Raw genomic sequence first — 141327 nt, 5'->3', positions numbered from 1 at the left:
GATTCATTGTTTCTTGCAAACTCAGAAAAAAACGTAGTTGTAGACTTGGCTGCAAGCTTGTAGATGTACAACCTCAGTTCAACTTGGGAACAAACTTTTTTTTTTTTGTCCTTGAAGTGCTTAGTGCACACTGGCAGGAAGTCAACATCTGCTGTGGAGTGGTTGGGTGTGCGCCATAGAGGGGAATGAAATTCAGCTGGAATGAACTTCCCAGAAACATTCTATAAATAACCCAGGTCTCTTATGGACCCACGGAAAGCAGAGTCTACGTTTGAAAATTCAAATCACTATAGTTTTTGTTTGATCCGGCAGCATCAATGTCTAAAACATATTAATAAAAAAAAGCATTTGATACAGGTTTCCTCTGAATAGCGCCATTTTGCATTACTGTACATATTTTGAATGTTTTTGCTTTAAAGAAATCTATTGCTGAATTATAAACCTGCACTTTCAGCTTTGATTTAATATGCTCAAAGATAAAGATGTGTATTCCATTCTGAGATTAGGTTAACTAACCGGACAGAACTTAAGATGAGAAGCATCTTTTAAATGCACACTTAATCATCTGTTCAGCTTCTGTTTTAAAAGTTTTCTTTGGGAAATGGACACTTAACGATAGTTGAAGCTGCTTTTCATGACACTCATCTTTAGGGTGAAATGTACAGCAAGAATTTTCTATGTGACCAGAAAGTGAGCTGACTAAAGTAGTGGTATTTCAATAATCAAAAATATATGACTGAAAATTATAGACCTACCACATATGAGACCATAGGTAATGGCTCTCAGACACTGAGTTAAGGGCGGAAGCTGGGCTGTGGGTCCCGCATGAATAGGTCCATACAAATTCAATTCCAAGGATCCAAACAAGAGTAGAAGGATTTTCTCTGGTGGAATTTTGCTTTATTAAATTTATATATTGCCCATTTGGTGGAGCAGTGGGCTAATGCCTCCTTAAGTAACACCAGCTGCCTGCAATTAGTGCAGGTTCGCATCCCACCAGGCTCAAGGTTGACTCAGCCTTCCATCCTTCCGAAGTAGGTAAAATGAGGACCCAGATTGTTGGGGGCAATTAAGCTGACTTTGTAATAATGCCGCTTGGGGTGTGTGTGAAAACCCTAATAAGCAGGCATATACATAGAATGAAGGCTACTGCTAAGCTTGTAAGCCGCCCTGAGTCTTCGGAGAAGGGCAGGATATAAATGCAATTAAAATAAAAAATAAATAAAAATAAAATTTTACTATTGAGCGACTATGTCTTTAATCCTGTTGGAGTGCGCTCTACTGGCAGAAAGCCAAGTAAGAAAAGACCCAACTGAAAATATTGCTGGAGCTAACTGTTGCATAGGTTTTTATAAACTACAATTTAACCTATCGAGATGCTTATTTGTGTGCGTGCGTGTTACTGGGAGTCAAATGTAATATTCTTCAAATGGCTGACCAATTTCATTCAGCTCAAGTAATTTTTTTTCAACACCTTTCTAATTCTTTGAGTATGCATAACGAACTTGAATTCTTAATGAATCAGCAAGGCACCTTCTGAGGAAAAGGGAGTTCACCTTCAGTATATGTTACCCAGGTTTTTCAGCTACTGAAGAAAAGGTAGCAGGATTGCCACTTGCTTCCCCCCTGAATAAATTGAAGCAGTGTTTTTTTGTTTTTTTTTATTTTAATTCCATTTATATCCCACCCTTCTCCGAAGACTCTAATTTGTTGGAGGTTCGATGGAAATCAGTAGCCAGGAGTGGAGCCAAAATGAAATATTTATTTTATTTATTATTTTAATTCCATTTATATCCCGCCCTTCTCTGAAGACTCAGGGCGGCTTACAAGCTTAGCAGTAGCCTTCATTCTATGTATATGCCTGCTTATTAGGGCTTTCACACACACACCCCAGTTGAAGTGGCCAGTGGCAACATTAACAAATACTTTCTCTAGAAGTTACGAGCATGGCTTTAGGTTGAGAAACCCCCCCTTACGGGAGAGCCAGAAATCTCAATCTGAAACAGCCCATACTTCTAGGGATGCACAGGCTGTGTTACATCTCTGTTATGTCTTCGCTTGGATATAGTTGCCTATTCTACAGTGTTTGCTGGGTTTCTTCTACGCAAAATCAGTGCTTAATGTTCAGTGCTAATTAGCCTCTCTTGCACTGCAGTGTGGGGTTTATCAATGTTGTAAAGCAGTTCAGTGCTCATCATTTCTCATAGAATTGAAGGCACGAGAGAATACAAGCACCCAGACAGGCCTCCCCTACTTCCAGAGCATAGCAGTGGTTGAAGTAGGGCAAATACTTCCCTACACTAGAAGGGGAATTTTGCTGTGCTTATTTAGCAACTGCCTTCTAATGTCCCCGTGACCCTTAAGATGTTCTGCTGACTGCCCTCATATAAGGCACAATGTCTGACGGAAAATCACTGCATCTTTTCACAAACATTTTATTAGTCTATAAAAATGCAGTTGGGATTGTTCAGTTTTGCAATAATCAAATAAGGAAAAAGGATAGGGGAAAATAATTTCATTTACTGTGCATGATTCTACTTTTTTTTGTCTATAAACATTCCCTTACAATGTGAGGTAGCACGTACCAGGCTAAGGAACATAAGACAGCTAATTCAATAAAAATATGTGCAGAGGGAGAAACAGAAGGCACAAATTTAAGACATTGTTTTGACAAAGGACAGCAGCAACATTAGGCATTTAATACAGATGGACTTGAGAAAACATATTCTTCAGGTTCATTAGATGCCAGCAAAAAAAAACCCCACTATAGCTATGCTACAACTGGTATGAAATTTAAGGAACAAAATGTTTTTTAAAAAGCACCTGGGCGGGACAGCCTGCTTATCTCACTTTATAAATTGGTTAACTATGCCACAATGCCTGATTTTGGTTGTCCTAATTTAACATCCAACTGATTTCAATGGGACTCCAGTTTAAATAACTGGTTCTGCATAAAAGCTACTTCAGTGGAGGTGATAAAGAAAAAAATAATACTGTAATGATTCAAGGATTTCATTTAAAATAATTTAAACAGCTACAAATCTGCATCCTGCTCCTTGAGAAAAAGTTCTAATACGTTTCAAGATTAATTTGCCTATCAGTGACTAAAAATAACCACCATACCTTCGTTAACAGCTGGATTTGGTCCCCTCTTAGCAAAATAATGGATGCAAAATTGCCTCTTTTTTTTAGTTTTAGAGGCATCCACCTGTGTTAAAAGGGCCTCTGAAATCAGCATTCATAGTGGCTATTACAAACCTATTGTGTGAGGTATATCTTACATTCATGAACCAGCTTTGTAGCTGATCTCAGCATGAAAAGCAAATAAAGGCCTTCCTGTATTGTTATTCAGAAGTCAAATTGATGCCAGGACAAGTGTTATTCTAAACTAGTATTCTAGGAACGCTATGAACAGTATGAATATTGCATAATTCTGCGTTTTATAACCTTGAAAATACAGGAGGCAGCTACAAGATCCCTAAGTGGCTGCTTGCTTTCTGAGACTCTTAAACACTGTTGTCCCTAGCAATTAGAAACTTTTTAAAAAGAGAAAACTAGGTTTCTTTGGACATCAATTTCTACATACATTAAGCTTTTGGTTTGATTTTTACTCCTGGAGAGCAGCAATAGCCACACTTAATCATCCCAGTGCTGTCAAAACTGCCCTTAATCTTTCTCTTGGACTGTTGCACACCTATCCAGTTGTTCTAAACCTGGGCAGTTCTTAATATTACAATGCAGAAATCTAACCAAGTTTAGCAGGATTCAATCTCAAGGAAGCATGAACAGGTTTGCAGCTTTGGTCAATTTAAGGTGACCCAAGAATATATTTCAAAATCCTTGGGGAAATGTTTGTTCTTTTAAGTTCCATTATTATTAATACCAGTATATTAAATGTTTTGAAATGCTTGTTCCTCATAGTACAGTTACGCAGCTGAAAAAAACCACTACAGCAGAGTGGCATTTGAACATGCCCCATACTTCCAGATAATTGAGCTTCATTAAAATATATACTATATTCAGGACTTACGGTGTGTTGCTTACAGTTTACACATACTGCATGAAAATCTGCCATGCATTATTGCATTTAAATTCAAAGGCTCTGTTGTCAGTGAAACTTACTATTTTTTATTAGCCCAACTGCTCATCCTCCTTGTATAACAAGGGCAGCTAGTCAGGGAGATCTCTAAAGTTGCAGTCTTTTTCCTTCTTTCTTTTTAAAATCATAACCCAAGATGCAATCTGCTGAGGAAGACAGAATGCCATCATAACTTAAGATATTATTAGACCGTTAAGATATTTGAAGTTTCCTAGGAGCGACTTCACTACTCTTTAAAAGGAGGGGGAGAGAAGATACTTGTTCAGGGCAAGCATTCCAGGCAGCCTAATTTAAAAACACAAACACAATCTTGTCTGAGACGTAAAGACTAGTGCAGGCTGTGCCCTCTGTGTGGAAGCTAGTCATGCACAGCACACAACAACAAACTTAAGATAAAGAGCAAGTCCACAATCTCAAAGCATTTCACAGGAATTAAGCAGTTGATGAGTTTAAGAGGGCGGAAGGAATAGGAGCATATTTAAATACGAACGATAGCTGGGAATTTGCTGAGAAAAAGGTAGCCATTATAGGGCCAGATCCACATAACTCTGTCATGACAGTGGAGCCAACACTCAAACCCCAGGAAGAGAAGTTGCAGCTGACTGATACATGGGAATTGCCTCAAAGCCAAACTGCTTTGCATCAAGCAATTCCTTCCCAGAGTTTGGCAACTATTACAAGCCACAGACAGAAGTAGCCCAGGCAGATTCCCCCCCCCCACTACATTAAAGGAATCTGCTTCATGACAGGCACCCCCAGTACATGCTGTATCTCACCCCTGGATCTGTGCATTACTCACTCCTCACTGTTCAAACTTGATGGACTTTTTATCTGTGACAAATTAAGTCTGGAGATTCTGATCCTAAGGAGAAAGTTCTGAGAAAAATCATTGTAGTCACATATTCCTGTTGAGCTATTCCTTCAACACAAAAATAGTTCCTTCCTCCTACCCTGTAAACACTCCCCAGGCAAAGGCTTCTCAAAATGCCTTTGGCACATTGAAGCAGGGCCTAACCTTTAGGCATATTATTTTAGACAACCCCCCCGAAAACATTTATTCATTTTTATGAGTTACAGTGATACCCAGCCCTTTCCATAAAAATATACATATTGAAGCACTAGAATTTCTCTCGCACTCCCCCAAAGTTGCATCTTCATCAAACTGCACATTCACACACCCCACAATCTTTAGCATCACACTCAGGATGACCCAAGCCTACATGGGAGAGACATTTGTGCAGGAGCTTGTTCACTCTCTCCACAGAAACACAGCCAAAGTGGTGCACTCTTCCTAGCCTTGGCAATCCTGCACACGCATGGTTTGTGCAAATAGTGCTTTTAACAAAAATAAAATTTCCTTGGTAACTAGAAAGGGGACAGGGTTTACACCAAACTGGACAATACAAAATTAGTGTTAATGGAGTGGGGAAAGGGAGGGTTTGGGATACCCACAATGGGGATATAGCCAGTACAGCAGCCAGGAATTGAGTTCTTTCATCTTGGAGCCGGTTTGCTGAAGATTCCAGCTAAATTTCTTCCCACAAACTGTTTGGCGATGTGACGCTTAATTGCTCCTCTCCCACATTCACCCTGGAAGCTTCATCTTCACTGAACCACAACGGATACAGCCACTCGTAGTAGAAAAATAGGCGATGGAAGACAAACCATAGTTTTGAAGAGACGAGAACTATTTCTTCAAAGTGGAAGCCGTCAGCCTGCTAATGCCATTTTCCAGTCTCTTCATGCAGAGCAGCAGAGGTGGAGCTGAGTAAACTGAAACAGCCAGTTAGGTCATAGAGTGGCTTTGCTGATTTAATTACTCCCAAAATATCCCGGCTGCTGAACTTCTGAAGTGCTTGCAATCAAAACGTCCGCTGGTAGGGTAACATTTGAATTTTGAAAGTGGTATAAAATCATCTTGGAAGGCCGTACAAGCTGGACATTAAAGAAAGCTTCAGTGGTCCTGCAATAGGAAGGACCACTCTCTTTTCCCTCACATTCCTTCCTATCTCAAAATACTTTCATTAAGAGCAACATCTATTTTCTAAAATAATCCCAACTCCAAAAGAAAGCCTTTCCTTGACCCCCATCATTCCCGCAAAAAGGCACTCACTGAGCAGCTAAGTGGCCGCCATTTCTTTCTGACCTAACCCAATGATGAATAGGAAAGGTGGAAGAATCCGAAGCACCAAAGAATGCCAATGCCACCCCCAGGGCAACAACCTGTAGAAGGCCATTCTCTTTTTATCAAGAAGTGAACTGTTGGGGTATTTTCCTTTAAAACATGTTTTAAGAAGCACAATTTTCAACTGGTCGTCCTTAGGCCCACTGAGAGAACTTAAATGAGTTTTTGCTAACTCTTTCTGAAGAAGTCAAGGAACAGCACAAACTACAGTCTAAGGCAGCCACAGTGGTATGTTTCATAGAAAGAAGCTTCAAATAAAGTATGCTAAAAAGAAAAGACCCAGCATAAAAGTCCTGTCAGGTAAAATAAAAGTGAAGACTGAGACGCTGTTCCAGGGGTAACATGGCACTCTGGCCGTTTCCTTAGGAATAAGTCTTGGTCATCACACCAGGCCCAGTGGATAAATTAAAGAGGATATCAGGAGAAACCAAATAAATAGATAAAAACAAACAGCTGGGGATGCTGCAAGCAAACACCCAACTTCAAGTGTCCGCAAAGTGACCAAAGCCGCAGGCACCCTTCACGTCTGATGGATTTTGTGGAACATGAGTTCTTGAGGAATGCGGGTCTCGGGGCCGTAATTCTTTGCTGCTCGACGCTCAAAGGCTGCCACCATCTGCTTTACTACCTCATCGAAAAAAACGGCAGCCAACTGCGAGTGCAGAAGGGAACGAAATTCAAAAGAGATCTGAGGAAAGAGAACAGCACATTGGACTACCGTGAAGATCATTTTTCCACAGTGAAGCTAGGTCATTTTACATTGAGAAAGCCCCTTCCCCTTGCTCCAGAGAAGGGTCTAGAAAAGATTTGCTGTGGAAGAATAATTTTGAAATTCCAAATCAGGAGAGACTACACAGAGCACTCTTAAGTACAGCAGGAATAACAAACACAATTATAAAAACTATGTACAACTACTTGCTGAAAACTGACGAGGCTCCAATTTTTTCCTACAGAAATTGCCCAGGCGTGTATTACTGTGATAATAAATTGGGATGGCCCATCTGACATCTACTTTGTGTCGATCCATCTCTAGTTGGGGCAGAGGCAGAAGGAAAGGAGGACCACAATCTAGTCTCAGTTGGGCATCAAGAGTGGCTCTAAGTACAGAGCAATAGTGCCCAGCGGGATGACACAGAACCCCAAAGAGTTCCTGTTTATGTTGCACATCTAGCTAAACTTTGACTATTAGAAATGCCACTTTCTCTAACTCAGGACTGACAGAGAACTAAGTCAGCAACTGCCATAAAGACAGCACTTGGCTGACTTGTTCGTGACTTACCTATGCTCCTTATGTTTCATCTATAAAATCTAGATTTTAGTGGAACTGAATTTGGCAAGGGAGATCTTTACAGCTAAGGTCGTAACCTAATGGAATGTGTGGTAAAGGATTTGCATACTTATCCAGGTATTGGAATGGTTTCTTGCTTTTACACACTATAGCTTCCACTATAGTAGGTGCCACAGGGGAATCTACTAGGTGGACTGCCTTTGGCAAGTAGAGTTTGGAGGCCAGAGAAGTAACATACCACAATGACCTTGGAATTCCCTACTCTGCTTCAAGGAATTCATTCAACAGCTCTAGGAAATGAAGGCTTGTGGTACCAGTACCAGAAACATCTCTGCCACCAGAATACAGTTCTAGTTCCTTCACAACTAGGATCTTACAGATTTTTCTCAGTAGTAATGGAAAGTCCACCTTTTTTAAAAGCCGATGGATGCAGGGCCCCCAAATCAGTCCTCATTTATGCAAGAGCTAATGAGGAATCCCATTAGCCTTTGTGTGCTTACTGAGAAGTCCAGGGTACAGGTGCGAGGATAGCCTGGAATGCCAGGACTGAAACGCCAGCTTGTCTCCAGATGATTGAAAAGCTTCCCATCAGTGCAGACTGCCTGGAGAAAATAATAGCAAAGATTCATGTTGGCAGCAAAACCCACAGTGTGAATTAGCCAAACTGACGCCCTCCAGATATGCTGGACAACAACTCCCAGAATTGTCCTCAACATGGAGGACAGCAGAAATGGGGAAGGCCAATAGAATGCAAGAGTTCCCATCCCCACTCTAACAGCAGCAGCTCTGGATAAAGATTTATCCATCAACCTGTATTTGAAACAGGTATCTCAAGTCTGCCTCATGAGTATCTTGCTTCATATGTCGTGTTTATGGAAAGTGTTGAGCACTTTCAATATTTTTAATTTCTATTAAGTGTTCTCTCAATGCCAGTGCCACCACATTCATCAAACTTCCCTCCAAATTATGAGGCACCAGGACAAATTATTAATTATGCAATGCTTGTTATTGTCATTGTAACACTGAAGTATCATCAGCCTGGTTAACCCACTGATACACAACTCACCTTCACCAAATGGGGTTGCACCAGTGTCACAATAGAGGTATAACGTTCCACAACAGGAGGGAATCCAACTTCCAGCTGGGCCCTCACATGTCCTGCTCGCTTAGAGACCACCGTTGATTTCTTACACCATGGAACAAATTCCTTATATTCATTCACATTGGCCACCACACCATACATTTCCTGCATGGAGTAACTGCAAATAAAGAGAGAGTTACTCCTTATGTTACGTCCATAATGATGCACATGTCGACAGTGACATAGGTACATGCATACCACAGGATGCTGGAATATCTATTATGCTGTGAACATTTCTTCTCCACTTCTCAAATCCAAGAGAATGGAAGAAATAGGATGGATGTTTCATTTACTTATTCCCTGAGATTCCATTGTATCAAAGAGAACTAATGTACAAGAAATAGAGCCTGGTTCCTTCTATGATTGATATATTCTGCTGTTTGGAGATTTTAGGCATTCTGTTATTCAAGACAGGCAGTAAATTATTTAATATAATATCTGCCTCTTTCCAAGTCTTGCAAAACTCCATGTAAATCTCAATCTTATAGGTATCTATATTTAAAAAAGAAATTTAAAATAACATAACATAAATTTTGAAAAAAAATTGGAATCTCTTAAAAGCAAAGCCTGCAAATCTCACCATTAACTTTATTGTCAAATGTCTATTTCAAGGACAATTACTGTGCAGTGAGAAAGGTTTAATTACTTATGCATATTTGGCACAGTATATCTAGATTCAGAATAGAGATTAAAGACACAGTGAAAATTGCTCAGCAAAGGCACAAATTTACTATGATTGGTGTATTTACAAATTGCTTGAAGGATAAAAAGGGATTATGTTATATTATGTTAAAAGAGTTAAAGCACATTATGAATTTGGTTAATTGTATATTATGCATAATTTTTATTTAGAATATGATTATTGTATCTATAATCCTGTATATAGCTCTGGGAAGTGGGGGGGGGAAGTGGGTGGGTTTGGGGTGGGAGGGATTTGGGGATATATTGTAAAATTTTGTTTTTGTAAAACTCTTTAATAAAAAAAAATTACTGTGCAGTGAGAAAGGTTTAATTACTTATGCATATTTGGCACAGTATATCTAGATTCAGAATAGAGATTAAAGACACAGTGAAAATTGCTCAGCAAAGGCACAAATTTACTATGATTGGTGTATTTACAAATTGCTTGAAGGATAAAAAGGGATTTCAAGAAAGGAGGAAGAACCTTGATAAAAATACAGAAGTTGCAATACTTATACAAGCCCAAGGTCATCTATTGGGACTATTATAACTGTAAATGGTTATTGAAATATGACACAGAAATGGAACAAATAAAAAAAACTATGATAAAATCAACACAAAGCTTCAAAGAAGTAACCACAGTACAACAATGAGAAAAATAGAAATATTTAAGTTAGCTGTTGGGAAATAAATGGAAAGGAAGGGGAGAAAGTATGACAAAAATATGTTTCTAGAATGTTTTTACTCTTTTTTTTCTTTGTACTCTGTTCTTAACTTTCTAATAATGTGGTAAAAAATTAAATATCAGAGAAATAAGATCTTTGATACAGAACTGGCAGAGAGAAGGAGACAGAGCAGGAGCAGGGTAACAGAAGGAGAGAAAGTCATTGGGACTCTCTTTTTATCAGCAAATTCTCCCAAACACTTTCCCTGCTTATGAAACTGCAGATGATAACAAACAAACTCACAATCTTGGATATGATTGCAGCCTGCTACAAATAAAGAAATAAATAAAATCCATGTTTCCAAACCACTTATCAATTTTTTTATTTTTTTTATCCCATTTATATCCCGCCCTCAAAAGACTCAGGGCGGCTTACAATAGCCTTCATTCTATGTATATGCCTGCTTATTAGGGCTTTCGCCCCCGCCCCAGCGGCATTATTACAAAGTCAGCTTATTGCCCCCAACAATCTGGGTCCTCATTTTACCTACCTCGGAAGGATGGAAGGCTGAGTCAACCTTGAGCCTGGTGGGATGCGAACCTGCACTAATTGCAGGCAGCTGGTGTTACTTAAGGAGGCATTAGCCCACTGCTCCACCAAGGCTTCACTTGTCTTTTCAATAACACATTCCTTATTGCTGCAGAGGAAGCTAGCAGAATGAATACACAGTAAATCGAGAATATTCATAGAAGATAAGGCTAGAAAGGGCTACTGGCCACACAATCAGTGTATGTTATCTATAGATTCCAAATATCATACAGCTTGGAAGATAACAAAATGGCTATTCAAGTTAATCCTTTCCTCCCATGAGCTGGGGAGAAGAATTTAAGGTAATGAATCCGATTGCATAATCTGCACATAACAGTTCCTTTTCTGACTCTTTGATTGTACACCTCCAGCTTTGCATAGGTGTGGGAAGGTAATACTTTGTGGAGAATATAAGGAGATTGGTGCTACTGTTATCCTGAAGTAAGTAGCCTGCAGTTTCCTCAAGATTTTGCTGATTATGTGTACAGTACAGGTAGTCCTCAACTTATGACAATTAAGCCCAAAATTTCTATTGTTAAGTGAGACATTTGTTAAGTGAGTTTTGCCCCACTTTACGACCTTTCTTGCCACAGTTAAGTAAATCACTGCAGTTGTGAAGTTAGTAACACAGTTGTTAAGTGAATCTGGCTTCCCCATCGATTTTGCTTGTCAGGTGGTCGCAAAAGATGATCACATGACCTGGGGACACTGCAACCGTCATAAATATGAACCAGTTGTCAAGCATCCGAATGTAAATCACATGACCATGGGGGTGCTGCAATGGTCATAAGTGTGAAAAATGGTCATAAGTCACTTTTTCAAGGGCTGTTGTAACTTTGAACAGTCACTAAACTGATTACCTGTATTGCTTTAGCTTCCTGTAAAACTTGATTGGTCACTGTGGGAAAGAGGACACTGAATTAGGCAGACCATAACTTGGATACCACGGGTCTTGCCTTGTGTTTTTATCCCTTACATTAGAAATAGGTCCTCTTCAGTTGCTTTGGACTATGAAATTTCTAGTCTTAAAAACCTAGAGTTCTATATTGTTTATTGTTACCAAAGTAAATGATGCTCGTGTGGGTCATACAAAATGATATTCGAGACAGTGTGTACATTTTCCCTCCATCATGAAAACACCCTCATGCAAGCCATGTCAGCTCACCCAATGATCCTTCTCTCTGAATATTCCTTCCGTTTGTTGGTGAAAGGTCCTGTAAAGCTGATAAATGTCCGGCTGTGCTGACCACTGAGATCCCAATCAAGACTGCTGATAGTATGAGGGTCTCGGATCACCAGACTTCCACAGCATGGCATATACCTGGAACTGAAAGATTCCCCAGGATTAGCTGGCCTGCATAGAAGTCTACCAAACTTTCCCAGAGTCTAAATTCAACCTCCTTTGATCATGAATAACCTAACAGAGGCATCACCCGCTGATTCAGAAAGCTGCAAGTAAAGTAAATTACAAGCATGACCTAGCATGGCGTCCTGGACTGAAGTCCTACATGTACATTGTGGGCAAATCCTCATACATATAATGTGGGGAGGGAAGTTCTGATTTATGTTCAGTTGGTTTTCACAATAATGTGAAATACGCACAACACATACTACAACTGTGGGGTAATTAACTTCTAAGGGCAAATGCTCTTGTTCCTCTTGAGAAATGGGGGGCGGGAATGTTAGAAGAAAAGGACTGTAAAAATCGTAGTCTACGAATTTCAGAGGGCTTCTGATTATCTACTTCTGGTTCTGAAGCTCTCGTATCACTGTATCTGCAATTCCTCAGATTATCATCACTGCACTTGTGAAAATTAAACTTAATAGCATTGGAAAAACATTACTCCACTCCCCAAAGTACAAGTTGTTCAACAGTTACTACAATCTGAATTTTGTCATCAGTGTCAGGATAATGCCCCCCAGGTTTCCGTGTGCTACACCGGCCACGGGCTCAGGGTAGGGGTGGTGGGGTGGCGGTGGTTATTTGGGAGACTTTATGTCTGCGGGAGACCACCATTGTCCAGATAGGCGGGAGTGAGTCCCTCCTCCTGAGATGCGGCTCTCGGGTTCAGATGGGCTTGTTGCTCACATACCTGGCGCCCAGCTGTGTGGCAACAGCCCTGCCCGGGCTGCTCGACGCACTCTCAGGGTTGGCGGTGGAGTTCCCCAGGCTTATAGTTCTGGGTGATTTCAACCTGCCTGCCCTGGGAGGGTCGTCGGAGTTAGCTCGGGAGTTCATGGCTTCCATGATGGCCATGGACTTGACCCAAATAATTCATGGCCCGACTCATGTGGGGGGGTCACACTCTCGACCTGGTGTTTTTATCTGGACAGTGGTTGGATGATCTGGGAGGGGGTTTGCCAGCTATTGTCCCTCTATCATGGTCCGATCATCATCTCCTGCGACTGGTCTTCCGTTATGCTACCCTCCGCTGCTGGGCTGCGGAACCGACCAGATGGTTCCGCCCCAGGCGCCTAATGGATCCAGAACGGTTCCAGACGGTGCTTGGGTCTATACCCATCGCCCTCACTCACAACCCGGCCAGTGCCTTGGTGGATGCCTGGGAAAGGGCAGCCACCGAAGCACTCGAACATGTTGTACCCTTGCGACCCCTGATTCGGCGCAGATCCCGCTGGGCTCCATGGTTTTCTGTGGAGCTCCGGGTGATGAAGTGTCGGAGACGGGGTCTAGAGAGCGGTTGGAGGTCCAGCCGATCCGAAGCTGACCGATTGCAGCTAAGAACCTTTATAAGGTCTTATCTTGTGGCGATGAGGACGGCGAAGGCTAACTACTTCGCTGCCCTCATCACGTCCGCAGATAATCGCCCGGCTGCCCTGTTTAGGGTAACTCGCTCCCTTCTTAACCAGGAGGTGAGGGAGGACCCCTTACAGGGACTGGCCGAGGAGTTTAGTCATCATCTGCCGGACAAAATCACTCAAATCCGGGCCGGCTTAGACTCTGACTGGGCGGAGTCTGACGTGGAGGAATCGGACGGTCTTGAGCATGTTATCTGGACTGAGTTTGATCCTGTTTCCCCTGATGATGTGGACAGGATTATGGGGAGGCTGAGCTCCACCACCTGTTTCTTGGACCCGTGCCCCTCCTGGCTGGTTTATGCGGCTCGGGAGGAGACACAAGGCTGGTTCCAGGCAGTAATAACTGCTTCCTTGAAGGACGGTATCTTCCCCACTGCCTTGAAGGAGGCGGTGGTGAGACCCCTCCTCAAGAAGCCTGCCCTGGACCTGGCTGTTTTAAATAACTATCGTCCGGTCTCCAACCTTCGCTTTCTGGCAAAGGTTGTTGAGAGTGTGGTGGTGCATCAGCTTCCTCTGTTCCTGGAGGAAACTGATTATCTGGACCCGTACCAATCGGGTTTCAGACCCAGTCACAGCACAGAGACGGCATTGGTCGCACTGGTAAATGATCTCTGGCGGGCTCGGGACAGGGGTTGTTTCTCTGTCCTAGTCCTATTAGACCTCTCAGCGGCTTTTGATACCATCAACCATGGTATCCTACTGCGGCGTCTCAGGGGTTTGGGAGTGGGAGGCACCTTTTTATGGTGGTTCTCCTCCTATCTCCTGGGCTGCTTGCAGTCGGTGTTGACGGGAGGGCAGAGATCCACCCCGAGGCCTCTCGTTTATGGTGTTCCTCAGGGGTTGGTTCTCTCTCCCCTCCTGTTCAACATCTATATGAAGCCGCTGGGCGAGATCATTTGTGGTTTCGGGGTGGGGTATCATCAGTATGCTGATGATACCCAACTTTTTTTCTCCACCCCAAACCAACCCAGTGATGCCCTCGCCGTGATGTCCCGTTGCCTGGAGGCGGTCCAGGTCTGGATGGGGAGAAACAGGCTTTGTCTCAATCCTGCCAAGACTGAGTGGCTATGCATACCGGCATCTTGGGTTAACCAGACTATTCCATCTTTAACGATGGGGGGTGAGGTGTTACCCCCCCCGTTGATAGGGCTCACAACTTGGGCGTCCTCCTGGATTCACGGCTCAATTTTGAAGATCACATAGGATCCGTGACCAGAGGGGCTTTTGCCCAGGTTCGCCTGGTGTGCCAGTTGCGACCCTATCTGGACCGAGATGCCCTACGCACAGTCACCCATGCGCTCGTGACCTCCCGGTTAGACTACTGCAACGCTCTCTATATGGGGCTGCCCTCGAGGACCACTCGGAGGCTTCAGCTGGTGCAGAATGCTGCTGCACAAGTTGTGATGGGGATTTCCCGATACTCCCATGTAACACCTCTACTCCGCGAGCTGCACTGGCTTCCGGTTGCCCTCCGGGTGAGATTCAAGGTGCTGGTGATGACCTATAAAGCCCTAAATGGCTTGGGTCCGGGATATTTGAGGGAACACCTGCTGCTGGCATCAAGTTCCCTTCGTCCTGTGCGCTCCCACAGGGAGGGCCTTCTCAGGGTGCCGCCGGTAAAAGACTGCCGGTGGATAACACCCAGGGGGAGGGCCTTCTCAGTGGGTGCGCCTGCCCTTTGGAACCAGCTGCCCGTGGAGCTTAGGACTGCCCCCGACCTTCGGTCATTCCACCGGGACCTGAAAACCTGGCTCTTTGAGCTTTCCGGCCCAGGCTGAGAGTTTTTAATTGGGGTTTTATATTTTTCAGGGATAAAATTTAATTATTTTTAACTGATTTTAACTTTTGTATTGTATTGACGTTTTTAAATACTTTGTAAACCGCCCTGAGTCCTACGGGAAAAGGGCGGTATATAAATTCAATAAACTTAAACTTAAACTTAAATTGTATATATCAATACCATCTTCACTCCTGCAGAAATTGGAAAAGTGAATCTGATCATGTATACATTTCTCTAAATCCTTGGCTGCTACCTTCCACTCTACTTGTTTTACAACGTGTTGTCAAGTAGCAATTTTAGATACAAGTTCAGTGCTGTTAAAGAAGACTGCTAAATATGTTTTCAAAAGCAGCCTTAACAGGCACAGAGAGCGGGTCATTAATTAATAAACAGTAGTTCTCTTCTTCTCACTTCACCTTGCAGCCCTACCTCTCTTTGCCACCACTGATCGCCGCTGTTCAGACTGACCTCAGAAGATCAGACTCACCAATCTGAGGGTTACAGGGAGAAATCCCTCCTGAAAAAAAGAATAGTCCAGAAGATGGTATTGAGGGTCTCTAGAAGAATCATGCCAGACCAATCTGACCAGGTCAATGATGCTGGAGTGATCCCATCTCCAATGGTCCTCTCTTTACACCACCCGAAAGAATGGTGCACCTGATTGAATCCATGGCAAAACGTGTATCAAAATAAAGGGGGGGAAACTCCTTTAAGGATGACTTGCCTCTATGAGGCCAAAATTGTGAGGACACAATAGAAAAAAAAGATATTTGCTGGGACAATTATGCTGCAGTTAGATGCAACCGAGGATAGGCTCTTAGATGTTGGCCTTTTCGCCTCTTTTGCTTTTGGATGGGAAGCTCTTTCTGCCAGAAAAACCCTGACTGACTCCCAGCTGGAATTATTATACACTTTAATTAAAGAAGAGATAGCAATTTTCCTGCTCAATTTCCCATGATGCTTCCTAAAATTCAGTTGGGAGGACTGATCAGAAATGCAAAGCCTCTGCATTGTCTTCCACGTTGGCTAGCTTCTATCCTTTTTGCAGGCCAGCTTAGCTTAACTTACATAATTATTGTCGGTGAGCCTTCCCCCCAGCAGCAGCTAAGCTCTTTTTTTCAACAAGTAAATATTCAGGATGCCTAGTGGAAACCCTATCTATGAAAAGAGGGATAGATTTCCTGTCAGATTTAATGTCACCAGAGGTTTAAAAAAACACCTTTTCCTTGGATCGACAAGCTTTCAGGTTACTTAAAACGGTGACCAATGAATTGAAGAAAAGCCCTCGCATGTCCCCTGTTCCTCTCTTTGGTCTAAATTTCATCATGAGCAAGTTGGGTCTGCGATAATTTTTGCTTCAGAAAACAGCAGCTGAGGGGGTGTTTTTTGTCACAACCTTCTCCAGTCTGGTGCCCTCCAGGTGCATGGACTACAATTTCTATCATCAACATGCTGACTAAGCATAATGAAATTTGCAGCCTAACACACATCTGGAGATCTAAAAGTAAGAAGCTGCCTTAATTGCCTTTTTCAGAAAAAAGAGGGGGGGACATTAATATGTAGCAATATACCACAGTATGATGGATGCAAGACAAAAAGAGGTGTGGAATCTAACTTAGAAGATGTACAAAAAATATTCAAGAACAAAAAAAATGTGGAAAGAATGGCAATTACAGAATAGCTGCTCAGCAGGTTAGCTAAGACATTTACCTGGGAACACTGCCAAGCAAGCAATTGTGAATACGAACGTAAAAAAGTTAAAACAACGGAAATCCTGTAGACACCACAGATGAACCTCCTCATCTGGCATAATCATTTGAAGTAAGTAAGCTTTAAATGCCATCAGTTTGTCCCCCACAAAGTTAACTGAGGTACTAAGCTGCATCTACCAGCATCAATGACTTGTGGGCATCCAGAATCCTTATTTCAATCTATGCTTTGCCTGGAGATTTTTTACCAGACTCTAACCTTGAAGGTGAAATCTTACCCTGGTGCAACAGGATAGCACAGCAAACAGTCAGAGGGAAAGACATGAACACTGCAGAGCAACAAACATTCAGGAATCATTAAGCACACACCTTAATACCCATTTGCCTTTGGTGCCACTGCCGGAGTATAGCTCAAATGTTTCTAAAGGTGACGTGGAGGAAGCTAGTATATCTAAATAAGATTTCTAATTTAAGAGACTGGATTCACATATCATGCTAAGGCATACTTTTGTCTGAATTTGTTGCATAAGCCACATTACCCTAGCTCATTTGTATTACTAAGGTGTAACCCATGATTCATATATAACTGTGGTTGGAATCAATTGCCCTGCTAAGCCAAAAGTAAACAGACAACATTGTGAATTTACCCAACATGTGCACGTAAGTCAGCATCTTGGAATTCTTATGTAATAATGTATTTTCTATCTAGCCCATCTCAAAAGACCATTTTAAAACTAATTTCTTTATAATATTACCTGATATTTGCCACTTCATTTTTTTTACCTAGGTCCTTTTCCCCCTGGTAAAATTAACTCCCCAAAATAAAGCATTCTACAACTTTTTTAAAAAAAATACCTACATATTAATTAACATCATTCCAATAAAAATCTCAAATTTCTTCAAACACATCCGGTTAGATACACATACTGTGCTTCCAAACTAACCCCCACAACTGCATGCAATTTTCAGAGAAAAAAGAAGCTAAGAAACATTAGAAGAGCCATGTATATAGTTTCTCGCTCCCACTACACTATATATTATCTTGGAACGCTTCTCAAGTACAACTAATTCCAGTTTAAAAGTAAGTTCCAGGTCATATGGAGAAATAGTACTTTGGAGTATGTTCATTGGGAAACCAAATCTAAAACCAAATCCTGTTTGGAAGTCTTTTGCAAACATTGTTGCAATAATACAATCAAAAGGTTAGGTATTCAAAGTATTACTGGACACTTCATTTTCAGATATATTTTTTTTATAAAATGCTTAAGGATATTTCTGGGGAAAATGAGCCCTCATAAGGAACAATCGTTTCCAGATATGAGATAACACAACAAATAAATGTTAAAATATCCATGAAGATTAAAAAAAAGTCTTCCTCTAAAAGACATGAACCCATTCAATTCATTACCTCTTACTTTATAAAAGACCTACAAAATTTACAAAAATAATTTCATTCCACATGAGAGGAAAAAAACTGAAACTCAAACATATAAACTATATCAAGCTGTAGACTGAATATATGGCTGAGTGTTGATTTGACTAGCTCATAAGTCAAGCTCCTGAAAATCCTGTCAATTCATTACATTAACCTAGAAGAAGAGCAATATCCCAATGCCTTTAAAATTGGTTTAAACAGATGGGGAGCTGAAACCTGTAGTTCAACATCTGGAAAGCCATATACTGTACTCCCAACCTTGCCCTTATGGTGACTGAAGACCATTCTACCTAAAACAAAATGGCCCTTCTCATTAGGTCAGACATGTCAAACACAAGGCCCGGGGGCCGGATCCAGCCCGCGAAGTGGTTTTATGTGGCCCGCGAAGCCATCCTGGAAACAGTGAGGGAACGGCCCCCACTGCCTTGGCCCTGGCCCAGAGACCCTCCTTCTGCCAGAGACCCTCAGATCTGTCCCACTCCTGCCCAGGCCCCCATAGGCACCCTTGAGGCGAACGATGTAGAGCTGGCCACGCCCACCCAGTACGCCATATGCACTCTAGCCACGCCCACCCAGTAGGCCACGCCCACCCTGGCCATACCCACCTGGCCCCTTGAGGGCAACTGCAATGCTGATGTGGCCCTCAATGAAATTGAGTTTGACATCCCTGCATTAGGTTATATCACATTACATTTTAATTCATAGAAGATAAGGCTAGGAAGGGGAACTTTGATCTTCATAATTTAATTCATACATGTATATGGATTAAATATGATACGAGTTTGTAACTGTTGACTGTAAACTTTCTGCATGATAAAAATCTTGTTTTGGTAGATCACTGACTGGTCATTAACACAACTACACAAAAGCATGATCAGTCACACATACAGTATGTTGCATACAGTGTGCTTCCTGTTTGGAAACTCACAGTGCAGAAGTAAAGAAAGAATACCAATTACTAGGAAGCAGTTCAAAAGGTACAAGCATTTGGGCACAGAGGGCGTCAATGTCTATAATGGAAGTGATTCTGTTGGTACCAGCTTTTCCTCAACTCTATAACATTTCATCTCAAAGAATTTGCAAAGAAAACTTTCCCAGTTTAAAAACCAAAATCAAAACACAGCATTGTCCAACTAGCTTCTTTTTCTAAGCTTGGAAACTTTTCAAGTTGCTGCTGGAGCTAAGGCAGGCCTTTAAGCTTTACCAAACCAGCAGGAATCAAACATCAGTCTAAAAGCCCCAAGTAATTTTCTTTACAAAATTATAGATTAGCACAGAAGCAACCACACACATTCTGAGTTCTCTTTGTTACTATTTGAAATAAACCAGAGTTACATAATTTAAAAAACCCTTTTAATCTGTTTCATAGAGCACTTCAGACAGTTAAAAATGGAACTTGATGCTTACTGTGTATGTGTGGCTTAATGATTAAGAAGTTGAATCACAGCTTCAAGTCCACCCTCAGCCAGTGAAGCAGACTGACTTTGGTTCTGTTAGTATTTCTCAGCCAAACCTACCCCATAGGATAGTTGTGAGGGAAAATAGAGGGTGGAGTGCTATGTATGCTACTTTGAACTCATAAAAATATACATATAACAGATAAACACACATCACTCTGTCATGTTAGAAGACAGCATTATTGCCCTGAACTGCAAAGAGATTGCCTTTTATACATTGCTTATATCCAAACCCTTATCTTACTGGAGGCATAGTCTTTTCCATTTACTTCCTTCATTGCAGGTACACATTCATTAATAGAAACTCTTACCACATCCAGGGAAACACAATCAGTAGATCTCATAGTGTAATATGTAATGTAATGTAACATTCCCATTTTTATTGCCCCAGGTTCTGATCACCGTTATCACCAGTAACTCGCCATAAAATCCCACAGGATTCTTTTAAAAGTCTTCTAACTGGGAGGCCTCCCTTTCCATTTTAACTTCTATTTTGCTTTCCCAAGCCTCTCTCCATTTACTCCTGCGATGACCTTCTACATACCGGGGTCTTCAAACTTGGCCCTTTTATGACTTGTGAACTTCAACTCCCAGAATTCTTCAGCCAGGCACGCTGGCTGAGGAATTCTGGGAGCTGAAGTCCACAAGTCATAAAAGGGCCAAGTTTGAAGACCCCCTGTTCTACAAAGCATTTTATTCCCCCTGAACGAAGAGCAAGGAGCACAGGTGTACTGGTTCCTGTTGTCCTTTCTTTCCCAAAACACTCAGCCTCCTTACAAGGACTTCACAGGTCCTTGTTCAATTTCATCCGTTTTCCAGACGACACATGCTATTAGATTCCCCCTCCCCGCCGCCGAAATCTCCCGATTGAGTCAATCTTTTCCTATACAAGCAACGCTTAAAGGATCCACCCGCTGAATCTGCTGGCCGTACACCTGGGGAAAGCCTAGAAGCCCGGCCAAGAAGAGAGGGGGAAACCCCCGAACTCTGCTCCCCTCTTTTGAATGGGCTAGGCCAGGGGTAGGCAACCTCGGCTCTTTTATGACTCATGGACTTCAACTCCCAGAATTCCTGAGCCAGCATAGCTGGCTCAGGAATTCTGGGAGTTGAAGTCCATGAGTCATAAAAGAGCCGAGGTTGCCTACCCCTGGGCTAGGCTAAGCTGACCATCCCAACGCCTTTTTTTTCTTTGGAGGGTCCTTCACCCCAGCTCCGAACCCATCTGTTGGGTTCGTCCCGCTCCTCCCGTGCCCTCCCCCCGTCTTCTTCCATCGCTCAGCTCACCAGCCAGCCGCGGCCGCCCTCGGTCTCAGCCCTCCCCGCACTCCCAGTTGCCAAATTTCCCGGAGCCAGCGAGTCGCCATGGAGGGAGGGCGGGGGGAGACCAGGTGGAAATGCCCCTCTCTCGACCGTATCAATTCCGCCCGCGAATAGACAGACACCGGCGTGAACTTTCACCCCCGTTTGCGTCACAATGTCCTTGCGTCGCCCTGTATATGTCACAGCGCGGGAGAGAGGGCTGAAGAGGAAACGAGCGCAAGTCTTTGTGGGAGATGTGGTTCTAAGATTACGCCCGAGTGAATTGTGGGAATTCTAGCTTCTCTTCCTTTGAGTACTGCAGTCTGCAAATTGTTGGCCGTTTATAAAAGTTGGCTTATTTTTAAGTCACCTTTATCTCCAAAAGCTTGGGTATGATCTCAGAGCTGTTGATGAGATTGGGAAGGGAGGAAAAAAATGGGAAAAGATAATGGCAAACCATTTCTGAACTATTATGAGAGAGGGAGAGGGAGAGGGAGAGGGAGAGGGAGAGGGAGAGGGAGGGGGAGAGGGAGAGGGAGGGGAGAGAGAGAGAGAGAGAGCGAGCTCAGAACAGAGGTCCGGCACCTTTTTTTTTTTACAAAAAAAGCACTGGATAGATATATAGATATATACACACACACACATATATATATACACATGTATATGTACACATACACATATATACACATACACATACACACACAGACACACACATGCCCTTTCCTCCCAAGCTAAGCCACATTTGTGTACAGTGGAAAAGAAATGAAAGATATAAGAGGAAGAAAATATAGCTAAATTGAATCAAGTCAATTTACCACTACATCCCTTTCAATTCTTAAAGCATTATTTCCATTACATCCATAAGCTAATTTGCATGTTGCCATTTGTTCTTTAAGGATAAATATGTCCTAATAATTGAGCCCAAGGCACAATCTGAAGTAGGTTTTACTAAATGCATGAATACAGCCTTTAACCTAACGGAGCAATTTGTTTTGTGCAAAATCAGTGAGACAACATTACAAATGTCTTGGCACTGAGAATTCATCACTTGAGAACCATCACCGAAAGTCAGTTTCAGTTTGGTCATAAGTTGCCTAATTATATTTTATTATTCTTCATTGATACATAAGTCAGGGTTGTACAACTGTCAAGAGGTGGACCTAGAACAGGCCCTATCATCAAGTGATTTTTAATATCTGTCCTATCAGTTATTATATCGGTTTGAATAGCAACAGCCATCTCCCAGACATTGCCATCTACCGGACTGCAGAGCTGTGTGTTTTAGCTAATCTGCCACGCCCAAGAGCTCATGCACAGTATCATCCCCACCCCAGCACATTGCTAAGGAAGCCTCTGCTTATCTTTTCTTGATATGCATTCTGAAAAAAACCCCAAAACAAAGGTGTTTTCCAGCTTCAGATCTGGGTTATTTGATTTGTACTGTACTATGATAAAGTTTTGAAACTCAAATACTTTGGCCACCTAATGAGAAGGAAGGACTCACTGGAGAAGAGCCTAATGCTGGGAAAGATTGAGGGGAATAAAGAAGGGGACGACAGAGAATGAGGTGGCTGGATGGAGTCACTGAAGCAGTAGGTGTGAGCTTAAATGGACTCCAGAAGATGGTAGAGGACAGGAAGGCCTGGAGGAACGTTGTCCATGGGGTCGCGATGGGTCGGACACGACTTCGCAGCTAACAACAACAAATGATAAAGTTAAGAGTGGGAGTCCTGCTCTGCTCCTATATACAGGTGAGACTGCTGACAGCACACACACATACAAGAGGGATCAAAAAGAGAATCAAAATGAACATAAGCATAAATAACAATCCATCTTCAACCCTGCCAAAGCTTTGATGCTAAATAATTCTTTGTAGCATTGTATGTTGTATAAAAGACCTGATCAGCAAGCAGAAAATCAATATGAAACATGTCTGATTGTGCAGAGATTGCTGATAAAAGGGGATTTTAAAAATAAAAAAAACCTGTACTATGAAAGAATGTGTTTTGGTAACTCTGCCTTTTATGGGGCACAGAGGATGGGCCTTTGGTTTTTGGGAGACCTTCCCTGTCATTGTGCAGAAACAAGGTTGTTACAAAAACCTAGCAGTAGTCTGAATAAGTTGGGGAGAGAGGAGGCCCAGGAATGCCTGCAACTCAGACTTGTTTTTGGGAATTGGGGCTTCCTTGATTGCCCTGACCTTGGATGCAGCTGGGTGGATGCCCCGAGCATCGATTCTGAACCCCAGGAACTCTGTCTCCTTCACCCCAATCTTGCATTTTTCCCTTTTTAGTTTCAGACCTGTAGCCCTAAACCTCTGTAGCACAGCTTTCAATCAGTCTGCCAAGACGTCCTCCGAGCTACCCGCAATTAGGACGTCGTCAAAATAGGGGCAAACCCCAGGTATTCCCTTGAGGGTTCTTTCCATCACCTCCTGAAAAATTCCAGGAGCGACGCTAACCCCGAACTGCAGCCAGTCTACCCGGAACGCCCCCTTGTGTGTTACGATTGTTTGCGCTTCTGCCGCCTCCGGGTCAACCGGTAGCTGCTGGTAAGCTTGGGCCAGATCCAGTTTAGCGAACACCGACCCGCCTTGCAGGGACGCAAGAATGCTGCTTACCGCAGGAACTGGGTATGAATGAGTGCTCAGAGCCCAGTTGATTGTCCCCTTATAGTCGGCGCAAATTCTAATTTCGCCGTTTGCCTTGAGCGGTGTTACGATGGGGGTTTCCCATTCCGCTCCATCGACTGGCGTTAGCACCCCCTGGTCTACCAGCTTATCCAATTCCCGCTCTATCTTATGTTTTAGCGCAAATGGAACTCTCCTGGCCTTCAACCTTATGGGTTGCACCTGGGGGTTTAATTTAAATGAGATTGGGGGACCTGTGTACCTTCCCAGCTGCCCATCGAACACGTCCGCAAAATCCTTGCAGACAGCTTCAAGGGAAAGGCAGCTCCGCGTCTGGTGAATCCCCGTGATTCCGATGCCCAGCGTGTTGAACCACCCTAACCCCACGAGGCTGGTCCGCTACCCTTCGACGACCAGTACACTTAATTTGCCCTCGAACCCTTTGTACTGAACCCTCACCAACGCCTCCCCCCGGACGTTAATGGGTGAATTTTGAAAGTCAGAGAGGGTCAGTCTGGATGGCCTCAAGGGAACCCATTGGCCGCTCCGCTTGCAAATCTCCTTAAACGTTCTGGCGGAGATGATGGACACGGCTGACCCTGAGTCCAGCTCCATCGTGCAGGGGACCCCTTGCAGCTTCACCCTCAATTTTATTTTCGGGGTTAGTGCCGCAGGGGCCCCCGTTAGACAAATGTCCGGCCGTCCCGCCGTGTGGCTGACCGTCAGTCCCGGCAACCGCTCCCCGGTACCTGTAGCGAACTGGAACTCCGCCTCCACTTCGTGCAGGCTATCCCGCTGCTTGCTCCTGCAGACCGCCGCGATGTGCCCGGTTTTCCCACTTGGCCGACTTGGAACGGCAGGTAGACCGGGGATGCTGTCCTCCGCAGCTGGCGCAATGGGTAGACCGGGAGCTGTTCGTACCGCAGCCGGAGCACTGGGTAGACCGGGGTTGTCCGCAGCCGCTGTGCTGGGTAGACCGGGGCCCGCAACCGCAATGCTGGGTAGACCGGGGCTGATTCGCGCTGTAGCCGTGGAGTTGGGTAGACCGGGGACCGTTCGCTCCGCACCTGCACTCCTGGCACCTTGGGTCTGCCGCGGCTGGTCTTGGCTCCCTCACGTTGTCTCGGTTGGAGGTGACGGGTCGCTGTTGTCGGTGGATGGCGTCCACTTCCGACTCTGCCCCGTCCACGTCGCTGCAACCGCTCAACTGGTGGATGGATCCGCCCTCTCTCGCGTCGGACTCCTCGGCCGCGTCCCAGGCTAGGAATTCCTCTTGGACATCCCTCAGGGTCAACTTCTGCTTTGCGAAGATTTTCAGGCGCAGCTTCCTGTCCCTCAACCCACAGACGATCCGATCCCACAGCCGGATCTCTAAATTTTCAAAGTTACAGAGGTGAGCTGCCTGCCTCAAGGCGGCCATGTATTGCTTGGCAGACTCACCCGGCCGCTGGTCCCGTTTCTCGAAGCGATACCGCCAGGCGATCTCGGACGTCTCAGGCTTGAAGTGCTCGGTCAGCTTCGCCAGCAACTCGTTGTACCCGCCGGTGTGGATGTCGTCGGGTGCGCAGAGGCCGACTGCCAGCTGGTACGTTTCCGTGCCGCAGCTGCAGAGTAGCGCCGCCGCTCTCTGCCGGTCATCTTTCACCCCGTTTGCCCTTAGATAGCACTCGAGCTGCCCCACGAAGGCTTCCCACTCCTCTGGGCGGTTGCTATTGAAAAGGGGATACTGACCCAGTTGTGCCATTCCGCCGTCTCAGTCGTCCTGCGTCTTGGTCCGGGGCTGCCGATTGGATTCCGTCCGCGGCTAGCGTTGTCCGGTGCAGGATCCCATCCTCGTCGCCAGTGCAATGTTGCGTGGTCGCACAGAGAGACGGACACTTGAGCTGGGTAGTACTTCTTTATTTGATCAGGAATGAAGCTGAGGCAAAGGGGTTACCTGGCGTCTCTTTATACCTGCCCAGGTGAATCGCAGCCAATAGATTCAAACCTGGGCTTCCCGCCAGTGCAGGTGGCCAATGGATTTAAACCCTGGCTTCCCACCAGAGCTGACCATGCCCTGGGGCTGTCAACGACTAGCTCTATTCAGGCTTTCCCGCCAAAAGCGGTTATAGCCTGGAGCTGTCCAGCCCCCTGCTGTGCTGACATTCTGTGTATGCTTTAAGAGCATACACTACAGTTATAGATCCAATAACAGGATTAAAAAAAGCTCTTGGCCCCAGTCTTTCAATCCCTCTCTCATGAATTTATCTGAATCACTAATTCCTGTTGAAAACCAAGTAGGAGCCATCTTGTGCCACGTCACATGGCAAGATAACCCTAACATGCATTCCTTCCTTGGCCTCCAACCTGTCAACATAATTGTACTTTAGGATTTTATCGCAACACAGAAAATTATTTCCTTCCATTCCTCTAATTCTATATGAGTGCATTACAGCAGAGTATGTGCAGTTTGTCTTCTACAAGATATCTGTGTAAATTGCAAGATATTCAGGACTAGGACAATTCTATGTATTAATGCAGGGCTTTTCAACCTTTTCACCCATTGTACCACTTTTAGGATATGGCAACATCCGAGTACCACCAGTCGCCTAGCAAGGTGTCAAAAACTTGATAACCAAAAAAAAAGAGGATAAAAGGTGATGAAGTACAGGTAGTCCTCGACTTACAACAGTTCACTTAGTGGCTGTTCGAAGTTACAATGGCACTGAAAAAAGTGACCCTCAAGCCACAGCCGAGCAAGACACCTGCCTGCCCGCCTGGTGGGGGCTCTTCCTCCTGTCCGAGGTTTTCATTGTTGTGAGCATTTCTGTTGAGAATTGGCAGCGGGGGGTGGGGTGGGGGGGTGTTTGGTTTTTATTCCCCCTGTCCGCTGGGTGGTTGCAGCAGGTTTTGGTCACTTGACATGGCCCTGGGACACTTTGACCGTCATAAATATGAATCAGTAATTTATTCTAAAACTAAAATTTTCATACTTCTCCAATGCCATAGAATCTGTGTTTGATGGGTGAATCAACATCTAAATATTTAAGATTTGAAACATTGAGGAGAATATTTTACTTTTTTGATAGGTATAGGGCACATTGAGCGCATCATCAAAATTACCCAAAATTATCAATAGTCTGCAATTTTTTTTATTATTCTACTGGGGCATTATTTATGCTGGCTATTCTTTAGGTATTTGAAACAAACATTCATGTATGTCTCATTTTGATACCATTTTGGTCCATAAGGTTCATTTGTCTCCTTGAGCAGAGCACTCTCTACATTCCTAAGGGTTATTTTCCAAACGCCAGGAAAGGTGCCTAATGTGATCTGGTTGAAAGTATTGTTTTTCCTGTGAAGCATCTGAATCTTATTCAGTTGTGGTTCAGGCCTAGTCATGGGTCAGAAACGGCACCAATCACTTTAAAGCACTGTTTCTCAACCTTGGCCACTTGCAGCTGGCTGGCATGGTTGGCTGAGGAATTCTGGGAGTTGAAGTCCACACATCTTTAAGCAGCTAAGGTTGAGAAACATGGTTTTAAAGATAGCCCTTGTTAGGGCCTGAATGGAGGAATATCTGCCCCTCCTTCTCATATTGGATTTCTTGGTTCCATTCAGGTATCTTTCTGGACTGTCTGCAAGGGTTGGGAAATGGAGACACTGCGTTGGCCATACTCCAAAACCTCAGAGCTCTTTTACCAAGCAATTGCACAATTAGAATAGAATAGAGCTGGAAGGGACCTTGGAGGTCTTCTAGTCCAGCCCCCTGCTCAAGCAGGAGAACCTATACTGTCCAAGACAAGTGACTGTCTAGTCTCTTCTAAAAAATATCCAGTGATGGAGCGCCCCTGATTTCTGAAGGCAATTGTCCTCACTGTCAGGAAGTTTCTCCTTAATTCCAGGTTGCATCTCTCTTTGATCAATTTCCAACCGTTGTTTCTTGTCCTGCCCTCTGGTGCTTTGGTGAATAACATGATCCCCTCTTCTTTGTGGCAGCCCCTCAAATACTGGAATACTGCTATCATGACTCCCCTATTTCTTCTTTTCTTTAGACTAGCTAGTCAAACCCAAGTCCTGCAGCCATTCTTCATATGTTTTAGTCTCCAGGCCTTTGATCATCTTAGTTGTTGTTCCCTGAATTTTTTCCAGACTCTCAACATCTTTTTTGTGATATGGCTCATACTCAAGTGATCATCCATTAGGACTCCAAGATCCCTCTCACAGTTACTGTTTTTAATTAAATGACAGCATTCCTCCCTCCCCCTATTTTCCATCAATGGAAGGAGAACAAAGGAGGAAAACTGTCATGTTAGAGATAGTCAAGAGCAACAATGCTTGACTTGAGCTTAGACTCAGTCTTTGTATACTCTCCAGATTTAATTAAGGGCACAATTCACATGAGCCTCTAATATGGATGCTTTGCCATTTGAACAAATCAAGAGTCTTTCCTCCACTGCTATAGAAGCATAGGTTGTCCAATCCATGAACCCTAGTTTACCATTCCACCCATAACAGCTAGATATTTTTAAAAGCAGAAGGATAAAACAATACGCTTTTAACAATAGTTGCTGAAAGCCATCAGTGGGAAAGGACTACTCTCTAATCCAAGCATATTAGCTTCCTAAAAGCATCCAGCTGGCTTTGGAGTGATACAGATGATTAAACTAGACGGGCTTGTAGTTTGATTCAATATAGGTTCTGTTCTCAAAGAAAAGCTATCCCTATGTAACCCTTTCTAGCATATGTAGTCCCTGATATTTTAGCCCTATTCTATGTGTTTAAAATAAACATGAACACTTGATTTGTAAATAACATCTGTTTTTAAAACAGGTAGAGACAGAATCAATCTCCAAAATCAGACCACATGTTCATCTCCCAGGGATATAATATGACCATGAGAAATGACTATATATTAAATAGCAGTAATTGCTACTGTATACTAATCTAATCTACCAGTGGCTTTATTAGCAGAAATTAATGGGTGAAACGTTTACAGTATGAATATAGAGCATCATTACTTAGACATGTCTGCTTATTAAAGAAGCATGAAAGGCAAAATGATAGGAGTGGTTTTAAGAAAGATAACTATAAAGCTAGTATTATATGGGACAATTTTGATCCATGACGCTTGGAAGTAAATAAAGAATGGACAGTGCCCTCTACTGCACTCTGCACAACATTTCACAACCTTGAAAAAGCAGCTTCAGCTCCCATAATCCTTATTCAAAATAGTGCTGTCTATGCTAAATGGGAATTATGAAAACTAATCTAACCTTGTAAAAGGCACTACTGGCCATTTTTATCATTTGTTGTACTAACATCCCTTGTACTTTTAGAACAGTAATTGCTCTCCCTTCAATATAAGACTTGAAGTTTAGATGTTAGTCATCAAATAGTTACATGCAACCACAAATTATAAAGCTTTAAGATAATATATAAAACAAAGATCAAGTCTTACCTGCATTGTAGCACTTCAGAGGAATAATATATTCCCTACCCTTTCTAAAACATTGTTAAATATGAATAACCAATAAGGTAAGATAATCTTTGTCATTTTTTTACTGTGAGCACACTGGCACACATTAAAAATGAAATTCTGTTGCCTGTTCTCAAAAGAAAGTATATATCTATCCATACACATACATAATACACATATATACATGCTATATGCAGACATACATACATATGCATATAGATGCATATACATATACACGCATATAACACATGTGTGTATGTATGTATGTATGTATGTATTAATCACTGTCCATTTTGAATACATAGCAGAAAAAAGAAATTTGAAAGTTCACAAAGTTGATGCTATGTCTAGATGTTCTGCTTTGGATACCACGAAGCCTCCTCCCAGAAGGTAACAAAGAAAACAGGTCATGAAGAGTAGTGTTGCGTAGTGTCCCAGACAATACTGTGGACCCTGCTTAAGCTTTGCTTATATGTTATGTCCTGGATAGAAAGAAGTGAACTACCAATAATCTTTTCTGCCATCCTACACTGCCTTCCTGTCCGAAGCAGTAATGCTTCCAAATCCGACAGTAACGCAATATGACAGGATGCTCTTGATCGTCCCTCTATAGAAAGTGGTAAAGACAGGGGAAGAAATAAGTACTTTTCTCTGTGATGCAGAAAATGCAGACACTGCTGTGCCTGCTTCAACAGTGTCTCACTGTGGAGCGACCAAGCTAGCCTACTCATTAGCTGTATACCCAGAAACTTATCCTGCTAGCCACCTCCAAAGGTTTGTGGCTGTGCCTGGCTTTTCTAAAATCGACAATGATCGCTTTAGTTTTTCCTATGTTTAAGGCAGGGCTAGATGAATCAAAAGTTGGAATTAAGATTGCCGGGAGAAATATCAACAACCTAAGATATGCAGATGATACGACTCTAATGGCAGAAAGTGAAGAGGAACTAAAAAGCCTCTTGTTGCGGGTGAAGAAGGAGAGTGCAAAAGTTGGCTTAAAACTTAACATTAAGAAAACCAAGATCATGGCATCTGGCCCTCTCAATTCCTGGCAAATAGATGGGGAAGAAATGGAGGTAGTGACAGATTTTATTTTCCTGGGCTCCAAGATCACCGCCGATGGGGACTGCAGCCAAGAAATTAAAAGATGCTTCCTCCTGGGGAGGAAAGCCATGGCAAATCTAGACAGCACACTAAAAAACAGAGACATCACCCTGCCAACAAAAGTGCATATAGTCAAGGCTGTGGTTTTCCTAGTTGCAATGTATGGCTGTGAAAGTTGGACCATAAGAAAGGCTGAGCGCCAAAGAATTGAGGCCTTTGAACTATGGTGCTGGAGAAGACTCCTGCGAGTTCCTTGGACTGCAAGGCGATCAAACCGGTCAGTCCTAGAGATCAACCCTGACTGCTCTTTAGAAGGCCAGATCCTGAAGTTGAAACTCAAATACTTTGGCCACCTAATGAGAAGGAAGGACTCACTGGAGAAGAGCCTAATGCTGGGAAAGGTTGAGGGCAAGAGAAGATGGGGACGACAGAGAATGAGGTGGCTGGATGGAGTCACTGAAGCACTAGGGGTGAGCCTAAATGGACTCCAAAAGATGGTAGAGGACAGGAAGGCCTGGAGGAACGTTGTCCATTGGGTCGCGATGGGTTGGACACGACTTCGCAACTAACAACAACATGGTTAAGATGAGGCTGTTTTTATTACACCAGTTCACCAAACTCTCTTCGTCCTTGCAGTAAGCACCCTCATTGTAAGAGGGTAAATAAGAACCACAACTGTTGTATCATCCTCATACTTCACAATATGTTTGGTGGCAAATCTTGCCCAACAGTCATGGGTCAACGGTGAGCTGTACCACAACAGACTTAGGACACCACCCTGAGAAGAACTTGTGCTCAAGAAAATGGTATAAGAAATATTAGTCCCAACTCACACATATTGGGGCCTATCAATAAGAAAATCAAGAATCCGGTTGCACAAAGGAGTATTAAAGCCTAAAAGGTCCAGTTTGTCTACTAAATACTGGGGAATGATTTATTAAATGCTGAACTGAAGTTGACAAACAGCATTTGCACGAGTATTTCTTTCCTCTAAATGCACCAAGCTCAAATGGAGAACAGAAGAAATAGCATCCTCTGTAGAGCGATTTGGACGATAAGCAATTTGGATGGCAAGCGATTTGGACGGTATTGAAAGGCACACCAATTTTTCTCCAAAATTTAAATAAATCAAAATAAAATGAAACATGATCATTCTGTATTGATTTTAATTATATAATATGAAACAATTCTAATCTTATTAAAGATTAATAAAGATTCAATCCAAAACTCAGTACTTTTTAACTTGAATCTCAGCAAGTATGGAATACAGTGATAAATGGATAGAAGATCAAAGACTCTTAAAACATGGTAAGCAAAGGTCTATCCTTGAGAAACACAAGGGAAGTCTATAATTTTATATTTGGGCAACAGTCATAAACATTTGTCTCCCATTGGCTGACTTGCTTATAATTATATGCTTATACAGAGTTAAACAGAAATTACAAAGCAAAGTTCTTAATTTCTTGAATAATTATGAAGCTGTTTTTATGGGTAGCATTTGAGTCAGTAGAGACCTTCCATCTGTATCATGTTCAATTAACTACAAAATCCTATATGGAAACACAGAAGATATTCAGTAAAACTTTTCACTTGAATGTAGGCCCTAGTGAACAGAATTCCAGTAAAATGCAAAGGATTAATATACAACTGGCATTTTCAAATTTTCATTTGTGCAACACATTCCAGGCAGATGAATGGACAGGGACTAGAGGAAAAGTATACTCTTTAACATAAATTGTCCTTTCTACAGTTTCCAAATCCTAATGTGTCCAACTACACAACAGATTAAAGATAATTTTGTATAGCTTCTTAGGAAGACATCTAATGAGTTTTGTGTTTTAATGTAAAGAGGGTAGTTTCTCACAGACTAGGTAGCAATCTTGCCAGAACACAGATGATTTTAAAAGCCATTCTCCAGTTCAGAGAAAAGTGAGCTACAAATATCCTAAAATATCTAGTAGTGATCTAAAAAAGCAGCGCACACAACACCATTTTATGAAGGAGTCAATATTGTGGACAGGGATAAGCAATGAAATTACTTGCTTAAATGATACATGGAAAATATATATTTTTTTCACTCAAATGCATTTTATAAATAACCTCAAGCACTCTAAAGAGAGTAAGCCTCAGATGAAGTGATCCCGTAAATGTTAAAATTTGGAGCTAATATTTTAAACACTCATCCATCCATCCACACTCCACTTTAGCCTAAATCAATAGTGTATGGAGATACCGCATTCTCATTTTTCTCATTGGAAACTAAAACCACTTTAACTAGTGATTCATATTTGTACAACTCATGACTACAAATTTGTGTTTGTACACTATGCTTGAAGAGGAACTGTTAAATTGAGAGAGAAATGGGGTAAAGCAAGACTTAAATAGGGGAGCTTGTCCTGCGTGTGGAAGTGTCTATGTCCTGATACTAGGGTGAAACTTGAGGGGTGTATGTGTATGCATATTCTTGTGAAGTGCAGTTCCACTGGGCGACCTAATTTAATTAACTATTTGTGTTGCAGGCCTTATCCTTTGAGATGTGTGGCTTAAGTCTGAGTAACTTATTTGGGAGTTTGAGGAAGTTTGGGTAAAGGATTGCTATCTTTTGGTTAATTTAGTTTCAGCTGACTGACAATTTACCTAGTGCAGAGGCTGATTCTCAGACCATTGTGGATTCTGTTAATGTTTTAAGGGAAGATGGAAACAGTAAAAAAGAATAAAATATATTTAGATGTAAAACTTCTCACAAGGTAAAGTCCAGGAACTTCATAGACAGGTTGTAGTTGTCTGGCAATATTCTGGTATGGGGATTTCTGCTACAGGCTTGGCTTCGGATTGTTTTTAAAACTTTTAAACTTTCCCCTCTACCCTGGTCTCCCATCCAAGTACTATCCACATCCAACGCCCGCTTAACTTTTTGAGGCCAAGATCAACCCAATGTTAGCTGGTGCAGCGCCAGTTTCCGACGCGGCGTTCCTTATTTGCCCTGGGTACAGACCCGCAGATGTTTGCACGACACACGTGCGTGGCCAGGCTTCCCGGAACCAGGGTTGGCTCAACTCGGTCTCTTGGGTTTCACGCCCCAGGTGCCGCCGGCTAACCACGCAAGGCCCGGCGGACGAAAAAGTGACCGGGGAGCGGATCGAGATAGCACCGCAGCTGCAGGGGAGAGCCGGCTTCAGGGGCTCCCCGGCCTGGTCCCGGGAGGCTGGGAGGAGCGGCTGGGCGGGCTTCCCCGGCAGGGGTCGCTACGTCGGCACGGCCGGCCTGCTTTCCTCCCTCCGGTGGGCGGGCTGAGTTCCTCCCCGCCCGCCGCCCCACAGCAGCCGGAGGGCGCCGCGGCAGCCGAAGCGCCATCGATGCCGGGAGCGCGGAGGAGAAGGCGGCGGCGCTGCTGAGAGGGGGGGCGGCCCCGCCCGGAGATGGGGATTCTCAGCATCACGGACCAGGTATGGCGGGCGGAGGAGAAGGCGCCTCGTCTGACCCTTTTCCCCCGCGCCTAGCTCTGGCCTCGTCCCTCCCTCCTTTCTGCCTCGCTCGCTGGCCCGCCGCGCCCGCTACGCCAGCCGGGGGATGCACGGCCTAGCGCAGAGCCGCCCGCTTGGTTTCAGCCGGAGCAGCCTGGCTTCTCCCTGCGACGCGCAGCGGTGGCCTCGGGATGGAGCCGGCGCTGGGCAAGCGAGAGGCGGCGGGCTGGCCTGGTCCCGGCCAGGTGCTACGAACCTGCGAAGAAGGCCGGCGGCGGTGCCCGGGTTGAGCCCTGCTTTTTCCCGCCTAAGAAGAAAAGACTTCTTGCCGCCCTTTCGCCGGCGCGCCTCGGCTGCGCCTGCTTTCCCGTTCCCCTAGGCCAGGGGTCTTCAAACTTGGCCCTTTTATGACTTGTGGACTTCAACTCCCAGAATTCCTCAGCCAGCAAAGCTAGGCCGTGCATCCCCCGGCTTGCAAAGCTGGCTGAGGAATTCTGGGAGTTGAAGTCCACAAGTCATAAAAGGGCCAAGTTTGAAGACCCCTGCCCTAGGCAGCCCTTTCCCACCGCCTGCCTCTGTTTTGGGCCCTCATTTCTGCCTGCGAACTCCTCTCCGTCCCCGTTTGCCTCCTGGCTCCGTCCACTCTCTCCTGTTTCTGGAGTGCAAGTACTTCTTCCCAACCTAGGCAGGTCCTCGTCTTACCGGCGGCCCCCAAAAGGGAGATTTTTTTGCTAGCCCTGTAATTTCTCCCAGCATCACGCTGTAGGGGAAAAGAGGATTTGGGCCTAGTGGAGCTTAAAGTGTTCTGCATGAGTTCTTAAAGATGCAGAATCCTTCTCAGATCATTCTTTTTTTTTTATCCTGCCTTTCCTTCGGCAGCTCGAGGTGGCATATAGAGGACTAGCTCCTCCGGGTTTTTCCCCACAGCAATAACCCTCTGTGTGTTTGTGCAGGCACGCGTGCATGTATGTGCGTATATCTGGCATATCCAACAAATTTGCTTCTTATCCTTATTCTCCATCACTGCATCCCTTTCTGCTTCTTCCTTAGACTGCTACATTTCTTTTTTTGGTACTCTTAGTACTTTGTTCACATCAGGCAAGATACCAGTACGAGATTCAAGCTTTTTACTTGTCGAAATACATTTTTTAAATCAGTGGATGAGGTCAAATAATTTGTTTCTGGGTAAGTATTTAGTCATACGTTTGGTGAAGCTGTATTATGATACATTCAACCAGTTAGAGAAGTATGTTTTGGCGGCCCTTTCTGTTTTTGAACACTTTGGAAGATAAAACTTACCTCTTTTTTTTCATTAGGCCGCTGCCATGTTTGTGATTTTCTTGTACATTTCTGGTATAGTTTATTGCCATTTTGTTTCTCTCATAGTCTGCATTTCTTTTCATTTGCATTTTTCCTGGCAGTTTATTCACATTGTTTCTTTTGCAATGTCCACATATCTACAGCACTTTGGGCTGTGGCAGTACCTGAATGTTAACAATTGCCTTTCCTGGTACCTAGATGGAACTCGACTTTTTTGTGTGTGTTCCTTTGAAAGTTATAACTTGTCTAGTTTTTATCTTTAGTCTTGATTGTATGTAGTACAGTGATCAGTGCTCATTTTACAGGGTTTAAATGAAACTTCCAAGTATTATGATTGCATAGTCACATCAAATACTATTTCTCTTTCTTAATGCAGAAGACATAACCAACCACAGTCACATATCATACTATAATATGATTTGATTTTAGCTTAACATGTTATGTGAAGGCAGCCATTTATCCACTAAGCTGTAGTTAAACAAGTCATGTTCGTCTTCTCCAGTGTTCTGCTACTTTGAGCATAATATAAACATTTTAATACTAGCCCTCCCAGTTTCAGGATCTTTTTCTTTTTCTCTTTCTTGGATGGACATTTTTGCTACAATGTGGTTTTATTACAGTGTACTGAGTATTACGATATACTTCCTATAACCATGTTTTTATTAGGATTGTGATGGGAGGGTTTCTTGTCCTGGTTAACCAATGGGTATAAGGTTCTTCAGAAGCAGCTCTGACTTGTTTTCCTACATTATAGTGGAAAATATTGAAATGGAATTTTAACAGGGACATATATAGACCTCTTCATCTAGCTAAAAGAAGTTTGATGTTCAAAAAATATACTGGAAGATACTTGTTTTAGAGTTGCAGTTGAATATACAATAATATATGACAAATATGAGTCAGCAGTGTGATACAAATAGACAAAATTTTCATCTGCATCAGTAGAAGTATAATTTCCAAAACACAGAAAATAATTTAATGTGTTCTGCACTTGTCAGACCCAATGCTGTGTTTCTGGGAATTGCACTAAGAAGGATCAGAGAAGAGTAAACAACATGGTAATGAAGCATGAAACTTAAATTCTGACAAGGAGAATTTGAAGGAAATGAATTGGATTGTTGCACCAAAGGGTCTTGCTCTGTGTTGTCATCCCAAAGTACAGGATACAAAGTAATTATAATAAAGCTATAACAGACTCAAGTTGAATATAATGAAACAACAGTAAAAAAAATGTTCGGGTAATGTTGAGCTCTGTTTGGTGAATGTTTAAATAGAGGCTGCATGATGGTCTGTTGAGGTTGGATTCAGTGGTATAAATGGTCCCTTTGATCTTTCTGATTCTAATTCTTGGATCCCATGGTCCCCAGCAGATGGAAGCAATGTCTCAGTTTAGATCTACCTTGTATGAGTATTGATATTATTTTATGTCCTGCCTTTCCTTCCCTGAAATATCTGAAAGGCAGCAGGTTATCTACCCTACATTTAGGGAGTAGGCATTTCACTTACATCAGTAAGCTACAGGTTGTCCTTAACCACAATGGAAACTAAAATTTTTGTTGCTAACAACTTTTTAACAAGGCAGTTGTTAAGTGAGCTGTGCCTCATTTTGTGATCTTTTTGCCACAGTTGTTAAGCAAATCACTTCAGTTGTTAAATGAATCATGCAGTTAAGTGAACTTGGCTTCCTCCGTTGAAATTTGCTTGTCAGAAACTGACTAGGAAGATTACAAATAGTGATCACGTGACCTTCCCCAGACAGTGCAATTGTCATAAATACATGCCAGTTGCCAAGCACCGGAATTTTGATCACGTGACCATGGGGTTGCTGCAGCAGTCGTAAATATGAAAAATGATCATGTGACTTTTCCCAGTACTGTTGTAACTTTGGTCACTAAATGACTGGCTGTGAGGAATACTTGCATACAGTATAGTATTCATAACGGGCTTGTATGCATAAACAGAAACATTGCCTTATCCATTTCTTTGAGCTAGAAGTCAGAAAGTGGCTTTTTAAAATACAGACTACATTGATTAATAATCTCCACAGTATAATTGGAAAATGTGTTAACAATAATTCTAATTTAGCCATATGCCAATTTTGCGAGTTAATTTTTAATTCTCAGTCCTGGAAAAATCCTAGGTTTCTAAATTATAATATTGTTGGATTCTCCATCCTACTCCCATGCCCTTTCTGGCTGTCTGATTTAAAACATTAGTCTAGAATTTTAAATATTTTATTCCATTAACCTGATTTATATAAATGGAGAGTTAATGTGAAATTTTCCAGGTTCAGCATATCTGATAAAACATATGCACTTAATTTAGATTTTTGTGACCTTAAGGGCAGTGGGCGGTACATCATACAGGTTGCTCCAGGAGTTGCCTGGACCAAGATTATAGGGCATAATGATTTTTTTTTAAAAAAAGAATGATACTGAATCCACTGCATTCCATAGGGATGACTCATCTTTCCCCCTTTATCCTCCCTCTTTTTGCTGTTGTGTCCAAGGACTTGGAGGGAAGTAAACCTGAGGTTAGCTGGATTGAAAGACTTTTCTGAAAAGAGATACAGAGGCTGAAGGTTTTCCTCTGGAAGATGAGATGGACAGATGGGATTAGATCTGCCTTGTACTAGACTGTACTGAGTGTGTAGGCGGACCAGGAGGGTATTATATATTCTTTTTTGTGGAGGATTTGTGCAGTTTAGAGTGATGCCAGGAAGATAAGGGAGTTGTCTTGTTTGTGTTCTTTGATTATATTTCTCTTTGGTGTAGGACTTGTACACAATGAAGTATTTTTTGTTGTAGATTTCTAAACCACCACAGCAATGCAATTCTTAGTAGTGTATAGAGATAATCCGTATATACACATGCACCATAATATAACAGTTACAAAATTTAAAACTCATCTCTCTCTCTCTCTCTCTCTCTCTCTCTCTCTCACACACACACACACACACACACACACACACACACACACACGGGGCAATTGTAGCTGAGTGCCAAACCCTACAGGATTTTATAAGTTAAAAGTAGCTCTTTAAATTGCACCCAGAAATCTGTTGGCAACCAATGTATTGTTTGTGACATAGGTGTAATGTACTCAGGGTATCTAGTGCTAATTAACCCACAGGCTGTTCCATTTTGTACCAGCTGCACTTTGGATGATTTTTAGAGGCCTCTTCATACAATATAGCATCTTGCAGTAGTCTAAGCAGATCATAATTGGAAGCATGTATCACTGATATAGGGCCCTCTTATTCCATATAGGGCTACAGTTGGTTCATTAACCAAAGCTAGGCGCGAATGCCCACTGGGTTAGTACTCCTGCCTCTCTTTCCATATTTTTTTTGTGATAAAACATCAAGCTGATAAAGAACATGGTTGCATAAACAATAGCTTATTTTGCTTAGATTCAATCTCAGTCTGTTTCTTTCCATCTCCAGGCTTTTGTACAAAATACTGATGGTGTCACTGGTGCATACTGAAACAATGCTGAGGAGTTGAATGTTAGGAGCATATTGATGATACCACACTCTGAAATGACAGATGAATTCTCCCAGTGGCTTCATGTAGATGTTAAAATGCAGGCAGGAAGAACCAAGCCCTGTAGCCTTCTGTCTCTGATAAACCACTGGTTTGGAGTCTCTCCCTGTACAACTACTGACTTGAACCATTCAGTGCATGTATTAATGTGTCATACTGGTGCCCCCAATCCCACAGATGAGCCACAAGGTTACCGTGACTGCTCATATCAAGGGGCAGCTGAGAAGACTAAAAGGACCAGAAGAAATCCATTCCTTGCATCTAGGTCCTTGAATAGGTAGTCAATCAGTGCAATTTCCATCCCATGCCCAGGTCCAAATCTTAGCTCTGAAAAGAGTCCATATAATCAGTTTGTGGGTTGTTCTGAAGTTGATGCCCATCACAGCCTCAACAATTTTCCCTCCCAAAAGAAGATTGGAAACAGGGCAATTTTTGCCTAAGGGAGGTTTTTGAGGAAGGGGCCTATCACCATCTCTTTCAAAGCTGTAGCAAGTATCCCCTAGTGCTCACTACCTTCCAGATATATATGATCATGCCCCTTCCTATCTTCTGCATAAACCAAGAGGGGGATGGCTCTAGCCCATAAATAAGATCGAATATCTTATCTAGTTTGTTGGACTCCACAAGTAAAAAGAAGTGGCAGTTAACACAGCCATATGTTGCTTTATTTTCTACTTCAGACCCTATCCATGCAGAGTCAAATGTTTGGTAAATCTGGGTGACTATTGGCAAAATGCCACGGATCAGTAAAACATATTTATGGATCAGCACCTCCCGAGATTGATGAAGGACTGCAAAGCCAGAAGAACAGAAGTGGCATTAGCATCCTTGCCCTATCAAATCTCAGTATTTTACTGTATATCTGATCCACCTGCTCATCTTCCATCAAATTCTGGATAAGCATCATGTTGTTATATCCAGATCTGGCATTTACCATCACCAAACATGTACAGTGTTACACTTGTATTTTGTCTGCAACAGGTTAAGCTGGATAGACATAAATAGTCATTAATGAAATATAAAAGTGCAGGATTCTGTCTGAGATGCAGACAGTATTAAAAGGTGCTAAACAGGGTATTGCATTTTTAGGTCAGCATGCTTGAAGACAATTGAAGGATATTTTTAGGCTAGTTTTAGGCCACTTCTGAAAATACTGGCATATGAAGGTTGTCAAGAGTATTTAGAAGAAGCAGCTAGAATAGAGCCAGTGTTTTAGATATTATATATTCATGGAATTCAACTTGGTATTAAGATGTTTAAATACCCCACAATTAATGCATGAGGTATAGGTTGGTCATATCTCAGCCACAAAATTTATATTGCTGTAGAGTAAAAAGATGTAACTATTCAGCTACCTTTCTGCAGTTTTCTACTAGAGAACATAATAACACCTTAATTGTCATTGTTCTGAGAAAGAATAAATAGAACAAAAAAGCTTACTGCCTTTATTTTTGAGAAAGCATAAATGATAAATCTTTAATAGAGGGCTATAGAGGCCTTTTTCCTTGGGCATTTGTCTGAAGCCTAATTAGCATCAAATAGATTTGGATTTCATACAGAAATTGAGGTGTGTAAATCCTTATAAATTGCTGCAGCTATGTTTTGGATATGCTACTTTTGGGGAGGTTCCAGACAGTCAATTTTTTAAAATTCCCCAAGCACTTTATTTTCAAGCAACTGGTATCTGAAACCTAGATGTTCTTGTGAACATACTTGGCTGCTAGGTTTTATTGAGGCCTTCTTGGAAGTGAAACATTGGAAATGAGACCTGGAGCACTGGTAGGGAAGTATAAAAAGCAAGCCCAATCAAGCCTAGATATGTGCATGCATTCAGGCCTCCACAAACTATCTTCACTTCTCCTTTCTCATGCATCGGCTGATTGTCATCCAGCAGATTTGCTTAGGGTGACTAATGGAGAAGAGTTAGCATTGGAATCTCCTGCCTGGCTGCTGTGACCAAATCGATCAGCACTTTGCTGATAAAGTCATTTAGTTTCACCAGGATGTTGAATCCTCATGGACAGAGTGCTGATTAGATAAGTGGTTCTCAACCTTTTCTTCACCATGGACCCCCTTTAAATACCTTTTGTGACCACGGCCACGGACCACCAAGACTTAACTCAAGATTTAAATCATAATTTTTCTTCACGCCTTCGTGGACCCCCGTGACAACATTGTGGCCCCTTACAGGTCCGCAGACCACAGGTTGAGAATAGCTAGATTAGGTAATTACTGTAGATAACGTTGCCATATTATGTGGAACTGCTCTTCTCCTGTGAATCCTGAGGAAGTGGGTCCGGTGCGTCTAGGTTGTCCTTTGCAACTTGTAACTTGACTCTTTGCCTGTCCTGACTTTTGCAGTACAAGTAGTCCTCAACTTAAAACCATTCATTTAGGTGACTGTTCAAAGTTACAGTGGCAATGGAAAAAGTGACCTGTGACCATCTTTCACACAACTGCTACAGCATCCCCATGGTTACATGATGAAAATTTGAATCCTTGGCAACTGGCATGTATTTAAGACGGATGCAGTGTCTTGGGGTCACCTTTTGCGACCTTCTGACAAGCAGTGAGGAAGGTAGAGTCACTTAACTGTGTTACTAACTTAACTGCAGTGATTCACTTAACTGTGGCAAGAAAGGTGGTGAAATGGGGCAAAACATAACTCTTCTTTAGCAACTAAAATGTTGGACTCAATTGTGGTTGTAAGTCGAGGACTATCTGTAATGGGGATTGGGATCTGGGAGATTCTCATTGTCTTTTTATGGGGGGGGAGCTGCTAATGGTTTTGAAAGAAGCTCTAGTGTTCCCCCTTCTAAACAGGTCACCCCTGGATCTGATCAGTCTCTTACTTCAATTTTGGGGGAAGGTAGTTGAGATAATGGTGCCAGATCAGTTATACAACATCCTTGAAAAAGTGGATTATCTGGAACCTTTTGAATCAAGGTTTAAGCTTGGATACAGGTCTAAGATAATATTTCTCACACTCCTGGATTATTTGGACTTGGATAGTACAGTGCACCTCATTTGGTTGGAGGAAAAGTGAAGTATAAGTGAAGGCAGAAGAGTTTGGTGGGAAAGTGTTCAAGTTGTTATGGTGGATAAAAATATTTGCTGTTTCCCAGTGCAAATTGACTATGCTGTCACAAATTATACATTTTTTTTTACATAAAGCAAAGGGAGCATGTTGCTTTTGACCTTTAAAGCTTCTTCTAGCTTGCCATCTAAATAGGCCTGCTCCCCTTTGAATTGTCCCAACCTGCTAGATCATCTAGGAAGAAAATTGCCACAGTTCCATATTTCTAAGAAGCAAGGGGAGGTTGAAGGTAGATATGCTGCTTTGGAATAGCCTCCCAAGAGACTGGGCCTCCTTAATTCTGTTCAGGAGGATGTTAAAGACTGGGGTATTTTGAAGAGCATTGTAGTCAGTGTATCCTTTTATTTTTATTGTTCTCATTCATAGTTTTTTATTTGGTTTGGTGTTATGTATTTTGTCTTATATTTGTTTTAAACTTACTGTGGTGGTTTTCATGTTTTTCATATATAGTGTTAGCTGTTGTGAGTTGCCAGCTTACGGTGGGAAGTAAATGTAATTAAATTAAGTTAATGTAATAACTATAAATCATGTGTTTCTTTGATATGCAGATATACGCCTTGTGGCATACCATTATATGCGATCGTTCAGTTTTCATGTGTGAATGTAGCCATTCATTTTGTCTGTCCAACATTTCCCCATGATCAGTAATGCAGAATGAGGCCTCAGAATGATGTCCCCAAAATTTTGGATGAGACTTTCACTACCTATAAAAGTTTGTTGCTGAATTTTAGTTTTTAAAATGTCTGAAGAATGATTATGTACATGAAGAATAATCAAGTTAACTACATTGTAATGCAATGAGTTCATATGATTTAATAATTATGTATTATTATTCTATATTTGTTTAATACTTCTTCCATCACAAAGTTAAACTGAGGTTTATCCAGATCTCTTCCACTTGTTTGCAATTGCATAACCAAGTGCAATTATTGGAAAAAAACGTTGGGCATCGTTAGTTTGTACCCAGGAAGAAAATGAAGTTTGTAATCAGGCTGCTGCATAGTGCGTTATGCCTTCCATCATGGAGAGAGCCAACAATCCCATGGAAGATATAGTTGTGGACATAAACCTCTAATTATTCTACTGAATCTAAGTTAGGTAGCCTATACTCTGCATAGATGTTGTGTGTGGGCTGTTGTATAGGATGGAAGACCTTGTGTTCTTAGCCAACATAATGATTTATATTTCTGGAAGGAGGTTGTAACAGTGAAGTAAGCAGGTGCAAGAGGATAGAAGTTGAAGCCAATGAATTGTCACTGTGTTTTGCGTCAGCGGTATTAAAAAGAGCTTGAGGGAAAGTTTGCATATTATGTTACGCATAATAGTTGTTTCATTTTTACTTAGCGTGTTGTGTAAACTTCACTATGGTGATTTAGAAATCATGATATAACTTTGTGTAATAATTTAAAATAGAGTCATCCTTGATTTACAACAGTTTGTTTAGTGACAGTGCAAAGTTACAATGGCGCTTAAAAAAGTGACCTATGACTGTTTTTCACACAGGATCAAAATTTGGATGCTTGACAACTGGTTCATATCTATGACGGTTGCAGTGGGGTCATGTGATCACTTTTTCTGAACTTCTGACAAGTGAAATCAATGGGGAAACCAGATTCACTTAACCGCATTACTAACTTAACAGCTACAGTGATTCATTTAATGGATGTAAGATATAAGTTAACCTTTATTGTCATTTTTTTTACTGTGGGTACAACAGCACACATCAAAAATGAAATTTAGTTGCCCACTCTCAAAGTAAAACACATGACACACACCTAAAACATACTATTACAACCTATGTATAGACCCACACCCCTACACATACATAACAAATAAATATTAAATATTGTCCATCTTGAGTATATAACGGAAGGAGGAAGCCTGAGAGTTCACAAGGTTAATGCTGTATGGAATGAAACTATGGCTGAATCTGGATTTTCTGCTACGGATACCACGAAGCCTCCTCCCAGAAGGTAACAAGGAAAATAGGTCGTGAAGAGGATGAGTAGTGTCCCAGATAATCTTACAGGCCCTGCTCAAACAACGCTTCTGTGCTACGTCCTGGATGGGAGGGAGGGAACTGCCAATGATCTTTTCGGCCATCCTCACCACTCTCTGCACCGCCTTCCTGCCTGAAGCAGTGATGCTTCCAAACCAGACTGTGATGCTGTATGACAGGATGCTCTCAATCGTCCCCCTGTAGAAAGTGGTCAGGACAGGGGAAGGAAGATGTGCTTTTCTCATGCGACGCAAAAAGTGCAGGCGCTGCTGTGCCCGCTTCACCAGTTTCTCACTGTTGAGCAACCAAGCCAGCCTACTTGTTAGCTGCACACCCAGGAATTTGATGCTGGTAACCATCTCCACAGGTGAATCATTTATGCCCAGAGAAGTGTGGCTGTGCCTGCCTTTTCTGAAATCGACAATGATCTCTTTGGTTTTTCTGGTATTTAAAACTAGGCTGTTTTCCTTACATCAGTTCACCAACCCCTCAATCTCCTCGTGGTAAGCTTCCACATTGTCATTATGAATAAGGCCCACTACTGTTGTATCATCTGCGTACTTCACAATATGGTTGGTGGCAACAACTGCGGCAAGAAAGGTCGTAAAGTGGGGGCAAAACTCTCTTTAACAAATGTCTTGCTTAGCAACAGAATTTTTGGGCTCAAATAGTGGTCGGACGTTGAGTGCTACCTGTACTTACAACACGCCCACTATCCAGAGTATTTCATGAAAAGTTACCATCCATAAAAATACGATACCTTAAATTACAGTATACTTAAGAAATCAGCTGATTTGCAGGTTCAGGCCACATGGAATGGATAACAAGAAGTAAGAATGAAATTCTCCATGTTAACTAAAAGATTTTACTGACAGTTTTACTGATCCTTTTGACTTTCTGATTTATAAACTGGTAGGATAAGAGGCCAAGTAATGTTCTTATTAGCCTAGGGCAGGGGTAGGCAACCTCGGCTCTTTTATGACTCATGGACTTCAACTCCCAGAATTCCTGAGTCAGCTATGCTGACTCAGGAATTCTGGGAGTTGAAGTCCATGAGTCATAAAAGAGCCGAGGTTGCCTGCCCCTGGCCTAGGGAGATACAATTATTTCTGGACTGTCAGCCACAATTGAACCCAAAATTTATATTGCTAAGCAAGATACAGGGAGTGCAGAATTATTAGGCAAATGAGTATTTTGACCACATCATCCTCTTTATGCATGTTGTCTTACTCCAAGCTGTATAGGCTCGAAAGCCTACTACCAATTAAGCATATTAGGTGATGTGCATCTCTGTAATGAGAAGGGGTGTGGTCTAATGACATCAACACCCTGTATCAGGTGTGCATAATTATTAGGCAACTTCCTTTCCTTTGGCAAAATGGGTCAAAAGAAGGACTTGACAGGCTCAGAAAAGTCAAAAATAGTGAGATATCTTGCAGAGGGATGCAGCACTCTTAAAATTGCAAAGCTGCTGAAGCGTGATCATCGAACAATCAAGCGTTTCATTCAAAATAGTCAACAGGGTCGCAAGAAGCGTGTGGAGAAACCAAGGCGCAAAATAACTGCCCATGAACTGAGAAAAGTCAAGCGTGCAGCTGCCAAGATGCCACTTGCCACCAGTTTGGCCATATTTCAGAGCTGCAACATCACTGGAGTGCCCAAAAGCACAAGGTGTGCAATACTCAGAGACATGGCCAAGGTAAGAAAGGCTGAAAGACGACCACCACTGAACAAGACACACAAGCTGAAACGTCAAGACTGGGCCAAGAAATATCTCAAGACTGATTTTTCTAAGGTTTTATGGACTGATGAAATGAGAGTGAGTCTTGATGGGCCAGATGGATGGGCCCGTGGCTGGATTGGTAAAGGGCAGAGAGCTCCAGTCCGACTCAGACGCCAGCAAGGTGGAGGTGGAGTACTGGTTTGGGCTGGTATCATCAAAGATGAGCTTGTGGGGCCTTTTCGGGTTGAGGATGGAGTCAAGCTCAACTCCCAGTCCTACTGCCAGTTTCTGGAAGACACCTTCTTCAAGCAGTGGTACAGGAAGAAGTCTGCATCCTTCAAGAAAAACATGATTTTCATGCAGGACAATGCTCCATCACACGCGTCCAAGTACTCCACAGCGTGGCTGGCAAGAAAGGGTATAAAAGAAGGAAATCTAATGACACGGCCTCCTTGTTCACCTGATCTGAACCCCATTGAGAACCTGTGGTCCATCATCAAATGTGAGATTTACAAGGAGGGAAAACAGTACACCTCTCTGAACAGTGTCTGGGAGGCTGTGGTTGCTGCTGCACGCAATGTTGATGGTGAACAGATCAAAACACTGACAGAATCCATGGATGGCAGGCTTTTGAGTGTCCTTGCAAAGAAAGGTGGCTATATTGGTCACTGATTTGTTTTTGTTATGTTTTTGAATGTCAGAAATGTATATTTGTGAATGTTGAGATGTTATATTGGTTTCACTGGTAAAAATAAATAATTGAAATGGGTATATATTTGTTTTTTGTTAAGTTGCCTAATAATTATGCACAGTAATAGTCACCTGCACACACAGATATCCCCCTAAAATAGCTATAACTAAAAACAAACTAAAAACTACTTCCAAAAATATTCAGCTTTGATATTAATGAGTTTTTTGGGTTCATTGAGAACATGGTTGTTGTTCAATAATAAAATTAATCCTCAAAAATACAACTTGCCTAATAATTCTGCACTCCCTGTAGTTAAGTGAGTTTTGCCTAACTTTACAACCTTTTTCGCTGCTATTGTTAAGTGAATCACTGCAGTTGTTAAGTTAGTAACATGGTTGTTGTATGAGTCTGGCTTCCCCACTGATTTTGCTTTTTCAGTAGGTCACAAAAGGTGATCACATGATCCTGGGACACTGCAACCATCATAAATATGAGTCAGTTGCCAAGTGTCTGGATTTTTTTTTAGGTGACCACGGGGATGCTGCAGTGGTCGTAAGCGTGGAAAAAAAGTCATAAGTCACTTTTTTCAGTGCTGCTGTAACATTGGTCACTAAACGAATGGTTATAAGTCAAGGACTACCTGTCAGGAGTACTAGTTCTATTTTTATTATAAGGTTACATTAACAGGATCTTGCAAGACTGATGAAAGTAATTCTCCTTTCCTTTTACCTTCTGGAAAACTAAATAAGAGTTTCTTTTGAAATGTTTCTCATGCTATTCCCTCGTCTATGGCTGAGACAGTTTTTACAAGTGGTTGTCTAGTAGTCTGTGGCTCTCCTTCGCGTCTCCCAGCCTCATTCCGGCATACCTTTACAGATCTTGATGATGCAGATCAACAGATGTAAATCCTACCTTATATCCCATGACCTTGGCAAGTTGCACATAGTTTAGGAAAGTCTATGCAGAAACGTCTGCCTGCTTCAAAGATCAGCAAGATAGATACACAGCTTCCATTTTCTCTCTCTCTCTTTATCTTTTGGCTTGAAGAAAGGACGGAGTGAAATCAGTTTTGTGTTGTTTTTGCATGCTCCCAACACATTTATTCCTTCTATACTCTTCGCAGGTAGGATATTAGAAAAGAGCAGAATACATAGTAGCCACAAATAATGGATTGCCAGAATTGTGAACTCTTGCATGTATAGTGGAAAAATGGCAAAAAAAAGAAGGTCTACAGTAGTTTTCTTCTACCATCACCTTAAAGGAACTTACGTGTGTGGTAGCTATGATCAGTTCGTTTATCCTACCCTCTTCATCAAATGGTGGTGTAGGTTATTTTGTGACTAAAGGATTACACACTGCACAAGCCGAGATGATCAGAAAAAACTAGCACATTTGCTTTCTGGTGCAGTTCATCCTCAACTTACAAGTGCATTTGGAAGTGGAATTTTGGTTGTAAGTCACGATGGCTATAAGTTGAGGCACTCGTGTGATTGGGCCCAATTTTACAATTGTCTCTATGGCAGTTGCAAATCACAGAGTTGTAAGTGCGAACTCATTGTCCCAAATAGGTATCTTTTGCCGAAACCAGTAATGTAACCACAGGATCCTGCAATTAGTCATAAATGTGAACTGGTGGCCAAGTGCCTGAAGTGTGGCCATGTGACTGGAAGGAGAGGTCTGACATTTTAGGATGGCTGGAAGTGTTTTGCAGACTAGACCACCCTTTCTGAGGCCATCCTAACTCCAAATGGTCTGTAAACAATCAGTTGTAAGGAGTGTATCCAGAATGCCGGTTATTTTGTGTGAGCAGCCACGATGTGATCTTAAAAGTCCAACTGTGCTTCCTATTTGAACCTGACTATTCAATCACATCACCCCTTCTGCCTAAGGACGTAAGACACAGTGCGTTTTGTAAAATTCTTTGTTCAGATTTGTGAGTTTCTGCTGTTAACGGTTGATTTTTTTTCCTTAACTTAATCTTAGTGTTTTCCGTCTTTTGTAGCCTCCTCTGGTCCAAGCCATTTTTAACCGTGATATAGAGGAGGTACGCTCATTACTGAGTCAGAAGGAGAATATCAACGTGTTGGTAAGTGTTGCAATAACTCTTTTCTCCTGGTAAACAGCTCTGCTTGATTCTGTTCCTCTTGACTTTGCACACATATATTTCCCCAAAATTGGCCTTTCCTTCCAGCTGGCTGTTTTGTGTCCTCTTTGTCACCTGAACACCGCATGTATAATGTGTAGATCAGTGGAGTCATGTTTGTATTCTGCCATGAGGATCAGTCATTAGATGTGACATCCCCGCATCTTAAGAGAGTCAGGGTTTGGTTGGGTTCTCAGTGGGCCCTTTTCAAACAGTTTTTCATATCTTGGCATTGGTTCCAGATTTGTAAGATGATTATAATGATTAAATGATTCTAAGGTTGTTGTAGTTATAAATAGATAAGGATAGCAAAGTACTTTGTATATTCAGAATTAGTGCATAGCACAGGGATTGTTCATTACTGGTAAATAGCTACTTTGTTGGGAATTGGCTGCATAGTACCAGATGTATTGGTCTAGTTGTGCTGAGCAGTGGGTGGCACCGGAATTAGCAGTTGTGCTTGGCGTGAAGCGTGTTCTGGATTAGTCTTGTGGTCTCTAAGTGAGAACAGCTAGTGTTGTATGTTTTTTTAAAAAAATTATTCTTGTACATCCCATGAAGCTGTATTTGGCTTTTCATTCCATTCTAGCTCACTTAGCAGAGGCACATAATACAATTCATGCCTATTTAATATATAAATCTTGCCACAAATTGTGCTACTTATGAGCTGATTTGATCTCAGAACCAGGGAGTGGGGTGGGGAGTGATACTTGGATTGTCAAAATCCATCTGTATTGCATTCACTTGGAATAAGATTATTCTTTTAATTGGTGTTGACTTTTCAAAACTTGGTTGCATTTGCTTCTAGGGCCACAGGTAATCCTTGACTTACAACCACAGTTGGGACAAAGAATATTGGTTGCTGAGTGAAGCAGTAGTTAAGTAAGATGCCATGTGATTGCTTTGTTCAAAAACCACAAATCCCGGCAATTTCCTGGACCTGGGTGGTTAAGTGGACAGAGTGAAAGAGCTGCCTACCAAAGAATTTTGGCTCAAAAGCCTGCAGGGAAGATTTCAATTCTGTTTTTGCAGCCTGCCAAAAGATTTCCTTTTCCCTCCATGCATAAAGCGGAAATCCTTTCTGGGCCTAAAGGAAGGGGAGGTTTCTGCAACCTGCAGGAGGACTTCAGCCCTCCTTCAGCCCCTTCCTTTGCAATCTTTCCTGACTGCTTTCTCACCGGCTTTCTGGGGAAGCCTGCAGAGAAGATGGCAAATGGTCAGATGGCAAGTGGTCAGAGGGCAAATGGTTGTGGGGCACTTGGCAACCAGTCACTCTGGTTGGCACTCTGGTTGCCAGGCATCTGTAATGAGGTCATGGAGTAATTGGGGGGGGATGCAGTGATGTTTTAAGATGGCCAGAAGTGCTTTATGTTGGTAAAGCACCCTTGCCAGCTGTCGTAATTTTGAATAACCTGTGGCAAATTGAGGATTACCTGTAATGAAAGCTAGAGTTACTAAAGTAACTGCCAATTATAGGTAGTCCTCTATTTACAACCATAATTGACCCCAAAATTTCTGTTGCTTAGCAAGGCAGTCGTTAAGTGAGTCGTGCCCCATTTTACTCTTTCTACCATGGTTATTAAGCAAATTACAACAGCTATTAAGTGAATCATGCAGTGGTTAGGCAAATCTGCCTAACCCTAACACACACACACACACACACACACACACACACACACACACACACGTACGTTGACTTTGCTTGTTAGAAGCTCCCTAGGAAGGTTGCAGACAGCCAACCCAGGACCTGAGACACTGCAGCCATTGTGAATACACGCCACTTGCCAAGCACCTGAAGTTTGATTGTGTGACTGTGGGGATGCTGCGGTGGTCATAATTGTGAGAACTGCTTGTAAGTCATTTTTTCAGTGCCATTGTAACAGTCATTAAGTGAATGGTTGTAAGTCAAGGACTACCTTTGGAGGGTCTGTCACAACTTCAGACAGCTAATAAGCAGCCACGTGTTAAGGTTTTCCAGAGTTAAAATTTTCCCACTGAAAATATTCTAATTCAGGTGAATTTAGGCCTTGAGAGTTATATGAGCTGTTGTTTTCTTGTCTATTGCTCCATGTTCTTTCAAACATTGCAATAAATTTTTTTTTCTGTACATCAGAATTTTTAGAGCTTTTTGAAACATTCATGTTCAAACTTCATAAAATAGGTGAGGTTTGTTTCCTACATCATATAGTGCGGTGCCAAAATTTGTACAGACTGTAGATATTGAGATGAATATAGTACCACAGACAAAAATATTTCTGGATAAAAAATAGTTGGGAATATGTGATGGTAACATAAAGTTGTATGCATCTAATGATAAGTTATTGCAATATTTCTGATAAAATCTTAAGTTACAGAAATGGATACAGTCAAATGTTTGAGAAATTTTAATGGCAAGACTGCCATGCTTTGGATGTGCCAATCTATGATTGCACTGTTAGTTGCCTTATATTTAATTGGATTTCCAATTCTGTCTGGTGTAGGAGAGAGCAAACTGAGATTAACCAGCTTGCTACCAGTACACTTGCATACATATTTTATACTGTGTACTATTCTGCTTTCTGAGAAATGTATATATATAATCCAGGCACATTGACAGAATGTCACAGTATTGCTAAGGATTTAAAAGTACACATTTGACGAATGTCAAGGATTGAACACTCATTAGACATCTTCTTATTTTCTTTGAATAAAACACAAAATTAATGTTAAATTATGATTGTGTAAAAATGTCAGTAGCCCTAGACTAATTGGCTTTCACACACACAAAAAACATGTTCACAGTCACTGAGTTTTTATTCACTGATGAGCCATTGGTAATTGTTAAGAAACCCTAGAAATTGCAGGAACAGTTTGAAAACACCTTGAGACATTTACTCAATTTGTCGTAGTTAATTGTTCCTTGAAATTAATCAGGAAGAAAACATCAAAATAAAAGGTAAAATTACATATTCATGACAAAATACCTTCCTTCTAATTAAGACCATTGAGCTTGGCTAAGTTAAAGTGAATAACTGGGTTCAAAAGCAGCCCAAAAGAACCAATTTCACATGTGGGTTGAAAGAAGAGGCCATGATGACTAGATAGTGAGGGCAGTTGGATTAATTTGTACTTTCTTTCATCACTGGAGAAAAACAAGAATAGTTGGCTATACACACAGGTGTGAATTTAGTAAATAAATAAAGAAATATCCTTAGATTGTGCAGAATATAGAATGTTTATATATCTCTATATATTGATTATTTTGTTTCCCCAAATCAGGACCAAGAGAGACGAACCCCTTTGCATGCAGCTGCATACTTAGGGGACACCTCTATTGTTGAACTCCTAATACTATCAGGTAAGGATGTGACTTGGATGGGCACAAAGAATGAATGAGAGCTCATAAAGCATTATAGTGCTTTCCACCTTAAAAGTGTTGTAGGTAGCAGATTGCTGTTAGTAATATTCTTATTGCTAGTCATGATTCTCAAGCAGTGGAGATTTATGGAAATGTTCTCGTTCTGTTCAGTGAAGCTATTTAAAAACTGACAGTTCTGAATACTGTAACTCTTCCTGTGTAGGTTGCAGGGCTGAATTAGCCTTCTGGACAGCTGAGCCAACACAGATGGTTTTTGATCCACATGCTAAATCTTTCCAAATTAACGGCCATAAAAAACACTGGCTTACAATATAACCGAAAGCAAGCGATAGTCTTTGAAGACTGCCAACAACATTGCCTACATCGTTTTTCTCTTTTTTTAAAAAAATAATCTGCATGACGATTAGAATGAGCTTTGATTCTTTCAGCCCCTTTATTAGGCTGGTTTCTAGTTACTGATGCTTACTGATGTCAAGACTCTGAGCAACAAAGATAATTAGGGGGCTGGAGGCTAAAATGTGAAGAACGGTTGCTGGAATTGTGTTTGTCTAGAAGTGAAAAGAAGGACTAGCGGTGACATGATAGCAGTGTTCTAATATTTGAGGGGCTGCCACAAGGAAGAGCGGATCAACCTATCCTCCAAAGCACCAGAAGGCAACACAAGAAACAATGGATGGAAACTAATCAAGGAGAGAAACAACCTGGAATTAAGGAGAAACCTCCTAACAGTGAGAACAATTAACCAGTGGAATGACTTGCCTTCAGAAGTTGTAGGTGCTCCACCACTGGAGGCTTTTAAGAAGAGACACGACACCACTTGTCTGGAATGGTATAGAGCAGACATGTCAAACTCGCAACGTCACATGACATTGCAATGGGGTGGCCGGCAGTTTGACACCCCTGGTATGTGTTCTGTACCAGCCTGCTACCGGCCCTGCAGAAAAGGCAGGGACAATCCCTTTACAAACGGCAAGAGGCTGGAACTAAGCCTGCCAAATTTATTAACATAAAACAGAGCAAAACAAGACACGAACCATGAAACAGGAGCTATTCAAGCGGTTGCCTTCAGCAAACCAGCCCTCCCACGCATTCCCCTTTTATACAGTTCAGGGCGTGGCTTCTCTCTGCCTCCTTCCGAGGTGCCCCATTGCCTTCCTCTGTTTACTCCTGATTGACTGCCTCCTGCGTCGGGCGTCCTTGAACAGGGCCAGCTGTGGGTCATCTTCATCCATGCTGTCAGGCTCACACAGCTGGGTCTCCGTCGTGACCAGGTGGGAGGGGCCTGGCTGAGGGCTCTGATCAGCAAGCTCTCCAACCCCCTCAGCAAGCTCTTCAACACCCCCCTCCTCCTCTGAGTCGTCCGACCCAACTGCCGAACCCACAGGCTGACCCTGAATCACAACAATATGGAGTCTCCTGCTCAAGCAAAGGGTTGGACTTGAAGATCTCTAAGATCCCTTCCAACTCTATTATTCTGTAATATTTCTGTTAAGAGGAATTGTGTGGAAAACTATGGAAGTTAATTCTGGGGGTTACGTCTTTTTTCAGATGTGATTCACAATCTCCAATCCCAAATCTTTGAAATAAATGATGCTGATTTAGCATATAGACTGTTTGGCAGGTAATGGGATCATTGTTTTAATTTTCAACCATTATTTTTTAAAAACAGGGATGCCTCCTAAGTGCAGTACTAATGTTCTTTTCTTAATAATTAGTTGGCAGTTTCCTTGGGAAACAGCTGTTTGTTAAATAAGCACTGGGATTAAAAAATAAAAATGGTCTTATTGTTAAGATGAAAGTCTAAGGAATGCCTTGCTATTCAACCCGTTTAATGTAATCTTTGTTTTCTTTTCTTAATCAATCATGCTTGAGACAACTTGCTTCATCCCCTTTATTTTCTTTGGCTAGGTGCTAACGTCAATGCAAAGGACACTCTTTGGCTAACCCCGTTACACCGTGCTGCAGCTTCTCGTAATGAGGTAAATGCCAGGGCTTTCACAGGGTTCCACAGTCATGCTGCTAGTTAAATGACAAAGTAAATTCCAGACATGGAACATCGAACCGCCATGTTTAAGCCAAGTTCATTTCCCCTTTTATCTTTTTATTCTTCGTTGTAGTAAATATTTTGGGAATCTTGCAGAACAGTCTTTATCTCCTTGGACACATTGGGTAGCAACACCTTTTGGACGGTAGAGTTGAAAGAACCACAAAAAGGGTTTGCAGGCTATTAGGAGCAGTACATTTTCCCATGGGACAAAAGTGTTGAGGCAGGAGTATAATGGTGATTGCCTTGTAGTGACTCATTCCTTAGCCATCTTGTTTACTGAGGAAGTTTTGTGTCTACATTGGCGCTCTCTCTCTCTCTCTCTCTCTCTCTCTCTCTCTCTCTATATATATATATATATATATATATATATATATATATATATATATGGACCTTTGGTCATTCGGGTTTTTTCCCGCATAGAAATGAAGGTGTAGGCGCAACGTTTCGACGGAATCCCATCCGTCATAATCAGGCCACCAGCCTGATGATGACGGATGGGATTCCGTCGAAACGTGCTCTCATCTTGGCGGGCGCAGGAGGCGGGGGGGCGGTGCTGCTGCAGTCACAGGTGTGAAGGGTGTTGGCGGCGGGCTCCCCCCCCCTGGGGCCAGAGCTGGCACGGCTGGTGCTGTGGGAGCAGTAGAGCCCACTCTATATGGCGGGGCTGCGCAATGCGGCCAGCGGAGGCGCTGCGGGCCAGGCGATGTTTTAATCTTATGATTTTAAAAATATATTTTTTCTATTGTAAGTTTCCCCAAAACTCGCCATGTGGATTGCATACAAATATTATATAATTGGTAAATAAACGTAGAACATATGTTAAATATACATCAAATGATAATATGCTTCCCTACAAAGTCAATTCTTGCTCAATGACAGACCAAGGAGTTAACTTGGAAAGGCAAGAGGAAAATCTAGAAGAGCTCTGTGCAGCTCTTCAACATCTTCATCAACGATTTGGATGAGGGGATAGATGGGGAACTCATCAAATTTGCAGACAACACCAAGCTGGCAGGAATAGCCAATACTCCAGAAGATAGGCTTAAGATACAGGAGGATCTGGACAGACTCGAACACTGGGCACTATCTAACAAAATGAAATTCAATTGTGAAAAAAGTAAGGTTCTACATTTAGGCAGGAAAAATCAAATGCACAGGTATACTATAGGGGGTACCTTGCTCAATAGTAGTAACTGTGAGAGAGATCTTGGAGTCCTAGTGGACAATCACTTAAATATGAGCCAGCAGTGTGCTGCAGCTGCCAAAAAAGCCAACACAGTGCTAGGCTGCATTAACAGAGGGATAGAATCAAGATCACGTGAAGTACTAATACCACTTTACAATGCTTTGGTAAGGCCACACCTGGAATACTGCATCCAGTTTTGGTCACAACAATGTAAAAAAAATGTCGAGACTCTAGAAAGAGTACAGAGAAGAGCAACAAAGATGATTGGGGGACTGAAGGCTAAAACATATAGGGAACGGTTGCTGGAATAGGGTATGTGTAGTTTAATAAAGAGAAAGACGAGGGGTGACATGATAGCAGTGTTCCAATATCTCGGGCTGCCACAAAGAAGAGGGAGTCAAGCTATTCTCCAAAGCACCTGAAAGCAGGACAAGACCCAGATTGTTGGGGGCAATAAGCTGACTTTGTAATAATGCCGCTTGGGGGGGGGAAGCCCTAATAAGCAGGCATATACATAGAATGAAGGCTATTGCTAAGCACATTGATTGTGCTTAGATTGTAAGCCGCCCTGAGTCTTCGGAGAAGGGCGGGATATAAATGGGATTAAAAAAAAAGAAGAAGCAACGGATGGAAACTAGTCAAGGAGAGAAGCAACCTAGAACTAAGGAGAAATTTCCTGACAGAACAATTAACCAGTGGAACAACCTGCCTCCAGGAGTGGTGAATGCTCCAACACTGGAAGTTTTTAAGAGGAGACTGGACAGCCATTTGCCTGAAATGGTATAGGGTTTCCTGCCTGAGCAGGGGGTTGGACTAGATGACCTCCAAGGTCCCTTCCAACTTCTTCTTCTTCTTCTTCTTCTTCTTCTTCTTCTTCTTCTTCTTCTTCTTCTTCTTCTTCTTCTTCTTCTTCTTCTTCTTATTATTATTATTATTATTATTATTATTATTATTATTATTATTATTATTATTATTATTATTATTATTATTATTATTATTATTAAACTTGTAGAAAGCAAAGGCCCACACTGATAAATTAAAAATCTTTGTGGTCTGCAAAGGAATGCTGGTGGGCTCTGTCCAAGGGTGCTTGGTAGGCTGCATGTACAGGCCTGGTCTAGAATTTATTTTGGAGCATGCAACTATCTAGAGCAGGCATGTCAAACTCATTTTGTTTGAGGCAACTTTTTATAAAAGAATTGCCATTAATTTGTTTTAATAAAATAATTTAAATCAATTTTTCACTTGATTTCAAATTAAATGAATGAGATTTTTTTAGTACAATTGCCAAATGCAATAAACTGGTTTTAGGTATAAGTTACTGGAAGGAAAAAGCAATCCCTGTTGCCTTAGTGATCCCAGAGAAACATTTGCATGTATGCAGGTATCCTTAGGGTGCCATAGTTATGGATGAGAAATATTGATTGCAAAGTTGGCATTTCTGGATGTAATACAGATATTTTGGACTTATTTTTGTTTCTTTGCATATTTGATATTTTTAAAAAGGCATATGCTACTGAGTACGCTTATGCACATATGTAACATGATCACTGCTTGTCCAAAATTTTACTATACAGATAATACCCCCAGAAATTATTTTAGCCTTTTTAATAAATGTTGTTATTGATGTTAAGCTCACCAGGGAAAACATCATATATTGTTATGTATATACTAGGTTAATTATTTAAAGACTGAAATGCAACATAACTAGATTCTAAATAATCTATTTTTCAAAACACACAACAGTCCAAACAGTAAAAGTAAAGCCCAAATTAAGAATATTTCATTCTTAAGAATTGTTTAGATTCAAAATAGTTTTCAAGAGTGTACAAAAGATACTATTTTTTACTAGAATCAGCTAAATTAGACATATTACATTGAGAAAAATGTTTCTCATTTCTTTCCTGTTACCTTTGATTTCATTGCAGAGATGTTAACATAAGAAATAGATTATTTTGTTATCTAATTTTACCTTCCAAAAGACAGAAGCTGATGAAAAATGTGAGGTTCTTTCCTCTTGGCTTTTCTGAATTAGCTGTTTTAGATTCTAAAAGTTTAGTTCTTAAAGAAGTAATCCTGTAAATAATGTTAATGTCCTCCTCTAGTGCATATACATATATACATATATATATGTATATATATATGTATATGTGTATATATATATATATATATATATATATATATATATATATATATATATATATATATATATATATATATATATATATATATATATATATATATATATATATATATATATAATGTTTGTTAAGTATTTAGATTACCTTGCTAGGCCCCAAACATGGGACAAATCTTATTTCCTTTTTCAGCCTAACCCAAGGCCATCAACAGGCAGTAGTCACAGTAGTGACAGCTCATATTTGTGTAAATTTACACACACACACACACACACACACACACACACACACACACACATCCTAAAAGACATATCTATATAAAAAAACAAGGTCCAAAACCAAAATAATTGGGGCGATAAGGGTAGCAAAGTGACAAAACTCCTCTGTTCTTATTGTGTCTGCAGACAGCTTTCTGGTGGCCTTGTTTCAGGTGATATATCATTTTGGATGAAGGGATTTTGGAGAACCCCCTACAATGCCATGCAGAAAAAAATTGCTGAACATCTGTTAAAGTATCTCAAATTCATTCTCAGTTTAGACATGGGCCTTGCTGTAAATCCTGAGGGGATGCCTGGGACAGTCTTGCCTTGCTATGTGGGAATGGTTCGAATCTGTTGGGCCTGAGGGAGTGTACGGGATCCTTATGAGTGTGAGCTCAGCCACCTGTACTTATGATCCATACCCATCCTGGCTCACTAAAACTGCCTTTGGGATGTTGTGTGAGGATGTTGTGTGAGTGAATTGTACAGGTGGTCAATTCTTCCTTGAGTGAGAAGATTGTTCCTCTGTTTCTTAAAGATGGGCTGGTCTACCCCTCCTCAAGAAACCCTCTCTGGATGTTATCATACCGGACAATTTTCTGAGAAGGGAAGGTGATTAAGAAGGTGGTTGCACTGCAGCCACAGAAGCCTGTGAATAGAGAGGAATATATGGACCCCTTTTGGTCAGGATTCAGGCCTGGGTAGAGGATGAAAATGCTATTGGTCACATTTCTAGGGGATCTCTGGCAAGAGTGGGACAGGCGTTGTATATCTGTCCGTGCTGTCCTTGACTTCGTAATGACTTTTGGTCTCATCAACCATGGTATCCTTCTGGATTGAATCTGTTAATTGGGGGTGGGCGGCACTGAACTCTGCTAGTTCTGCTCCTTTCTCTGAGGTCAGTATCAGTCATTGGGGTTGAGAGATTTTGTGCTTGGCCCTACTATTAAGGAGTGCTGCTGGGTTTGGTGCTCTCTCCACTTCTATTTAACATCTGCATGAAACCACTGAATGAGATCATCCAGTATCATGGGGTGAATTAGTACATTGATGATCCCCAATTATTCGTTTTCTCTCATGGAGTATTAGGCCACGCTGTTGATATCCTATCCCAGTCTTAAGGCCTGTGGGGGGTTTGGATGGGAAACACCAGACTACCTGAATTGTGGCAAGACTGAATGGCTTCGGGTTTGGGGGCCTTCCATTTCTGGGACTTTCCCATGTTTGGTACTGTAGGGGATTGCACTTCCCCAAACAGACCCATTGTGCAATATGTGAGTCCTCCTGGACTCACAATTCCTGTTCAAGTATTGTGTGCCAGTTGCACCTGTTCCTGGATTGGAGGCTCTTACACTCAGTCTTGCCCTGATTACCTCCTGGGTGGACTATTGCAATAAGCTCTTTATGGGGCTATCTTGAAGAATTCATGTGGTGGTGCAGGCAATGTGTACCCCTAGATTGGCTCACATTAGACCTCTGCTCCACAAGCTGCATTGATTGCTAGTTTGCTTCTGGATCCAACTGAAAGTGCAGGGTTTTACCTTTAATTGGGACTGCCTCTTCCCAGTTGCATGTGTCTGTCCCATCCATCCTGCAAAAGGGTAACTTGCAGATTCCACCTATTAAAAAGTTATATGTATGTGAATGATCATTCTTTTTAAGGTGAGATTGGCTCCGTTTCTGCCAATGTTCTGAAGTTCTCTCAAGACAACGTTATGTCAGCAGGCTTGGGCATCCCAGCTGAATGGAGAACTGATGAGATGCCTACACAGTGTTTAACATTGAAGATGCTCCATCCTAGTCTTTTAATAATGTTTAATAATAATGTTTTTTACTATGAAATAATTTTTACTGTTTGTATCCTTTATGGTCTGTTTTTATTGTACTCTGCCCAGAGTCATGTTCATGAAACAGGCAACTATAGAAATGAGAGGATTGAATAAATAAATCAAGTGGAAGCCAAAGATATTTAACTAACTTAGTATGAACCTAGCTGTCTGTAACTTAATCTGAAAATTTTATTAATTGGGGTTTCACCGTGCCAATAACCCATGCCTTCAAATATGGGACTGCAGTACCAATTATTCTTTTGTGAACCTGCCCAAATTTCAGGATATCTGAGAATTTAGGAAGAGGTACTCTTAATATAATTGAGTCTGCTACTATATCACCCTATGTGAAGTTGCTCACCGTCCTTTCTTGGAATTGCTAGATCGCTCTGAACTGTAGCATTTTATCTCTTCTCAGTACCTTCCCTATTATGTTCTCTCTTCTCTCAGGTTTTGCAGACTTTATGTTAAGCTCCTGTTCATAACACAGTACTATCTCTTCACTTGTTAGTACTTACGTCTTTTGTAATAATACTTCATCCGGGCTTAAAAACTGCCTTATGTTCTTTCCCTGACAGAAAGCACTTAACCTCCTCCTAAAGCACTCGGCAGACATCAATGCTCGTGACAAGTATTGGCAAACACCACTGCACGTTGCTGCCGCCAACAGAGCTACCAAGTGTGTTGAGGCCATCATCCCGCTGCTTAGTAATGTTAATGTGGCAGACCGCACTGGCCGCACAGCACTGCACCATGCTGTACACAGTGGGCACCTTGAGGTAAGGGACATCCTTGTTCTTCCAGAGACATTTACGCATGATATCTCCATGGGGTAGAGATGAGGTATAATGGAGCAATAATGGAAATTTTGTTTTGTTCTAAAGACCTTACCTTCCACTACCTTCCCACCGTAGTGGTCCCTATTTTTCTACTTGCATTTTTACGTGCTTTCGAACTGCTAGGTTGGCAGAAGCTGGGACAAGTAACAGGCGCTCACTCTGCTACGCGGCACTCGGGATTCGACCCGCCAAACTGCCGACCTGATCGACAAGCTCAGCGTCCTAACCCACTGAGCCACTGCATCCCTAAATAAACACACAGTTACACTCAAACTCACATAACAGAATTTCCAGCTACTATAGGTAATGAGGGGGTCCTTGGTGCTCTCTGAGCTTGGTTGTTTTCTTGCAGACGTTTCATTACCCAAACTAGGTGACAGCATCAGTGCTAGGAGTAAAGAAATGTCTGCACAAAAACATCCAAGCTCAGAGAGCTTCAGAGACCCTGCATTTCAACACTGAGCTACAAATATTCTTCTTTATTGGTGCTTTGCTTAAGGCAAAGCCCTTTGGACCAGTCCAGCATAGGTGTAGATTTGAAGGAAAGAAAAGATGAAGACAGGTTATTGCATGGAAATATTGTATATGATGTGAATGAAGCCTTGGCTTTTAGAATACCGTAACAATTGAATAGAAGTCTTTGCTCTTCTAGCAGTAAAATATTTTTTCTGTCCTTGACTTTTAAGATAGTAGATATGAGACTATTGGAGAATCAGTGCTTTGAGGATTTGAGTTTCCTTTTTGTTTAAAGAACACAAACCTATCATAGTTTGAAAGAAATCATAGGATGCATATGAACTTGTTTTTTCAGAATGTACATCAGAATACAACTAATATACAAATAACATACCGAAGCACGATTCATTAATTAATATGAATAATAACATAATCCAACAGCCATAGGCTATTTTGTCTTCCATAGCAAAGTTTAATATACAAATAGGTAACATCTGATTTGCAGGCAAGTTTTTGTTATATAATAAGAATGAACTTTCAGGTTATCCATATCTGGATCTCATTGTTCCATTTCCTTTTGGAGCACAGGTCCTGCATTTACATATATAAAGTGATCTGTAGCATGCCCAGGGGGAGGTGGCAGGAAGTACCATGTCAGTTGCCTTGTGTTTTTTTTAGAATACTTAATTTTTACAAAAAATATCTATTTTCTTTCTAGATGGTAAACTTGCTCTTAAATAGAGGGGCCAATCTGAGCACATGTGACAAGAAGGAGAGACAACCAATACATTGGGCAGCCTTTCTGGGTAAGTCCCCCCTCCCACCTTTTTGCACATCCCCTTTATTGTGATTGATGTATTTGCTATGCGGGTCTTTCAGAGAAACTATATATAAAAGCATACACCCAAGGATATTTGCCCAGTAAGAACAAAGAACAAGTAAAAAAGTGAGCCAGAGGTAGTAAGTTGCTGCTGGCATAGAGCTATTTCCCCTCTCCCATTTTGTTTATTAACATTTTTATATATTGCTTTACTTCAAACAGTTAATTAACAACATTAATGAAATCCAGAAACCACTCAAGAATCTGTAAATAATGGTAATGTCAAAATCTCTATGAAATGATTCCATCCTGACAGCCTTCTTAAATGGATGGATGCTGTCTGCATCTCAGGAGTAATGCTGTTTCAAAGGAACTTGCCACCGGTAGAAAAATGCCACCTCCTAACTCACCTATCCTCCTCATGTGGAGGACCACAACTAGCACACCAGCTGAAGCTGGGAAAGGCTTGTGAGTCCATAAGAATCCCCAAGTTGCTGCTATGTTCCTTTGGGGGCAGTGCAACTCCATCTAGAGTCAGAAATGGACCTGGCAGAGAACAAGTTGGTTTTGGACCAGCAAGACCTCCTTAGGTCAAGACTTACACTATGCTTATATCTAATGCTGTGGCTCCCAACCTTTTCTATGCCCCGCACCCATAGAACGCCTCTGATATATTCTTGCACCCCTTACAAAAGTTCGAAATAACGGCATATACACTATAATTTTGAAAACCCAAGTTTTTCGCACTCCCTGGAATATTGTTTCGCACCCCTGGTTGGGAACCCCTGATCTAATGCATACTAATGATACCTCACTCAAACTAACAAATGACTTCACTCAGGGATTTCACATAGATGCCATAAACAGTAGTGCAGGGGTCCCCAACCCCTGGGCTGTGGCCTGGTCCTGGGCTGTGGACCATTGGGAATTGGGCCACACAAGCAGCAGGCACGCGCACAAAACTCCATTTGCGCAAGCGATAGGCGTGTGTGCTCATACACAAAGCTGCATTTGCGCTACTGGCAGGTACACAATTGCGCATCAAGCTCCAGTTGCACAATGGTGCCCGCCAGTTGCAGAAGTGGAGCTTTGTGTGTCAGCAAGCTTGCCCACTGCTCGCACAGAACTATCCCCTCTCCCCACCACTGCCATTGCCGCCACCACCACCACCACCCTACCAGTCCACAGAGCCGGAAAGATTGGGGACCGTTGTATTAGTGTAAGAGAACCAAAGATTCTGGAACCCCCCAGGAGTAACCACAAGCCACAAGCCTCCTCCCACATATGTGCTGGTAGTATGCAAAACTCTTCCCAGGAAAAGTTAATGGGAGATACATTGCTAGGAGCATAGGTCCAAGGCAAAACCAGGGTGGCCCACATAGGCAGGAGCCCAGTGAGTGTGCCTCCTCTTATCAGAACAATACTGTAGTCCTAATTAAGTAAATGATTGCCACTTTGTATCTGGCACCAGATACAGAATTACTTCAAAGGAATCTGTTTTGTCTGCAGCAAAGTGTAGAATGTCACACTAAAGTAAGGGACAGCTGTTACTGCTGTTACTAGATCTGCTGCTTACCATATCCATCTTTTAATTCCTATCGCCTGTTGATTTCATTACTCTTGCCACATTCATCTGCAATCAGTAATGAATTACATAATCCCCTCCAGTTAGATGGAATTTAATTATACACAGAGGCTTTAAAATAACATTAGCAGCTTTTAAACTGCTATTCGGATCCATTAACTCCCCAGTAATCTCTTTTACATTTCAGCTGAAAAGCAAAAATTTGGGACAGGAAAAGTTGCATTTTTTTTAAATGTCATGGAACAAAAGCTGTCTTTCATATTGTAATTTCTTATTGTCACGGAAGCAAACTCCACATCTCATGGAGTTTCATACAAATTAAAAGTGGGGCACCAAATTAAAGGACCTTTCCCTCATGAGCATGTCTCCCTCTTGGGACCATTGCTTCATGTTCATGGGAAATAGTGTGTAATATCTGTCCATCTCCTATTATAGTGGAATTACTTCACTCTGCAGTAATAGGTGGCATTCAACCTCTGTTTAGCAAGATATTTATTAGATTTGTATGCCGCCCATCTCATCCAGAGGTGACCTCTATAGCAAATGCTATATGCCAGAGGTCCCCAACCTTTTGGGCACCAGGGACCGGTTCTGTGGAGAGAGGTTTTTCTGCGGACCGGAGGGGGCGTGGTTTTGTGTGCTGCCTGCATCCCATGGATGGGGCTTTGCTTGTTTGTGCGGACCAGTTGCTGGCATGCTGTGGCCTGGTACTGGTCCACGGACCGGGGGTTGGGGACCCCTGCTATGTGCTGTAGAAATACTACCAATATACTATCACAAACCTTCGTGTCTTTTTCCAGGGACAGTTTCCGTCAAGTATTGCAGAAATTTGTGTTACTTGATGTTGTCACCACGACATTCTTCTAGAATTTTGCATTATTTACTTCTACATCATTTTACTACTTTATTACAGCCAGGACTATAGAGACATCCCTAATAGAAAATATGCCATGGTTCTCCCTATCTGTTACATATATGATACCTTTTAAAAACTTAATTCAAAACATTCATATTGTCTAGTTATCTGGTACACAGCTTTGGTTACTAAAAATGCATTAACAATGCAGCTTGAGGGCTGGTAGAAAGATGCATTTTTAAAACTCAGCTGATTTAAACTCAACTGGGTACACACAATGAAGTGGATTCTTAAAAATGTTCTTTGAACAAGGATATTCTTTTCAGCTGTGCGTGTATTGCATATATGAGGATGTCAATGGCTTCTGGGTTTTGAGCAGGTTTTCAGGTCAAAAGTTTTCAGAGTAAACCAGAATACTTTTTACATGTTACACTTACAAACTTTTGATCATGACACACCTTTTTGAACTCAACTACCAGTATTTGGTTGGATGGAATTGATTGTCAGAAAGCAAGAAAATAGTAGTGAAGACTTTAACAGATGTGTGTACTTTGTGCAATAGACATAATCTAATTTGCATAATGAATGCAGCCAACTGAAGCTAAATTAATCCACTTGGCCTTTGGAAAACTACATTTTCCAGTTACTCAGTCTGAGTGGGAGTAGCTCTACTGACTTTGTGGAAAGTTAACAATGAGCTTAATAATCATTTCCTCATACATACTGTACCTACTGTTAGACACAAAAATAGTCACAAATTGAAATCCACTCTGAGTTGCGAATAGAAACTACTGTGCATTCAGAAAGTATTCAGACCCTCCACTTTTGTCAATTTTGTTATGCTGTAGCCTAATTCTACAGTTGTTGAAATTCATTTTTTTCCTCAATCTATACTCAGTGAAAGTGAAAAGAGAATTTTAGAAATGTCTATAAATTGATTAAAGAAAAAAACTGAAATATCACATTGGCATAAGTATTCAGACCATTCACTCAGTACTTTGTTGAAGCGTGTTTGGCAGCAATTGCAACCTTAAATGCAGGATGCTAAAGTTTGACCATAGTGTAATGTTGTTTCTAGAAAGGCTAATGCTGCTTAAACTTTTGCTTTGGTCAAAAGGAGAGGCATTGAGCTGCTGGAAAACATGTTGCTACTCTTTGGGGGGAATCTGTCTCCCTCCTCCAATTAAATAATTTGAATTCCTATTGTTGCCATTGAAATTAATTAGGTGTTAACCCCAAGTACTATTGTCTCTCATTTAATGTTGCACCATCATTAACAGGATAGCAGGAATTCCTGTTAAAGCAGAATCTTACTGAGGAGGGAAAGAGAATTTACAAGCCTGCACACTACTCATATTCTCCTCTTCTATCCTTCTTGAATAATTTTATAATAATGTACTTGACATTCAGAATTTGCTTCTGTTGCATTCTGTATCATGCTCCACATAGTAAGACGAATGGGAAAAATCCCTTTTACCTACAATCTTATCATGATAAAATAAGCTTCCCTAATCTTGCAAAGTCATTATACGTTCATTTATTCATAAGATTTGAATAATCCTTTCAGACTCTTTTCTTATCTAGAATACTGTAAACCCATTTGCTATAGCATGAAAACATTTGAATGGTTTCAGTCTTTTGCACTGTTTTTTCCCTAGGGCATTTGGAGGTCTTGAAGCTACTGGTAGCCCGTGGAGCTGACATCACGTGCAAAGACAAAAAGGGTTACACACTGTTGCATACAGCAGCAGCCAGCGGCCAGATTGAAGTTGTGAAACACCTGCTGAGGCTTGGAGTTGAGGCAAGTGTGATGACAGTACTGGTTTTAGTAGATGCTGGGTTACTCTGTACTGTGCCTATCCTCTTTTCAGGCTTGTTCCCTTAAGATGTGCGTATATATAATTTCTGGCAAATTAGGTTTGCTGTAATGGTACATATGTGTGTTTGTATTAAGTCCCTAAATCAATTTTGTATGCTGCTTGTTTTAAACAACACTTAGTCCTTGGGTTGCTACAGCACGCTCAGTGGCCATTCAAACTTGCCATCTTGCTGAATTTATGATGTGTCTTGGAAATTCTGATGGTCACACTGTCCCTGTAGTCCTGTGAGCACAATTTCTGGCCTTCCATGCTAGCCTTCCGTGAACAAAGTCAATAAGGAATCACTTAAATATGAGCCAGCAGTGTGCTGCAGCTGCCAAAAAGCCAACACAGTGCTAGGCTGCATTAACAGAGGGATAGAATCAAGATCACGTGAAGTACTAATACCACTTTACAATGCCTTGGTAAGGCCACACCTGGAATACTGCATCCAGTTTTGGTCACCACGATGTAAAAAAGATGTCGAGACTCTAGAAAGAGTACAGAGAAGAGCAACAAAGATGATTGGGGGACTGGAGGCTAAAACATATAGGGAACGGTTGCTGGAATAGGGTATGTGTAGTTTAACGAAGAGAAGGGTGAGGGGTGACATGATAGCAGTGTTCCAATATCTCAGGGGCTGCCACAAAGAAGAGGGAGCCAAGCTATTCTCCAAAGCACCTGAAAGCGGGACAAGAAGCAACGGATGGAAACTAGTCAAGGAGAGAAGCAACCTAGAACTAAGGAGAAACTTCCTGACAGTGGAACAACCTGCCTCCAGAAGTTGTTATTATTATTATTATTATTATTATTATTATTATTATTATTATTATTATTATTATTATTATTATTATTATTATTATTATTATTATTATTATTATGGTGGCAGGAATATGGAAGTTGCCGTCACAGGAGCTTCTTGCTTGACTATTGCAACCCAGACTCTGTCACTAGGTGACATGGTCATGTGATTTTGTGCTTTACAACTGCATCTCTCAGCAAAAGCAATTCCAGACCCAAATGCCATTGTTACCTGAGGACTGAAGTGTTTAAAAATTGAGAGTAGCTGCCAAGAGTAAATATTTTAATCTTAAGATGCAATATACAGATTTTATAAATATTATTATAGCCTTCCAGATACAGTAATGCAAATCAAGGGAGTTTTATAGTATAATCCTATTACATAACTTTGAAGCAAGACCTCATGGATTTGTGGAACTTCCTAAGAACCTGGATTTTACTTGATTCTAAACCAAGGACACCAAACATTAGCTGAAGCTAGAAGATTAAGACAGGTTTTTTAATGGCATTGTTGAGAATGTAGGTTGCAGGATTAGCCATTAGTCATTAATGGCTCTTGATTATATACAGAGTCTTTACCCAGTTCCTCCCTCTGATGAAGATAAAAAATACTTGATTCTTTTAAAATCAAGGGGGAAACTGGGCAACAACTGGAAACAGAGGGTTTTTTTCCGTTCCTAACAGCCTCTGAATTATTATTTTTGAATCCTCAAGAAACTGGAGAATTCCAGGAAGTTAAGGGGCCTATTATTTCCATAGAAATAGATAATATATCTAACCAGGAAATTGCGCTAAGTCAGGGGTCGGCAACCTGAAAAAGAAAAAGAGCCACTGGGAACCGGTTCCATCACACATAAAAAAAAGTGGGAGCCGTGTGCGTGCGTCCATGCACGCGCATGCGAAAAAAACGTTTTGCGCATGCGCAAAATGGGTTTTTCTTGCGCATGCACGGACACGCACAGTTGCCATTTTTTTATGTGTGATGGAACCGGTTCCCGGTTGCGCGACGGCAACGGCCCGTTTGCAGAGCTACCGCCTTCGGCAGCCTGCAAACGTGCCACGACAGCTTTCCCAAAGAGCGGCGCCACTGCCTGTTCGCGCGGAGGTGCGCGCGCACCTCTCCAAAGGTTTGGCGAGGTGCGCGCGCACCTCCGCTCGTTCGGAGAGGTGCGCGTGCACCTCTCGGAATGGGCAGCGGCGCCGCTTGTTGGAAAAGCTGCCGCAGCCCGTTTGCAGAGCTGCCACATTCGGGAGCCTGCAAACGTGCCGCGGCAGCTTTCCCAAAGAGTGGCGCCGCTGCCCGTTCGCGCGGAGGTGCGCGCGCACCTCTTCAAAGGTTTTGGGAGGTGCGTGCGCACCTCCGCCCATTCGGAGAGGTGCGCACGCACATCTCCAAACGGGTGGTGCCACTCCATTTGGAGAGGTGTGCACGCACCACTGCCCGTTCGAAGAGGTGCGCACGCACTGGGCGGCTGGGAGCCGCAGGAGACGGCTCAAAGAGCCGCATGCGGCTCCGGAGCCGCGGGTTGCCGACCCGTGTGCTAAGTCTTGATCTCTATGTGATAAATAACCATTTCTCTTTATTACTTTAGATAAGTTAGAGAACTAAAGATAATAGCATCTATTCGTTCTTCAGACTATGTTCAAGAAGATTTTTTTCCCCTTTAGGATCCCTTTGTAATCAGAATAAAAAGAAGAAGGCTACGAAACATCTCTTGCCTTTGCTTGGATAAAGAGGCCTCAGTTTGTAGCTGAACAGAGCCATCTCGTGCTCTGTCTGGACCATTGTATTTTCTTGTAAATCATGATCCGGACAGTTCTGTAATTTATTTTCTTTTGTCATAACTTTATATATATATTTTTTTAAAAATGGTTGGCTTATTGCCAAGATAAGATAGCCTTATCTTATCAACTTATTTTCCAAAAGGAGGGAAAGAAAGGTTGAACTTGCTAATCTCCATGTCTTTATTCTACCTGGTCAGGAATCGGTACCATGTAAATTATTTCACTTTGCGTTGTGACCTTTTAATTGTCATAAAGGTAGGATAGGGTGTGAGAGACTGACCAGTTTTACCACCCAAGCGGCAGCAAGAGTGCAGCAGGACTGCCAAGCTGCTATTTCAAAGCAAGAAAGCAAGGCTGGGATTTTAACCATGGGCTTCTGAGAGAAAATGTGAGGGCTTTCTACCTTCCACCCTGTGGAACTTAGTCATCTTGAGTTCATCAGGATAGCTGAGTTTGTGTTAACAGGGAGAGCTTTCCTATAAGCTTTTGAGAAGTAGAGAGACAACTTTGCCTATCCCAACAATAGAAGATGTCTCAAAGACAAAATATATTGAACTCCAAGACTTCTGTGCCTAAAGCTGGGGCAGCAAATCCAGTCACACCGCTGGGGCTCTACAAACCAGTTGGCGTACCACTTGAACTAAAGAAGTTGGAAACTCAGCTCTGGTTAAAGAGAATGAATTCCATAGGAACCGACAATAAGGTAGAAGTGCAGGAGGAGGAATTGTTTTGTGTTTTTTTTAAAATTGAAACTGGAGGAATAATTGGAAAGATTGGAGCTGGAAAGAGAAGAAAATGGGTGCAGTCATCAGTTAAAAATGGAGTAGTTGAAGAGCAGAATGCCTTGTTATGCAACCGGTCTATCACTTCAAGCCAACTTCTGTGAAAGTGTAAAAAAATTCCAGGACAGAGAATTTTTGACCATATTCTGGATAGCTTTGAAAAGATTTGGCCAGCTACTGGTTGGGAGAAGATAAGCATATGTAGTTTTTGAAACCGTGGCCCAGTGATGGATTGTATTGCAAATCAGGGCTGTTTCCAGAGGAGGCAGAGGAGGAGAGGACCTGGAGCTTATGGAGCGAAGGAACTGGATGAGGCTGTCTGCAGGCCCAGAGGAAGAGAGAGAGGCTTTTGGAGGAGTTGGTGGCGGCGGCAGCAGCGTGCTCCAGGGGCGAAAAGAAGCAAGGCCTCTTTAAGGAAAAGGTGGAAGAGTCAGGATCAGAAAAAGGAAAGGAGGCGAGGTTGTCAGAATACAAGCGAATTTGAGGGCTAATCCACATGGAGCCCCATTTCCATCTGTCCTGTTTGCCATCGTTCACTCCCTAGAGACTAAAATGGACAATGTGAAATTTGAGCGGGCCCCGAACAAGGAGTATATATCGGAGGTGGTGACCCTTTGAGAGCTGTATGCAACGAAATTTCATTTTGATGTATGCCAATTGGTGTACATTCAAAGTGACAATAAAGTTATCATTAATGGGTTATGTACTGTCACAAGGTGACATGGACAACTATATTCAAGACCAGGATGTAGCCGCAGCTAAGAACACCACCACAAAGTGCCTGAAGGAGTTTTAGTTCTTTACGGCAGAATACACCTGTTTTTTTTTATCGGGGCTTCACCTGCAGAATGGAAAGGGCATGCACTGTCTGGCATGAACATATTGAAGCCACTAACTTAATGAAGCTTGTATAATTTGTAACTCAGCTACCTGAACTGTAATCAAATCTTCCTAGCTTGTCAAATCCTGGACCTCAGTGAGCAGTGGAAATGCATTAATATAATTCCACCATTAATATAATTCCACCATATTATTCTTGAAGTGGAAGGAAATCCAGCAAGTCATTTATATTTATTTAATTATATTTCGCATTTCTGGGCCACCCGTCTTCTTCAGAGAGTGAATCATATTTAGGACGGACTATATTACATTCAACACAAGTAGCACCACGTCAGGTATCGGTTACATTCTTGCAGAGTCTTTAGCAGAGGAACGGCACATAAATAAAAGTAAATAAATAAATAATAACTGCCACATCAGGTACCATCCACTCTGCTCTCGGGGGTAGCTTTCTGACTAGCTATAAGAAGCAGGCCATCTCAAGAAAGGCTGTCCCAAAGTGAAAGCCCAGATTGAATCGAAAATCCATGGATCAGAGAAACGTCCAAATAAAAGATTTTACTACATTCAGTGGAAATGCTGTATCACCCCTGAAGTTGAGTGAATATGATAGCAGATGGGTACTGGAACCAAGATGTCAGCTGTGCTTTGCTTTCCTTGTCAGTTACCTCATTTGATCCAGGCATCCTCAAACGCTAAAGCTGTTTGCTATAAATCAAGCAGAGACTGCTTTAGTTAAATTAACTTTGTAGTGAGGAACGATTGTCCCTGTGCCATGTGACCTGAAGAACATATTTGGAAGATCCTTCCACCTGGTAAGAAAGGCAGAGACCCCACCCCTGATTTCTTCTCTAATATGTATTATTAGAGTTATTTTTGGCTAGAAACTATGGGGCCTGATAATCTATATTTCCAGAAAACTATTGCAAGAAGGCTGTTGTGGATGGTTTCAGTGTTCAGTTCTGTATAGTCTTTCCTTTGAGTAAATGCCTGAAATGAATTGGGCTTTCTTTTGAGTATGAAGTGTAATCAGTACTAAAAATGAACTAGGGTAGGGAACAAGGGTCCCTTTGAAATGGCTGAAATCCAGTTCTCCAAATCCCCAGGCAGTATGGCCAGTGGATAGGATAATAAAATTGTAAACCTCAATCTCTAGAAGTCCATGAATAATTTGGGATAGGGATGCATGGAGTTGTTCTACTGGAAACTTTTCAAACCTTTTGGATTTTCTCCTCAGCAGGGCTGTAGGAAGGACATATGAATCCCACCTTGATCCTTAACTAAGATATCTGCTTGATTTTTTTTCGGGGGGGGGGCTTTGTTTAGCTGCTGCGATGTCTGTTTTAATTATTTCTTTTGTTGTTGAATGCAGTACGTCTATTTCTGGTTCTGTGGACCGCCTTTTGAGACATTGCAACCTAAAAGGCAGGGTAGAAGTATCTTAAATAAGTACAGATAGTACTTGACTTAAGACCACAATTAAGCCCCAAATTTTTGTTGCTAAGCGAGACAGTTATTAAGTGAGTTTTGCCTCATTTTATGACCCTTCTTGCCACAGTTGTTAAGTGAATCACTGCAGTTATTAGGTTAGTAACACATTTATTGAACCTGGCTTCCCCATTGACTTTGCTTGTCAGAAGGTTGCAAAAGGGGATCACGTGATCCCGGGACACTGCAACCGTCATAAATATGAGTCAGTTGCCCAAGCATCTGGATTTTGATCACGTGACCAGGGGACGCTTCAACGGTCATAAGTGTGGAAATGGTCATAAATCACTTTTTTTCAGTGCGGTTGTAACTTTGGTCACTAAATGAACTGTTGTAAGTCAAGGACTATGGTAAAGTAAAGAAGTACAGCATTTCTTGGAGAGAAGCCGAGCTTGAGTATAACTGGTTGGGCTGTCAGACAGCAACAGCATAGGAACTTTTCCCTTTTTGGCCAAACCCTGTGCACAACACAAAATGTCAGCATATTCAAATGTCACCTTCCTGTGTTTTCTTACAGATCGATGAACCAAATTCCTTTGGCAACACTGCACTTCACATTGCCTGTTACATGGGCCAGGATGCCGTGGCGAATGAACTGGTCAACTATGGCGCCAACGTCAATCAGCCCAATGAAAAGGGCTTTACCCCCCTGCACTTTGCTGCCGTCTCCACCAACGGAGCCCTGTGCCTGGAACTTCTTGTCAATAATGGAGCCGATGTGAACTTTCAGGTACGACTACCTGGGCTGCATGCCATAGAGCCACGGGGAAAGTGAACATGACTTAAGCTTTCTGAGGACAGTGGGATAGGATTAAAAGCAAATAGGCTGACTAGCTTTGATGTTTGCAGAGTAAAGAAGGGAAGAGTCCTTTGCACATGGCTGCCATTCATGGACGGTTTACACGCTCTCAGATTCTCATACAAAATGGTAAGTTGTCAGCTATTTCCAGTTAAGGAAACCACTCTTAATAGTTTACAGCATTGTTTTCTCAGGCTGAGATCTTACAAGACTGCCAGATCATGTATTTCAGTTATTTGTTGACACTCTTGTCCTAAAAAAGTTGCCAGTCCCTGAAGGTATTCGAACTTATTTATATCTCTTACTTTCAGTATTTTTTTTGTCATTTTGAATTACAACAGCTCTGATCCCCCCCAAATTAATTTCCCTTTATTGTTCTGAAAGTTAGACATAAGGGAACACATATCTAAAGTTATTAAACGTTTATTCTTACACTGAACAGTGGGTCAGATTAGGTGACTTTTATAATCACTTCCAATTCTTACGAATCAGTGAGTAGTTTTGTATCAGACCTGGGCATTTTTATAGCCTGTGGACCACATCCAGCCCATGGGTGGTCTCAGTCCAGCCTGTGGCTGTGGGGGTGGGGAGTGAGGTGTTGGCAGCATCAGGGGCAGGGGAGTGGGGCAGGGGCAGCGACGGGATGGCAGCCCTCCACAACAGTTCCAGTTTCTCATGTAGCCCCTTGGAAAAATTAATTGCCGATCCCTGTTCTATGTGGTACATTCTGATCTGGTGGCTAAAGTGGAATTGTCTTTTGCCTCTGAGCAAATTGGAGAAGAAAGATTGATGCAATCTGTTTGTTTCTCAGGCAGTGAGATTGACTGTGCGGACAAATATGGCAATACCCCCCTCCACGTTGCTGCTAGATATGGCCACGAGCTGCTAATTAGTACTTTGATGACGAATGGTGCTGACACTGCAAGGTGAGGGCATATTACTTATCCAAATTAGTGTTAAGGTCATAGATCTAGAATTCTGACTTTTTTCCTCTCCTAACCAATTAGAATGGTCAGGACAGAATAAACAACACTTACAATTGGCTTAAAGTAATGCTCAGCCAAATGTGTACTCTGCTAGTTAGCTACAACCAAATTGAAATGTGTCATTATTGGACTTTATAGTAGAGCAGTGACAATGGAATATACCAGTGCATAGTTGAGGATGATGGTAGTTTGGAATTGATGTATGCAAAGTAGAAATAGCAATAGCATTTAGACTTATATACCGCCTCATAGTGCTTTACAGCCCTCTCTAAGCAGCTTACAGAGTCAGTCTTTTGCCCCCAACAATCTGGGTCCTCATTTTACTGACTTTGGAAGGATGGAAGGCTGAGACAACCTTGAGCCGGTCAGGATTGAATCCCTGGCAGTCAGCAGAATTAGCCTGCAATACTTCACTCTAACCACTGTGCCTCCAGGGCTCTAAATCAGTGTGCTTATGTGGGGGTGTGCCTACGTGGGGGTGGAGATCACTTTGTTCCTACTCTGTTTGTAGCCTTGGCCTTGTGTACTATCATGTTTTGATCTTTTATTCTTTCAGGCGTGGGATCCATGACATGTTCCCTCTGCACTTAGCTGTTCTCTTCGGATTCTCAGACTGTTGTCGTAAGCTACTTTCCTCAGGTAAGTTTTCTGTTGGTGTGGCGGGGGGGGGGTGATTCCTAAGGAGACAGCCTTTTTTCTAAAATGTGGCTGAATTCAGAGCAAGCCAACCGTGAATGCTTAAAAAAAATAGGAACTGGCTTGAATTTATTACCTAGCAGTTGGCAAACGTTCAGCAATTTTAGCAAGAATCTAAATTCAAGGTGTAAGCCTATAGCTTCAAGGCTGCAGAGGGACTCTTAACTTTTGCATATGACCAGCAAAATCCCCAGTAAAAATTGCATCCAAATTATAGTGTGTAGTATGATGGAAGGAGTAAATTATTAAGTATCTAGTTAACTGCATTTTTTAAATTAATAATTACAAATAAGTATAAATAGGCATTAAATAACATTCACTTTTTATCCTAGCCTGATACTTTTTACAATCCAGCACCTGATTTATCATTTAAAGGCCTAATGTAATCCCCGGTGTAAAAAAAAAAAGTAGCCTAAAGAAAGGTTGCGTTGATTTAATTAGCATTAAAAGAAATAGGTTAAAGTGATTTAGTTATGTGGAGGAAATAAATGGGGATTGAATCCAAAACCAAATAGACTGAGAGGAAGAGGAAGATGGAAAAAGTTCTGGTTGGATGGAATTGATGAGATCATAAAAAGAAAGGTAGAAAGTTTAAGGAACGCAAGACAGTATATGAAATAGCCTACGAGTAGGCAACCTTGACTCTCTTATGACTCGTGGACTTCAACTCCCAGAATTCCTGAGCCAGCCATGCTGAATTCTGGGAGTTGAAGTCCACGAGTCATAAAAGAGCCAAGGTTGCCTACCCCTGGCACAAGAACAGAAAGTTACGGAGAGAGATCAGAAACAGTGTTGGTAGAAATTAGATCATTTATATTTCCTATTCTTATCTCCTGTATTTTATTTTTTTAGCTTACTATACCTTTCTACGTTTTCCATTACATTTTTTTTATCCCCAAAGGGACTAGCATAATATGTATGTATGAAGCGTGGCTTTCCTCCATATAGAAAAGATTGGTTGATGATTTCAGTAAGCTTAATTCCAGAATCATAATTTCCATGGTATCTGCGGCAGAGTCAATGGTAAATTAATCCCATTTACCAATCACCACTCACTTTCTTCTGATTCTCAGGTCAGTTGTACAGCATTGTCTCCTCACTCAGCAACGAGCATGTGCTGTCTGCAGGCTTTGATATCAATACGCCAGATAACCTCGGGAGGACCTGCCTCCATGCTGCTGCTTCCGGAGGGTGAGCAATTAATTTATTGTTATGTGGCAAGACATTCCTTAGGATAACTCTGAAAGAAAGATTCCCATTCTTATTACCTTTAAATTAAGAGAAAGGACAGTTAAATTACAGGTAGTCCTTGACTTACGACTGATTGCTTAGCCACCATTCAGAGTTACGATGAACCACTCCCAGGGAATTTATAACCCAGTTTCAAAGTCCTGATGGCTTCACACACACACACACCCATCACATCACCTCATTTCAGCCACTCGACCAATGGCCCACATTTATGGCTGCTTGCAACATCTCACAGAAACATCACCAATTTTATAACATTTTCTGCAAAACCAATCCCTAGCGAACATTTGGTTTGCTTTAACGACTGCTGCAAAAAAGGTTGTAAAATTGGGTCAGTGACATGGATGATGCATTTTATGACCATCAAGTAGTATCTCTAGAAGAGCATCTGTATGGGGTTGACCATTTCTGTCCAGTTGGAGAAAAATAGCTTTGGAGAATAACGAATTCTTGGAATACTACTGTAGTCAGGTGGAGACAATTCTCTGTGAGCAAAGCAAATATTAGGCTAATCTTTATTTGCATACAGTAATATTAATTAATATTGCATTGCCTTTCGGAGAGGTAAATTAATTTCCCCATGCCATATCATCTTCCACTGTTACTACATCGTGCAGTAAAAGATTAAGAAATGCAGCTGGCATCTTTCTCCATCTCCACCTTTCCCTTCTAGACTGGGCACGACTGGTACATGGAGGGCATTTGTTGGGTTATCATTTAATGTTTGGAACTGAGACAAATTCTCAGCCTATCACTTCATCTGGACAAAAACCCGCAATGTTATTCAGAGATATCTTCTTTACCCTTTGGCTTCTCTATAGGAATGTTGAATGTCTTAACTTGCTGTTGAGCAGCGGAGCTGACTTGAGGAGGAGAGATAAGTTTGGAAGGTAAATATAGTACATGGTCTCTCTGAGACCCTGGGTGAGAAAGAAATGTCCAAGATTAAAAAGCCATGTTGCTAGGCCTCCTTGAGAATGAATTTAAAGATATAAGTGGTTCTGTTAAAATGGTATTGAGATTGAGGTGCTCACTTACATGTATTTTTCTATCTGGTTGACCCTCAATGCTATGCTTTTGGGAGTTGGATAATTGAATTTGGGGTAATATTTTTATTGTATGTTGCTTTTTAGTTTGCTGGTGTAACACAGTGGTAGCAGCCATGGCAATTTTGGGATGCAATGTCTGCTTTAAAGATGGCAGGACTAGAATTTAAGCCCCTCTTGACTCATAGACTGAATTCTGGATCTGTTAAAATGGCATTTGTAAAACAATCTGTAAAGACCGCTTTGAGAATAAAACTCTACAATTGTGCAATGCTTTTTTGTATCAGAGCAGTTTTAAAAAGCAATGAAGAGGATTCAGACTTCTCATTCCTTCCATTTGTTACTTGGCTAGACTTGGGATATAGGAATATAGCCAGCCGTACCAACAGGCTGAAAAATAGCTTTTATCCATGGGCTGTTAGGCTTTTAAATGGGACATAATCTTATGCAGAATTGACTTGGAAGGCCGGTGTGTGGTGTAGTTGGTTCACATGGTGTGGTAGGATGGAGGGTTTGTTGTCACTGTGTGTTGGGGGGAGAGAGCGCGGTGGGAGGCTCAGCTAATCTCAATGTACACATGTTGTACTTTGACAATAAAGGTTTATTATTATTTATTATTATTTTGGTTGAGTAGCTGCTTCAATCTGGCCCTGTTGTCTTCTAATCTGGATCATGAACTGCCTCTGCGTTGGTGAACTGGTGTAACCTTCTTATATGTCACATAAGAACAGTATCTGAAACTCCTTTCCTGCTTTTTTTTATTATCCAGGACTCCTTTGCACTATGCAGCCGCGAATGGCAGCTATCAGTGTACGGTGACACTAGTCACTGCCGGAGCCAGTATTAATGAAGCTGACTGTAAAGGCTGCACCCCCTTACATTATGCTGCTGCTTCAGACACTTACAGGAGGTAGGGAGAAAAAAAGAAAAGGATATGCCTCACCTGGGTGCAATTAGTTTCAATTTTCTTATCAGAGAATCCTTCTGTGGAATTATCTCACTCTGTTTCCTGGCACCTGGAAATAGATAGGATTGTGGAAACAATTCAACGCAAATGCCCATACTAAGAAATACTGTGAATCAAGGAATCGGTGTATATGTTCTTACTTAGCTATTTAGAACAAAGGAGGTCTTCAGTTTTCCATCTGTCTGAAATATAATGCCTGTAGTCTCACATTAATATGTTTAGAAGTCTAAACTCTGAAATCTAAATCAAGCTCTAAATTACTTCGGTTTAAAAATAAAATAAGTTTGAGGCTGTTATGACTAGACTTCCTGCTTTTAAATCATTCAAAGAAAGGTCAGCCTTGATTCTCACTGTGTTTCTTGGAATGTATTCACCAGACAGGTCAAACTCATGACGTCACATGACGTGCAGCTTATTGGGACAGTTTTGCCATTGCCGGCAATGGGGTGGGTGCGGCTTCCGGATGACACGTCCAGCCCACGGGCCGACAGTTTGACACCCCTGGTATACTCCATCTTAATGTCTACAAGCCTTTTCCTTGTATAGTAAGGAAGGCAGAAGCCGATGATAAACTTCTGTTAGTTTAATCTCATTTGGGTAACTCTTAATTTTTGGCGTGATTCATCTACGTGAAGGGTGCAGTTTAGTAATCCATTAAGCTATTGTTGTGCTCATCATTCCTGATCTATTATGTATTTAACAAATTCTCATATCCGATTATTATAGAATAATTTTTGTAATAGATTCTAAAATGCAGAGTTTTACTGGATAATGTAGACCTGGGCATTTTACAGCCCGCAGACCACATCCAGCCTCCAAGCGGCCCCAATCCATCCCGCAGTGGCAGCGGCGGGGCATCAGTGTGGTTGAGGGGTTGGCAGGGTGGAGCGGCAGGGTGGGGGCCCTCCATAAGAGTCTCAGTTTCTCATGTGGTCCCTTGAGAAAATCAATTGCCTACCCATGAAATAACACATACACACATTCTGTGTATGTTGGCGAAAGTAATCTAGGTTTCTGTTCTTGCAGAGCTGAGACTCATTCAGGAAACAGCCATGACACTGATGAAGAGCCACTGAAAGAGTCACGACTGAAGGAGGCCATCTTGTGAGTAGCTCATCCGAACTCTCTTGGTTATCCGTTGAATAAACTTGGTTATTTCTTTTCTCCACATTACTTTTAATGCAACACGTTGATGTTTTATGTTAGAGAACATTCATCTTCTCGAGATTCCATCAAAGTAACCCACATTGTTCAGCATTCAGCTTGTGTTAAATGGGGATAGAAAATGAGCTCTCCAGATGTTCTTTCCTTCCTCAACTTACAAAACAATTCTAAACAGATACTTTTTATTTTTATAAATGCCCAATGTGTGTGCCTCACATTTTTCTTGAATGGATTTAAATCGTCTGTGTTTTATATGTGATATAAGAGAAAACAGTCTCCTCCTCCTCCTCCTCCTCCTCCTCCTCCTCCTCCTCCTCCTCCTCCTTACATGGAAGGAGCTACTGTGTCTTCTTTTTTGTGGTTTATGTGAAAGGGGTTTATAATATAGTGACCATAACAAATCTGGATTTCCACAGAATTTTTAGAGCTTTTATATGCATCTGATGCTTGGGTTCATTGAATTATATTTATTTCAGTTGTTTAGAGTTCTTACTGGATAATGGTGCTGACCCCTCTCTCCGAGACAAACAGGGATACACTGCTGTCCATTACGCAGCTGCCTATGGCAACCGACAGAACCTTGAGTTGGTAAGTCTGAACTAAAGCTTGGACAGTTGGACTTTGAAAGTGAGAAAACTTCTGTGGACACTTGAAAGGGTCATACTTTTCTCTGTTGATGATTATTATATGGCTGAATTCTTGTAGAGCATTGGGAAGTGTTGAGATTAGAGACAAGTGTAGTCATATTGAAATACAGAAATTGGGTGGCTAAATAAACTCTCATCAGCTGCTAGACAGTAATCTCCAAGAATGCAGATAGACTCCTTTTTTCCCAGACAACTTCCAGATAAAGCATTATGCTTTACATAGAAAGATGTGTACATTGCTCAGGGCTTTTTTTCTCATAGAACGCTCAGAACGGAGTTCCGGCACCTTTTTTGGATGGAACCTTATAGGGTAGGCAAGGCGGGTTGTATGACATGTGTGAGTTCCGGCACCTTTTTCTTTTACAAAAAAAGCACTGACATTGCTATGTACTTTATTGCTCTTCTTGTCTTCGTGTTTAGATGTGCTTCTGCATACATTTCCATTCCTTCATCATTATACTGTTAATTTTACTTTTTGTACACACGCACACATACACAAACACACACACACTTTTTACTTGCTCTCAGCCCTGTAAAATTAATAACATTATTAGTAGTTGTTATAATAATAATAATAATAATAATAATAATAATAATAATAATAATAATAATAATAATAATAATAATAATAATAATAATAATTTTATTTGTATACCGCCCTTCTCCCGAAGGACTCAGGGCGGTGAACAGGGCAAACATATAAAAGTACAAAGATACAAAAGTTAAAAAAGAATTAAACGAAATGCCCAAGCTAAAACAATAAGTAAATATATTTAAAACAACAATAAAATCCCAACCCATCCCCCATCAGGCCAGGCCGGCTTGTTCGAACAAATAAGTCTTCAGATCACGTCGGAAGGAGCGAAGATGCTTGTTAAGCCACTAAAACATTGTTCATACCTATGCATCCTAAGAAATCTAAAAAATATATTCTTTTCTCTCATTTGAAATAGCTTGTGTTTTGACTTTTCTTTTTTTAAAATTCTACGTTATTAAATTTCTACCAAGAACAAAAATTTTAAAAAATATAAAATTTTGGAAAAAAGATAGGGAAGGGCAAAGTACAAGGAATAAATGAAAAGGGGGGGGAGAAAAAATGAAAAAAATAATTTCCAATTTTTTTCAATACAGTTACAATTATAAAATACATTAACTTTTTGATCTGAAATTCAATAATACACAGCATTTCTGTAATCATAATTCTAATCAAATTCCAGAACTAATATAGCATTTCTTTTGGTGTCAAGCAAAAATTCTAAAAGTAGTTTCCATGTAGACACAAAACTAGATATTGTCTTTTCGTAGTTAGTTTTGTCACTTCACCAATTCCATTTCACCATCCATTCCTCCATTGTGGGAATTTGTAGATCTTTCCATCTCTGCATGCAAATATCTCTCTGCTATTATCATATGTAAAAACATAGTTCCCTGTTTTTCCCCTAACTGCTTATGCAACATGCCTAGAAGAAAGAAATCTGGTTTCAATTTTACACTTACTTTAAAAAAATGTTCTGAATTAAAATACACATCTGATCTCAATAACCCTTATTTTTTTAATATGTCCATCAAAAGTGATAAAAGTTTCCTTTGGATTGCTTAAATTTCTAACATACTGCCTATTTGATACACCATTATATCAGTTTTAAATTTTTAAAACCATTCTTTTCCCTTTTTGGTCCAGAAAGAATGTTGACTCACCAAGTGGAATTCTCCTATCCTGTTACTCAGAAAATCTCACTTTAGATATAAATGAATTACATCCCAAAAGGACTTTAAAAAGTTTGTGCAAATGTTGTGTCCACATAAGCTGCATCATAGCTGTGAGCTAGATTGGAATCTCTCAATTCCCAAGCATTCAACTCACAAGTTGACCACAAAAACCTTAGTTCCTGCAGCGTTCTGGAGTGCAAGTAGGCAATCTCATGTCTCCCCTTCATCTGGAAAGATGGTGCAGGCCAGAATTCGTCATCTGGCTGCTGATTGTTACCACAATGCTGTCCCCGCCCCTTCAGAGACATTTGGTTCACCGTAGATCTTCATTTGCAAGCCTCAATGTGGAGACTTGCAATGGAAAAACATTTCCTGCAGTTTGTATAGTAAGGCATTTGGAAAATATACAGTAGTCCTCGACGTACGACCTCAATTGAGCCCCAGACCCTGTTGCTAAGCAAGACATTTTTTAGTGAGTTCTGCCCCATTTTACGGCCTTTCTTGCCACATTTGTTAAGTGAATCATTTCAGTTGTTACGTTAGTAACATAGTTAAAGTGAGTCTGGCTTCCCCAGTGGCTTTGCTTGTCAGAATGTTGCAAAAGGGGATCACATGACCCCAGGACACTGCAGTCGTCATAAATATATGCCTGTTGCGAAGCATCTGAATTTTGATCACGTGACCATGGGGAATGTAACGGTCATAAGTGTGAAAGATGGTCACAAGTCACTTTTTTCAGTGCCGTTGTAACTTGAAATGGTCACTAAATGAACTGTTGCAAGTTGAGGACTACCTGTATTTATTTTTTCCTAGACAACGATTACAGAGTAATGTTTTATACTGTATATTAAAAAGCCTTCAGAAATACAGCAAAGTAATTTATTTATAATGTGCTACTGAAGTACCTTGGGAAAATGCTTTCATGATCAGGAATTAAATTTTAGGTACTTAGAAACAAGTTGTCAGAAGCTTTGTACCTTGCTCCTAAATTAAAAACCTATCTCATCATATTCTTTTTTTTTTATCCCATTTATATCCCGCCCTTCTCCGAAGACTCAAGGCGGCTTACAACCTAAGAAGCACAAATCAATGTGCTTAGCAATAGCCTTCGTTCTATGTATATGCCTGCTTATTAGGGCTTTTGCCCCCCCCCAAGCGGCATTTTTACAAAGTCAGCTTATTGCCCCCAACAATCTGGGTCCTCATTTTACCTACCTGGAAGGATGGAAGGCTGAGTCAACCTTGAGCCTGGTGGGACTCGAACCTGCACTAATTGCAGGCAGCTGGTGTTACTTAAGGAGGCATTAGCCCACTGTTCCACCAAGGCTCTTTTAATAATAACAGTAATTTGGGGGAACACATATAATTCCTAGACTTAAGGAAATGATATAGGTTCTTTAGTCATTATTCCCAGAGGTTCTTCCCATACGTTAAATAAATAAATCTCAGGGGTTCTAAGAGCTAGATTGTTGAAGCATTTGTATGGTTGAAATTAGATTCCAAGCTTTTTCATTTCAGCTCCTGGAAATGTCGTTTAACTGCCTAGACGATGTGGAAAGCACCATTCCAGTCAGCCCTTTGCACTTAGCTGTAAGTCTCATTATTATAAAGCCATATTGGGTACAGTTGGGACAAATTTAATTACAGTAATTACCATTCGAATGTCAATGTTACATTTCTTGCAGTGAGGAAAGGGGACCTAAACTGTAGGTCTGCATCATTACATTAAATTCCTCTTGATCTATGGCTTCCCTTAAATCAGTCTGTCTGTTGATGTGCTTTCAGGCCTATAATGGTCACTGTGAAGCCCTGAAGACACTTGCCGAAACCCTGGTGAACCTGGATGTGCGGGACCACAAAGGGCGGACAGCTTTGTATCTTGCCACGGAAAGGGGCTCTACAGAATGCGTGGAGGTGCTCACCAGCCATGGTGCTTCTGCTCTTGTGAAGGAGAAAAAGAAGAAGTGGACACCGCTCCATGCTGCTGGTATGAGCATGTCTTATTTCCTGTTGAGAGGCTGGGATTCTTTCTCTTGGTTGCTCTTGCAAAGAGACTTGGGGCATCCACTGAGTCTTTAAAGAAATGACAGCTGTTAAGAAGCAGGAAGTCCTGTTCATTATATTCTCCTTTTATTTCTTACAGCTGCCTATGGGAACACAGATTCCCTACATCTTCTCATTGACAGTGGAGAGAGAGTCGACATCACTGATGTCATGGACATCCATGGACAGTAAGTCTCCAGCTATAGATATCTACTTATTTGGTCTACAAGTCATTCCAGTGGCCAGCAGGAGTGGGCTTGATCCTTACAAATTCCAGTTTGCGGTACAAATCCAAAGCAGGACTGCATCTACTGCCAGCTGGGCTCTGAATGTGTCTAGGCAGTTAAGGACTGGAGAGCCAGCTGAACCCCAGTGCAGACTAAAGAGTTCTTGCTCATTTGGGAGTGGACTTCTGCATAGAAGAGAAACACCTGAAATACATTTCCCTTTGAATATCAGTCAGGTTTGCAGTTTGCAAGTCTTTTTAGATCCAGCGTTGAAGTTGGGGAGTTGAGTAGCATCAGTGGAAAAGAGGGGATTTTTAAAAATACTTGCTGTCAGTAAATTCCTTTTCTTAGAGAGGAGACAGATGGCTTTGGTGATTTATGTGCTTGTAATCCCACAGCTTATTATTATGATATGCTTTTTATGGAGTGACCCTTCAAACTATTCAAGAAATTTCATCTGGCCTGGGATAAAGAGCACAGGTAGTGAATGATGCCTCCATATTCAAACAGTTTCACAGCTTGCCTCCAGTGATTAATTCAAAGTTTGTGCAAGGGTGTATGTCTTATGTGGTCAAAGAGCAAAAAACTGATACGGCTGCCTCTTCTTAAACAGCCTGCTCAACACTCCATGATTACCAACAGGCAACTTTTGTGCATCTTCCCATAGGGACATCAGATCTGTAGAATATATTTTTTTATTTCCATGATGGGGCAAAAAGTATTAGCAGCGTTAAAGACAGACCTCTCTATTTCACTGTTTGTTTATTATTTAATTTATTTGCTTAATTGAAGCTTAAATTTGTTTATTTAGGTCTTTTAATAGTAATAGTTTTAGTAAGTTTTATTTTCTAATTATTTTAAAATGTCCTATTTTGTTGTTTGAACCATTTCACTGTCTATTTTAATTGTATTTCTCCAAGGAGCAGATGGCATACAAATATTCTGAATAAATTAAAGTCTTTCTTTTTAACTTATTTAGAAACTGTCATGATCAGATTTGATTCCTAGCAGTTGATTTGTGCTTTAGATTGTAAGCCGCCCTGAGTCTTCGGAGAAGGGCGGGATATAAATGGGATTAAAAAAAAAATTAAAATATAATTACAAATAGAACATCATTAAAACCTCAAATGTAGCTCTGTACAAACCTGGCTCCAAGTCTAACTCCAAATTGTAGAAGTTAAGCCTGCAAAACTTTACAGGAGAAGTCAGTTTTTACAACGTTTCAAAAAAAAATTCAAGAGAGGGTATGCGGTACTAAATAAGTGTATTGGAGCACCATAAGAGTACTAAAAAATGGGCAAAAGGAATATTTAGCTCTCTGAAAATCTCAGGAAAGAATACGTTTCAGTGAAAATAATATGAGCAGATGATAGAGGTAATCTTAAGCTATGTCCCTCTGCTTGATCCACAAGAAGGTGTCCTAATGAATTCAAATATGTGCACTTGGTGTTTTTTTTAGAATTTTGAGCTTGGTTTGTTCTGTTAACCATCATTTTTAAAGCAAAATCCTTTCTACTTGCTATCTATAATGAAAAAAATCCCTAGAACTGGGAACCCAACTTGTTTCTATAGAAGAAGATGCACAGAAATAAGCTTTCTTTAGTGCAAAGCTACAGCTGGAAGCTTTCTTAGTATATTCCATCCAAATGGCTTTTCCATTTCTGCTATTTTTTTTTCTTCTTTCTAAAATTGGCAATAACAGCTAGAAGCTTTCTTTTTGACCTGTGAGAATTGAACTGCCGAACTGCCGGCAGCTGGCAGTCAGCAAAATTAGCCTGCAATATTGCATTCTAACCACTGCGCCACCAGTGCCTGACCTATTCTGGATTTTCTCACAGGACCCCATTGATGTTGGCAATCATGAATGGCCACGTAGATTGTGTCCATCTCTTACTAGAGAAGGGATCCACAGTGGATGCAGCAGACAGAAGAGGCAGGACTGCACTGCACCGGGGGGTAAGTGGAGGAATTGTTTCTAGAGTCTTAGGTTATTAAATTAGCTCTACGTTGAATTGATCGAACAAGATCCTGAAATAGTTTTATAGTCGTGGATGTGAAAAATTAGATATTCAGATATTGGAGCATAGTGAGCAAATCATTGTCTGCTCCTCATCTTTGAATTGTCACACTTGCCACTGATTCCAGAGAGTGTGCTTGGGATTTGGTATACTGTACAGGTATTCCTCACTTCCCAATCATTTGTTCTGTGATCGAAGTTACAACATTGCTCTGAAAAAAAATAATTTCATTTGTAACCTTTGCAGCATCCTTCAGTCATGCAATTGCCTATAGTCGGTACAGGTTGTCCTGTGTCTGACCTGTGTTTCCCCCCCCCCCTTTATTCCATTTTTGCAGAGCAGAGAGATAGAAGATAAATCTCTTTCTTGAAACAGATTTCAAGATAGTAAACTGCTCTTCTACCCATCAAAAGCAGTGCAATCACTGGCAGCCAAAGAAGGGTCGGGCAAAGGAGAGACTGTCTACCAAAATTGCTTGCTTTTTTCCTCCCTCCCCTTTCTCTTGCCACAAAATGGAAGAGAATGGAGAAAGGGGGATTTCAAGTCCATGAGTGGGTGGTATACTGCATCCATGGCTCCCTGCCTCAGCTGTGGCACGATCACATTGCTTTTGATGTGTGCAAGACTGTAAGCAGACATTCCAAAGGGGGTGGGGGGTGGGGGTGGGGGTAGAAGCAAACAAGAATCAAATGTGTGAAACAACAAGAGTAGTCTTGTCTCCTTCCTGCCAGAAAGCACAGTTGCGGTCATGTGATTTCCTATTAGCTATTGCTTTACTTAGTGGTGGATTTGCCAATCCCAGTTAAGGTCATTAAGCAAGGACTACCTGTATGAAGATTGTAAACATGCTTGTGCTGGAAAGGAATAGTTAGGCAAAAGAAATGCTAGTTGGGCAGCATCAGTTTTCGTACGAAAAAAATAAAAGTTTTTATTGTTTATAGTGCAAGACGTATTGTTATTATTACGTGGTACCTGGATTACAAGACTGAAATACTTTGACCATGTCATGTGTGCAAAATCATTGGAGAAGTTAATGATGCTAGGGATGGTTAGTGGAACAAGGAGAAAGAGCAAGCAAAAAGCATGCTGGCTTGATAGCATCAAAACTGATACAAAGATGAATTTCCAACAACTGAAAGGAGCTGTGCTCGACAGAGTAGCGTGGAGAGCACTTACCTATAAAGTCACCAAGAGTCGGACAGGACTGAAATATTAAAACAACAACTTGGAATTATTGAATAAAGAAAATATTTTGACTGCCTGCTTTGCAAGTCTTATTTCCACTTGTGATAGATACTTTTTTTTCATTGCTTGCTGTTCTTTTTTTGTAGGCTGTTACTGGCTGTGAAGACTGCCTTGCAGCACTGCTGGACCATGATGCCTTTGTATTGTGTCGGGATTTCAAGGGCCGGACCCCGATCCATTTTGCCTCGGTGTGTGGGCATTCTGAAATCCTGAGGACCTTGCTGCAGGCAGCGCTCTCTACTGACCCTCTGGACTCTGTAGTGGACTATAGTGGCTATTCACCAATGCACTGGGCTTCATACAGTGGTAAGAAATGTAGAAACTCATGCATACATTCCTTCGTTGTTTTCTTGTGCCAGGGAGAGACTACCATAAGATCTGTCCAGTTAAATCACTGCTACAACACTTGGCAAAGTTAATTGCTATAATATGACATGATGGTTGCAGCAGAAGACTGTGATGGCTAAAACTATGGATGTTCAACAGTTTTATGCAACCTGTTTACCTGAAAGGTGATTACATCTCCAACAGATTCAGTGGCTCAATAGATTGTAGGATAGATCTTTCCTTCTCAGAGTCATCTGTCAAGATCTTTAGATTACTTGTGGCAAATATCTTATGGCTGGATTCCCAGGTGCTGTGGGATGTATGTTTATAGGACATTGCCAGTGTGGATGGTGTCCACATTTTCTGCCTACAGGAGGGCAAAATAGAGAGTTCTCCCAAGCCTTCCAAAAATCCTACTTAAAATTTTCCCTCATGCCCAAAAGGAATCCTGTGTGGGTCACCTATGGCTGATGGGACACTCATGTTCTAGACCAGGGGTGTCAAACTGCCGGCACATGGGCTGGACACATCATCCGGAAGCCACCCCATTGCCGGCAATGCCAAAACTCCCAATAGGTTGCACGGCGTCACATGATGTCGTGAGTTTGACATGTCTGTTCTAGATTGTATCTTGTTCATACTGGCTTTGGTGGATGAAGATTGAACACCGCTCCTCTTCAGTATAATGATCTTTTCAGCTGTTTTATTGCAGGAGAATTCAGTGGTGGTGGGTAAATTGTCTTTCTGGCAAGCATATTTGCTATCCCTGATTTCTCATTCTGGATCATCTGATAAACATTTCCAGAAACTCTGTGGGTTCTTTCAAAACATAACTTAAAATTCTTATGAGGGAATAACATAAATTGTTTTTTATTATTATTATTGTTATTGTTGTTGTTATTATTATTTTTATTATTATTATTATTATCATTATCATCATTATCATCATCATTATCATCATCATCATAAGCTTTATTTTTTGCATTAAATCATACAATTCATGTATTGATTTTGATTAATTTGTAGTTCCTTACTTCAATTCGGAAAATTTTTCTTGCTCTAGAGTAGTGTTCTGAAAGGTATCTGACCTTACTGAACTTTTCTTTGTCAGGATTTATATATCATGTTAAAGCAAAAATCTTGCCTTAATATAGAAGGTGAAAAAACATGCAGCTGACTCCCATTCTATCTTTATCAACAAACCCAACAACACTGATTTCTGCATTTCAGTGTAACTTAAATAAACCTGCAGGTATCGCCAAATACTTGCAAACAAGCCAGGACTCATAAATCAACTCCAAACTTCACTTAAAATCTGACTTCTAATCATACCTGGCCATTTAGAAGCACTTCATTATAACTCTGGTTTGAATGGTGTTGAAGTGTCAAATTCCTGATTATTGTAATGCTTAGATGGAAGAAGCAACAGTGCTTCAGCAAAGTATCTCTGTGTTTGGGTGCATGTCTTGCATTCAAACTTGAATTTATTATGCCAATTTTTTCCTGTTATGATATGTAAACGCCGCCTTTGCTACAGACTGTCTCATTTAATTCAAGATTCAAAAAGATATGGCTGTTAATTTCCAATTTCAGCCTGTGTTAAAGCTGCCTGAATATCTGAAAGATTTTTTAAAAAACAGCTCACACATAGAAATCCTAGATTTTGCCTATAAAAATGCCATGGAGTTAGAAGGTGATCTAATAAATTCTTTTCTCCCTTTCCAGGGCATGAAGATTGTCTTGAATTGTTACTTGAACACAATCCATTTGCATACCTAGAAGGAAACCCTTTTACTCCATTGCACTGTGCAGTGTAAGTCTTGGTAGATCATGGAGATTTAAGTGTATGTTTGTGCAAAAGCATTAGGATCTGCCATTTTTAGCAAACAAGAGGTGGATTTTGCTTTTCAAGTAGAGTTTGAAACTGTCTCTCAAAATTGCAGTCTTACATTGTGTATGTATAAAACCTCTCTTGGTATCTCACCTTTTTAAGATTTTAAGATTTTTAAGATTCTATAAAATTACAGATGACAGAGTGAATTCTACAAAGCAAAATGCCAGCTTGGAATATCAGCTTTCTTTCCATGAGTACCTCTGAGCCTCAAATGGACTACACAAGTCTTAAAATAAAATAAAATTAGCTGTTACATCCAGCCCAGACTATCACAAGAAATGCACTTGCCCAGAAATGAAGTCAAAAGATAAGGGAACAATTTACCACTTTGCTTTCTAGTACAGAAGTCATTTTCTACCTGCTATGCTAGCCATACTGTGTTTTTTGTAATTTTATATTCTATAGAAATACTAGCTGCATATCCTAACCCAGGGGTAGGCAACCTTGGCTCTTTTATGACTCGCGGACTTCAACTCCCAGAATTCCTGAGCCAGCATAGCTGGCTCAGGAATTCTGGGAGTTGAAGTCCGCGAGTCATAAAAGAGCCAAGGTTGCCGACCCCTGTCCTAACCTTACTAGTTCCAGTTTATTCTAGTAGGTAGCATAGCCAGAAGCTGGACATTTTAACACAACACAATTGAAATCTCCAAGAGATCCAAGAAAATATGCAACTTTTAAAAGGATAAGTTTGGGACTTTTTCCTCATGGACATTAACAACATTGAGAAATCCTTGAGCGAAAAAGACACTTAGAGCTACTTGACAAACATTCCAGAGAAGAAAGGGATTTTATTCCATGAAGACAAGCAGGAAGGAGTGACTTAAACTTAATGAGTCAGTTGGTATTAGGATGGATTTTTATCAATCTGATATTTGTAATTGAAAGAAAGTCTAAATCAAAAGTTTGAGAATGTATTTTTCCTTTATATAAAATGCTTAAGTAATTCCTAAAGTTTGTAAAATATTATTGAAAGTGCATTTGAAAATATCTATGTTAAGAGAAAGTTAAAGAAAAAAACATATTAGCTTAAAGAAAAAAATAGTTTTAAAAAGGATGTATACAAGAAGAAAAAAAATATGTAACTTGGAGGGAGTGATCTAAATTTAATGAGTTAATTGGAGTTAGTTGGAATTTTATTGATCTGAAAATGAACTTTATATATGTTAAGAGGAAGTTAAAGATGTATTAGAACATTTTGATTTCAGAAACATTTTAAAAGAAAAGCTTTGTTTTAAAATGGATGCAAAAAAAGTATTTTTCCCTTTAAGGTTAAAGAATCTGAAAGAATGCAGTGAATTTTAATATAAATAATGATAATATAAAGATTATTAAATGCAAATAGAAATACATATTATTTCAACAGCAAGGAATATAAAGCAGAAATGGTTAAATTGATTGTTCTATTCAAACAGGAGAGAATATATGTTTTTTATTTGGATATTCTGGATTTTGTGCTTGTGATGGGAAAAAAAAACGTTAACTTCAATCCTCACACTTATGACCATTGCAGCATCTCCATAGTCACATGATTAAAATTTGGGCACTTGATAGCTAGCATATATTTACAATGGTTGCTGTATCCCAGGGTCCTGTAATTGCCATTTGCAATCTTCCCAGCCGGTTTCCCATAAGCAAAATGAATGGGGGAATCAGAATTTGCTTAATGACTGCCTGATTCACTTTAGTAATTGCAGTGATAACAATTGTGGCAAAAAAAATAAGTAAAATTAGGTGCGACTCATTTAACAGCTGTCTTGCTTAGCAATGGAAATTCTGGTCCTGGTTGTCATAAGTCAAGGACTACCTGTATTTTGGAACATACAACTGAGTTATGGAATGCTTGTTTCACACTGCTAGCAAAACAGTTAACTTTTTTTTTCTTCCCAAGACCTACAAATTCAACAAGGGGTTGATGGGCAAGACTGAATAGCAGATCCCTCTGGTGACTTACTCCTTAGCTTTTTCTTATTTTTACACCCAAAAAGAAAGTAGATAACAGGACATTAAACTTGGTAGGGAGTTTTCTTGAAGGAATTGTCTAATATTTGGAATTGTGGGAATTTTCTCCATCTGTTTTGGACCTCTGAAACCCAGATTCAGTAGAGAGGTCTTGAAATGCTTTTGTACTTGTTTGTCTCCTTGAAATAAATAAAACCAACCCATGCTTGCTTACTTTCTTCTCACACTTTCTTTCTTCTCCAGAATTAACAACCAGGACGGCACTGCTGAGATGCTTGTTGAAGCATTGGGTGCCAAGATTGTTAATAGCAGAGATGCCAAAGGAAGGTGAGTGATTGTGTCTTCCTGTTCTTCTTGGACATACTAGTTATATTACTCAGTATCATTGATCAGACCATAATTTGAATGGGAGATATATCCCTTCAAGATATACGATAGAGACTAAAAAAATTAGCAGCATGGATTTTGGTGTCTTACTCCTATAGTTCCTGTCTTACATAGTGCAAAACCCAGGCTTCATTCCATGAAGTTGTATGCCATGGAATTCAAGACAGGTTAAATTTGAATCACCACTGTATGCATCAAATGCTGGACAAATGGGATTTTAATCTGATATGCTCTAGAGATTCTTATATGTGAGTGGCAGTGGTCCCTAACTTTTTTCAGACTTGGACCTGCTCCCAAAATCCTTTGTGATTGCCTTCACAGTCCTAACTTACTGAAATCTCACAAGTTGGAGTCAAGCAATTATTGGGAATACAGCAGGCACTTCATTTGCCAACCATGGCCTTGCATTGTCTAAATAGTTCTAAAAAACTGTTACTAATATGTTATACAAGGATCTACATTCACGTTTACCATCAGTTTCTTAAGATGTGTCTCTGAGTATTTATTATAGGAAATATGTGCTGTCAATAACTGTGTGTGGTCTATTGTAAGCAAATTATGTCATGCCTTTTATTATTATTTTTTCCTACCTCTAATTAATATTCATTTGATTTTCACTAAGGTGTGGCAATTGAGAGTGAATTTTAATAAGGGTTTTGCTAGGCATTATTGGGCAAAACCATCCAGTGAGAAACTACTGAGATTCTAAAGAAATGAAATGATATCAAAATACATTGTAGGAAGCTTTATGTGGCTTTAAAATGACAAAATAAATAAGTATGTAGAAAAAAAAATTAGAATTAAAAACAGTGCTGTATAATTTACAATTATGCATCCAAAAATAGAGTTCTTTTTGGAAGCATGACAATTCCATCTTTCCAGGACCCCCCTTCACGCTGCTGCCTTTGCAGACAACATCCATGGTTTACAATTGCTTTTGCAACACCAGGCTGAGGTAGATGGAACTGACCAATTGGGGAGGACCCCTCTTATGATGGCTGCTGAAAATGGCCAGACAGCAGCAGTTGGTAAGTGGTGCATCGTCTGTATTTATGCTTTTCTCTCTTTTTTGTGCAAGTATCCTATCCTGTTCTTTCCCTGAGATCATCTTAAGAGAGAGCCCATAAAACAGGGGTGTCAAACTCAATTTCATTGAGGGCCACATCAGCATTGTGGTTGCCCTCAAGGGGCCGGGTGGGTATGGCCAGGGTGGGCGTGGCCTACTGGGTGGGCGTGGCTAGAGTGCGTATGGCCTACTGGGTGGGCGTGGCCAGCTCTACATCGTTCGCATCAAGGGTGCCTATGGGGGCCTGGGCAGGAGTGGGACAGATCTGAGGGTCTCTGGAAGAAGGAGGGTCTCTGGGCCAGGGCCAAGGCAGTGGGGGCCGTTCCCTCACTGTTTCCAGGATGGCTTCACGGGCCACATGAAACCACGTTGCGGGCCGGATCCGGCCCCCGGGCCTTGTGTTTGACATGTCTGCCATAAAAATACTACATATGTATCCCTGAAGACTTCTCTTGGTCGAAAATAGATCCGATACTATGGTTCAGTTTCTTGCCAAGCTCATTTCTGATAATATATTCAACTAATTGTTTTGTGACTATGTAGATATTGTAGATATTCTGTTGGTTTTGGAAATAGCTTTCTTCAGTTATTTTCAAACTACTTTTTTCTTCTTAGGGTAATCATCCTTCTGTCTATCATCATCCTAGGGAGGAATTAGGAACAATATTTGAGCTCATGTGAGCACTTCCATGAATTTTGCATGATATTTTTGTGCCTGAGATCATTTTTTCTCTCCCATCATCCCCTATCATCCAAAAATAGCAACAACATGCTACTTGTGACATAATACACTTTGTCTCACTCTAGACCAGGGGTCCCCAAGCCCCAGGCCATGGCCTGTTCGAAACTGGGACGTACAAGCAGCAGCTGAATGTACAGGCAGCACACGCAGCTCCACTTGCATGGCCTTCACTTGTGTAAATGGAGCTGCATGCGCGAACACGCTCACCCACTGCTTGTGCAGAATCATTCCCTTTCCCCTCCCCGCCACTTTCCCTTTGCAATTTTGGAGTGGCCTAATTATGCAAATCATTTGCAGACAGATTTCAAGCATACAACTATTATGAAGGTCTATGGAGAGTCATCCAGGTCATGGTTGTTCAAAAGTGCTGTTTTCAAAAGGCAGCTGGACTATGTGTTCATCCAGAACTGATGAAGCTTCTTGGATGAGAAGCGAAATTTCTTCTTCTTCTTCTTCTTCTTCTTCTTCTTCTTCTTCTTCTTCTTCAAGGGAAAAAAAACATAGTCCAGTTGCCTTTTTGAAAAAGCACTTTTGAGACAACCATTATGATGTCTTCCTCTATCACATTTTGTAACATTTAAAGGTTATTACTATGAAATAACTATGGAATAAAGTATACTATGGAATAACTTCCATAGTATACTTTAACTTCCCTTGCTTTCTGGTTGACCCTTCTTTCTCCCTTGATGCTGGAACTTTGAAATGTCTTCTCCAGTATGATTCTGCTTCTGGCAAAAGCCAAATTATTTCAGAAGAGGACAGTGACATCAACCTAGTGGTATAGAAGTTTTCTGTCTTGATTTTTGGATAAAGGTGCCCTGCTTTTATTTCGTTTTTCTCATTTGCCATTTTAATGTTGGAAGTTGGCTCCTATGACTTTGGGGTTGATGGTTATCTAAGAATCTTTTAAATAAATACACAATCTTTCATGTTATATTTCCACACATTTTCAGAGTTCCTGCTGTACAGAGCAAAAGCAGATCTAAGTGTGCTGGATGTCAACAAGAACACAGCTCTTCACCTGGCCTGCAGTAAGGTACAATGTCCAAACGTGGGATGTATAAAATTAATTTTTGGGACTATCTTCTGTAGAGTTTTAAGATGCATTAGAAGATTATGATGAAAGTTATGCCAGATGTGATTAAATGACTTTGCTTCCAAATAACGAGTTTATGTAATTTGATTTTTATTGGGAAGTTGAAAAGTGGCTCACTAGATATATATGGGGATTTTTTTTAAAAAAAGGTTTATTAAGAATTTACATAGAGATAAAGATGAGGGAGGGAGGGAGGGAGGGAGGTTATGAAATATAATGACTTGTTTTTTTCAAGTAATTGTGTTAAAGATTATAATTGCAATAGTAAAAACTAATGCAAGCTAAAAAAAAGATATAAGCAAAGAAAAAATAAAACATGCAAAGGGAAAAAAGAAAAGATGTAAAGAAAAGGAAAGAAAGATAGTAAAGAAATAGAAAAGTTATTACCAACCTTCACAAATTCAAACAATTTTAGTATCTTTTCACCTTCTTTTAAATCACAACAAATTATCTTTTTTTGCCATATCCCATTTCTTTATAAGCAGATCCATAAAATATTGTAATTTAGTCCTGATGTCAGAAAAAGTCTATTAAGGGTTACCAAAACTAATAACATTTCTTTTAACCTTGATCAAATAAATCAAGTTTATATTCATTTATTTTACTTCTAATAATCTTAATCTTTAATCTATTCAAATAATGCCATGGAACTTGATTTTATTTCTTTTTTGTCTTTTCTTATGAGTTTCCTCAAAGCTTTGACAAGATTATTTTGTTAGTCCAATGTAGAAGAATTATCCAGGTTATTCTCTTGGTTTATTGTTTGAATGTCCCTTTTAACTGCTAAAACAGCCCATTTCTTCTGTATGTCCAGTGTAACATCTTATAACCTGTCATTTGTAAATCCACATTCAGCTCATTCTACTTTGTCAGGTCAAACCTGTTCCTCTTCCATAACATATTTTAGACACAGTCTATCTGTTGAGGCAGATATTGCTGTTGACATTGTTAACATTAACTTCTGACTCCACTTTTTATTTATTTATTATTTATTTATTTATTTATTTATTTATTTATTTATTTATTTATTTATTTATTTATTTATTTATTTATTTATTTATTTATTTATTTATTTATTTATTATTGGGACTTATATGCTGCCCTATCTCCCGAAGGACTCAGGGCGGCTAACAACAATAAAATACAATAATACAAAAGTTAAATTAAATTAATAGCCCCAGTAGAATAAATTAAAATTAAAATTAAGTTAAAAATTAAAAACATAGAATATTTTACACCATTCCGTAATTGTTAGTCAAGTTTATGTGTTCTCTCTTAATGGAAACATTTAGTGTCCAGTTTTTAAAAGCTTACCTTAATACGTTTTTAAAACAATTCAAGTTTCCTATGGAAAGAATTCTTCATAAGTAATTCTAAAATCTTATTTCAAATTTATCTGGAACTATTTATAACTTTCTAAAATCAGTCTTAATTAACTTTTTGCTCTTTATTTTTTAAAAGTTGTTAATATTCATCCAGTATTTTCAGACTTGTCTCTGCAAAGTTTTCTAATAGCTGAAGGGTAGTTAATAAGCAATTTCTGAGGGTGATTAGAAAAGAAACTTACTGTCCTTTTAAAGGTACCGCCCAAGGTTTTAGCAAAGTCACTGTTCTCTTGTTTCCCAGTGCTTAAAACCCATTGGAGACTGTAGTCTCCTTACAAGGAGCAACTGTCTGAAGTACTTTTGGGTGATCTCTTAACTTCTTCATGCAGAGAAGTTCGAAGAGCTGATCTGCTCACTGGCTCTTCATTCTTTGCTACGGCTATCAGCTCTTGTTTATGAGTAACTACATGAACGAATGGAATGACTACATGAATGTATGAGTGAAAGGGGAAAAACATGAAACTACCTAAAATTATGACTTCTGACCTTTTCAGTATATAATTACAATCTTATAATGCCCCTCCCTCTTAGATATTAGTCTCATCACCCCCTCATTTAATTCATGTTTTTTTAAAATCTTCAAACCCATTAATCATTCTTCTTTCAGCAAAAAATTCATATAAGGTTTCGAGTCTTTCAGAAAAGTTACATGGGAATGATTTTGGTGATTGTAATAGAATGATAACTGAAGGCCAGAAATCTGCCCAATGAATTCGAAATCCTTGAGAAAACCCTTTTGGTGATATATGCACAGTACTGTTGATAATGCCTTTAATAATAGCCCTTGTCTTTTTTCCTGTTTTACTGGTGAACTCACACTTATAATAGAGCAAATGTAGTCTTCATTTTCTCCCACAAGGAGGCAGTGCAGCATACTTTCAGATAATTTCTATCAGCATACAATATTTTCCAGTTTCTTTGTCACACTTTAACCCCCTCTCCCCAAACCATTGCTTAAAGATTAGAATTTTTCTACTGGGGCTTACCTTTTCCTGTTTCTGTTCCATGTTAATTCTGTCCTTTATATACAGGCTTACTTTATTGAAGCCCATTGTGTCAAAGCATATACACTTGCATGAAAAGGGCATGATAAAAAAAAACCCATGTCTATTCCTTATCAGAATTAAACTACAGTGCTGAGTGCAATTTAGGACTTCTTTTATCTTTTCTTTCCAGGGTCATGAAAAGTGTGCCTTGTTGATTCTGGGGGAAACCCAAGACCTTGGCCTTATCAATGCAACAAACAGTGCTCTACAGATGTAAGTACTCACACGGCCTATGGAAACTAGCAAATTTCTTTCCTACACTGTTTCTTGTCAAATATTACTAAAAATAAATCAGGAAAAGGTTTCAGCAAGATGTTAGCTGATTCTAATGTGGGAAGCAAATCTCTCTTGCATTTGGGATGGCATATTGACCACGTGTAGCTTAAAGATCTTAACTTATTAGAAGTTGATTTCACAGGTCAAAGTCCGTCCCCCCAAAAAACCAGATGTACATTTAGAAACCCCTATGTCCTATGAGATACCATTGAATTCTACTGAAAATGAAGCAAAAAAAGGAGAAAACTTCTATTTAATTATGGAAACATTAAATGTGTTTTCAGTATTTCCTACCAAAACTTGGCTTTGTATAAGAATGTCGTCTGGTGGCCCCCAGGGGGAGGTCCTTCTCTGTGGGCGCCCCGGATTTATGGAATCGGTTGCCGGTTGAGCTCCGGATGGCGCCCGACCTTCGCTCCTTCCGACGCGATCTGAAGACTCACTTGTTCAAACAAGTCGGCCTGGCCTGATGGGGGATGGGTTGGGATTTTATCGTTGTTTTTAATATATCTATTTATTGTTTTAGCTTGGGCATTGTGTTTAATTCTTTTTTAACTTTTGTATCTTTGTATTTTATATGTTTGCCCTGTTCACCGCCCTGAGTCCTTCGGGAGAAGGGCGGTATACAAATAAAATTATTATTATTATTATTATTATTATTATTATTATTTTAATTTTGAATGAGTAACCCACTATTATTTACTCTGGCAGGCAGTAGTTTTTTCTTTCTTTTCAGTTGATAGCCAAGATTATATTTTGGGGGCACTTTTTAGGATTATTGCTACATATTATAATTGTCCTAGTTCCTCAGCCTATCGCAAATCTCTTTCTCTTAAGTGTTTAAATTTAATCTTCCAAAAACTAATCATATGAATAAGCAGGAATCTAAACCATCTTTCAAAGCTTTACATGTCTTCCAATATTTTGGAAAAGTTTCTTTCATCTTTGAGGTAATCAGTCATACTGAAAATTGTGTTTAATAGACTTAGTCAGTGCAGAGTCTTGGCTGCTTAATGCAGGATGGTGAAGGGAAATACTTCTAGATGAGACTGTAGAGTTGGATTATGCCACAGAGGCCTACTTAATGAGAACGGAGGCACAGGGTAAATTATTTCCACTTTTGTCAACTTCGTGTCTCTGCATTAACAGAGAAGATCTGGAGAAAGGACAAAAGGTTGCTACCCTTATGATTAAATGCTAATCGTACTATCTATAGTAGGAATTTTGGACCCACAACTGCAGAATGCATGTGGTCCTCCAGCATATAGGTAATCTTTGACTTGCAATCTTTATTCAGAAACTATTTGAAATTACCCTGGTGCTGAAAAAGCGAACTTATGACCTGTGTCCAAAGTCAGCCATTGCAGCATGCGCCCGCACACACACACACACACACACACACACAAACACAATTGCATAATCAAAATGTAGATATTTGGCAGCCCACCCACACTTAAAACTGCAGAGCATTTTTGTCTCCCCTCCCCAAGATATTTTATTTATTCATCAAATTTAGTCATTGCCCATCTCACTCTCCAAATGAGTCTGGGCAGTTTACACATACAATTCATAAACTATAAAAGAGATATTGTTAAAAGGAAAAAAACACAGCGAAGAACAAAAGAAGGACAGAGTTTAAAAAAAACAAGTTAAAAGATGGAGGGGAGCACCCACAAACCACCCAAAGAGCATTGTGTGTCACTATGCTGTTTTGGTCGCCATGGACAGTGGCACTCAGCAGCAGCATGGCTGGGAGTGAAGTAGAGGCCTGGGGCTTTCAGCAGTCTCAGCCAGTTGCTACTGTCCCCAGGCCTCTTACTTCAGCCCCAGCCCTGCTGCTGCTACTGAGAAATGCCAGCTCAAGCCCCACCCCGCTGTCCTTCGCTGGCTCACCCCATTCTCCAAGCTGTACTTCCCATTCTTGCAATCCTTCAGAACCTCGTTGTCTTCCCCATGTCTTCCAAGAACAGAAAGTCGTCCCCCCAAGCCAGACATGTCAAACACAAGGCCCGGGGGCCGGATTCGGCCCGCAAAGTGGTTCCATGTGGCCCACAAAGCCATCCTGGAAACAGTGAGGGAACGGCCCCCACTGCCTTGGCCCTGGCCCAGAGACCCTCCTTCTGCCAGAGACCCTCCTTCTGCCAGAGACCCTCAGATCTGTCCCACTCCTGCCCAGGCCCCCCATAGGCACCCTTGATGCGAACGATGTAGAGCTGGCCACGCCCACCCAGTAGGCCATACGCACTCTAACCATGCCCACCCAGTAGGCCACGCCCCCCCTGGCCACGCCCCCCGCCCCCCCTGAGTGCAACCGCAATGCTGATGCGGCCCTCAATGAAATTGAGTTTGACACCCCTGCCCCAAGCCATGCGTCCCATTCGTTCACATTCTCACACCACCCTCACAATCAACGGGGGGGGGGGGAGGAAGTTAGAAACTTATTTATTTGTTTCTATATTTAGTTACTTAAAAAGGTTTGTAGGGCCATCCATCTTAACCAACTCTGGGTGGCTCACACCTCAATCCTTAGGCTGACAAGAGTTGCAGTGAAGCTCCATACCTGTAGAGCAGGCTGAGGACAACTATACATTGAGCCCCCAAATACACTTTGTTTTTCTGAGCCATTTTTTCCCCTTCACAAATCCTTCCAGTGCCAAATTTTCTGGTTGCTGCATGGTATATATGTTTTTGAGGGTACGCGAAAGCCAGCTATGGAGAAGCTCCTGTTAGTGCAATAGCAGTAGAATTTACGAATCTGAGTAAATATTAAATGTTCCTCTTTGCAGAGAGGAGAGCAGTGAGGTGGGCTTGGGGTGCAAGAGTCCTCCTCTTGAATTTGGCCAACAGCATAATAACCATCCTTTCTCTTCCCACTGCAACAGGCCACTCCATATTGCAGCTCGAAACGGACTGGCCTCTGTTGTCCAGGCTCTGCTGAGCAGAGGTGCCACTGTGCTTGCTGTGGATGAAGAAGGTATGCATCATTCACATCTGGAAGCTCAAGGCAAGAGTTCATTTAGTATGGGGGGGGGACAACAAAGTTTGATGCAGTAAAGATACCTGTCAAAGCAGGAAATTAAGAGTGCAGGCGGTTCAAATGAATGCATAGGTTTATTGTACACTAAAGCTCTCTACAAGAATCTGAACTACTAACAAAGCAAATTGGCAGTAGATAAGAGAAATTGGAATTCAGGGTCGGCTGGACTTAGATCTCTTGTGGGCATGAAGGGACTCGAGAGTGATAATGCATTTGACACACACACCCTTCCCTCAGACTCATTCTGGTGAACTCCTGCAATACCTATCTTAGTTTGTCTGAGCAACTTTCCAATCTGGCACTCTCCAGATGTGTTGTAACTATCCCAGAAATTCCAGTCTGCACAGCCAGAGGAATTATGGGAGTTCCAATTGTAAAGGTGGAAGTTTGTTGTAAAGTGATTCTTGGTCTCTCAAGACAGAATACAACATCGTGAACTCTTTACAAGGATTCACATACCACAGAAATAATATTATAGAGTTAGAAAACCTGGTTTGTGCTTCAGTCCTTTGATTAAAGTGCATGGTGGGCCACACAGTGGAATGTTTGTATAACAGTATTATTCTGCTCATGCTACCATATTTCCCCAAAAATAAGACCCGGTCTTATATATTTTTTTTGCCTCCAAAAGAGGCACTAGGTCTTATTTTCGGGGGATGTCTTACCCGCTTACCTCAGGACTGCCGCAGTCAGGCCACCCATGCCACCTGTTGTGCTGCTGCCCAACTTCTGTGGCTGCTCGTGGCAGGCCATGTGGTGCACTGCGCAGGTGCTGCCATTCATGGCAGGAGGCCACATGATGCACCAGTGCTGGTGTTTGTGGCAGGATGCCACATGGCACATTGCGCTGGTGCCACCGTTCGCAGCAGGAGGTCATGTGTGTTGTGCCATGGTGTGCGCCAGTGGCAGCAATGGCACAAAATGCCATGCAGTATCCTGCCACGAGTGGCCACAAGCAGCCATAGAAGTTAGGCGGTGGTGCAATAGGTGTAGTGGCGTGGGAGGCCTGGCTGTGGTGGTCCTAAGGTAAGAGTGTGGAATGCGTGGGGCAGCTCCACACACTCCGTCCTAGCTTGATTTTTATGTGTGCACCAGATGGTGGGACAGAGTGGGTGAGGTCTTAACTAGGGCTTATTTTTGGGGTAGGGCTTATATTAGGTGGACACATTAAAAATCAAGCTAGGGCTTAATTTCGAGGAAATATGGTTGTACACTTGTTATTTTTTCAGTGGTTGTTCTTATCTGATTTTTAGTATTGTATGCCTCCCAGAGTCAATATGAAGCCAGGTGGCTTTATAAAAAGGACCTGCATATTATAAAAATGTGGAAATAGAGAGGGTTTTCTTACATACCCTACAATACTGAAACTCAGAGACTGGTGTTAAGGACAAGAAGATTTCTGAGAAGTTAAAAATGACATAAACAGCACTTGGTTAAACTGTGGTATTTGTTGCCATGGGTTAGTGTTGTGGAGGCTCCACTTAGATTGTTTGAAAAGGGGATGAATCAGATTTATGGTGGTTCTGGCTCTCAGAGCAGGTAGCCCTCAATTTATGACCACAATTGGGACCAGAATTTTGGTTATTGAGCAAAGGGGTCATTAAGTGAGATGTCACATGACTGCTTTGCTCAGCGACTGCAATCTGGTAGTCCAGTTGAACTTGTTGAGCAGTCTCATTCATTAAGAGGATGGAGTCCCAGTTGGGGAGTATGAAGTGCCTCATGGGGTGGGTGGGAGACACTGGGAGGCCTGGCATAGGTTGTGCAGGAGGGTCTGTCCTCTTAAAAGCTGAAAATCCTACCTGCCAAAACCCAAGCAGGATTTTCAGCCCATAGGTGAAGAGACACTTGTGTGTGAGATCTGTGCTGGGCCTTCCACATCCCCCCTGAAGCACCCCACGTTCCTTAGATTACCACGCTGCCTTTCCACTAAGGAGCTGAAAGTCCTGCTTGGATTTTAGTTCCCTCTCATCCCTGGGTACTGACTGAAAGAGCTCCCTCCTGAAGAATTTCAGCTCTGAGTCTGGTTGGATTTCAGTAGGGAGCTCTTTCAGACGATCCCCAGAGACAAGAGGGAGTCTTGTCAGCAAGAGGCAGCAGCTTCCAGCCTTCCCTGCTGACTTCCCATTGGGAAGCCAGCAGAAAAGATTGCAAATTGTGATCACACGATTGCAGGGTGTTTGGCAACCCATCATAAGTGAATAGATTGCCAAACATCCAGATTGCAATCACGTGACCACTGTGTGTGTGTGTGTGTGTGTGTGTGTGTGTGTGTGAGAGAGAGAGAGAGAGAGAGAGAGAGAGAGAGAGAGATTTAGCAATGGAATGATGTGCTTTACAAGGTATAGTATACCTTTTCTGACGCCATTGTTAATTGAAACCATTGATAAGTGAAGGGTCATACGTTGAGGACCACCTGTGCCTCTTGGCTGTCTTCTGTTTCCTGAATTTTAAGCAAGATGCTTTTTTTTTAAATGAAATAGAAAAAGTGTCATCTTAAGACACTTCCTTTTGTTGAAAATATAAATCTGATATTTAATGCAAGGAATTATGAACAAATAGTCCAATCTGGTCCTTTAATTTATAATCTGCTGCCCCCCCCTTTCCCAAGGAATAGCTTTGCTTTTGTTTGCTGCTGCTGCTGCTGCTGCTGCTGCTGTGGGACTGAATTTGTTTGTCTTTTCCAGGCCATACCCCAGCCTTGGCTTGTGCCCCCAACAAAGACGTTGCTGACTGCCTGGCACTTATCCTTTCCACCATGAAGCCTTTTCCACCTAAAGACGCCATCAGCCCTTTCAGCTTCAACCTCCTCAAGAACTGCGGGATTGCTGCCAAGACAGCCGCCTGCAGCGCCCTGCCCAACGGGAACAGCTGCCCCTACACCAAGGATAGGCACAATGCCATCGGCTTAGATGGCTGTTATTCGGAATAGCTTAAAAACGATGATGGGTGATCTAGTATCTCTTCTATTTATTTAGGAATTCTATCAATATAGGACACTTTAAAGGAGAACAAGACTGGGAAATGGGCCTTCCAAAAGGTCCTAGGAACCAAAAAGGAAAGGAAAGGAAAGGAAAAAAAACGTAGAGAAAGCGATCTCGGTTTCTGCATCCTACCTAGATACTTGCTTTGACCACTAGCATTTCTTTTGCTATCAAAATTAACAAAAAGAAGTGTGGGTTTCCAAACAGATTCATCTTTTTAAAATGTTTTCTTTAAATTTACTCTTAAGAAGCTTTAAAAAAAAAATCTGCTTTTATTCTTCTTTGCCAAAGGGTATTGCCCGGTTCTTCTGAGTTCAATGTTTTTAAGCGACCCACCTTTTTTCAGTCCCGATTTCTCAAGGCTTTGAGATGCTTTGAGTGAAGAGCCAATGAAATTTATTTCATGCAGGGGGGTTGTGGCAGCAGCCGAAGGACTGAATTTGATAATCTGGATCATCTTATTAACTGTCTCCCACACTTCCCCTCTATCAGGCCAACTTATCATTTGGGATCATTTTCTCTGTGTCCTCAGGGGAAAAAAAAATCTTTCCGAGGGACCCAGCACGCTAGGCAGGGAGCAGAAGCCTGAATTGCTGATGCTTTTTCTTTTGCATTGAAATGAGGAGAGGGAGGTTGATCAATGAGGGACCGCCAAGAAGGGCAGCGGCTGCTGGCAAAGTGCCACTATCATTGCTTCTTCCTATATGGTAGCTTTAGTTTGTTTGTTTGTTGTGCTGGCCCTTTTTGATTCCAGTGAGAAAAACACTTGAACTGAGAACTACTGTACCCAGATACTCTGATACTTTAGGCAGCTCATAGTCCCTTGCGTGCACCATAGATGCTGTTGCCCAACCAACACGGTCCTCTTTAAAAACCTGTGTATGCGCTGCCAGAATTATCCCAACCATATCAGGCACTTTAGGGATCTTCTGTTTTTTTGGAGGGTGATTTTTTTTTGAGGGGAGGGGGGAGAGGGAAGGTTATCCGGTTTGCAAAATGTTGGATCCCCAAAGAGAATTTCTTTTGTGGTTCCCCCCCCCACTCCCTCCCACCTCTGTTTTGTGCAGTGTTTCCCATTAGACAAGTCAGTGTTGCCTAAAAAGCTATTTATAAAGAAGCAAGCATTTATCTTTTGAAAAATAGCCAAAAGGAAAAAAAAAAGAAAAAAGCTTTCTGCAAGGAGAACAATGCACTTCAGAATCTTACAATCCTACATTTGTATTTATAATTTTTCCAACTAGATTAACATCCAGCCGATTTCATTAGGGTGTGTGTGTGTGTGTGTATCTGTCCATCCATCCATGGGTGGGGCTAGTATGCATATTTTTTATTTTAAAATTCCTATTTATTACACATTTGAGTGTGCACTGTTTTCTTTTTGTACTGTAAACTGTATCATGTGTAGAAACTAACAAAAAAAAGAGATTACCATATCACAAAGTATGTTCAAAGCCAAAGATTGGGATGTAGCAATCAGATGAAAGCTGCTGAGGCAAGCAGAAATTTAGGACCTAATAATCTTTTCCATCAGTTTCCCAGTCCTGCAGTGCTGTGGTAGGCTTGGGACTGTGTTTAGCAGAACATGTGAATTTTAAGAATGAATTATTCCAAGGCATAGTATGTTTGGACCAGCAAACTTTAAGGCTAGTAACCTGGGAAGCAACTGGTTTTTATTTTCTCCCAGGGTGTCTTCTTACAGACTCTCTTTGATTGTTAAGGAGAGTATATGAGCCAGCTGTAGACTTGAATCCTTCTGCATCATGGTGCATGTTACACTTTGACAATGTATAGGAATTTAAAACCCAGAATTTAAACGGACAGACAAACTATCTCCTCTGCCCTGGCCTTTTCATGTCAGATTTACGATTGAGAGTGAACACCAATGCGATTGCTAGAGCCTTATTTATTTGCATTGACTGGTTTTCCAAAATAAAAAATAGAAGAATCAGAAACAGCCAATTCAGAGTGTGTGGCTAATGGCTAGATCTTTCAAAGAGGAGAGTCGAATCCAGAAGTTAGAAAAGATGGTGATGATGATGAAATAATAATAGTGTAGACAAGACACAAATTCCTTCCTTTTGGCACTGTTTACCAAAGCCAAATTCCTACAGCCAAATGACACAGCCACTATCTTGCCCATTGCCAAACAGTGCATTTTTTAAAAGGATGTGATCACTTTGTTTTTATTTTTTTTATGGAGCCTTCCTCTGCTCCCCTTCCCCTGGCCTCCCTTTCCCTCTCCTGGCCTCCCTACTGGCTTTGTCTTTTCTCAGAGATTTATTACACGTCATTTGGGATCAGTTCTTCTAAGTTTTTGCTGAATTATTTTAGTTTCCTGCAAATGGATAGGTTGCAAAAAAATGGGGGCCTTAAAGGTAGTGAATTCTAGTCTTCAAACAAACCTAACAATGTCCTTTGACTAAGCCTTCTGCAGAGACTAGGGTGCTACTAGCTTAGCTGTTTCTTCTTTCTTTGATGCCCAAGGAATCTTAAGAAATCTCTTCATTTTGCAGCTGCCAGGTAAAGAGCGTATTAAAAGTTTCAATGCACTTGCCAAAAAAAGCACAGCGGACAGCCTGTTGCAGATTGGCCGTTAATGTTTTCACTGCACTATGGATAGGTTACTTTTCTCTGCCCTCAGTTACTCCACATTCTCTACCTTGAAAGAAAGTGTTAACCTTTCTACACCAAATACCTCATTGTTGGAATAGAAATGAACAAAACTTGAATTAAAGATTCCTCTTCTCCCCCGTCCCCCCACTTTTTGATGAGAAAGGTCCTTTTCAGCATCCTGTAGAAGAAAAGCTGAAAACAAAACAAAAAAACCACTTGTTTACATTTTATTAGGTACTAGCAATTTACTTCTTTCAAATTGCCTAACTTTATTTTAGCCTTCTAAGTGCAATCCTTTTCATCCCCACAGAAGGGCAAAGAGGACATAAGTTGAGAGGCCAAAGTAAATCTGAAGCCACTCTTGGTCGTCGTTTGATTTCTTTTCAAGGGCTAAATGAATCCTCCAAAGGCAAAAACGGGACTGAGACATTTGTAGGAAAATGGGTGGGGGAGATCCAGTGTTCCTTGCAGTGCTGAGAACTAGGAGGCCTTCAGGTATTCTGTCTCTTCCCACAGGTGTGATAGTTTAAACCAGAGATGTCCAATCTTGGCAACTTTTAAGACTTGTGGACTTCAACTCCCAGAATTCCTCAGCCAATTCTGGGAATTGAAGTCCACAGGTCTGTATTCACCCCAAGCCATGTCTTTGTGGCCTGGAGGAATGTGGACTCACTAAGAAATCCTAGCACAGATTGTTCTTACAGAAGAGAGGGAAATCCATTTTTTTTTGTCCCCTTTTACTCCTGTGTATTGAATTGTAGTTGGTTCTGTAGCAGTTTTTGGGAACGAATATAGCTTGAATGGTTTACAATCTGCAAGAAGTCTTGAACCAGTGAGGTGAAGCTTCCATGGGCCACAGTTCTTAGATGACAGAGATGCTCCCTTTTCAGTTTTTATGGTTTATTATTTTTTTTTAAAAAAGCAGGAATAAAATTGGAAGGAAGGGGCAGAAGCTGAGATGCAATCAGCTTTCTGAGATAAGTTTTAGAATAAGGGAATTTTCTAACCCTAGTGCCAGATGAATTGGGCTGGCATGAATTTTAATTCTTATGTTTTACCTCCTTATATTAGAACTGTCATGGGTTTGTGCAGGACTTCTTTTGCTGAACTGATGAAAAATAATCAGGCAGGATCTTCTTTTTAATTACATTCTTGCAAAAAAAAAGCATTCCCTTTCTTACATTTCACCCTAAAATTGAAGATATGACAATCAATGTGATCTTTTTAAGGGCTTCAGCGTACTTTGTAGCATCGCACATTATTATATTTCTAGTGTTTCATTTAACTTTTTCCTTTTTCCTTAAAAAATGATGATGAAGAAAAAAAAATGGAGTGGAAACAATTCCAGCAGCGCATATCTAAATTAATGTATTTTGTTGCTTTTTAAAAAATAAAAAATAAAAATGGAGGCAGCAGTTGGGTTGGGTGTGAAGAAATGTGGCCAGCTCTATTTTAGTTGCCAGTCTTGTTCTCCTTTAATGCTGTAACGTGTACATTTTGACAGAACAGCTTGACAGTTTTAAGTAATAATTCAAACGTCTGGTGGTAATAACTTGCATCATTGTGCTAAGATGAGAGTTGGTTTTCCCTGGTGCATTGTAAAAGAGGGCTGGAGGCAAACTTCCTTCCTTACTTCCTCTCTTTTTTCTCACCACCCTTTCCCTCCAGTATTCTGCAAGCACATTTGACTTCCTGGTGTGCAGTATTTTACCCAGGGTTGGGAGAAAGTGGGGGCAGAAGAGGATCTTTCTTACAGCTTCTTCCTGTTGCCATCTTCTTTAGGGACGGCATAAAATCTATTTTAACCATGCATCCTTTTTTGCATCTTAGAAGAAGACCCTGCTCCTAATATCTCTTGGGTGGTTTTCTCCTTTTTGCCTTTTCACTTGTCTCAAAAAGCAATCATGGGCTTCCCTTCTTAACCTATCCAAATAAGGGAAGTTTTTCTCCAACCCCCTTTCTCCAAAGCACTTGCTTTACAAGTTTAAAAAAAAAGCACTTTTCATTCCCCCCCTTTTGTAGTAACCTATAGGAGAAAGGCCAGCAAGGGAATACGGTATCAGGAAAAGCCTATTTTGCTTTTTTTCCCTCCCCCACATTTTTTTTTTGGATTAATCTGTGTTGGGTGGGAGGATGGGTGGAGAATTCTCTTAATTTACTTCAGAGCTCTAGAGTCATGGTTCTAGGGTTCAGAGAAATAGAACAAAGGGAAGTTGTGTTTTTAAAAAATTAACAGCACAAATACATTTCAGCTTGACAAGTGTATTTGCACTGCCATTGTTAGATAAATGGGCCTTCCGCTGGGAGCCCAGCTGAGCCATATAAACTATTGACAAACACTGAATGTAAATGTCCTTGTAGAGGGCAAGTACTGAGAAGCGATAAATTGATCATATATTCCTAAGCGGGCACTTCAGTGAATTTAAAATAACTGATCCTGATAAAATGATGCTGTTCCTTTTTTCTAAAAATGACTTTATTTTGTTTACTTTTCCCCAGAGGTTGCTGGAGCTTAAGAAAACCCATTTGTAGCATTGTTACTCTTCCTCACTTTTACATTTTCTTTCTCCTCTTTTCCCACCCTGCCCAAGGAGTTCAAAATCATGGGATATAGACATCCCTTGCTAATATTTCTAAAGAGCTCTAATGTAAGAAATGAATTATGTACTTAACAGGATTTGAATCTTGTGTCCCTGAAAGTGATTGTGTATATTATCTAGTCTGGTTTCTTGGTTGGGGACCGTGGATTACCAAAGGGGCCTGTTTCTGACCAGTTTCTGTACAGACTAAATGTGCAAAATCTCCTTTAGGGGTAATGCTCACTTTGTATTGAGAGCCAGGTCCAAACCTTTTGGCTTCCTTCTGATAGGAATGAAATAGTTGATCCAAGGACGTGCCAGAATACCTTGCAGGTAGGCAAATTGGGGTGGAAAGATTCCTCTAATGGCAGGATTTTTTTTTTAAAACTCCAGCCAGCATAAGGTGTTCTGGCATAGCTATGAACCTTCATGTGAGCAATTTTTTTTTCTTTTTTAAACCAGTTATTAAAACAAATACCCAAGCAAGTAACCTTCTCTCCTTTCCTTGGTAAGTCCTGGAAAGTATATTTATATATCCCATATTTAACTCTCCTCCCCTCTATTCATCACGCCACACATTTTGCCTCAAAAACATTTCCATGTCCAGTTGTTGCGTAATTCCGTTCTGATTAGCTATTCTCCCAATAGTGCCAAAGAGATGACAAGATTAGGAAGGTGGTGGAGAAAGGTTCAGTGATCTTTCATGGCATACTTTCCTTTTAAAAATATACATATATATTTCAGCTGTAAGCTCAGTTCAGCTTGGCTTTGAGCATTTTTTTTATGTGCAGGATAATGGGGAGGAGGAACCACCATCCCCACTGGAACTGTTTCATTACTTTACAACCTTCTCTTGGATTTTTTTTAATGGGTTCTTCAGTATCAAGCATGTAGCATTTGAGAAAAATGTGACTTCAGCATCACTTAACTCCTACAAAGTCAATGTTAAAGAAGAGATGGGGATATATAGATTATTTTTCCCCCACTGAAGCAAGGAGAATGTTAATTGCAGTTGGGATTCTGTGAACTTTAAAGCAATGATTTCATTCGAATCATGAATTTGGGGGACAAAGAAAAAGCTGTTAATGTTACAAATAGGTAGAAAATATTTTGGGCTGGGCTGGGATAGATCTCTAAGGTCTCCAGTAAGGCATCTGTAGCAAGTTCTTAGTGTCTTTCTTTCAGTGATCTATGTGTAAATGCTGCACCGATGTATATTATGCACATAAAACATTTCTTCGAATAAGATAGGACAGACCTCATCACCAGTCAGGTATAAACTATTCTTCCTCTTTTGTGTGTTAGTTTTCCTCTCTCTCTCTCTCTCTCTCTCTGTTTGTGTGTGTGTGTGTATGTGTGTATGTATGTATGTATACCTGTATGCGATGAGCATCTTTTCAAATTCACTTTTGGTGCGAAAACAAAAGGGATGAAAAAGAAAAGAAAGAAAAATAGCCTTACTTCTAATTCCAATCCTATCTTAGTTTGTCAACTTGAATATAATAAAGCAGAATTGCATGGAAGTCTTTGAAACTAACTGAGCCTCGTGTGCACGATGAGTGGAAGTAAACTTTTTTTCTAAACAAAAAAATTAGTATGCAATTTCAGCCACACAGCTTTTAGAAAAATCCCTGCATTTTGTTTTTATTTTTAAGAATGGCGCGTGGGGGGAGGGGGTTCGATTATACCAGCTTGTGCCTGCTTTGCCTTCTCAAAAACTTGGGAATTAGTTCCCATTCGCTTACCATTCATGCTGACCAGAAGAGAGATTTCATAAGCTTGCATTGTTTTTGTTTGTTTTTTTATGAAACCAGTGTTTTCCAGATGATAGTTAGACCTTTGATAACCTCTTCGGACATCAGGTGTACTGGTAGTGTAGATTAACAGCATGTTTGGTTTTTGGAGATAATATCATGGGGTTGAGGGAGGAAAATAAGGACAGACACAACAGCAGGTGGTTCAGATTATCTGCTTTCCAAGGTAATGCTCTAGTGTTGCATCCTGTTTGGCCTGCATAGATGATTACTACTTTTTAGATACAACTACATATTGCACTTCTATCAGAAGTAAGGAAAAGGTAAAAAAAATGACTGGAAGTGTGGAAATTACTTTAGTTGGTCTTTTGACCTGCACCATGGATATATGAATCTATTGTGTAATTTTTGTCCCAGTTATTTGATTGCAGCACTGTAAATCTGGTATCCCTTCTATCTACTTAATTATGAAGATAAGGAGAAAGGTTAGTTTCAAGTCCTTCCTCTTTATTGTGATATAATTAGGGTTTGTCAATGTACAGCTGTCCCCTCTAAATTTACTATTCTTACGTGCAATCCTCTATGATTTTTCATCTTTAATTTAGGAAATGCAAATATGCTGGATATTTGGGGGAGGGGGAAATAAATGGAATGGCCTCACAGAAACAAATGTTTCAGACTTGAGAACAAGCCTAGGTTCTTATATTCTGAGAATTTCTTTGATGTATGAAATTTGCACTGATCAATTGCAGATCTCTTAGGCAAAATTGGAAATAGAGGCATTAACAAACAAGCACACTTAGGGAGATGAGAAGTGGGAGATAAAAGATCAAAACCAAAGGGAAATTTGATATTGCGGGTTCTTAAGAGTTTGATACAGAGAAGAGTTCTGTATTGCTTTGGGCATCTTGTAGACAATGTTGAGTGGTTTGACTCACTTTTTAGAATCCTGCAGTGTACAAAAGTAAACTCTTTTTATACTGACAGAAACAGACAGAGGCCAGTGAAGGAATTAGCTTTTAAAATGACAGAACTAGAAAAAAAATCATTGTCGAAGGTAAGATTTGGAAACATGCTTTATGGACTAAAAGCGACTGGGGTATTTTGTATTGTGTTAGTTGCCAGTTCTTAATATTTTGAGAGGCATTTTTTGCTGGTCCACTTGACGATATTTATTGAAATGGCTGCTGATAGTTTTGTATGCATGTCCCTTGAATGTTTTGGAAAAATAATAGTGAAAGGAAGTTTCTGGAATGCAATTGCAGTTAACCTAAGTGTTGTGTCAGCATCTCAAGCTTGCTGACATTGGAGTAGGGAATGAGTAAGACTGAGGGAAATGCATTTAAAGGCAGCCTTGCCGGTATTTCTCCAATATCTTTCCCTGCTTCTCCTCTATCCTGAGATTCATCTTTTGGCACTATCCAACTGACTTCTGATTCTTTTAGAAAGAGGGTATGTTAATCCAGGCGGTTAGATTTCGAAATAGAAACTAAAACAGATATTGTATTGAAAGAATACTCTTAAAAATGTTAACCATTCCAGACGCCTTAGCTACCTAACATGAATGTAGCTTGTTTACCTTATGAGAAGAAGCACCTTACAATGTTCTTCTATCTTCCTTGTAGTGAAAAGGTTAATAATTTTAACATTGACAGAATAAGTAGGAAGCCCATTTTGGTAGGAAAAAGGGGAACATGATGATTAGTTGGGTCAGATCCTTCTCCTCAAGTATGAGCTGTAATTGGCTCCCCCTGTCTCATTTATAATTTTGTCTAACTTCACTTACTCTTATTCTTCATCTCATAAATAAAAGCAGGCAGACGATTTAGGATTTCTTTTTATTTGCCCTACTCTCTGAATTTTCTCTTGTATACCAAGGTGACTGATCTCTTGAGGTTTCCCCCCCCCTAAAGCTAGCAATGCTTAGTCATAAAGCCTTATAAAGGTTTAGCTTAGTCCGTGTGAAAGTTGGAGGGTATCGGATCTCAGGTGGAATGGGATGATGCAGGATGTTAATCTAACTTCTTCAAACCTAACATTGCCTTCCTTCTGTTTCTGCAATCCATACATATTACTCTAGTACCTGAAAAATTAGTTGTGGGTATGGTGACTCCATTCTTTGTATGTTTGGTTTTCAGACATATAATCCAGCTTTTCTGGGGTGAGAACATCAGCTTTAGGAAAGCTGAACTAAAAAAATTGTGTGTTAATTCTTGCTATGGTAGTTTGCTTTCCTCCCTGTAATTTGATGCCATGTTGTATAGATTCAGAGCTTTTAAAAATTGCACTAAATATGTATGTGGCAATTTCTGATTTTTCATTTAATTTTTCCCCAAATCAAAAAGTTTCTTCTGTTAGTAGGGAATGGCATACGTTATTTGCCATATCTGTTATTTGTTCCTTTTGGCTTTCTAATGGATCTTGCTTCCTTTCATACTAAAGCAGCACGGTACCAAAGGATATAATGCTGAATTCTTCAGTTTTATTACATTTTTTTTTTATTCCTTGTGCTTTTTTTTTCCAAATTAATCTGTCTGTCTCTCCCCCCACATTAATAATACATTTTATCAGTGACTGCTGTTATGTTTTCACTTCTAATACTTGCAAGTGATTTCAACCTATAGGAATAGGGGCCCCAGTGTAAGACTTCAGTCCCAGAGCTTCGGGCCCTCCAGGCTTCTACTAAAATGCAGATGCAGGTATATTTACAAGTTTATCTCCAGCAGAGATTGAGAAGTAGACTTTCTCTCCACCAGCACCAGCACCACCCCTTCCCCACCTGCTGCTATCTTTTCACATGGGAAAAGAAGATATAAGCTGTAGTTGAGATTTCTCCCTCTCCTTTTCTGGCACCAAGCCTAGGCCTTCCGCAAGTCCGTAAAGAAGGACATGTGTGGTGTTTTTTTCAGAAGTAATGGCTAAGTAGGGCCTAATTTTGTGCTGAAGAATTGTAGAAAAGTGGGGATTACTGGTCATATACCTCTGGCTAAAGGGCCTGGCCCTTCTCCCCTCAGCACTTGGACCTTTGAAGCTGAACTAATTTGAGGTGGGAATAGGGGCTCCTGATTTTCTTAAATATCCATGCTCTTGGAATAAAGCACAAACAGGGTTTTCTGTAGTAGATTAATTAGCAAAAGAAACCGGCAATAAAACTAGGCAAGTAACCAAGGGGTTGCTTAATAAAGAAATGAGAATTCTAAGTAGCCGTGCAACTTTCTATCTCTAGATATAAATCCTGTAAACTACTACCCTCCTAGTAGCGGTCTCAAAAGTGATAATAACCATCTATCCTCCTAGTAGCAGTCCTTATCACTTTTGAGACCTGTGTTACAGTGAGAGTACACATAGAAAAAGAACACCCACTTTGGTGATTGGTTGAGAATGCGTTGAGGCAAACAGGCACAACTATATGTGGAAGTGGCTTGAACTCTTAGCTTTTTGCAAGTTTTATTCTTAGTTCTTTTCACAAGAATCTGACAAAAGCTCTCCAGTTGCATTCATGTGTTAGAAGTTATTGTGTTATTCACCTACCTTTACATTGTTTACCTTCCAAATTAAGAAAAGACTTACACTGATACTGATTGGCTAAGATGTGCTTCGGTATTTTTATGCTAAAAATGCATGTGCGCTTCTCAAAAAATAGCTTCCTAACATAAATTTTTCTACTATTACTTTTCCAAGTCCCATCTTGGCATCCTCCAAATATTCTGGGTGCCAGTATTCATCATCCTCATCCAGTGTGGCCATTGGCCCACGGACCAGAAATTAGAGCGTTGGTGCAAGAAATTTAGAGGACACCAACATAGAGAAGACTATCATATTGTGTAAATTTTGGATCTAAGCCTCTACTTTAATTGATGTTATGATGAGGGATGTATAGAGTAGCTCATATTTCCCTCCACCTCAAAAAGGGAGGGGAGTCCATATTCACCATTTCCTTAAATTTAATATGAATGTTAGAACTTTCCAACCCACTCAGGTCTGAGAAAATAGTATGTCCTGCATGTTGTTCAGAGGGAATAAGTTACATCAATGAGACCTGCAATTTGCTCTGGAAATTAGTAAACCCTTAATTCTCCTTCCCTCTCCCCCCCCCCCCGCCCGGCAGTTTATTTTGAATCTAGGATTGGGAGACCATGTTGACAATCTAACTAGAGCGTGCCTGCATTTGTTTCTTGAAGTGGAATTGTGAACATACTGTTATTACTGTTAGCATTCCTGTTGCATGTTTGTTTTGAATTACTTGGCCATGCTTTCTTTGCAACTTGGAAGTCATGAACTGGGGTGAAATTGGAAACTCGGAGCAGGTTTTCCTTTGAAGACCTGGAGGAGTTGCTTTCTTTTCCTCACGTTGGGTTCATGACAGACCACACGCCCCCAGTTAACAGCCAACCTGCTGTTTTTATTAGTGGTGGGCTTGTCTTATAGCAATACTCGTTGGCTGTGAGCTTGTGGGCACTTAAAAAGTCACCTGTGCTTGCAATAGATTTCTTCTTTGGGAGCAGCAATAATGGGGATAGAAGAAGGGAGGGAGAGTAAAAATTGGTTGCTGTGTTGAGGGTTTGTAGTCTGTTCTATAGTTTGTACTATTGGGTGTTTCGTGTTCTGTTTTATTTAAATTTTGGGGGGAGGGTGCATTATAATGATAAATGGAAGGATTTTGAAGTATTGTGATAAGGTTCTTTATAAGCACTGATTTCAGCCCCAGTGGGAGCTTTCTGCTTGAAAGCTTGGATGATCTTTAGTCGCTCATGTACTGTACCTTCCCACAGCTGTGTGCTCGTTGCTTTTATCACTTCTTCCTTCCTTCCTTGGTTTCTTTATCCTGAGATGCACAAATGGTATGTACCTTTTAAGGGGGCACGCTAACTGTGTTTTTCGTTGTCGGTGTAAGGTAGATGCAGCCAATATTTTGTGACAGTGTTTGTAGTCAGGAGTGACTTAGACGATATATTGTGTCTGCATGAGCCACAAACTCTGCATTTTTTCCCCTAACTCCTGTCTTTTCTTCCCAGCCTTAGCTGCAAGTACGCAACAAGACTCGGGGAGGGAAGTATGAGGGCATTGCACACATTGTACACTTTCCTTGTTTTAGCCAGGGAGGGCAGTCTAATTTACATATATGTATTTTCCAGCCTGTCTTCTAAAGATTGACAAAGTTATCTCACTGTTGATGCTAACTTTTAGCAGATTGTTCAAATATGGTGCAATTCTTTCAGGGTGGCTTTAATCAGCAGAAGATAAAGGCCAGACATTTTTGGGGGGTGGGTGGGTGGGGTGTCCTTGTATAAATAATTATTTTAAAATATGAATTCATTCAAACACCCTTTGCCTAGCTCCTTTTTCTTGGCTGCTGAGCACTTCTCAATTTTTTGCATTTCAGTCTGGGATCAAAACCATATAATGTAGCCCTTAACAGCTAGGAGAACCACAACAAATCCTCAAAGGAAATCTGTCACATCCACTGAAAATGGAGACAGAGCATTAAAGCGGCTTTTTCCAACTGCTGCTGGCTAGATGTGTTGGATTTTAACTTGCCCACCCTTTGGCTATGCTGGCTTGGGTGCTGTGAGAGTTGAAGTCCACCCAGCTGAGGCCCAAAGTGGGAAAGGGTGAATTACAGTATTTTTTTTCCCTGCTTAACCTGTAACTGCTGCTTATAAGTGGAAGGCTTTTGTCTTCCATGTGAATCATTTGGTCCAAAGGCATTCAGAGAAGAGTGTATATTCTGACCACGACACGTTGGTTTAAGCATTCTCTTAGCTTTATCTGCACATTTGGGGCAAGGCTTTTAATCCTTGGTTAGCATTGCCATAGTATTTTCTCTAATTGCATGGAGGCCAGTGTGCTTCATTTTGGCTTCGGGGTCAGTTCTTAAGGGAACTGAGAGGGAAATTGCCCCAGTTTAGAAGTTGTTTTAGTAGACTTTTTCTTTTTGTCGTTTATGGCCACCTGCAGGAATGCAGGAAACTTGAGGAGCACTTGGCTCTACAATAAAAATGGTTCTCCTCCTTTGATTAAGCTCTCTGCACCTGGGGCCAGAGCCTCCTGACTAGAGCAGGTCAAGGATTTCCACTTAATCTGTGTGAAAAAAATGAATTTGGAGAAGAGGAATGGATGTTAGCATTTCCCTTTAAAGTTGCCTGCCCTTCGTGCAAGCACTCCATCTACATTGTGTGCATGGGTATTTGCACGCAGAGTCTTCACATGCATTCATTACAGGGTGGTGTTAAGTTTGGCTAAAGTGATAAAAGTCGAATCTTGTTTTATTTCTTTCATATTTAAAATCAAGAGTCCCTCTGATAAATAAAACATTTAGTTCTGGAAAGAACTCCAGTGAACTTCCATAACAGAGTTTTCTGTAACAAAATCCTTTGTTACCTTTACCACTGAATTAATTGTAATCTGCATTAGTTTTATATTGGGGATATTTTATCTCCCATTTCTTCTCCTGCCAGGGTGGAAAAGCTCTCTAGGATTATAGAGATGCCTGTACTATATTAAAAAGTGGGCAGGTGATTTGATACGGAAATCAGTTTATATTTCAACAATTTGATTGGGGTATGGAGGAAGAACAAGTCTTCATACGTAATTCTTACAGTAAAAACCTGAGCACATCAGGGAACACATAACCCCATTCTTGCTCTTACGATGTTCCACATCTTAAAACACCAAGCAAGGAGGGAAAATCTATAGGATGGGAAATCTGTGTTTCCTATGATCCTTTAAAGAGCATTGATGTGGGAGGAGGAATGGAAGGCAGCTTTTAGATCAGCACCTCATATTTACTGGACCTGTTTTGTATTTGGTCTTTTGTATTTAATAGGGTAGAATGGGATTGGGAAATATTATGTTTTCACCTTTAGAGCACTGAATCTACAACCTGCTGACCAAGACCAGCATGCAACCATGTTGACCTCCTTTGAGGCAGGGGCCTTAATTGGGATCATTTAGTTAAGCAGATATTTTTAAATTAGATGCCTGTGTGTGTGTGTGTGCGTGCGTGCGCGCGCATGTGTACGAGTGGGTGTATATGTTGTAACGGGTGAAGATGGGAGTATTGTTTGAATGGTAATATTTTGAGTTTGGGGGTGAATGATGAGCTATTGGAGCAAGAATGGAAGTGCTGCCTACGAAGCACTGCCCTTCTCCATTGCTTGTACCTTTGGAACTATAATGATTGTGGGGAAGTTTAACTTTGCCCCCTTATCTTGCTAGTATTTGAAAGCTTGGACCAATGTTTAGAAGAGATTATTAAAAATAAGCATTCAAGTCAGCTCACAGGCCTGCCTTCTTACTTGCAGACACATGATCTTCCTTCAAACACTGGTTTAAAGCACACACAAAAAAAGTACCCAAATGCTCACTCTGGGTGTTTCAGAAGAGGGTTTGGTTACAGGGCAGGAGTTGCCAAGATCAGTTCACATTCCCCAAAGTCTGCTTTTAAGCCCAATGCAAAGTAAGTTCCTGATATGCAATCAGATTGTTGCTCTTTTGAGACTGATTGGCAATCTCCCTTTCTTATGGATCTCCTTGCCCTCATTTCTTCACTGGAAGCAGTCTCTTTCAAGTTTTCTTTTTAAGTAATTACATTTCCCTCAAGAGTTTTATTCTTAGAAAGGCAGATCTGTCAAACCAACCATCAACTATTCCTCCTTATCTTTCCCACCCCGACCCCAGCCTGGTTGTTCCATGAAATGAAAACATTATGTTAAGAGATCTATGTAAAATCATATTGAATAACAATGCAGTGAGGTATCACAAGCCATTCATCCCCCTTTCTACACATCCCAGTCTTGCGCAGTGTGGAAGCCACCTTGTATAAGCCCTTTACATGAATTCAGTGAATGGTTAACCTTTTTTTGTCTCAGATGATATATATGCATTTTCAAAATTTCTGCATTACCTTTGGGAGGGGGGGTTGGGGAAAGGGGTTAACAGGAACTTAAAACTTAAAAAACAAAAACAAAGCATTCAGACTTGATCTATTTTCTACAATGTATGCTGCGACCAGGTCCTGTTATTCATATTGTGGCTTTGAATCAATTATGTTGATTAAAATGCTGTTGCTTCTATTTGCCTCGCTTTTTTCCTGTCTCCAGATACGACAGTGTAAGTAAAAACACAAGAGTTACAGGTGAGAGTTCTTGATGACATGAATGTAATTTCATAATCTGAGTCAAAAATACATTTTCAAACCACAGATAATTTTACAATCTGTAAAACACTTTCCCCCTTCCACATCAATATCCATCTGGGTACCTTTTATACTAGTCGGCTGATGGCCAGACAGGGCAATTCTATTTAATCAACCTTGAGGTGCAGAAATATATTTTAAAAAATCCATCCTGCGCAGAAGCTCAGTTTTGACTGCATGAATTAAAGATATTTCTATAGAGCAGACATGTCAAACATAAGGCCTGGGGGCCAGATCCGGCCCGCGAAGTGGTTTCATGTGGCCCACGAAGCCATCCTGGAAACAGTGAGGGAACGGCCCCCGCTGCCTTGGCCCTGGCCCAGAGACCCTCCTTCTGCCAGAGACCCTCAGATCTGTCCCACTCCTGCCCAGGCCCCCATAGGCACCCTTGATGCGAACGATGTAGAGCTGGCCACGCCCACCCAGTGGGCCATACACACTCTAGCCACGCCCACCCAGTAGGCCACGCCCACCCAGTAGGCCACGCCCACCCTGGCCATACCCACCTGGCCCCCTGAGGGCAACCGCAATGCTGATGCGGCCCTCAATGAAATTGAGTTTGACACCCCTGCTATAGAGGTACATGCCTATTCAGTGTGGTTTACTTCTAGGTAAAAAATGTAACTACCTTTGGGCGAAGAGTTACCTTGAATAATGCAAAAGAGGGGGAAGGAAAAAAAGCAGGGGGGGGAAGTGGAGTATTTTTGCTATTTGAGAAATGAATTCAACTCAAGTGATAACCATACCTCAGAATGTAATGCAAACCAAACAGCTACAGAACAAACGAATGAGAAAATTATATGACAGTCTAGGTGGCTACTGCATGCCCAGCTAGAAACAACCCACTTGGAATTCAATTGATTGATCAGTAAAGCTGAAGTTGACGGCAGCTCAGTTCACACACACATACACACACACACAGAGCACCAGAAAATAAGTGACCACTGTGTTTTAACAGGTGCCCATTTCCACACCAGTTGTGGATTTCCAGAAACAAAGGCAACCAGCACAGGAAATAATCCTGCACAAATAGGGATTGCCTGTTTCATTATCTTGGGTACAACTCCAGAGCCTTTCTGTTTAGATTTACAGGGATGGAGAACGCTGGCTTTTTTATGACTTGTGGACTTCAACTCCCAGAATTCCCGAGCCAGCATGAAGTCCACAAATTATAAAAGGGCCAGCATTCCCCACCTCTGCTTTAGAATATGACGTCAACCGAAGACCATTAAGAATGCTCTGGTTGTGGCTATCAAAAACTCCCCTGCTCTGACATAGGCCAGTTGGATAGTCATCCACCTCTTGTAGCTCAGCTGTTTCTTCCCCATGCATCATCTTTCCTGCCTTTCGGAGCTGTTTATTCCAAAACTGCTGGCCCTTCCTTGCCATCGTGGAAATTTTGTTCTTTACAATTTGTGCTGGATAATTGAGGGAAGGGGAGGATACCTATCTATGTCTTTGGAAGTTTCCTGATTTAAGAGACTGAAATTCTGCCGTTACCTCCAGCAACCTTAAGCAGCATATTATGAAGTGTCCCCAGGAGGAACATTTTTCAGACATTCTTATAGGTAGTGGCAATGAATGCTGCTGAAAAAATAAAAATTTAAAAGACAGTTTCATCTGCTCTTCGCTTGTGCTTTTATTGCTTGTCCTTGCTGGGACTTCCTTAGATTCCTTCAGAGGAGATATTAATGCAGGGTTGGTGTTCAGAGCGCCTTCCCATTTCTGTCTCTTATCGCTGGGAAAAGGTGACCCTTATCTAGCTTCTCTGTTCTATATTTGTCCTATGCATACACCTGCAGGAGTCCTTTCTACACAGAAACCAACTCTCAAGCTCCTCTTGGATGGTGTCTCAGGTTTAACTTTGTAAGACCCAAATTTCTAACCTGGAATTACTGCTGCTTTTGAAACCATTATTTAACCAAAATGCAGTAGGAACCATGAGTACTTGGTACAATACTAGAACCAATGGGTTACCTAGAAAAGGTACAGTTTCTTAAATAATTTCATCTTATGTTGAAAATGTCGTGGTTCCGATAGATGAGACCAGTAAAAACAGAACTCCAAGGCAGAAAGTTTCCTTAAAGAACATATTTATTGGCTACAAAGTATTGGCGCGATCAAAAGTGAAACCAAGACTGAAGTTCCCTCCCAAAGGTTGCAAAGTTGAACTTTCCATCCCAGCACAATGTCATAAATCACATTCCCCAATTAACTACTTTGATGGGCTTTCTAACGGAAGGCTCAGCCCACCAAAACCCAGGCAGCAATGACCTTGGTTCCCACGGGACAATTTATTATTTTGTCTAACCTTAAAAGCACACATCCCCCCCTCCCGTACTGTGGCAACCGAAAACAAAGTAGAAATGGCTTCAGCCAAATTCGTTGCAGCATTGACAGAAACACATTTAAATTAGGTCCACACTTTCCTAAAACAACTGTTCCCCTCCTCCATTTACCAAAGTATAATGGGTTTTCAACATGCTAATTTTAGTGGCAACCTACTTTATTTTGCAATATCAAGCAGGCTGAATTAGACTTAAATTTTCTTGGCACCATACCCATTTTCACAGGGTTGTGGTGGTTGGCAAAAGAGTTTGTCACTCATGCTTCCAAACTTTATTTTGTTCTCCTCTCCGACTTCCTTGGATTACCCAATTACAGTAAAAGGATTTTACAGCTGCCTTTTCAGCTATAGGAAGAAGGCAGTCATAACTGACAACAGAGCCGAGAGTGCATTTTGCCTTGCAGCTGGGAATTCCTTTTGAAATGTCCTACTCATCCATGCGGACACTGATTTGTTCTTCAAAGAGAGCAATGCAGAGCATGAGGCCACCTCCACTGAGAAAGCCCAAGTTCTGAAGAACGAAGTGTCTGAAGGATCTTTTCCTGCTGCTGGTAGAATGTCGCTGCAACATTTCAGGTAGCTAGAGAAAAGCAACCAGCTGTTATCACTTTTGACAATGTTCGTAGTCTAGTACAAACTGACGGAATCTTTGCCCATAAGTAGACAGCAACAGCCACTGTATAGTCATATCTTAGTCGCATTGCAATTTTTGGCTACTTAAAGTCATTAAACAATTCAGCACCAGGTATTTTCCCCATGAAAAACTTTCATAGGGCCACTCACGCACCAGGAGATTTTTCAAGATGGTTTCTAAGGAAATTGGCATGAAGGCTAGGAGGCATGTTTCTGAAATTTCCCTGCAGTTTGGATTTTAGAGTCATAAGCCTTAATGCTGCACAAATGTCCTGCATATCCTTTTAGACTTAATCTCATTTCCCATAGTCTATAAAGGGAGGACCAGTAAGAAGCAAAGTGTCTGAAATTATAGTTCCGCCTTTCCTGTTCTGTTACAGGTACCAGATTCTGTTTTCTACCCAAAAGCTTTGGCAATCCATTTATATAGTATTTGGGGGAGAAGAGAAACATTAATATTCCAAATAAATGGTTTAAAAGAGACAAGAGACAAGATGCTGAATTCAGAGAGGTAAACCTGATCTCAAACATATTTCTACTTGGACCTCCCTTGATCTTGAAAAGCTACAGCAGATGGGACAAGGCAAGTAACAGGGCCTGAGGTACCAAGGATCCAATAAATCCTCAAATTTTGCATGTTCCCACACATAAGTCTTGCATATTCCCTTCCCATTGCTTGGTTGAAACTAAAACTTTAGATTTGAAAAACATATTAACGCCCCCTGCAATTTGGGCATCATTTTGTCTCTCTCAATTTAAGTACAGGATTGTGAGACAAAAACACCAATGTGTGCTTTTCATAAAGAAGGGTGAGGAAGGAGAGCAACAAGTAAGAAAGAACATGTAACATTCTATGGGCTCCGAGTATCATTGTGGTGGTTGAACTTGGAGTAGAGAGGCTTGGTTCAAGGCTCCAGACCCTTACAAAGTTCAGGGGATGAGTTTAGGCCCGTGGTGGTGAACCTATGGCATGCGTGCCACAGGTGGCATGCAAAGCCCTCTCTGTAGGCACGTGCGCTGTGGCCCCAGTCCTAGGCTTTCAGCTGGCTTTTATAAAACCTTTTCACTTTAGGCCTCCGCTGCCGTGTGCAAAAAAAAAAAGTTCAATCAATCAATTTCAACTTTTCGCGGGGAAAAAAAAGATCTCGCAAAGTTGGAGTTGACTGAACTTTTTATTCCCACCCAGTCTGCCGTTACCACTGCAGCCACGCCCACCCAATGGGCCATGCCCACCGAATGGGCTACACCTACCCGGCACCCGACGATACATAGCTGGGGTTTGGGTTGCAGTTTGGGCACTCAGTCTCCAAAAGGTTCACCTTGGTGGAGCAGTGGGCTAATGCCTCCTTAAGTAACACCAGCTGCCTGCAATTAGTGCAGGTTCGCATCCCACTAGGCTCAAGGTTGACTCAGCCTTCCATCCTTCCGAGGTAGGTAAAATGAGGACCCAGATTGTTGGGGGCAATAAGCTGACTTTGTAATAATGCCGCTGGGGGGGGGCGAAAGCCCTAATAAGCAGGCATATACATAGAATGAAGGCTATTGCTAAGCACATTGGTTTGTGCTTAAATTGTAAGCCGCCCTGAGTCTTTGGAGAAGGGGGGTTTTTAAATGGGATTAAAATAAATAAATAAATAAATAAAATCACTGGTTTAGGCCCTCTGCTGCCAACCAATCTTACTTCATTGCTACCATAAAGATAAATTTAGGGAAGACTCCCACATATACCACTGGTAAAAAAAAAGGTCAGATAGAAATACAATATATTAAGGCTTGCACCATACATAGAGAAATGAAACACAATTTCTTACCATATCAACCAGAGCTACATAAAGAAAAACACCAGCTGTGGTGGCAAAGATCCAGGGAGTGACTTGGGAAGTGTTCTGACTGACAATTGTCCCTAACACCATGCCCCAATAAGCCAGGAAAGCAGACAGCAGGTTAAACAACAGCACCCAGCGGAGTGGCATGCCCGCCCGGAGTAGGACAGCACAGTCTCCTGCCAAAGAGAGAGAAAGTTAAGGCTACCTCAACCCCTCTTGAAACCAGCAATGTCTAGGCATGAACCTGTTGTGGCAGGACATGACCACTTTTGCTTCCATGGTGCTTTGGGCAAGCTTGAAAACAAGACATGCAAAAAGATCAGTTAGTCCTGTAGCAGCAGCAGCAGCAGCCCTTGTTCACTCACCCAGTTCATGGGGTAGTTCATGGCAAAAGACCGCCAACGTAGTGCTTAAGCCACTGGAGAGTCCATTCGAGAAGGCAGCCCCTAAAGTAGAAGGAGAGTGTAGCAAGGCATGTAAGTCTAAAAGAACCTTTGTGGCGTAGCAGTGTTGGCTAGAAGGGAGAGATCCTGGGTTCTAGTCCACTCATGGCCATAGAAGTTCCCTGGCAATTGTGAGATGGTCACTTTCTCTCACCCCAGCCTCCCTCATAGGGTTGTGGGGGAGAGGAAAAGCAGGAAGAGGGAGTGCTATGTATGCCATCTTAATCTCCTGAGAAAAGGTTCTGAAAGAAGTAGACTATTTTGCTTTTCTGTCACAAGATGGAAGCTAGGTGTGCTTAGAAATCACTGACCTATTGCCAATCCATCTGTGAAATTGTGTACCCCATCCCCAAGAATAACCATCCAAGCGATGTCAGCTATCCCAGCTTTGAGAGTCCCAACTGGGCTGTGGGAGTGACCATGGTGATGTATCTCTTCTGTTTGCTTCTCCAAGCTTGTCCTGTGGTCTTCTGAGTTGTGAATTTGAATGGAGCAGTCCTGGACTTTGCCATTTACATTTCCAGGGTCTTCTTCTGGCACTCTCAAACTCTGCAATTCAGCACCTGAAGAGTTTAGACCATATATATAAAAAAGAGCTGTTTTAACATGCCTCTTTGACATCATGTCTTAAGATCTTAGAACATGTGACTAAGAGCCTAGGAAACTGAGAACATGCCAAACAATGCACATTCTCTAGGGCTGTCTCCAAGAACAGAGGGGCATAGCTTTGGAACAGCAGTTTGGCTTGTTTCCTAATCTTATTCAGTTTGAGAAATAAAGGCACTGATGTTTCAGGGAAAGGTGTTAGACCTTTGACCCACCTAGCAATCCATTAGGACCTAGAGAGACTGAGCAAAGACACAGGTCAGATTCATGCCATTTTGCTGGTGAAAGACATTATTCTCCCTTGATTGCACTTGATGGCAATTTATCATTTTGGAGATTCTGGACTAGGCCCTGCAACAGATGCTGCCTGTCTTCTACCCATAGCTCCACTCTCTAGTCATCTTGTTTTATTTAAAACTTTTATGCAGTCACTATCTTTCAGCCCACTCTGGGTGGCTCCCAGATTAAAAAACATATAAAATCATTTTAAAAACTATTAAACATAACCATTTAAAATATAAAACATTAGATTTCCAGTTTTGGCTTCACGGCAAAGCAGACGCAGGAAGACAGGGCTCTGTCTTCCACATTTGATTTCGCCCAGCTGGGGGACACTGGAAAGGATCGAAAGTTGTCCTGTAAAGGCGACAAGCAAGGAGGGGACTCTCGTTGATCATGGGGGGGGGGCAGCAGCCCTCCCATTTGATCTGAGGAAGCCCTCAAAACTGGCGGGGGAAAGACTGGCTACATTTGTGTAGCCAGTCAGAAGCTGCTGTCAACAGAAGACAACAAGCACTATCAAGCAATCTTAGAAGAACTTGGATGAAACTGGGTGAGATCTAAGCCTCTCTTTATGACTTTAAGACTTCTTTCTGAAATTCTGCCCAAAGCACTCCCCCCCCAGGAGGGAAAGAGAATTTCCACCCCATTCCCTCAGGAATATATATATATATATATATATATATATATATATTCTCCTAAGTAGATATAAGTAAAATTCAAATTTTTCTATCCAATGAGAAAAATATCCTTTCCATCCAGGGAGGAAAAAGAACCATTAAAGGTTGTTTAACAATCAAGATTTATAATCAAAAGTGTTCCATCATATCAGGCAATAGTGATGTTTCTTCTACAGGAAAATAGTTCCACCATACAGTTCTGAAAGTCAGGATTTGTGTTCATATTTCAGACAGGCCAATTATAGAATAATATTATCATCTCTGCCACACAGATAAACAGCCCCAAGTTGGTTCCTTTTCACAGCTGCAGTTCTTAAAAATAAAGGCTTCAAGGCCAGCCAAAGTCTTATCTAACTCTGGGCTTCGAGCCAGGTTTTCAGTTTTTAAATCTAAAACTTATATTGTAAATTTTTCAAGTCTTTCTTTTTTAAAAAAGGTCTTAAAAGCATTTTTAGTCCCCAAATTTACTACACACACACACACACACACACACACAATGCAAATTAGTCTGTTAGGTTTCTCACTTTCCCCCAAGTAATTAATTTGCCGCTTTTCTGGGGGAATGGGGTGGGAATTTCCTTTCCCTCGTCCTTGGAGGGAGTGCTTTGGGCAGATTTTCAGGAAGAAGTCTTAAAGTCATAAAGAGAGTCTTAGGTCTCACCCAGTTTCATCCACGTTGCTGTAAGATTGATAGTGCTTGTTGTCTACTGTTGACAGCAGCTTCTGACTGGCTATGCGAAAGTAGCCAGTCTTTCCCCCGCCAGTTTGGAGGGCTTCCTCAGAACAGCGAGGGTCCCCTCTTTGGGTGCCGCCTCTACGGGGCGACTTTCAACCCTTTCCAGGGTCCCATCTTCCTGCGTCTGCTTCACCATGATGTCAAAACCAGAAGCCCAAATCACAGATCTGAAGGGACAACTAGTAACAGTGCTGATGCTGGATACTGATCACTGAGATAATGTTCAGCTATCTATCCAATATCTAGACTGAAGAAGAAAGAAAGAGGCCTTGCATATTCAACTACTTTTATACATTTGGGACGCGGTGGCTCAGTGGGTTAGGACGCTGAGCTTGTCGATCGGAAGGTCGGCAGTTTGGCGGGTCGAATCCCGAGTGCCGCGTAACAGAGCGAGCGCCTGTTACTCGTCCCAGCTTCTGCCAACCTAGCAGTTCGAAAGCACGTAAAAATGCAAGTAGAAAAATAGGGACCACTACGGTGGGAAGGTAACAGCGTTCCGTGCGCCTTTGGCGTCTAGTCATGCCGGCCACATGACCACGGAGACGTCCTCGGACAAGCGCTGGCTCTTCGGCTTTGAAACGGAGATGAGCACCGGCCCCTAGAGTCGGAAACGACTAGCACACATGTGCGGGGGAACCTTTACCTTTACCTTTATACATTTCAAATACATTTATTCAAGTGGGCTCAGGGGTGTATAATCATTCAACTAGGGCACATAAATTTTTTTGAAACGAGATTTCAAGGAGACACACATTTTTCCTGCTAAAATAGAATGTAAAACACACCAAAATACTAACTCAGACTTAAAGTACTAAGTAATTCACAACTCACCATGCAAGGTCCTCTCTGCTTCATTCTCATCCACCTTAGTATGAGATTGGTTAAGTTGCTTTCCAGTGGCATCTTTCTGTCCAATAAAAGCAAAAGAGCCTTGGTGGAGCAGTGGGCTAATGACTCCTTAAGTAACACCAGCTGCCTGCAATTAGTGCAGGTTCGCATCCCACCAGGCTCAAGGTTGACTCAGCCTTCCATCCTTCCGAGGTAGGTAAAATGAGGACCCAGATTGTTGGGGGCAATAAGCTGACTTTGTAAAGATGCCGCTTGGGGGCGGGGCGAAAGCCCTAATAAGCAGGCATATACATAGAATGAAGCCTATTGCTAAGCACATTGGTTTGTGCTTTAGATTGTAGGCCGCCCTGAGTCTTCGGAGAAGGGCAGGATATAAATGGGATTAAAAAACAACAACAACCAATGAGCATGTTGAGATTTGAACCCCACCCCAATGAAGCTAGAGATACGGTCTCCTTGTAGTGGTGGGCAGTAGTATAACATGACCGTAGTTCAGAACTGTCCTTCCTATTCTAGGGGAGACCTTAGCATTTAATACTTTATTTTGCTTGTTTGGAATATGTGTAGGAGTGGCACATGTCTTTTCCTGCCCTGAGGAGCGTTATAATTCAGTGCACTTCTTACCTTCTTTGCGCGAATTTGGTTGAGTGTTCCCATGAGATTCTCAGTGAGGAACAGAAAGTAAATGCCTCCTAGGACGCATAGACCCTTCAGAATGCCATCTTCTTCTGAGGACAGCAAGCCATGGGAGGTCACTTGTGCCTGAATAAAAACAATTGTTCTGAGCAGAGAAAGGAAGATCTCAGAACAGAGGTTAATTCTTTTAAACCACCTTAAGATAGGCCTGGAAAGATCTGAGCAAAAATCCCCAACTGTCCCCACATTTGCTCTTCATGGAAACAAGACAGGAGTTCAGCTCTGCTGTTTGGTTCTGGCATCACCTTGACCATATTCACCTGGGAGCAAGTCCCACTGAGTTTTACAATAGCATTAATGATGAGAAATCCTGTTTTTCATGAAATTGACTAAAAGAGAGGCAAAGCAGCAAGAACTGAGGAATGTTCACTGGGTGAAACGTGGGAGGTACCTCATTAAAAACAACAGGATCAAAGAGGACAAAGCATTGATGAGAACTGATGTGATAAGGCAGAAACCCAATGCCTTAGGTGGGCTTCTCTGTACGAAGCTGAGATGATTGGGTGGTTACCCACTTACCTGTGGACAATTGTACCCCAAATGGAAAAAGGGGTGGTACATACATGTGGCCAGAGGTGCAGCAAAGCGTCCCCACACAATGTCCCCACAGCCAACGCCACCAGAAAAGTCAGGAGGAACTGGAAGATTTCTCGACTCAGTAGGGGCACCAAGACGATGGCCAGTGCTGAGGGCAAGCTGTTCATGGTGATAGCCAGAAATCCCCAGCCCAGGCCTGTGGAAAGTATAGAGAGTGCCAGGAATAGGAAACACAGCTCTAAAACTAGCAAGTTGCACATAGTGGAGGCCTTATTAGCTACACTCCCCTGGGTTGGAAGGACTAGAATACATTCTCTCTACAGATTGTAGTGAATAGTTTCTTCACAAGAGAGTAATGAAGGCACAAGTAATTATATATCTTCTTAAAATTACTCCTAGAATATAAGTTGGAGGCAGAGGATGTTGGGAAAAAGCCAGTTTGGTGAAAGAAAAGCTGAATCAAGAGGCAATGAATAAAGACTTGGGCAAATTGAAGCTTGAGCGTGATGTTGGAAGACACTAAATGAACTATTGTAAGTTGAGGACTACACGTATAGCAAAGTGGAGGGGGAATGTTTTGCCCACGCCTCTTCCCATGACATCACTAACTCCGCCTCCTGCTGCTCACCCAGGCCAGCCTCACTGGAGATGTATAGCAAAGTGGAGGGGGAATGGTTTTCCCACCCCTCTTCCCATGACATCACTAACTCCGCCTCCTGCTGTTCACCCAGGCCAACCTCACTGGAGATGTGCACTTCAGAGTGACTTGAGAAGGGCAGAAGGTCTTACCATTCCAGAGCGAGCTCCCGGACGTGTTGAAAGTCACATCATCCAAGTGCTGGATGCAAACACGGCTGTCGATCTGGTACAGCAGTGCTGGGCACAGCAGAGTGAACTGCTCTGGGGTGATTTTGGAGATGGTATTCATACCAAAATTGACAAGCAGCTGAGACACATTGAGGCACTGGAGAAAGAAGAACAACCCGGAAGGCTCTTTATTGTAGAAATGAGTAATAGGGCTAAAATGGGCTTGTGGCCCTCCAACTATGGCAGAACACATTTCCACTACAATTATCCTTTATCCATTTTGGGGGGGGGGGCGGGTACTCCTGGGCAGAGGAAAAAAACGTTGCCCAGCTTGGTAGGAGAATTACAGTAACAGAAAAGGGCAGGGTGAGAAATCAGAAATGTGTTGTGTTTTCTCTGGGAGCTACAGAAAAATACAGCATTCCTGAAGAGCAGAGGTAAAATTCTGCACCAGTTGTGCAACTTTGCTTTTTCTATGTGAGTGTGTTGGTGTCTGTATGTGTCTATACAGATAGACACGTATTTTAATAGTAGTTCTTTTTATAGGATGGCTTTTGAAAACAGATGTCTAGTTGCATTGGTTTAAGTCAGTCTCTTCCAGCCATCTACTTTGAGGATCGCTGGTGGTAATCAAGTTGCTGCCAATCCTTAGCTTGAAGGCCAGATGCAGCCTGAAGGTCATCCATAGGATACCATCCACAGTTCAGCTGAGAGAGCAACACTGAGTGGCCCATTCCAAGCACAGACTATATGGGTTCTTTCCAAATGGAACATGTGCCCAGTATATACAAAGAATCTCGACTCATTTGTCCATCTTTCAGACGGTAGGATATATTTCGTAATCTCCACCCCTCCCATCAACACATCCCCTTATACACAATAGCACGATTGCTTCCCTGCCAGCCCGGTATAGTCAATACACTTGCTGCAGTGAGGCAGGAAATCTGGAGAATGACTGCAACACATCTCCAATACTTACATCTTCATGCAGGTGATGGAAGACCGAGTGATCCAAGGCAATGACTCCCTCCAGAAGGTTTAGCTTAGAATGTCCGTGGGAAAGCATGAAAACATTTTCCTCTTTCTCCTTGTCAGATTTCTCTGGGCCTTGCCCAAAGCTGGGTTTGAGGACGTGGCTGACCTCATGGAAGGCAGGAGAGACTGAGGTATGGAGTTCAGGGTCCAGCAGAGAGAATCCTGGCCTGAAGGACACATGAAATCATCATCAACCCAACAGGGAAAGATTGCATTTCACTAAAATGTTAAGAAACCATCCCAATACTGTAAGGCTAACTAAATCTCCCTGAGAATAATCAGAAGGGGGGAAAAAGAACTAAGAGAAATAGAACTAAAACACATAAGGCTGCAGGCTTGAAAATAATTATTATTTTCAATGTATACCTCACTTTTATTCCAGGAGTTTATCATGGTGTACATAGCTCTTCCTCCATCTGTTTTTCCCACAACAAAGCTGTGGGATAATTTAGACTATGAGTTAGCAAGTGGCTGTGGCTGAGGGTGGGATTTCCTTGTCTAAACAAGAATTGGTGCATTGCATTCCTTTCATGACATTTAATTATTAGTATAGAATCTAAGATAACAAGAACAATAACAACAACAACAATAAAGTTGGAAGGGACCTTTGAGGTCATCTAGTCCAACCCCCTGCTCAGGCAGGAGAATCTATACCATTTCAGACAAATGGCTGTCCAGAGTCTTCTTAAAAACTTCCAGTGTTGGAGCATTCACAGCTTCTGGAGGCAGGTTGTTCCACTGATTAATTGTTCTAACTGTCAGGAAATTTCTCCTTAGTTCTAGGTTGCTTCTCTCTCTGGTTAGTTTCCATCCGTTGCTTCTTGTCCTGCCTTCAGGTGCCTTGGAGAATAGCTTGACTCCCTCTTCTTTGTGGCAGCCCCTGAGATATTGGAACACTGCTATCATGTCACCCCTTGCCCTTCTGTTCATTAGACTAGACCTACCCAATTCCAGCAGCCGTTCCTTATATATTTTAGCCTCCAGTCCCCATCTTTCTTGCTCTTCTTTGTACTCTTTCTAGAGTCTCAACATCTTTTTTACATCGTGGTGACCAATACACATATGGTCTTCGCTTAGACTGCTATACAGTAATTTGGGCAGTTGCAATGGTGATGAAAATGTAACTTTGCGACCAATTCTCTCATTTACAGACTATAGAGGTCTGTAGACAGCACACTAAAAAGCAGAGACATCACCCTGCCAACAAAAGTGCATATAGTCAAGGCTATGGTCTTCCTAGTTGCAATGTATGGCTGTGAAAGTTGGACCATAAGAAAGCCTGAGCATCAAAGAATTGAGGCCTTTGAATTATGGTGCTGGAGAAGACTCCTGCGAGTCCCTTGGACTGCAAGGCGATCAAACCGGTCAGTCCTAGAGAAGATCAACCCTGACTGCTCTTTAGAAGGTCAGATCCTGAAGTTGAAACTCAAATACTTCGGCCACCTAATGAGAAGGAAGGACTCACTGGAGAAGAGCCCAATGCTGGGAAAGATTGAGGGCAAAAGGAGAAGGGGACAACAGAAAGATGAGGTGGCTGGATGGAGTCACTGAAGCAGTAGGCGTGAGCCTAAATGGACTCCAGAAGATGGTAGAGGATAGGAAGGCCTGGAGGATGTTGTCCATGGGGCCACGATGGGTCGGACACAACTTCGCAACTAACAACAATAACAAAGAGGTCTGTAAAGCAAAAGAGCACTGAAGTAAAGCCATAAGCACAGTAGCGTTTTTGTTTAGCAACCGCTTTGCTAAACAAAGTTACCAGTTCTTAAATGAGGACTACCTCTATCTTTTCTGAATTTATCTATCTTCTCCCAATTTAATGTTAGCCCAAATTGTTTGAATTGATGGCTGCCAGGGATGAGCTGCTGCTTCACTTCTTTTTCCCTTGCAGTGATTGAAGTAGGCCTATTGCTGCTAGCTCTCAGCTTCTGGAAAGACAAGACATATTTCAGCAGGTTTCCTGGTTCAGCCAGATCAGAATGCTGAGGCTAGCAACATGTTTATTTTACTTGGGCTTAGATGCTGTGCAAGATGTTAGCTGCTGATCAAGAACTTAACAAACACCATGCTTTAATGAATTCATTCTTCAATGGAAATATGCGCTGGCAATCTTCCATTGTGTACAGACAGAAATATCTTTCTCAAGCTGTAGAATCCGGGTTGCTAATTTGTCACAGCTCTCCCTCGGCGCTTCCCAGGTGGGTCTCTGCCCCACCTGAATTTAACTTTTTTTTTCAAATTCTTTCCTTGAGAATAAATAAAGCAGTGGGAAACAAAGAACCAGGCCTTAGCATCAGCTTGATTTATCTCTGGGCACCACAGAGCAAACAAACAAGGTACGGATGCTTTGTTTGGAAGTACAGCCTGCCTAAAACAAGGCAAAGCTATCCTGAAATCCTCTGGAAGGGCTAGTGCAGGGGTGTCAAACGTCATGCCAAAACCGCGCCCACACCATTGCCGGCAATGGAAAAAAAGTCATGATATGTCGTGACACGTCGCGTGACATTACGAATTTGACACCCCTGGGCTAAAGGGGGGGGAATCCTCCCCTGTTTACCTTGTGACAAATGGATCTTTTGTGACTGTCCATGCCCACCTGGAAAGCTGTTTTACGAATGGACAAGCCCTCCCCAGTGCAGCCATTTTTGCTCGCTGGATGTTTCCAGTCTTTAGAATGGACCCACCTGGCGGGGGTGACACTCTCCACTTGAGTCTTGGCCCCGTGCTCTGACTTGCTGATATGATCCAGTGCTGAGTGGAAATGCAGGTGCTTGTTTTCCTGGACCTCCAGGATGTCCAGATGGGAGACGTGACCGTGGCCCAGTTCCTCGTGTTCGATCTCCACCACCTGCACCTTTCCCAGCCCCAGGCTTAGCAGGAGGCGGGTCAGGCCCTCAAAGGACAAAGTGCCATTCTCACCATACTGTCGAAACAGCTGCTGCAGGTAGTAACCCTGCTCTTGGGTGGCGTCTTCCAGCAGAGGCCCAGCAGCTCCGCCAGCCAGCAAGTCACGCGGCTCACCCTGGGCAAAATGGCATATGGCCTGCAGGGAAAGCCAAGCCACCCAGAATCTGGCCAGAGAGAATCTAAGGGTCCACTGGTCCATCAACAGGGACCTGCAGTGAAAGAAAAAAGCTCTGAGCCTGAGGTGGAATCACAGTCTTAATGCTGCGACACTTATCCACAGATCCTAGAAGAGAAACAGATCCTTATTTGCTAACATCTGTTAGGGCAGAAAAATCCTTGGGATGACTGGGTAAGAGGAGAACTTGCAAATCTACATCCTTTCCTCTTCTCAACCAGTGCAATAGGAGAGACCTTCTAAGCATCGGGTCTTGGTAGGATTCCTTGAAGGACCTCAAAGTTTTTGGGCTTGCGCAACAAACATCTTAATTATTTCCTCATAGTTCAGATCCATGTTTGCGTGCAACTAAATCCTGATAATAATTTGTCTATTTTACATGCTTCTACGCTACCACAGTCAAAAAGGCTCTCTGAGGCTCCATATGGAAAAGATAACGGTAAAGATAAAGCTTTCCCCTGTCCAGTGATTTCTGAGTCTAGGGAGCAGTGCTCATCTCCGCTTCTTAGCCAAGGGAGCCAGCATTGTCCGAAGACGCTTCCCGTGGCCAGCATGACTATACGCTGAGGTGCACGGAATGCTGTTACCTTCCCGCTGAAATGAGACCTATTTCTCTGCTCTCATTTACATCCTTTTGAGCTGCTAGATGGCAAGAGCTGGGACAAGTAAGAGGAGCTCACGCCATCACATAACGCTCAGGTCTTGAACCCCAGTCGTCAATTTTCCAGCACCATACCAATGCAGACGGACTAAAATGACTTGCTCTTCAGGTAGGTGCTTTTGAAAGATCAGAAATAGGGAGCTGACTTGAGAGGCTATTTCACAGGGTGCTGCAGCAGAAAAGCTGCACTTCCTTGCCCTGCTTTCTTGGTGCACCCCCCACCCCACCCCCAAATGTCCTGAAAGTGTGGGATTTGCAGACTTTCTCCTCGGTAGATTTATCTTGTTGAACCCAAACTGGCTGGTTTCATAAGTTAAAACTAGCACCTATATTGGAGCTAGAATTGAGTAAGCAGTGCACGGTCTGGTATAAGGTGTTCCTAACATTTGCACAAAATAGCACTACCGTGAGAATTTCAACCATGTAGATTATTTATTTATTTATTTATTTATTTATTTATTTATTTATTTATTTATTTATTTAATTTTATGTGCCGCCTGTCTCACCCAGTAATTTTGCAACACTACAACGACCTGATTCTCTAATTTTAAATAAAAAATCCAGCTTCTTTGATTTGTAGGGTCACTAAATTCAATGGGCTTAAATTTGAACCTCTCTACTTTTTTTTGTTTAGTATACAAGGAATGACCAGTTTGCAGAATTCGCCTTTTGAATTTTGAAAGGAGGATGTTGCCAATAAATAAAGTAAATTATTAAAGTTAATGTAGCAAAATTGGATGAGAGAACAAGATAAAAATAGTGTTTTGCTTCTTTCATATAACATTTCTTTTCAAAACCACATATATTGAGGGTGGTCATATGAACTGACCTACCCTTACACTTGTGTCTGATGTTTAGTTAACCTGCAGTCAGTCAACTTGCAGCGGTAGAGTGTTCCTCCGCACAAAATCATGCTCCTGAAATTTGGTTTATGCAACTCAATGGGATTCCTTTACAGACCAGGTTAAGCCAAAACAAAACTACAACCACGTGGCTTTGTGCAGTGTAAGAAGCCATACGTTGGATTGCAAAGTCAAAGCAGAGGTAAAGATTTTTAAATTGAGACCTTTTCTTCATGCATCAATTTCCTAGCTACAATTTTAAGCAAAATAATGAATGAGATAGTACTCTGTACAAGACTTTGTCATCTCCCTGACCTAGAGAGTTCATGAGTCCTCTGGGAAACAGCTGCAAAGTTGTACAAGCAAACATAAACATGCTGAAGCAAATATTCAAAGAATATAATCAAAGTACCTGACCCTCTCACGATGCCCAGGCTAGAATAAAATTTTGAATTGCTGATCAGCCTTCAACCGCTTTGAATATCTCAGTAATGGCAATCCAAATCTGATGCTCGTGGATTTTTTTCAAGTCTTGGTTGGTGCCTGCTTTCTCCAGCTGCCTTGAACACCAAGTCAAACAGCAACTCTGGAACAAATAATAATATCTGATTTTAAGAGACAACAGCAGGTTTCAGACCTTTTAATTGGAGCAGTTTTGCTTTCATCTGGGTTTGGATCTGCCTGAAGGATGGGTGGACTATTTTGGAGCAGAGTAGGTGGGTCTGCCAGGCATTAGCCCCTCCCTCTGTAAAACCAACAGGTGGGAACTGGGGGCATTAGAGGATTTTTTGGACTTTCCCCAGAAGTGTAGAGAGAGAAGCAGGAACAAATACCTTATTTTGAGACCAGATGCTGACAAGAAGTGAGAAAAGAATTGAGCAATCAGTCAAAATGTAAATATGCATTTCTTTCCATGTGCACAGCTACCCCTTCAGGTTTTCCAATAGATACAGGGCTCTCTAACCACTATGGAGACCTGCCTTCCTTCAGCCAATGGATCCCAGATGTATTAATTCAGGAATAATGGTCCAGGGTGGCTGTGGGTCTGTAGTGCCAACAGGATTTTACGTGGAGGATAGCAGGCTAGAAAAGCGAAGTAGCCATCTTCATCCATTTCCAAAGGCAGTTCATATAGAATAAATGTGGATGGGCTGTTTGTATGACAGCCAGTTGTAACTGAGACTGTTTTATATATTATTATTATTATTATTATTATTATTATTATTATTATTATTATTATTATTATTATTATTATTATTATTATTATTATTATTATTATTATTATTATTATTAATAATAATAATAATAATAATAATAATAATAATAATAAAAAATAATAATAATAATAAATAATAATACTAATACTAATACTAATACTACTACTACTACTACTACTACTACTACTACTACTACTACTAATAATAATAATAATAATAATAATAATAATAATAATAATAATAATAATAATAATAATAAGAAGAAGAAGTAGTAGTTGGAAGGGACCTTGGAGGTCATCTAGTCCAACACCCTGCTCAGGCAGGAAACCCTATAGCATTTCAGACAAGTGGCTGGCCAGTCTCTTCTTAAAAACTTCCAGTTTTGGAGCATTCACCACTTCTAGAGGCAGGTTGTTCCAGTGATTAATCGTTCTAACTGTCAGGAAGTTTCTCCTTAGTTCTAGGTTGCTTCTCTCCTTGACTAGTTTCCATCCATTGCTTCTTGTCCTGCCTTCAGGTGCTTTGGAGAATAGCTTGACTCCCTCTTCTTTGTGGCAGCCCCTGAGATATTGGAACACTGCTATCATGTCACCCCTCGTCTTTCTCTTCATTAAACTAGACCAGGGGTCTTCCAACTTGGGCTCTCATGACTTGCTGGCTGAGGAATTCTGGGAGTTGAAGTCCACAAGTCATAAAAGGGCCAAGTTTGAAGACCCCTGAACTAGACAGACCCAATTCCAGCAACCGTTCCTTGTAGTCCCCTAATTGTTTCAAACCTACCAGTTTGGTTGAAGAGCAATAGGATTAGGGTGGATGGAATAAAGCATTTCTTTGTATGATCCACCTCTTGAAGGTGATTTTTAAAAAAATCACTGCTTGAAGGTGATTTTTTTAAAAAAGGATGAGGTATATTAATTACGGAGAAGTGTACTAACTGTTTTTAGCCGCAGTAACTTAATGGAGCCTGTACAGATAGTCCTCAAGCTACAACCACAATTGAGCCCAAAATTTCTGTTGTTAGATGAAACAGCAGTTAAGTGAATTTTGCCCCATGTTACGTTCTCTCTTGCCACAGTTTTTAAGTGGATCACTCCAGTAGTTAATAACATGGTTGCTAAGTGAATCTGGCCTCCCCATTGACTTTGTTGGTCAGAAGATGGCAAAAGGTGATCACATGGCCCCATGACACTGCAGCCGTCATAAATATGAGTCAATTGCCAAGCGGCTGAATTTGGATCACATGACCATGGGGATGCTGTAACCGTCACAAGTGTGAAAAACAGTCATGTCACTTTTTTCAGTGCCACTGTAACTTCGAACAGTCATTAAACGAACCGTTGTAAATGAAGGACTACTTGTATTAAATTAGCGCCTCCGGCTTCACAGCCACTCTAGCTCTAAGTACTAGTTGCTTGCTTTGAAGGCAAATGATGCAAAGCAGCCTCTGTTGTTTCCATGTGTTGCTTGCAAGCTTTCTGGAATCAACTGACTAATCACAATTTATGCTGGACCAGATGGAAATTTGCTCTGATCCAGACAAGCTTGCGATTTATTCATATTCCTTTAAGGCAGTGTTTCTCGGCCTCAGCAATATTAAGGTGTATGGACTTCAACTCCCAGAATTCCCCAGTAAGCATCAGACATCTTAAAATTGGAGAGGTTGAGAAACACTGCTTTAAGGCATGGAGATGGCTTTCCACCAACTATTAGTAATCCGCAGTTCCCATCATACCTGGCCCGCTTGGTAGATGGATAAAGAAGATGATGGGAGCTGTAGTCCAAAAACATTTGGAGGGCTGCAAGTTCCTTCTGTTCTAAGGTGTCTCTTCCATGGAGTCGAACAGTAACTTTCAAAGGCAATATTGGGAATATTGCTTGTTTCTAGTCTTGCAAGCCACTGGTTGGTTTATCTGAAGGAGTTAATGGTTTATCTGCAGCCCAGCAGGCCACTGAAAATTTCAGATAGCTGTGTTTGTGACCAAACAGGATGTATTAAAGGTCAATTTTTAGTTGCAGAAGTATGTTTGTATAAAAGGCTTGGAAATTGGGAACAAGCAGATCTGTTTCTTCAATTTGTTTGGCAACATTTGTCCTCCCTTTGTGATATTTCTAGCATTCCGGCAACAGTGGGAATAAAAATCTCCAATTGAAGTGATAGTAAGATTTTGTTGCAAGCCTGCTGCAGGATATTATTATACTCATTGAAAACATATAATACTGTAATAAAAAATATATAAAAAAAACTCAATACAGAGGGATCTCCAGGTGAAATGGACTATTGTAATGAAACATAGCCACTTATCAAACACAAAGCTAAATTAAAATAAATATTATTTTATATCATTATATTAGATTAAAATTCATATATTTTTCTTTGTGTGTAGGGAAGATTAGAAAGCAGCTGGCAGCACCTAGCCTACAGATGCCAGTTCTTAACAATTGTCACATTGAATGCAAATCTTTAAAAAGGGAAGCAACAGCTGTTGGAAACCCAGAGTTAACTCCTAAAAAGATTTTGCAGGTCATTTAGAGCAAATAGCCTTGCACACACTGAGGAAGGTAGGGTTTTAAGGATGGATGGAAAGTTGGCAAATCCCAGCTGATGCATCATAACTGATGTTGGAAAATATTGCTGATGTTGAACAACTTCATTTGGAATAAAGGTGTGACCTTATTGTAATGTATTGGGCTTGCTTTGTTAAGGGAACACCACGTGGTAATTGCTGGAAGGCTGTTTGAGCAGGGAAGCTAGCTAACGGCTCCCAGCTCCTCAGACAACCCGTCTCCAGCACTGCTATTGGTTGCACCTAGGGCAGCAATAGGTTGCTTCAAACCTATTGGCCGCCGCCTAGGGGCCAGGGTATAAATTGCTGCATCTGCAGCCCTGTTCTCCAGTTCAGATCCTGCAAGCAATAAACCATGATCTTTGCTGAACTCACTCGCCTCGTCTTCATTCCTGCGCAACGAACCCAGTACACAACACTGGTGACGAGGATGGGATCCTGCTTCTCTGTCGGAGCTGAAAGTCACTAGGGGAGAGGCAGTGCACGCCTGGCGGGAAAAGCAATTCCCCCTCCCCTACAGTCGGCTAGCTCAGCCACGCTAGCGACCACGCGCTCAGAGGACCAGTCCCTGGGCAACTGAGAGGCAGGATTTGAAGACGCTGAGAACCAGCCGTGCAGACCAGCAGAATGCCTAAGGTCGGAAGGTTGCAAGAATTTAACATCAAGCAACCAGAAGAATGGCCCTCGTACCTGTCCAAGGTCGAGAACTACCTTCGAGCGAACCAGGTCACTGAGGACGGACTGAAGGCCGCCATGCTACTCTGTGTGTGCGGCCCAGCGATGTTCGATTTAGCCGAGAACCTGTTCGCGCCAACGCCTTTGGAGTCCATCTCCTATGCAGAATTGAAAAAGAAGCTCGGAGAACATTTCCAACCAAAGATGTCGGTGATTGCATGGCGCTACGCTTTCTAGCAAAGAATACAGAAACTGGGGTAGACCACATCCGAGTACATCACGGCCTTGAGGCAGGCTGCACGCCTGTGCCAATTCTCAGACGTCGAAGAGAGACTTCGAGACCGGCTTGTCTGTGGCCTCGCAACCAAGAGCTACAGCAGAAACTATTTGTCAGAGAGGTCCTATCGTTTTCGGACGCAGCGAGAAGGAAGTCATGGCAGACGAAGCCACTGGAGAAGCTGTCTGAGCTATCTGGCCTGCCAAAACAGCACAATGTGAAGAAGCCGTCCACCACAAGGACACAGAACACACAGAAGGCCCCAAAGAAGACACTGAAATCGACAAGTTGCACAGACAACCCAACCAACAGCACCGCAGCAGCAAGTAACAAGAGACTACTTACAAGGCAGATCCCTTGCCTAGATGTCCAGGTTTTGGCGGCCGCCACCAATGCTTGGACTGTAGGTTCCGGACAGCCACGTGCCGGGCCTGCAGGAAGACCGGCCACATCGCATCCGTCTGTAGAGGTCTCCAGAGGGACCAGCCAGCGAATCGCCAGTCGGAAGATCCGACCAGGAGAGGTACTGGGGCCCCGGGGCCGTACAGCATGGGGTTTTGCTCAAGCTGCAGAAGCGTCTGCCATACCGGGGCCCATCACCCCATTAAGCCCAAGTATAGACTTCAGGTGGAGCTGCAAGGGGTCCCCTGTAAGATGGAGCTGGACACAGGCTCCACCATTTCCATTATTTCCCTTGAAACATTTACTTTCATATGTAGTCGCAGTAACAGATGGGCTAAGCTGAGGCGCTCTGACATCATTCTAACTGATTTTCAGAACGCCAGAGTCACAGTCAAGAGTGAAGCCACCTTGACTGTTAAATTTAAGGGATTTTCAGGGCACCTGGTTGTTGTAGTAGGGGGCCAGAGAACGAGCCTAATTGGACTCGATTGGTTTGATGCGCTAGGCATCCAAGTAACCGGAATCAACTGGACACAAGTCATGAACCTAGTGACAGTATGCGAGGAATTCGCAGATGTGTTTGATTCAGCCCTGGGAACATACACGGGCCCGCCAATAACATTCAAACTAGACCTAAAGGTAGTGCCAGTCAGGATTAAGCCTCGTAGGGTGCCATTTGCCCTCAAGCACAAAATAGACACGGAATTAGATAAACTTGTGGAACAGGGCGTTTTGCAACCAGTAGATGGTGGGGAGTGGGAAACTCCTATTGTAACACCACTCAAAGCTAATGGGCAAGTCAGAATCTGTGCAGACTATAAATGCACAATTAATCGGGCCCTCAAACAACACGCATACCCAGTCCCAGTAGTAAGCCACATCCTGGCATCCTTGCAGGGTGGCACCATTTTTGCGAAATTAGATTTGGCTCAGGCCTATCAGCAATTGCCTGTGGATGAGGCCACGGCTGTGGCACAAACCATTGTAACCCACAGGGGGATGTTTAAAGTAAAGTGCCTGCAATTCGGGGTCAGTGTAGCCCCAGGAATTTTTCAGGGCATCATGGAACGCACACTCAAGGGCATCCCAGGGGTTTGCCCCTATTTTGATAATGTGCTTATTGCCGGAGAATCCACTGAGGTGTTAGCCAGGACACTCAGAGCTGTCCTGCAAAGGCTGCAAGAAGCAGGCCTCAAACTCAAAAAGAACAAGTGCAGTATTGGGGTCCCCTCAACTGAATTTTTGGGGTTTCGCATTGATGCTGATGGCATTCACCCTGCTGAGTCTAAAGTAAAAGCCATTCAGATGGCACCTAGCCCTAAAAGAAAGGGAGAGCTACAAGCATTCTTGGGCCTCCTCAACTTCTACCACGCGTTCCTTCCTAACAAGGTCGCAGTGGCAGAGCCGCTTCACAGGCTCCTAGATAAAAATGCTTCTTGTAAGTGGACTAGCATTCACGAAAAAAGTTTTCAGGACCTGAAGTCACTTCTGTCGGTCAGTTCCACTATTTCAAGGAGTCTAAACCAGTTTGCTTAGTGTGTGACGTGTCCCCATACAGGGTGGTTGCAGTCTTGAGTCACTTAGAGAAAGATGGAACTCAAATTCCAATTGCTTTTTATCCGAGGACACTGTCCTCTGCAGAGCGTAATTACGCTCAAATTGACAAAGAGGCATTGGCCATGGTAGCTGGAGTTAAAAAATTCCACGACTACTTATATGGCAGGGACTTCACAGTCTTCACAGACCACAAACCGCTATTGGGGTTATTCACTACAGACAGACAGACACCCCACATATTATCCCCTAGAATGCTGAGATGGTCTATTTTTTTATCGGCTTATACATTTAAGCTGATTCACAAACCCGGCAAAGAGATGGGCCATGCAGACGGCCTGAGCAGGCTTCCACTGCCACAAATCGAACCAGATCCAGCCCCAGCAGCCTGTGTTTTGTCCATTCAGGACTTGCCAGAGTTTCCCCTCCATGCAGGGGACATAGTGTCCTGTCAGCCGCCGTTTCTACAGCTAAGTAGAGTGCTTTCTTGGGTACATACAGGGTGGCTGGACAAAAGCCCAGGACCTGAATTTCAGAGTTATTTTACAAGAAGACATGAGCTATCAGCTCACAAGGGTTGTATTATCTGGGAGAACAGGGTCATAGTTCCTACCTCACTAAGAGACAGGGTTTTACAATCACTGCATGAAGGCCATCTGGGTATTGTTCGTATGAAAGCTTTAGCTAGAAGCTACTTATGGTGGCCAGGATTAGATAAGGCCATTGAGGCCCAGGTGCATGGCTGTTATACATGGCAGCAATCAAGGCCTGAAATGCCGCACGCTCCAGTTCACAGGTGGGAGGAGACTCACACTACCTGGTCTAGAATTCACATAGACTTCGCTGGACCCTTTCAGGGACAGCTCTTCCTCATAGTGGTCGACAGCCACTCTAAATGGTTAGAAGTAATACCAGTGGCAAACATGACTACTGCTAGGACCATCCAGGTGCTTAGGAAACTCAGCCATGCACGGGCTGCCGGACGTCATAGTGTCCGACAATGGAGCCCAATTTACTGCAGCAGAATTTCAGGCGTTCCTGAGAGCGAGCCTTATTAGGCATGCAACGTCGGCCCCATTTCACCCTTCTACTAATGGTCAAGCCGTGATAAGGATGTGCAGAGTACCTCTTGAGCTAACAAGAGCTTGCACAGAAAAAGAGGATACTGAGAGTAGTCAAGTTTACGCAGCAACCA

General features: G+C 41.6%; 3 protein-coding genes across 4 annotated transcripts; 1 reads left to right on the top strand and 2 right to left on the bottom strand.

The window, feature by feature from the left end:
• Positions 1-1764: 1764 nt before the first annotated feature.
• COQ10A (coenzyme Q10A) lies at positions 1765-21295 on the bottom strand. Of its 2 annotated transcripts, XR_014025641.1 has the most exons (6): positions 21130-21295; positions 11813-11974; positions 8639-8831; positions 8073-8174; positions 6486-6972; positions 1765-6452 (listed from the first exon to the last, which is right to left on the bottom strand). XR_014025641.1 is itself a non-coding variant. In XM_081321431.1 (5 exons), exons 1-5 carry the CDS (start codon positions 21207-21209, stop codon positions 6805-6807), a joined length of 705 nt encoding a protein of 234 aa, XP_081177557.1. In that variant the 5' UTR covers positions 21210-21295; the 3' UTR covers positions 1765-6804. The 2 variants fall into 2 exon arrangements, 1 of the variants encoding a protein (XP_081177557.1); XM_081321431.1 differs by having other exon boundaries at positions 1765-6972.
• A 10551-nt stretch (positions 21296-31846) lies between these two features.
• Positions 31847-105560, top strand: ANKRD52 (ankyrin repeat domain 52). The gene is made up of 28 exons (XM_081319920.1): positions 31847-33778; positions 48174-48257; positions 51573-51651; positions 53581-53651; positions 59711-59911; positions 61146-61233; positions 65347-65489; positions 71761-71973; positions 72093-72171; positions 72854-72968; positions 73585-73667; positions 74798-74915; positions 75797-75865; positions 76791-76931; positions 78015-78092; positions 78629-78740; positions 82028-82099; positions 82295-82496; positions 82653-82740; positions 84618-84735; positions 86129-86348; positions 88095-88182; positions 90466-90549; positions 91492-91637; positions 93371-93453; positions 96075-96157; positions 99103-99194; positions 101945-105560. Exons 1-28 carry the CDS (start codon positions 33752-33754, stop codon positions 102187-102189), a joined length of 3222 nt encoding a protein of 1073 aa, XP_081176046.1. The 5' UTR covers positions 31847-33751; the 3' UTR covers positions 102190-105560.
• Positions 105561-120158: 14598 nt separating this feature from the next.
• Positions 120159-132625, bottom strand: SLC39A5 (solute carrier family 39 member 5; the record flags this gene model as incomplete). Its single annotated transcript, XM_081318985.1, has 12 exons — positions 120159-120311; positions 122176-122366; positions 122556-122636; positions 122945-123196; positions 123789-123875; positions 125766-125841; positions 126408-126545; positions 127043-127212; positions 127806-127980; positions 128803-129025; positions 131543-131974; positions 132621-132625. 12 exons carry the CDS (start codon positions 132623-132625, stop codon positions 120159-120161), a joined length of 1983 nt encoding a protein of 660 aa, XP_081175111.1.
• Between the last annotated feature and the right edge of the window lie 8702 nt (positions 132626-141327).

This window comes from Vipera berus, assembly GCF_964194415.1.
Source record: "Vipera berus genome assembly, chromosome: 2".
Taxonomy (NCBI): Eukaryota; Metazoa; Chordata; class Lepidosauria; order Squamata; family Viperidae; genus Vipera; species Vipera berus.
Note: the sequence above shows the minus strand (reverse complement) of the source record. Positions and strands in the feature narration are given on the sequence as shown.

Excerpts from the sequence above, each read along its gene's own strand:
- COQ10A (XM_081321431.1), bottom strand. The coding sequence starts at position 21,209 with ATGGCGACTCGCTGGCTCCGGGAAATTTGGCAACTGGGAGTGCGGGGA. Across the intron at positions 8,832-11,812 it reads TCAGAGAGAAGGATCATTGG|TTACTCCATGCAGGAAATGT; the intron begins GTGAGCTGACAT and ends CTTTATTTGCAG. Across the intron at positions 8,175-8,638 it reads TGCAACCCCATTTGGTGAAG|GCAGTCTGCACTGATGGGAA; the intron begins GTGAGTTGTGTA and ends TATTTTCTCCAG.
- ANKRD52 (XM_081319920.1), top strand. The coding sequence starts at position 33,752 with ATGGGGATTCTCAGCATCACGGACCAG. Across the intron at positions 71,974-72,092 it reads GAGCCGATGTGAACTTTCAG|AGTAAAGAAGGGAAGAGTCC; the intron begins GTACGACTACCT and ends TGATGTTTGCAG. Across the intron at positions 76,932-78,014 it reads GCTTCAGACACTTACAGGAG|AGCTGAGACTCATTCAGGAA; the intron begins GTAGGGAGAAAA and ends CTGTTCTTGCAG.